Genomic DNA, 111,968 nt, shown 5'->3' with positions numbered 1-111,968 from the left:
AGCTCTCCAAATATAATAAAAATCATTAAATCATACATTTAAATGGATGAATTGTATGGATGTATATAAACTATATTTCAAAAAGCTGTAGCAATGTTAATAACTGATAAAAGAGATGTCAAAAAAAGGTATCAAGTGTGCTAAAATGTACAAGCCGACAAAAAATAGAACAGTCCTGGGGCACCTGAGTGGCTCAGTAGTTGAGTATCTGCCTTCAGCTCAGGGCGTGATCCTGGGGTCCTGGGATCGAGTCCCACATCGGGCTCCCTGCATGGAGCCTGCTTCTACCTCTGCCTGTGTCTCTGCCTCTCTGTGTGTGTCTCTCATGAATAAATAAATAAAATATTTTATATATATATATATATATATATATATATATATATAAAAAACAGTCCTGAAACTTTACATATCTAACAGAGCTTTTGAAATATTTAAGCCAAAAACCGAAACAAAAGGAAAAGTTAAAAATTTGCTCTTAGAGTGGGATACTTTTTAACTTTTCTTAGAAATTGACAAATCAGGGATCCCTGGGTGGTGCAGCGGTTTGGCGCCTGCCTTGGCCCAGGGCGCGATCCTGGAGACCCAGGATTGAATCCCACGTCGGGCTCCTGGTGCATGGAGCCCGCTTCTCCCTCTGCCTATGTCTCTGCCTCTCTCTCTCACTGTGTGCCTATCATAAAAAAAAAAAAGAAAAGAAAAGAAATTGACAAATCACACAAATCTATAGAGATAGTCGATATAGAGATTTTTTAAAAGGTTTTATTCATTTATTCATGAGAGACACACAGAGATAAAGAGAGAATGGTAGAGACATAGGCAGAGGGAGAAGCAGGCTCCCCGCAAAGAGCCTGATTGGGGACTCGATCCCAGATCCCGGGAGCATACACTGAGCTGAAGGCAGATGCTCAACCACTGAGCCATTCAGGCATCCTAACCATATACAGAATTAACAAGTTTGATCCAAAAGATATCAAGAGATGTGTATTCACCAAGCAGAAAATATGCATTTTGTACAAAACTATTGGCACCAGTCACAAAAACTAATCAACTTTTAGGCCAAAAAACCAAACCTTAATAAATTTCAAAAAACTAAATCCATCAAAATTCAACAAATTTAAAATTTGTAACCACTATGTGAGAAATTTAAAACTTCTCTTACTTTTTAATAACTCTTTTGTTAAAAATAGGATGACCATAGGGGGCACCTGGGGGGTGCAGTTGGTCAAGCATCTGACTCTGGGTTTTAGCTCTGGTCATGATCTCAGTGTAGTGGGATCGAGCTCCCCATCGGGCTCTGCACTCAGCACAGAGTCTGCTTGAGATTTTCTCCCTCTTTCCTTCTGTCCCTCTTGCTCATGCTCTCTCTCTCTCTCTGTCAGTCTCTCTCTCAAACAAACAAATAAATCTTTTAAAAAATAGTGTGATAAAAATAGGATGACCGTATTTTCCAGTTCACCCAAAACAGTCCTGACTTTTACCTATTGTCCTGACATAATATATATTTCATTGGCAAAAGTGTCCACATTTGGAGGATAAATTATGTAGTGACCCCAATTAAGAAGTAATTCAGAACTGAAATAGAAATCTATTTAGAAAGCAAGGACAAAAAAAAAAAAAATGACTAAAAACCATGTGGGGGAACAGCCTGAAGTTCTCAGGGGAAATTTTGTAGCCTTTGATGAATACATTAGAAAATAAAAGGGGCAGCCCAGGTGGCTCAGCGGTTTAGCACCGCCTTCAGCCCAGGCCCTGATCCTGGAGACCCAGGATCCAGTCCCACGTCAGGCTCCCTGCATGGAGGAGCCTGCTTCTCCCTCTGCCTGTGTCTCTGCCTCTGCCTCTCCCTCTCTCTCTCTCTTTCTCTCTGTATCTCTCATGAATAAATAAAAAAATAAATAAAATCTTAAAAAATAGAAAATAAGAAAGATTAAAAATGAGCTAAGTACATAACTCAAGAAGGAAAGCAAAAACAACAAAAGCAGAAAGAAGGAAGGGATGAAAAGAGCAGTCAATGAAATAGAAAACAAATCAAGCAAAGGATTTGATCAACAAAATAAAAAGTTGATTCTTAGAAAAAAAATTGGCCAACCTGTGGTCAATTAGTGAGGACACACACACACATACACATGCAAACATTTCATAAGAAAAGAGAAATTACTAAGTTATAGATTTTTTAAAAATCTAGATGAAATAGATTTTGCAGAAAAACTGAGTTACCAAAACTGACTTAAGAAAGAGAATAGGAAAAAAAAAAAAAAAAGATGAAGAAAAAGAATAGGGACGCCTGGGTGGCTCAGTGGTTGTGCATCTGCCTTCTGCTCAGGTCGTGATCTCGGGGTCCTGGGATCGAGTCCCACATCCGGCTCCCTGTGGTGAGCCTGTTTCTCCCTCTGCCTGTGTCTCTGCCTCTCTTTCTGTGTCTCTTATGAATAAATAAAATCTCAAAAAAAAAAAAAAAAAAACACTGTTGTTGCTTGCACATCTGAATGGAATAGTAGGAATTGAGGTGTTATATACTTATATACCTGTACCATAAGTGTCAGAGGGGATTTATCCCAATCAGGGAAGAGCAGAAAGTAGAGACATGCTTGTGGGACAAACTTAACTGCCATTTGTCACTAGTAGGTGAGTCAGGATTTTAGCATGGGTGCCTCTACCCTCTAATTTCACAGTTTTCCTCTTGAAGATGATATCCTATCAGATGGCAAGTCAGAAATCTCTGTTTTAAGGAGGACTCCCTAACAACTCCACCAGCAGAGGTGGCTGATAACCCTCAACAAAATTCAGAGGCCTACTTGCCAAGTGAAGCTTCTTGGGACTGTATGGACAGATTCACATTATTCAATTCCTCTGGCACCTCAGGAAAAAGTGCTGTGTCTCCAGCCATGCCCCAACCAAAAAGGAGGTTGAGCATCTTGTGGGGACTTTTTTGGGAACAGGAGTCAGTATGTGCCTCTATTGGGCATTCTATTTGGTCCTTTATATCTGCTAATCCACAAATCAGCATTCTTTGAGCGGGGCCCAAACCAATAGCAATGAATGCCCTCTTTGTCCCCTACAAAGAGCCTACATTGCAGCCTGGCAAAAAATCATATGGTCTGCCTGAATCAAGAAACTGCAGTGGCTGGCAATCTAACCTGCTTCTATCTGTCATCCCTGGCCATGTGCTAGGAGAACAGAAAAATTCACGCAAGCACGGCTGCTCTTCCACCATTTCGTTATGCCTAATGCCATCAGTGGCAGCTCCCAAACATGGACTCTGCCTTGGATATGTACAAGCACACAGACCAACGCAATCTTTTTTTTTTTTTTTTTAGTACAATCTTTTAAAAACCTGATCGATGCAAATTCATAGCTTCTCTTGATTACTGAGCAGCCTTGGTTATACCATGTATGCCTATCCAGGCTGCAACTACTCCATGACATGGCCCATGTTTCTTAACTAAACCAATGTAATGACCATCCAAATCAAGTTTCAAAATAAACTCCAAGCTAGAGCAACTTGTGACTCTTTGGCCTATCTGTAAGTGGGGGAGAGATGGCCACAGCCTATCTTTCCGTTGTGGATGAGGCTCATCTATATTTTGGCATATCTATTGCCCCGTTGACAATGATACCAGAGATGAGTGGATCAGTCTATGTTGCAAGAGTCATCATGAATAACAGATTGACCTTAGACTATATCCCGGATATCTAAAATAACACCCACTGTTCCCCATATTTATTTGCAGTTGGCTGTGTCTGGGATACTGCAAAGCATGAATGAGGTCAGTAGAGCTGGTTAGCCTCTTCCTGCTGCTTAGAATCTTATTGATATCATTAGCCTTATCTAAAACTATATGAGACAAATTGAACAGGTTTGATCTTAGCCCCTGTTGGTTAAATTAAGCAGCATGGCCAATGAAGTGGCATAATTACATAAAAACTTAAGTTTGGTCAAGAACATATAGGGTCAAGGTGTAGATTATCCTCGAGAGACGCTGCCATGGACTCTGAACATCCCTGTATGTTCTCATTGTGGGCATGCCAAGAATGCAAAGCCCTAATCAATCTTTACGCATGCCACTTTTCAGCATTGGGCTTGCCATGAGCAATCATGTTTGCCATGAGCAACATAGAAGGATGCAGCAATGTCTCCTCAGACAAAGAGCAGGCTTACTTACTGTTTGTTATAAAAGAGATGGGTTCCCTAAACTTAGTGTTCCTAGGCTGGGACATGAACCTCTTCATGTTGGATTCATTCGGGTCCCTCCCACTCCCTCCCTTGGTGTTTTGGGGGGTAAGGAGAACCAGTGAAGACATGATCCTTATGCTACTTTCTGTGCCATAAGTAATAAGGGCCTTTGTCTCTGACCCAGGAGTCTCCTGTTTTCTACTAGCATCTTGTAAACAGGCATATATTGACTTATTAGCTTATAACTAAGGAAAAATACACCCCACACATTTACATTTATCTCTCAATTTCTTATCATATATTGTTCTAGTTGAGTTCTATATTATTTCTTGTACCAAATTTCAGTATTTTTAATATTCATGGACTTCATGTATTACACACATTAGCATATAACCATTCTTCATGCTTTCATTTTCTTGATACCTGATTCATTTGTAATTACTTTCCCCTTTTTGTTTTGAATTTTGTATATTTTTCTTGATAAGTCTTATTTCTTTTTTTTTTAATTTTTATTTATTTATGATAGTTACACAGAGAGAGAGAGAAAGGCAGAGACATAGGCAGAGGGAGAAGCAGGCTCCATGCACCGGGAGCCTGACGTGGGATTCGATCCTGGGTCTCCAGGATCACGCCCTGGGCCAAAGGTAGGCGCTAAACCACTGTGCCACCCAGGGATCCCGATAAGTCTTATTTCAAATAAATTTTATTGATCAGTACTTTTATGGATCCGACTCTTGGTTTATCTCAACTTTCGTAATTGATGTTATTGTTCTCTAACATTGTTTTCTCTTCATTATTTGTTATTTTGAGAAGGGGAAGAGAACAAGCGTTGCTGTTACCTTTTCCCAATCTCTTGAATTAAATCCTTGCTCATTTGTTAACATTTTTTATTTCCTGATTAACATATTTGAGTTAGAGTTTTCCTCTACACCTACTTTGGTTGTGTTACACAATTTTGATTCCAGTGGTTTTGTTATCATTTACTTATCAGTCTAAATTATTTCATTTTATGATTTTCATTTATATCAGATGATAATTTAGACATTTTTTTAGGTTCCAAACATAAAGTTTTTTTTCTATCCTTTCATATTCTAATTTTATGCACCATGGTCAAAGAAATGATTTATATGACTTAAGGGCTAATATATGGTCTATTTTTAAATATAAGAGATGTGCTTGAAGAAAATGTGTATTCTGTTTGTTGGGTGTGAAATTTTATATATGTACATATACACATATAGTTGTATGTTTGTAATGGCTGTATCTTTATGTTCTATCGATATTCTTGTTCACCAGCATGTAACACATTGGTTTTTTCTTTTCTCTTTTCCCTAAAATTCTATCTAGTCAGATAGGATTAGTCTCTGGTTTTCTCTTGGTCCCCATGTGCTTGGTGAGTCTTTTCCTTTTATTTTTAAATTTTCTATGTCTCTTTATTTTAAACATATATCTCTTGTAGCTGACACATTGTTTTTTATTTTTTATTTTTATTTTTTAAAGATTTATTTTTTTATTTTTTTATTCATAGAGACACACAGAGAGAGGCAGAGACACAGGCAGAGGGAGAAGCAGGCTCCAGGCAGGAAGCCTGACATGGGATTCGATCCTGGGTCTCCAGGATCACGCCCTGGGCTGCAGGTGGCGCTAAACTGCTGCACCACCTGGGCTGCCTGACACATTGTTTTTTAAATTCAATCTGACTCTGCCATTTAACTGAAGAATTTTATCCATTTACATTTATTGTGGCTACTCTTAAAGATTTACTTCTGCCATCGTCTCACATTTTCTAATATACTTTCTTTTTTTCTGTTTTCGTGCTTTCCACTGCAGGGCTCATGTTTCCCTATGCTGGTTTAAATGTTAAATCACTCAACAAATTATCTAAAAGTGAATTCACCATTGCTAGTTATATGTCCATAGGCAAGTCTTGCCTACACCCTCATCTTTAAAATGAGAATAAAGAAGAATATGATTGTTGTGAGAATTAAATGAGTTAATGTTGGGCAGCCTGGGTGGCTCAGCGGTTTAGCGCCACGTTCTGTCCAGGGTGTGATCCTGGAGACGCAGGATCGAGTCCTGCATCTGACTCCCTGCATGGAACCTGCTTCTCCCTCTGCTTGTGTCTCTGCCTCTCTCTGTGTCTCTCATGAATAAATAAGTAAAATCTTTTTTAAAAAACGTGTTAATGTCTGTAAAATTCTCAGAATAATGCCTTGGAAGAATAAAGTACTAGGTAAGTGTTTACTGTTACATCATTATGATAGTTGCTTTTAAGACTCATAGCTGTGTTATTTTTCCCTTTTGATTTCTGAAACATTTGTATTTGTATCTTCTCCCAATAACACAAATACTTAATTTCTCATGTTCTTTTGTTCTCTTTCTTTCTTCTTCCTCACCCTCTAATGTGTTGTTATTATCCAGTTTTGGTCTGACTTGTTTTGGACCTTCCTTCCTTCTTTGCTTGCTTGCTTGCTTGCTTGCTTCCTTCCTTCCTTCCATCCTTCTTCCCCTCCTCCCTCTCTCCCTTTATCTTGTTTTATCCTTCCCTATTAGTGCAATAGACTTTACCAAAATATTTGCTTATCTTTAAGTCACACAGCTCTTGCAGAATCTCCTATACTTATTTCCCTAATTGATTTCTTCCTTGAAAAGTGTTTCAATAGCCAGTTACAATAGTTGCAAAATTCCTTTTAGGATTCTAAAAATAATATGTTCTTGTCTCCAATGTAACTGCTGAGACATTTAATGTTTTAGTCTGTTTAGACTGTTAAAACAATTTGGCATAGACTGGGGTGAGGGCAGTGGCTTATAAACAACTAAAATTTAATCTTCATAGTTCTGGAGGCTGGAAGTTCAAGACAAGGGTGCCAGTATGGTTGGAGTATGGGTTGTACACTGCCAACTTCTGGGTTGTACACTGCCAACTTCTCGTTGTATCCTCACATGGCAGAAAGGGTGAGAGAGCTTTTTGGGATTAGCTTTAAAAGGGGATTAATCCCATTCATGAGGGCTCCACCCCTCATGACTTAATTACCTCTCAAAGACCCTACTTCCTAACATCTGGGGAGCAGGGGTTTCACATAGGAATTTTCACATTCAGTCCATAAGAGATGTAAATTTGATCTTTTTCAGATGAACTGTTTCTTTCTGGGGCTTTTAAAATTTCTTTCCTTCTTTAATATTGTATCTAATGTGGATTTCCCTCTTCTCTCCTACTTGGCTTTTGCTGAGCCCTTTCTTTTTTTTTTTTTTTTTTGCTGAGCCCTTTCAATAAGGACCTCAGACTGTATCCTTGGATTTGGTGACATTTATCTCCATTATTTCTTTCTTTTTTTTTTTTTTTATCTCCATTATTTCTTAAAATATTTTTGCCTTCCTAATATTTCTCTCTTCTAAGGCTTATTATTACCTAGATGTTGGCACTGCTACACACATCCTCCATAATGCTTTTCTTTTACACTTTCAATCTTTTCTTGATGCCTTCTCAAAGAAGTCCTTAATCTTATCTTCAAGTGCATTTTTCATTTTAAAGCTCTATCTATACCCAATCATTCTCCACAGAAGATAGAAGCAGTATCAAATAAGAACAAAATACAACAAAAAAGTATTAAGTGGAAACATTAGGTGTGAAGAAGGAAATAATACATGGAGGTTCTTGGTATCTTGACAAAAATGGTTTGGAGTAATAGGAATAAAACATGATTGCAATAGTTCAAGAAGTAAAGGTGGGTGTAAAGGGGGGATGAAGTGAGTATAGATAACACCTTTAATTTTATTATTATTATTATTATTATTATTTGCTCTGAAGGGTACAAAAAATGAAATGGTTGGGTCTGGGAGGGTTTTTTTGTTTTTGTTTTTGTTTTAAGATTTTATTTATTTATTCATGAGAAACAGAGAGGCAGAGACACAGGCAGAGGGAGGAGCAGGCTCCATGCAGGGAGCCCGACGTGGGACTCAATCCTGGGTCTCCAGGATCAGGCCCTGGGCTGAAGGTGGCACTAAACCGCTGAACCACTCGGGCTACCCCTGGGAGGGTTTTTAAATGGGAGATTAAAAATGGGAAGTATGCATGCAAGTGGGAATAAGCCAATAGAGCAAAAATGAATCAGGAATGTGGGGTTAAAGGCAGTGGTAGAAGGGATGAATACTGATCACAACTAGATAAAATAGCTAGAGGTAGAGATGGTTCATGTTATAATAGGATAGGAAGTTACACAGATACGGAGGTCTCCAAATATATTGCTAATAGACAAAGTTTCCTTACTGTTTCCATTTTCTCAACGAAAAAAGAAACAACCTGAGAGCAAGAAAGAGGGAAGACTAAAGGTCTGAATAAAGAGAAGGCATGAAATGCTTGCTGGGGAGAGGTTAAGTGTGAATTGACCGGGAAAATGTGGACAGATCCTCACACAGTGCTGTGGACCCTTGATATTCAGGGCCATAAATTTCAAGCATTAAGAGCATGGTTGTTTTTTTTTTTTTTTTTTTTTTTCTCGAGCCCCATTCAGGTGCTTTGGTGCAGATGCAGTGTTGTTGGATACAAACAAGATCTGAATTTTCAGTTTAGAGGGATAAGAGAATTTAGGGTATATGCAAAGAAAATGATGCCTATGCTAGATAAAGAGGAAAGTGAGGAACTTATAGACAAGGGATAGGTGAGAGAATCAATTGTCTGGAGAGTGAAAGAATTGTTAGGCTAGGCATAAGAGAATGACCTAGAAAGAAAGGTGAGTCACACGCTAGAAGTTGGATTTTTGGAGGTAATGACAAGATCTAGGGCAGTGTTTTCAAACTATAGGTTGAGCCCCATTAATAAGTCATGAAATCAGTTTGGTGGATCAATTTCTAAATTAGTATTTTATATCTGGTGACACAGTAGAATCATCTAGAGAAACTAAAGTTAAAAAAAGATTGGGGGGCACCTGGGTGGCTTAGTTTGAGCATCTGCTTTTGGCTCAGGTCGTGATCCTGGAGTTCTGGGATCGAGTCCTCCATCAGGCTCCCGGCATGGAGTCTGCTTCTCCCTCTGCCTGTGTCTCTGCCTCTCTGTGTGTCTCTCATAAATAAATAAAATTTTCAAAAAAAAAAAATAAAATTATCCAGGGGTACCTGGGTGGCTAAGTGGTTGAGCATCTGCCTTTGGCTCAGATGGTGGTCCTGGGATCAAGTCCCTCATTGGGCTCCCCGCAGGGAGCCTGCTTCTCCCTCTATGTCTCTGCCTCTCTCTGTGTGTTTCTCATGAATAAATAAAATCTTAAAAAAGAAATTATCTAGGTAACTCTAATGTACAAGCCTGGTCAAAAACTACTGTTCTAAGAAGATTCTGACATAAAAAAGACTGATGATAGAACTAATGGTAGAAAGACAGTAAGTCAGGTGCCAAAATCTTCTAAGAACCGGGGAGAGCCTGTTTATCATTTTGTAGATGGGTTTCAAAGAGAAACTTTGACTTCATTTCTTCTATTTGAACTACCTAGAACTAAATCAAAGTTAGTGAAAAAATAAAAAAAGAAAATAAACTACCTGGAACATAAGCACAGCGATTTCCCCATATCCTACCATGATAAAATTTGATTTGAATTAATTGTACTTAATTTTAGAATTAAGAATATTGCTAAAATTTAAGAAAAAACTATTTGTAAGAAAGAGAAAATAAATTGTAAAGTTTATTGGAAAATCTATGTCAAACATAATTTAAAATTATTTAAAGCAAAAACATCTATAAAAGGTCAGAACATCCAGTATTTTAGGATAAAACTAATTTAGAAAAATTGTAGTAACATGGTTAAGAAAATAACAATTATGGCAAGCTATACATTTTTAAATTATAGAAAACATTAAAAATAAAATATATCTAACAAAATATGTCTTGCTGTTGCTTGGGGGGGAAAGGTGGGGACAGATATTTTTTATTTTATTTACATGTATTTATTAAAAGATTTTCCATATGACATTGCAAATAGTCCCATTTCTCTTGTATTTTGCTATATAATACATGAATTCACACAAAGAAGGCGGAATAAATAAAATTACAAAGATGGTAGAAAAGTAAACCGCATCACACCCAAATACATAGTGAATTATTGCAAAGGGCATAACCTGAACACATAAGGCATACTAGTTTTGGAAAAAGAACAGTGCCCACCCCCAGGTACACACAAACACACACACGCATACTCCACTGTAGTAAACCACAAGAGGAAACAAAACATATAAAAAACTGGTCTTCAACTTTCCTATGTTAGTTCTTAAATTCTTCTTTTCCAATCATAATGAAATCTACTAAGAACAGGATTTTTTTCAAATGTGTATGGTTCAAACACGATTAGTTTTGTATCTGACATTCTATTTTTTACTTCTGTTCTTTTATGGATGTGTGTATATATCTAAATTCCTTAAAATTACAACTTTGAAAATTAGCTGTGAAAAGTTGTAAATTAGCTGTAAAAACATGCCACGGTTCAGAGTTTACATACTATTCTGCAAGACTGATAAATTGTTAACACACAGGTTTAGAAGCAAAAAACTGATAATAATGTATATTGGCATTTTAACAAAATGCTTTACTATATTTACTCCATATACTTTTATACTCTGAATTTTTAAATTAATACAGGGAGGAATTTTATTTACTGAAAAAGTGTCCCAAATTTATTCTATTGCTTATAAAATTCTGAATGCTGCTTGTAGTTTGATTTTGATAGAATTTGTATTATATGAAAAGTCCATGTGATAACCAAAATAATGTAATACTGTATATAATATATAAATGTATCTTTTCCATCACCATTCTTCAAGTTAGCAATAACAATATATGGTAATCATTATTTTATCAAGACCTCTGCTATTGTAAGGATAGACCTGAATATATTACCCTAGATGACAGACAGCAAACTGGTGAATAATTAATTTTACATTTAGAAGAAAAAAGTTAAGTGAGACAGCACAGCATCAAAGTTGATAATCCTATGTGAAGGCATTAAAGATATGGGTTATAAACACAGGCATGAAAACTAAAAACACTTTGAAAACAAGTACTGTAAGAATATTTATATACATGTATCATGGCTCATTATGAAAAAGATTATTAAAGCATAATGTGACTAATACATTATATTAATTCACAGTACAAAAACACACTTTGAGGAGTAATTTAAGTCAGGAATAGTACAAATACAGATAAAACATTAGCACTATTAATACATATTTTGTTTTGTCATATATATAAAAATATACACATAGATATGGCTCTTTTAAACCAATTTTTTTACATAAATATTCATTGATTTAAATAAAAGTTGACAGAGGTAGAATTTGTGTCAATGTTCATGATTTTCAGGAACAAGTACTTCCGAATATTTCACTACTGTTCTGTCCTTTAAAAAATCCATATAGGTAACTCCTTGAAAGCCATCATTCTGAAATAAAGAAGGGACAGGAAAGGTGAGTTAAGAGAAAAATGATAAACAAAATTGCTTAGTACATTCACAAAAAACTGAGATTGTTTTCAGTTTTAATTGAAACTGCAGTCTCCAATAAAGCCTTTGCCCATAATCAAGTTATAGTTAGTAAGTACTGTTCTATACTTAAAAAAGATATTCCCCTGAAACCACCAAAAACACAAAGTATGAGGATTAAATAAATGATAGCTATAGAGTGAAAAGAGATAACACATTAGCTGAGAAAGACCACTCAAAACGAGGAACAATATGATGTTTAGGTTAATATACAAGTACTGTAAATTGTGGTATCTGTGTCTTAAAACAGCATATTAGGGATAATCAAGTATTTTTCCAAATATTTTGACCTTATGTGCTAATTACTCTCCCAATTAAACACACATACACACAAATATGAGAAATTCCACAATGGAAACACTGAGAAAGTAATCTAAGCAAATCCTGGAATATCCATGTGATGAAGAACTGTTAGATAATGAATTTTAAAATGGGACTTTTGAAATTTTAATTTTTATTTTTTTAAATGTATTTATTTATGATAGTCACAGAGAGAGAGAGAGAGAGAGAGGCAGAGACACAGGCAGAGGGAGAAGCAGGCTCCATGCACCGGGAGCCCGATGTGGGACTCGATCCCGGGTCTCCAGGATCGCGCCCTGGGCCAAAGGTAGGCGCCAAACCGCTGCGCCACCCAGGGATCCCGACTTTTGAAATTTTAATGATTGTATTTTATTCTTTTAAGATTTTATTTTATTTATTCATGAGAGATACAGAGAGAGAGAGAGAGGCAGAGACACAGGAGGAGGGAGAAGCAGGCCCATGCAGGGTGCCCAATACGGGATTCGATCCCAGGACTCCAGGATAACGCCCTTGGCCGAGGCAGGTGCTAAGCTGCCGAGCCACCCAGGGATCCCCAAAATTTTAATGATGAGAGTAGATGCCCTCAACAATTTATTAAGGAGAAAACTCCCAAAGAACAAAACAAAAATTAGGATAAAAATTGAGTAGATATAAAATCTATGGGATCCCTGGGTGGCGCAGCGGTTTGGCGCCTGCCTTTGGCCCAGGGCGCGATCCTGGAGACCCGGGATCGAGTCCCACATCGGGCTGCCGGTGCATGGAGCCTGCTTCTCCCTCTGCCTATGTCTCTGCCTCTCTCTCTCTCTCTGTGACTATCATAAATAAATAAAAATTAAAAAAAAAATTAAAAAAAAATCTATGAAAATTACATATGTAGGTCTATGAATGTGTGTATATTTATTACACATTGAATACAAGAAGGAAGTATATACCAAAATGCAAATTGCTAATTTTTCTGGGTTGTAGGATTAAAAGTGATTTTCATTTGTACACCCATTTTCTTTTTTTTTAAGATTTTTTTATTTATTTATGAGAGACAGAGAGAGAGAGAGACAGAGAGAAAGGCAGAGACACACGCAGAGGGAGAAGCAGGCTCCACGCAAGGAGCCCGACATGGGACTCGATCCCGGGTCTCCAGGATCAGGCCCTGGGCCGAAGGCAGCGCTAAACCACTGAGCCACCCGGGCTTCCCTGTACATCCATTTTCAGCCAAAAGACAGAAGCAACTCAAGTATCTATCAACTCATGAACGGATAAACAAAACGTGGTATATTCATATAATGCAACACTGTTCATTTCAAAAAAGAAGGAAATTCTGACACAAGCTCCAACTTGGATGAACCCTGAAAACATTATAAGTCACAGAAAGGACAAATACAGTATGATTCCAATTATATGAAGTAAACAGAGTAGTCAAATTCGTGGAGACGGAAATTTGTAATGGTGGTTGCCAGGAGCTATGGGGAGGGGAGGATGGAAAGTTAGTGTTTAATGGGTCAAGAGTTTCAGTTGAAGAAGATAAAAAAGTTCTGGAGTTGAACGGTGGACATTATTTTTGCACAATAATGTCAATGCCAGAGAAATGCATACTTAAAAATGGTTAAGAATGATACATTTGATGTTATGTATATTTTATAACAATAAAAAAAATGTAAAATAAAGTGATTTTGGTTTCCTTCTTTATATTTTTGTATTTTATGTTCTCTTCGTGAGGATATATTATTTAAACGCAAGATTACCACATGACCCAGAAACTCTTCCTCTTTAGGTACTTCCAAAAGATTTGAAAAAAGGGACTAAAACAGATACTGTACACAAATGTTCATATTCATATTATTATTCATTATTATTCACAATAGCTAGGAGGTGAAAACAACTCAAGTAATCCATCAACTGATGAGTGGATAAACAAAATATGGCACAAGCACACAAAGAAATATTACTCAATCGCAAAAAAAGAATAAAATTCTAGCACATGCTACAATATAGATGAACCCTGAAAACATTATCCTAAGTGAAACCATTTCAACACAAAAGGACAAATAAGGTATGATTTCACTTTGATAAAAAAACAGAGTAGGGGGATCCCTGGGTGGCGCAGCGGTTTAGCGCCTGCCTTTGGCCCAGGGCGTGATCCTGGATATCCGGGATCGAATCCCACGTCGGGCTCCCGGTGCATGGAGCCTGCTTCTCCCTCTGCCTATGTCTCTGCCTCTCTCTCTCTCTCTGTATGACTATCATAAATAAATAAAAATTATAAAAAAATAAAAGAGTAGGTAAATTCTTTTTTTTTTTTTTTTTTAAAGATTTTATTTGTTCATGAGAGAGACACAGAGAGAGGCAGAGACATAGGCAGAGGGAGAAGCAGGCTCCCTTACAAGGAGCCTGATGTGGGACTCGATCCCCAGACTCCGGGATCATGCCCTGAGCGGAAGGCAGATGCTCAACCGCTGAGCCTCCCAGGTGTCCCAGAATAGACAAATTCATAGAGACAGAAAAGTAGATTAGAGAATTCCAGGGCCATGGGTCCAGCTGTACACTATTGTAAATTTAATGCCACTGAGTGATACACTTTCTTTAAAACAAACCAAAAATTTTTCTAATTCATCATAGCTTTAGAAATCGCTGAAATCCAGTATGTTCTGTATCAGTGGTTCTTAAAGTAGAATCTGGAGACATCTGGGAGTCCTCAAGACCCTTTTGGGGGGTCTATTTACATAACACTGTAGAATTCTTTGGTTTTCACTTTTACTATCTCGTGGATATACAGTGGAGTTTTTCAGCGGCCACATGATGTGAAAGGCCAGGCAGTAAATATTTTAGATTTGTGGGCAACAGGATCTTTGTTACAACTAATTAATTCAGCCACTGGAGAAAAGCAGTCTTAGACAATATGTAAACATGTGTGGCTCTGCTCCAATAAAGTTAAATTTACAAAAACAGGCAGTGGAGTGCGCCTGGCTCACAAACCTTGGCTTACCAATTCTTGATCTAAAATGCAGCTGTGAATCTAGTATGAGAAAATGTATGTCACAACTGTTACATGGCTTTATAACAAGAAGATGACTCATCTTCTTAACCATCTAATCTAATCTAAACCATCTAATCACCCTTAAATTAATACAGCAGCTTTGGAGTTGTGAGGACACAGTGATTGCAACCAGCACTGAGAAGTGGTCCTCAAAGCAAAGGAGGAAAATACACATTCTAATCAAACGAACAAACCCCAAAGCAAAAGCACAGCAAACAGGAATCATTTAAACCTACGTCCTACAAATACTAATAAACCCTGGGGGCATCAGTATGTTAAAGCATAGTACATAAGTAATGTTCATAATGAGGATTCTGGGCATTTGAGGAAATGCTTAACTATCTCCTATATACTTCTATTTAGAAAGGTAAAGAAACACCTATTTTTAAAAAAGACTGACTTTACTATTTCTGTCAGGGAGCTTGCATTTTTCAGTTACCTACCTTTTAAGTCCTGGGTCTCACATACTTCTTTCCCATTCATTCCCTTCTCCAATGAATCAGCACATCCCTCTGGCCCTTCCTCTGTCAAATGTATTCTAGCTCTTTACAACTACTTTGCTGTATCTATTTAAGTTTGAATATCTGCATGTCCAGTGACCCAACAACCTCACTCCTGAGTGAGGAGTATAGCCAAGGAAATACACATGTCAAGTAACCCACAGGTACTAGAATATTCATCATAATTCTATAATAGCCCAAACTGGCAACTACCCAAAGCCCATCAACAATAGAATGAAGAAATGGACTGTGGGAGAGTTCACACAATGTGATACTACACAGCAACAAGACTGAACAGCCTACAAATACACACAACAGTACGAATGAATCTCACAAATACACTGTGGAAGAAGTCAGAAATGTATGATTTCGTGTATTAAATGTCCAAAAACAGGCAAAAGAATTATCTATGTTTTTAATAAACAGGACAGTTACTTCTGGAGTAGTGTTTATGACTAGGAGAAAGCCCAAGAGAGACAGGTTTTGTTTCTTGATATGGGTGTAGATTATACATGGGTATGTTTAGTTTGTGAAAACTCACTGAGCTGTATACTAGGATATGGCACTTTTCTGTATATATATTACTATTTGTTCTCTCTCTCTCTCCTCTTTTTTAAAGATTTTGTTTATTTATTCATGAGAAACAGAGAGAGGCTGAGACACAGGCATAGGGAGAAACAGGCTCCCTGCGGGAAGCTCAATGCAGAACTTTGGGAGCCCAATCCCAGACCCCAGGATTACACCCTGAGCTGAAGACAGATGCTTAACCACTGAGCCATCCAGGTGTCCTTATAATTTGTTTTTTAAAAAACAAATATTGTTATACGGATCCTGAACTTAGTATATTGTTCAATACGTACCTCTTTCTGGTCTCCCTGCCTCTGATTTTTACACTCCCCAATATGGCCCCAATTATAGTTATGACGTTAATCCACCAGGAACAGTTCTTTCATCTTAATCCCTCCTTGATACTCATTCTATACACAGAAGGTTCCCCTTGGCTTATAGAATCAAGACTATGTACAATCTCTAATTTTGCCGCACATTCAGTATATCTTGTATGTCCCACTCTACCTTCCCTGCCTTTTCCCCTCATCATTCCCCAACAATCTGCCATTCCTGTCAGATTGAGTCTACTGTGCCATGTGCATTCCTATTTGTACCTTGAACCTAGCCATTCATCAAATATTACCATGGATTTCTCATATTGTCATTTGGTATTTGATTATGGATGTCTTCTCTTTTTTAAAATGAGATATAATTTACAATACAATGAAATGCATGAACTATTAGTGTTCAGGTCAATGAGTTTTTACAATTGTATATACCCATGTAACCATCACGAAAATACACATTACATTACTTCACAAAGTTCCCCTGACTGCCTCTGTGGGCAATTTTCCTTCCCCCAATGCTGAAACTACTTTCTTAATTTTTGTAACTACAGATTAGTTTTGCCTGTTCTTGGTGTTACATACTTTTTTTTTTTTTTAAGATTTTATTTATTTATTCATGAGAGACACACAGAGAGAGGCAGAGACATAGGCAGAGGGAGAAGCAGGTTCCTTGTAGGGAGCCTGATGTGGGATTCGATCCCAGACCAGAATAACACTCTGAGCCGAAGGCAGACACTCAACCACTGAGTCGCCCAGGGGCCCCCATACATACCTTTCTGATAATTAACAGCTTATATGTTCAGGAGAATGTAAAGGAGACCTCAGAGTAGAGCTAAGGGGTGGTGTGGGAAGACCGTGTCGACGCATCTCTTGGATTGCTCGTTCTCTGTCAGTAAAGATCAAATAAGAGATTATACCAAAAAGCGGAATACAAATATAAGGTGCTGTTACTGTTACTGGTTAATTAACTTCTCAATTAATTAATGAGTTTTTCTACTAAAATTAAATCCTATGTTCTTATATAATTTTTAAGTAGTAAACAAAAGATTTCAATTAAGGTAATACGTATTATAAAAGATTGTTCAAAGCCCCCCTAAATAGAGATTTTCAAAGTTGGCTGATTCCCTCCTCTTCTCCCCTTCCTTTCCTATCTCTTCTTTTTTTTTTTTTTCCAAATCATTATTTTTAATGTCCAATGTTTATAATATGAGGGCCAGGGCTTTCACCCCAACTCAAGTTTATAAATGTCTTTTTAAAAAATTTTTATTTATTTATGATAGTCACACACAGAGAGAGAGAGAGAGGCAGAGACATAGGCAGAGGGAGAAGCAGGCTCCATGCACCGGGAGCCCGACGTGGGATTCCATCCGGGGTCTCCAGGATCGTGCCCTGGGCCAAAGGCAGGTGCTAAACCGCTGTGCCACCCACGGATCCCAGTTTATAAATTTCTGATTGGCTTGTGAGGCCAATAGGGATACTTCTTCTTGTCTAATTTGCTTTCTAGGAAGACACTCATTCAGGTCCTCAATGATCATCTGATCAAATGGAATTATGTTCTTCATCTTCTCCAGCTCTTTTTCATATTCTTCAATCCTGGCCTTTGAGAGAGACAAAAACTCAGCACAGCTTTTCACATCTTCTTTTTCCTCAGCATCCACCTGGACAGTGTATTTATCCTCTGGTACAGGAACCTTCAGGGCATTAAATTTCTTCTCAAAGTCATCTACCAAGCCAGCTTTTGCCACATTGGCCTTGTAGTAAGCCCAGTCGATAGCAGGTGGTTCTCAGGAAGAGTTGCCAACCTGGAGGTAAGCATCTCATTCCAGGATTTCAGGGAGTTGGCAATGGCCTTCTGGTTTCGGGGTATGATCTCCTCAAAAGCGACCCAGTTAATGGTTTTTAGAGCAAGTTTTCGCCCAGCCATCTTGAGATCCTTCACCGACCCCAGTGGCCCACAGTCCACACTCCTATCTCTTCTTGAACATAAATCTAGCCTCTTCCTTCTTCCTGCCTAACAACTCCCAAATGTCAGAAGTGAAGTAACTATTTTTCTCTGTTATGCTCTCCTGCCCTGTGTCTGAGTCAGCACCACAAAGCATGGTGACTGTGTTGCTACCTCTTTTGTGGACTATTCAGAGACTCTGGCCTAGACTTTCTGCCTTATGATCTTTAGTATCCAGGATTTCTACCCCCTTGGGTGTTTCACAAACTTTTTTTCATTATTATCCCCCTAAAGAAACTTTTTTTTTTTCCCCCTAAAGAAACTTTTAAAGATATTCCTTCTCCCCAAATTACCTACCTCTCCCCATGAAATTTCAGTACATAGATATGCTATTTATGTACTGACGCCCTTTAGAGGGCTATAAATCATTGTAATACCTAAAGTCTTTTTTGCCACTCTTTTCTGCCAAGAACCACTATTGTTCCCTAGGCTGGTGTAAAGATGTGTAAACTAGTTGGATGGTAAGGAAAGAGACATAGTCATGTGAGCCAAGACTTCTTTGGGGAACAGAGCCAAGGGAAAAAGAAGAATTAAGGGGGGGGTCTTATAACCTTAGGCAATAGAGGATTTGATTTAAGGCCCTTGGATTTAAGAGAACTTAAGTCATCATTAAGAAAATGGAAATCATTATGTACGTACAGTTTAGCATATTGAGAAACTAAATCTTCTTAATTATGAGAAATTAGTAACACTGCTTTTATGACACTGATGCATTTCTTCATTTCTCAGGTTTCTTTCTCTTTGAAATCATAAATATTGATTTCTCAGCAAATTTTATCTACACTCCAAATGGCACATCAAAGTTCTGATGCCAATAGATAAGAGAACTCAAAAACTTGACTTGATAAGCAATCTGATGAACAATTTGAGAATGAAATCTCAGGAATGTTGACATCTATGGTATTAACATAGCAAGAAAGCACAATGGAAAGAAAGTAACTGAACAAGTGATTTGCAAACGAGACTTCAATTTTAGCTGTGAAAACAGTTATTTCTGTTTGTAACACTTGGGAGATTCAAGTTTTCAAGTATAACACAGCAAATGAACTGAAATTATAAGTGAGTGTGAAAATTACTAAGCTATGGGAATATATGTATATAAGAGCATGGGGTTTATTTTATTTTATTTTATTATTTTTTTTTAATTTGTATTTATTTATGATAGTCACAGAGAGAGAGAGAGAGGCAGAGACACAGGCAGAGGGAGAAGCAGGCCCCATGCACCGGGAGCCTGATGTGGGATTTGATCCCGGGTCTCCAGGATCGTGCCCTGGGCCAGAGGCAGGCGCCAAACCGCTGCGCCACCCAGGGATCCCAAGAGCATGGGGTTTAAAATTAGATCTGCCTCTCCTTCATTCTACTCAACTAATTATTATATAAATAAATAGTTTAATTAATTTTAAGTAGGTGTCACATCCATTGTAGAGCACAATGCAGGGCTTGAACTCATGACCCTGAGATGAAGACCTGAATTAAGATCAAGAATTGGATGCTTAATCAACTGAGCCACCCAGGTGCCCCATTAAATTTGTATTTATTTTTTTAATTAAAGTATAATTAACATACAATGTTAGTTTCAGTTGTACAAAATCTATCTTGATTTTAATTTTGGCTCTACCATTTACTATTTGAGTGACTTTAGTTTCCTCTAATATAAGCATTATAATAATTGATAGAAATAATCAGAAACGTATATGATATCTAGCACATATGTATCAATCGCTCTTATGATCATCATTTTTTTTTTTTAAAGATTTATTTATTTATTTATTCATGAGAGACAGAGAGAGGCAGAGACACAGGCAGAGGGAGAAGCAGGCTCCATGTAGAAGCAGGCTCCCTGTAGGAGCCTGATGTGGGACTTGATCCCGGGGCTCAAGGACCACACCCTGGGCTGAAGGTGGTGCTAAACCACTGAGCCACCTGGGCTGCCCATGATCATCATTTTTGTGATGATCTATATTTGGAGTTTCCTATTGGACCATATTGTTTTGGGCTCTTGTAGAATCCTTACTAGCTTGTTGATTCCTTATCTATATTCTTTGAAATAATGTCCTAATTTTGCCCTAAGCAATGCTATAGAAAACACTGAGACAATACTTGTAACATCATTTACTATAAGGATAGTATCTTCCACAACACTTATTGCCTTTTTATTTTATTTTTTCTTATTGCCTTTTTAGAAAGAAATATCAGAAAAATTTATTTTTGTATGAATGTTAAAAGGAAGCTGGCTATTTTTAAGCCATATTAAATCCTTTCTGAAATAGGATAGGGAATAAATAAAAATGCTGTCCAGTACTAAAATTTTTTTCTTACCGTTCGTATCTTTCAGTTGAAATCTGCCTTTTCAGAACATCATGATCAGTTTGTAATTGTGCCACTTTAGCTCGAAGCATGGTGTTTTCCCGGCCTTGACTAGTTCTTAAAACAAATTTTAAAAATCAAAGAAATAAGTAAAAAATGTGCTATTTTGTAGAGTCAAGTGCTATGGATTTTTGTTTTTGTTATCAATAAATAAAAATGGAGATGATACTTAAGGACAAAAAAAGAGAAGAACATGACTTTTAACACAAATTTTCTTTTTTTTTTTTTTTCAGGAGCTTCTATCACTAAGTTTTCTTATTCATTCATTCATCTTATTTATTTAACAAATATTTTATTTTATTTTATTTTATTTTTTTTAATTTTTATTTATTTATGATAGTCACAGAGAGAGAGAGAGAGAGGCAGAGACACAGGCAGAGGGAGAAGCAGGCTCCATGCACTGGGAGCCCGACGTGGGATTCGATCCCGGGTCTCCAGGATCACGCCCTGGGCCAAAGGCAGGCGCCAAACCGCTGCGCCACCCAGGGATCCCTTTAACAAATATTTTAACTGAGCTTCTGTTATGTGCTGCAATAGTGGACATATAAATTTGAACAAGACATCAATTATAAACATCAAGATGTAAAGTATCTTTGTTGACTCCTTGAGTCCTGCCTCAAACAGAAATATATTTTTTAAAGCATTTTATTTGACAGAGAGAGAGTGCGAGAGAGCGCACGCATGCATAAGCAGGTGGAGTGGCAGAGAGAAAGAGAGAGAGAGAGAGAGGGAGAGAGAGAGAGAGAGAAGCAAGCCCCCCCCCCGGAGCAAGGAGCCCAAAGAGGGGCTTGATCCCAGGACCCGGGATCATGACCTAAACTGAAAGTAGATGCTTAACCAATTGAGCCACCTAGGAGCCCAGAAAGAGAAACATTTCAAACTTTTAAAACTGTTCCATTTGTACTATCCACTCTGGATTTCCTCCCCTCTTCCATCAAATATATCCAAACCTGTCCATCTAAAAGACAGTATCATCAATCTCCTAAAAGGTAATTAATCAATACACCCATGAGGGTCATATTACACAGGAAGTCTTTTTCCTAATCCACAGCAAGAGACACGGCTCTCCCCAACCTAAAATGCGCTCTCCTTTGTTGACTCTCTTTATTCCTGAATTTGAGACATTTTTCTAAAGTTCATTCATTTATTCACTTCCATGGGTACTACCTCTGTGGTGGAGATAGACAATCTGCATTTCCAAACACAATGTCCCTTTTGAACTAAACCTCTGAATTCCCCAAAGCAGCCACCACATAAGTAAGATATTTTGGTTTTGAATATCATCTTACACACTCCCATCCTACTCTACCAAAAATTGAAATATTCTTTTTGACAGGCTATTTTCTTTACATAGGTTGATTTATGCCACGTACAATTTGCTTTCTGAAAGGGTTAACTTCTCTTTAAGTAGCTGAATTTCTGTATCCTTCTCGTGGGAAGTCAAATGAGAATGAAATTCTTTATCTCTATTTGTAGCCAACAATGATTCAAGGTTTTTAATTGTAAGTCTCTCACTTGACAGTTGTTTTTTCAACAGTTCTGCTTCTGATTTTACATTTTCTAATTCCGCCATAACCTACAGGGAGAACAAAGGAAAATTACTTCAGTACAATTTCAGACTTACTCTGAAAAATTATTTGCAGAGCTATACACCCATCAGTTGCTTTATGTGGGGTATCAGTTAAAGATTTTGAACCATTTCTTTAAGTGTAAGAAAATCATCTTATTTTCAAAATAATTTTTGCTATTTTTAGTAAGGGCTTATTTGCTATAAGACCCACTCTAGCCCTTAAATAGTTTTCACTCATACTACCTTGTCAAGAGAGGGTCATTAACATAAAATCCTAAGGGATCCCTGGGTGGCGCAGCGGTTTGGCGCCTGCCTTTGGCCCAGGGCGTGGTCCTGAAGACCCGGAATCGAATCCCACGTCGGGCTCCCGGTGCATGGAGCCTGCTTCTCCCTCCCTCTGCCTGTGTCTCTGCCTCTCTCTCTCTCTCTCTCACTGTGTGCCTATCATAAATAAATTAAAAAAAGTTTAAAAAATATTTTAACATAAAATCCTAAAATGTGGTCAATCTTTTTTTTTTTTTTTTTTTTAAATGTGGTCAATCTTATCATTAAGGAAGACTTCTTAACTATTATGTGTACCCTGACTATGCAGTCAAGCCTTCATTGGAGCTTCTTAGTACCTGAAAATAAAGATACTACTATATGGATGAAAATTAAAACACCTGTGTTTGAAAACATGCACTGAGTTGTTTAGATAATGCCTCAGTTTGAGAATGCGAAGTTCTAGCTAACTAGACTTTTAAAATTAAGTAAGATTTAAATGCTTTGGGATTTTAAAAAAGATTTTATTTATTTATTTATTTATTTGAGAAAAGGAGAAAGAGAGAGCACAAGGGGTGGGAGCAGAGGGAGAGGGAGAGGGAAAAGAAAACTCCCTGCGGAACAGGAAGCCAATGTGGGGCTGGATCCCAGGACCTGGAGATCATGACCTAAGCCAAAACAGACACGTAACTGACTGAGCCACCCAGGTGCCCCTAAATGCCTTGGGATTTTAATCAGAAAAACTACTCTATTTAGGAAGCAATGAATTACTCAATCTTTCATTTAAATCTTACCTTCAAACAGAGTAAAAGATGTACTGGGATATGTTCCTACTCTATAATAAGAAGACTCCTATTTTCCTAAATACCCATCTACTCCAAAACAGAGAGCATCTAATTCATCACCATGTTTGCCAGGAAAATCTTGGCAAAGAATCTAGTTGTCAAAATCCTGTAGTCAAAAAAAAAGAAAAAAAAAAATCTGTAGTCAACAGTAACTCTTTTCTTTTTACTTGGGGCTGGATCCCGGGGATCATGACCTGAACCAAAGGCAGATGCTCAATGGACTGAGCCACCCCAGGTGCCCTCAAAAGTAACTCCTTAAAGGGGAACAAATATATTGGGCAGTGTAATGATAAAGTAAAACAATGAGGGTAGGGCTAAATAAAATAATGTGGTATAACAAAATCTTTTAAGTTCTTACCCTCTCAAACTCCAGGTTTTTGGAATTCAGTTGCTGGGTCATAATATCTTTGCCTGAGTCGAGCTTGATGCAAAGTTCTCTAAGAGACGACAAATCATTCAACACTGCTGCTTTTGCATCTTCTTGATGCCTCAGCTCTTCTTCTAATCTAGACATGGCTTTTGCCATTGATGAAATCTGAGATTCATAAGCATGATGTGCATTTATGTGCTGAAAGTAGAAAAAGAAACTGGTAAAAAGTTGAAGTAACACAATAATTTTAAAGGCTTGAATCTATACAGCCACAACCTTACTTTATAAAAATATGAAAGCCAATTTTTGCATATTTTAAGATACTCTCAGGAAGCTGCCTGCTATTTAAAGATGGTTTATTTAATGCTTAACCAAATGAATTGTATATAATTATTAATCATGGTAACTAAGTACCTCATGTATATATTTGGAAGATGCAAAGATGAAAATTATCATTTTAGAGTGAATAAGAGAGGTCTCTGAAGTTAGGTTAAATTTTATCTTTAAATTGTTATAATACCCTTTCAAGAAAAAATAACATATATAGTTCTTTCTCAGTTGTCTTTAATTTTTAAAAAATATTTTATTTATTTATTCATGAGACACACACACACACAGATAGACAGAGAGAGGCAGAGGTAGAAGCAGGCTCCATGCAGGGAGCCTGATGTGGGACTCAATCCCGGGTCTCCAAGATCACATCCTGTGCTGAAGGCGGTGCTAAACCGCTGAGCCACCAGGGCTGCTCTCTTCTGGAAGTTCTTTTTTTTTTTTTTTTTTTTTTTCTTCTGGAAGTTCTAAGAGAGAATCTATTCCATGCCTTTCCCAACTTCTGGTGGCTGCTAGTAATCCTTAGTGTACTTTGCCTTGTAGACACTTCACTCCAGTCTCTGCCTCTGTCTTCATCTGGTGTTCTTTGTATCTTGTGTACAGATTTCTCTTACAAAGGTCAACAGTCACGAGGTTATGGTCAGCCCTATAGTCCAGTATGACCTCATTTTACCTAGATTATACCTGCAAAAACTCTATTTCCAAATAAGGGCACATTCACAGGTGCTTGGGGGTTAGGATTTCAACATAACTTAAGGCCCATAATTCTATCTACTCTTTAGGTCCCCAAAATTCATGTCCTTCCTTTGTAAAATACATCCACTCCATCCCAACATTCTAGCATCAATTCTAAGTCCAAAATCACATCTAAGCATCATCTAAATTAGATGCAGGCAATACTCTAGATGTGGTCCATCTAGGGGCAAAACTATTCTCCCTCCAGAGATCTGTGACACTAGCAAACAAGTTACTTGCTTACAAAAACAACAGTGAAACAGGTATAGAATAGCCAGGCCTACTATGAAAGGAAAAAAATAGAAGGAATGAAGAAGTTACTAGTCCAGAGTAAGTTTGTAACCAAGCAAGGAAAATTCCATTTGGTTTCAGGGCCTAAGAATAATTATCAGTGCCCCAATGGTCTGTCTTCTGGGCCTGCTAGAGCGGCCCCACCTTCTCACCCTTCAGCTACAGCCCCACCCTCTTGGCCCTCAGTGGCAGTGGCATTGCACTCTGGAACGAAGGAGGGAGTAGCTCCATCCCCGGGCCTGTGGTGGCACCAGCAGCCCCATTTGCTTCTGAGCTGCCCTTTGCAGCCTTGCTGGTCTCTGAGCTACCTTCAGAGCCATTCTTCCCTCTTCTCAAAGGAGAACATATATTTGTAGCCAAGTAACACTCCTAGCCCGTTTTCTGCAGGTAAGATCCCAGATGTTCAACAGCCTTCCTTCATTTCACCTTGTTTCTGTCCCCGTCATTACAAGCTGGCAATCTTTCTACGGGGGTGACTGATCGGCTATATGAGTCACATCCCTAATCTATCTGTTCACGAAGAGGCTGTGGAGCCACACACTTGGCCTGTCTCCAGCGCACACTCAGTAGGCTAAGAAGTTTCCAAATCATCAAGACCTGGTTCCTTTTTTCCCCTCTAAATTTTAAGTCTAGTATACTTAACACACCAGTATTATATTAGTTTCAGATGTACAATATAGTGATTCACAATTCTATACATTACTCAGTACTCATCATGGTAAGTGTACTCCAAATCCCCTTCACCTATTTCACACCTCCCCCCACCTACCTCCCCTCTGGTGATCATTAGTTTCTCTAGAGTTAAGAGTCTGTTTCTCCTTTGTCTCTTTCTTTCTTTGTTCATTTGTTTCTTAAATGATTTGAGTGAAATCATATGGTATTTGTCTTTCTCTGACTTATTTTGCTTAGCATTACACCCCCTAGACCCATCCATGTTATTGTAAAGGCAAGAATGAAAAGATTCATTCTTTTTTATGGCTGAATATTATTTCATTGTGCATATACATATGCACACACATTTTATACATATGTATGTATATAATTTCTTTATTCATCTATTGATGGACACTAGGGCTGCTTCCATACTTTGGCTAATGTAATAATGCTGCAAGAATCAGAGGGCACATGTATCTTTTTGAATTAGTGTTTTGTATTCTTTGGGTAAATACTCAATAGTGGGATTACCAGATCATATGGTAATTCTATTTTTAATTTTTCAAGGACTCTCCAAACTGTTTTCCACAGGGGCTGTACTAATTTACATTCTCACCAATAGTACATGAGGGTTCCTTTTTCTTGGTGTCCTTGCCAACATTGTTTCTTGTGTTTTAGATTTTAGTCATTCTGACAGTTGTGAGGGGATACCTCACTGTGGTTTTAATTTGCATTTCCCTGATGATGAGGGATATTAAACATCTTTTCATATGTCTGCTGGCTGTCTATCTTCTTTGGAAAAATGTTCGTATCTTCTGCCCCACCCCCCCTTTTTGAGAGTGCATGCAAGCAAGCAGGGAGGGGCAGAGAGAATCTTAAGCAGACTCTTTGCTAAGCGCAGAACCTGACGCAGGGCTTGATTTCATGACTCTGAGATCACAACGTAAGTTGAAATCAAGAGTCAGACGCTTAACTGAGCCACCTAAGTGCCCCATTTCTGCCTATTTTTAAATTGGATTGTTTTTTTTTTGGTTGTCATTTGCAAATATCTTCTCTCATCCAGAAGGCTGTCTTTTATTTTTACTTTTTAAAGTGAGCTCTACACTTAAATGTGGGGCTTAAATTAATGACTCCAAGATCAGGAGTCACATGCTCTATTAACTGAACCAGCCAAGTGCCCCTAGTAGGTTGCCTTTTAATTTTGTTGATAGTTTCCTTTGCTGTGCAGAAGGTTTTTACTTTGATGTAGTCCTAGTAGCTTATTTTTGTTTTTGTTCCCCTTGCCTCAGGAGACATACCTAGAAAAATGTTGCTATAGTTGATGTCAGAGAAATTATTGCCTGTGCTCTTTTCTAGGATTTTTGTGGAATCAGGTCCCACATTTATGTCTTTAATTCATTTTTTAAAATGATTTTATTTCTTTTATTTTTTTTTTAATTTTTTTAAAAAATTTTTATTTATTTATGATAGTCACAGAGAGAGAAAGAGAGAGGCAGAGACATAGGCAGAGGGAGAAGCAGGCTCCATGCACCGGAAGCCCGATGTGGGATTCGATCCCGGGTCTCCAGGATCGCGCCCTGGGCCAAAGGCAGGCGCCAAACCGCTGCGCCACCCAGGGATCCCATGATTTTATTTCTATTAGAGAGAGAGAGAGAATGCACAAACAGGAGGAGGGGCAGAAAAAGAGGGAGAAGCAGGATTCCTGCTGAGCAGAGAGCCTGACATGGGGCTTAATTCCAGAACCCTGAGATCATGACCTGAGCCAAAGGCAGATGCTTAACCGACTGAGCCACCTAAGCACGCCTCTTTAATCCATTTCGAGTTTTTTTCTTTAAGATTTTATTTATTTATTCATGAGAGACAGAGAGAGAGAGACAGAGACATAGGCAGAGGGAGAAGCAGGCTCCCTGCAGGGAGCCAGATATGGGACTCAATCCCAAACTCCAGGATCACACCCTGAGGTAAAGGCACATGCTCATCCACTGAGCCAGCCAGGTGTCCCTTGAGTTTATTTTTATGTATGGTGTAAGAAAGTTTCATTCTTTTGCATGTAGCTGTGTAGTTTTCCTGGTTCTATCTGTTGTAGAGACGGTCTTTTCCCCCTGCATATTCTTGCTTCCTATGTGATAGAATAATATGGGTTTATGTCTGCACTCTATTCCGTTCCATTGATCTGTGTGTCTGTTTTTTGTTTCAGTACTATACTGTTTTGATTACTACAGCTTTGCAATATAGCTTGAAATCTGGGGTTGTGGTATCTCCAGGTTTCTTCTTCCTTTTCAAGATTCCTTTGGCGTTTTGGGGTCTTTTGCGGTACCATACAAATTTTAGGATTATTGGGGCACCTGGGTGGCAGAGTTGGTAAAGCATCCGACTCTTGGTTTTGGCTCAAGTTGGGATCTTAAGGTCATGAGATTGAACCCTGTGTATTGGGCTCTGTGCTCAGAGCAGAGTCTGCTTAAGATTTTCACCCTGTCTCCCTCAAATAAGTAAATCTTAAAAAAAATCTAGGGAGGCACCTGGGTGGCTCAGTTGGTTAAGCATCTGCCTTTGGCTCAGGTCATGATCTCGGGGTCCTGGGATTGAGCCCCACGTCAGGCTTCCTAATCAGCAGGGAGTCTGCTTTATCCTCTCTCTCTGCCCCTCCCCCTGCTTGTGCTCTCACTTTCTCTCTCTCAAATAAATAAATAAATAAATAAATAAATAAATAAATAAATAAAATCTTTTAAAAAGTAAAAAGATAAATAAATATTTTTAAAAATGTAGGATTATTTGTTCTAGTTCTATGGAAAATGCTGTTGGTATTTTGGTAAGACCTGGCTCCTTTCTCACTTATTTCTTTTCTTTGTATTTTACTATAAGCAGCAAAAAGAAACCAGGCTACACCTTATACACTTTGCTTAGAAATGTTCTCAGCTAAATATCCAAGTTTATCACTTATTCTGTGTTCTTCTAGGGGCACATTGGTGGCTTAGTCTATTGAGTTTATGACTCTTGATTTTGGCTCAGGTCATGATCTCAGGGTTGTGAGATCAAGCCCCATGTTAAGCTCAGCATGGAGCTTGCTGAAGATTTTCTCTCTTGGGACGCCTGGGTGGCTCAGTGGTTAAGCATCTGCCTTGATCCTGGAGTCCCAGAACTGGGTCCCACATCAGGCTCCCTGCATGGAGCCTGCTTCTCTCTCTGCCTGTGTCTCTCCCATTCTCTGTGTCTCTCATGAATAAAAATAAATAAATAAACAAACAAATAAATAAATATCCAATAACATGTTCCTCAATGGCATCTGAGACCTCACTAGAAGAAACATTAAGATTCCTGGAAAAATTCTGTTAAAAATTTATGTATTTTGTAAATGACAGCAGTTTTGTCTCTAGCTATTTTTTCTAAGCCCTTACTAGGATCCTCTCTAATGTGCATCTTTCTACCAATGAGTTTTTCAAAGCAATCTAGGATTTTTCTATCAAGCACTTAAAATTCTTTCAGCCTTTATTCATTGCCATATTTCAAAGCCACTTTCATATTTTCATTATAGTTTTCCTTAAGGAAAAAAGTATGGCAATTTCTGAAAATGCTAAACTTAAAAATCATCATGATTCAGCAATTCTACTTCCAGGTATATCCTAAAGAACTGAAAGCAAGGACTTGAACAGATTGTATATCCATGTTCATAGCATTATTCCTGGCAGCCAAAGGTGAAAACAAATGAAATGTCCATTGACAGATGAATGGATAAAGAAAATGTGAGGTATATACACAATGGAGTATTACTCAGCCTTAAAAAGAAATGCAATTTGGACACGTTACAACATACATGAACCTTAAGCCTAAGTGAAATAAGCCAGTCACAAAAAGAAAAATATTGTATGATTCCACTTATATGAGGCACAAAAAGTAGTCAAATTCATAGACAAAGAAAGTACGTGGTTGCTAGAGGCTGGGATGGGGTAGGGAGTGAGGAATGGGCAGTTAGTGTAAATGGGTACAGTTTCTTTTTTTTTTTTTTTATGGGTACAGTTTCAATCAGGGAATATGAAAAAGTTCTGGAAATGGTGGTGACAGTTGCATAACAATGTGAGTATACTAACTGCCAAGAACTGTGCTCTAAAAAATGATAAACTTGATTTTATGTACATCTTACAATTTAAAAAAAGTAATGATACTCATAAGCAAATTATCAGAATTAATGATAAAATATTACACTGACCTTGACTTTATCAATGCTTAAACCTCACTTTAAAGTATCTTTGAATGTTATTGTTTTACTAAATAATGTCATTGCAAGATAAATAAATATATTACCTCCTGAATTTCTTTTTCTAGTAGCTCCACCCTTTCTCGAAGATGTCTCCTCTCAGTATCAATTGAAAGAAGTTCCAGTCGAACCGAGCTACTTTCTCCCTCAGCTTGATGGGCTTTGACCTCCCAGTCTTCAGCACGGTTATGAAGCATCTGAAATCTATCTAACAAATCTTGATTTTCTTTTTCCTGGTTTTAAGTATAAGTAAATTGTTTCTAAATTAGTAACTGTCATCCATTGGAATACTCATATCATAAACATACACACACACTGGGATTTTTGTTTTAATGAGGAACCATACGCTATCTGTGCAGACAGCATACTAAGTAAGATCTGTGGGGAAATATAAAAATACGGTAGGCAAGATCTCCTCTCTCATATCTTAATATCTATGAGAAGAGACAGGAAAAGAAATAAATAAATGAGGAGACAGAATAAACACACATCAAAATATTTTTTAGATTATCAGTCTTAAATTCAACCTAAATATTTTTTATATACCTTAGCAGCCATTAAGCTCTCCCATCGTGACACTTCAGTTATGTAATTATGAACTCTACTCTTCATTTCTTCTTTTTCTTGAACTGCTGCTTCCAATTCCAGTGAGATTTCCTGTTAATCAGAGAATTGAAGACAGATAAATCTACAATAAATGTGGCACCTAATGAGTTCTATTTATTTTATTTTTTTATTTTTTTATTTATGATAGCCACAGAGAGAGAGAGAGAGAGAGAGAGAGAGAGAGAGAGAGAGAGGCAGAGACACAGGCAGAGGGAGAAGCAGGCTCCATGCACCGGGAGTCCGACGTGGGATTCGATCCCGGGTCTCCAGGATCGAGCCCTGGGCCAAAGGCAGGCGCCAAACCGCTGCGCCACCCAGGGGTCCCCATGAGTTCTATTTATATTCAAAAGCTCCTTTTGAATTGGGGGAATAAGAGTAGGAGAAAGGAAAACTGTTCCTAAGAGTTATTTTCACATGTTTTTCTTGACCGTGACTTTTTAACCAAATATTACCACCCATTTCCCTCAAATAGTCTTGACCACGTATCTGGCATTTATATTATGGGGCTAGCTATGCTCAAGGGTTGTCATTTTAAAAAATTCATGTATCAGCGCTATGTTTTATACTGAATACTAAAAGTAATTTTTAAAAAATTTAAAATATTTAAAACAGGAAAATCATTTATCTTCTTAGTGTAATCCTTTAATAAACCAGCACAAACAAAACCGATACTTCTCAGTATCTGCCATTCTAAAATATTAACTTACTTATAGGTATATCTCTAAGTTGTTGAAAGGATGTGTGAATAATTAAAATCATGGATCTTTAAAACATAGCACTTTGCCTTGAAAGTGATGTTGAGGGTGACAATGGTATCTGCCACAGACAATACAATGTTCTCAGCTTTAGGAGTCCTTATAACAAAGACCAAAATAGTAAGGAGACCACAGTTGTAACAATTAGACACCCTGTGATATACAGCAGCGTTCTAAACCATACTTTTTAATACTCTTATAAATTCAATTCCCCTCAAAGAATTATTTATGTTGTTCATATTAATATCATTAAATTTTAGAAAACATATTTAGAGCTTTAAAATTTAGCAAAGAATGAATATGGAGTAAAACAAAGTTTATGCATTGTGCTCATACCTGGTTTTCTCTTGCCATTGTATTCAGATCTTCTTGTAATCTTCTGTTTTCCTTAAAAGACACTTCTTTAGATTTTCCTACTTCATCAAGTTCTTTGTGAGCTGCATCAAGCTGGCGCCGGAGGCTGCTTATTTCTCGCTCCCGATTAGTCAACGTTTCCTTTATCTGGCTGTTAACACAAAGGATGTGGAAATAATAAAGTTTTTTGGAAAAATGTAAATCATTTAAAAGAAAACTGCTGTACTCTGAATTAAGTACACTAAGAATACAAGAAATTATACTGCATTAAGACACTGATAAATTAGGTAAAGCAGATATTTTAGATCTCTACCAATCATCATATGGAAATAGTAATAAAATAAATTTATAATTCTAAAAGTCAGGTAAAAATAGAGGACTTTTTTTTTTCTTCTTAAATAGAGGACTTTAAAATATTAGGAGCAAAACATAATAGATTCAATTGTTAAGTATTATTTAATATTTAAGTCTCCACTACCATGTAATGTGTAAAGGCATATAAAATAATAGTGACTTTTGTCTTGAAGTAGAGATTAGACATAAAATGTAAAATTGTGTAACTATTCAAGATAGGTTTTGATGTAGAACAAATTTCAGATTGGCTACTAAAGTAATCCAAGTTTTTTTTTTTTTTTTTAAAGATTTTATTTATTTATGAGAGACACAGAGAGAGAGAGAGAGGCAGAGACACAGGAAGCGGGAGAAGTAGGCTCCCTGCGAGGAGCCTGATGTGGGACTCGATCCCGGTACTCGGGGATCATGCCCTGGGCCAAAGGCAGGCACTAAACTGCTGAGCCACCCAGGGATCCCAAGTAATCCAAGTTTTAATAATTAGGGTCTGAACAGAGTAATTATGGTAGAAATAAAGAGCAATAGGTATGAAAAGAATAACAAGTCAGACATAACAACTGAGATTTGATGATGGAGAGGAGAAAGTTAAAGAGGATGGCATGTTCATGGAAGACACTCAGATGCTGCCACCAGCAAAAACGGGAAAACTGAACAAAGAAATTACCTATGATCAAATTGCTACTTAAATACATAAGCTATATTCACTGAAACTTTCTAAAAAAAGCTGGATGCCATTTCATTGATTACTTACTTCATAGAAGATTCACATTCTGAGACTGTCTTCTTCATCTGAGCAATAGCTTTTTCCTACAGAAATTATGAAAATATGATTCTAAAACATTCATATAAAAATGTCTTTACTTGAATTTATATAATTTATCACATTTATATAAATTACTCTATAAAAGAAAGCTTCAAAGTAAACATTTCTATGTCTCAATACTTTACATATTGGCATGCTTTTACCCATTCTAAGAACCTGAATTGTTTCCTTGAATTTGCTATAATCATATTTGATAAAATTACATTCCATAAATAGAATTTTTTGGGGGGGGTTGGGGAGAAAGGCATGTGCCCATGAGTGATGGGGCAGGGGGGAGGGGCAGGAGAGGGAAAGAGAGAACCTTAAGCTCCATGCCCAGTGCAGAGCCCAACACAGGGCTTAAGTGCACAACCCTGAGATTGTTGACCTCAGCCAAAATGAAGAGTAGGATCCTTAACCAACTGAGCCACCCAGGCGCCTCTATAAATAGAACTTTTGCAGATCCAAATTAATGGCATGAAATGAAATTTAAGAATATTAGAAGATTAGGCTGTAGGCCTTAGGAATTTACATATTTGAAAGAGAGAATGAGATAATTTCTGTTGAGATGCCGGATAAAGGTATTTAGCTGTCACATACTTTATTAACCAGGTTTTCTTGCAAGTTTGCAATCTTTTCTGTCTTCTCATCTACTGTCTCCTGAAGAAAGTCTTTCTCTTTATCAATAACATCAATGGTCTTTTTCATTACATGAGCCTCTTCACTCTGCGAAGTCATCTGAAGGTATAGTTTATCTATAAAGAGAAATGTTTGTTAGACCAAATAAAGTAGGTTTAGCAAAAGCAAAATTTAAAAATGCTTACCTATTTTTTCCTGCAGTATGCTTATTTGTGCTTGGGCTGATTCAAGTTCATCTCTTTTCTTGGAGAGCCGGTGCTGACAATCATCAAGTGACCGCTGTAGCTGCTCATTTACTAGCCTAAAGAATCAGTGGACAAAAACAAATGGCATTCTTTATCTCTAGTAGAAATAATTTTTTAAAAATGAGAGATTTTAAAAAATATTATTTTTAAAGTTTCTTTTATTTATTTTAAAGCTCTTCCAGTATAATCAATGGTATTATATTATATATTATTTCTTGCTGTCCACCATTCTTCTTCAAAATGGTTCCATCTTCCTAAAAATAATATAGTATAAAAATCAAATTAATTATATACTCTTTTCTAGAGGTTTCCTGGTAGTTTTAAAGTTCTTGTTTCCTAATATTAACACACTTTTCCTTGTAAAATCTATTTTCAAACGTGGAGGTAAAGGCATGCCCTGTTTTTACAGCATGGCCTGGCACTTCCAAGGATTATCCATAAATCCAGACTGGTGAGCTTTTAATTTTGCTTTCTATTTCGACTTTTTTGGTAGGTAGTCAACTGGAGGTCTTAGTAAACAGGGAAAATGGACAATTATTGTAGTGCAATCTATGAAGAATTCAGGGAGACCAATATCCTCTATCTACAAGGGAAAATGCTCAAAAATAGAAGGCCCACCCATAGAGTCCCTGTGGACACTGGGACACCAAGTGGTTGGCAGTGTTTGAAGTTCTAAGTAGAAATGTAAAATAGGAAGGTTAATACCTAATAAAAGTATGATTGATAAAGGAAGGCAGTATAACATCTTGACTGTATACATAAAGTAGGCTCTTAGTGAGTCCTAAAAATAGCTTTACCTTTTCATACTCTAGTGTAGACAGGAAGGGGACAGTAGAGATTCTTTTTTTTTTTTTTTTAAGATTTATTTATTCATGAGAGGCACACACACGCAGAGAGAGAGAGAGAGAGAGAGAGAAAGAGAGAGGCACAGACACAGGCAGAGGGAGAAGCAAGCTCCATGCAGGGAGCCCGATGTGGGACTCGATCCCGGGACTCCAGGATCAAGTCCTGGGCTAAATGCGGCGCTTAACCGCTGAGCCACCCAGGGATCCTGACAATATAGATTCTATAACAGATCCTGGATGTAACTTCTCTGACAGAAATACTGCTGTTAAGATAAAGGTCTGCTTAATGAAAGAACTGAGGTATAAAGGTGATAAGGATGAATAGTTGAGTGACTATCATATTATTTGTTCATCATGGTGTTTGGAAAGGAAAATCTGAGAACTATGTTATTAGGAGAAATTAACCAATTTCTTAGCTTTGAAAGCGTTATGAACATACCAAAGGGAGTGATGACTTACCACAAGACAGTGAAGCAGTAAAATTTAAAACCAAAGTTCTAGCTCTCTACTTATGAGCCATGTGGCTGATTGGACAGGACCATCTCTTGGTCTCAAATTCCTTAGTTATACTACATTACATAGAGGGACACATGATTTCATTTTAGGGGACAAGCAGTGTAGGTTTGGAATTTTAATGGCATACTAGAGGAAAGAGAAACAGTAATGATATCCATATTTTATTTTTTTGACTTTGTGACCATATTTACCATTTTAACCATTTACATTTACCATGTAAATCAGTGGCATTAAATACATTCACAGTCCTGTATACCCATTACCAGTACCTACCCAAAACTTTTTCATCCTCACCAACATAAACTCTGTACCTACTGAACAACAACTCCTCCTTCTCTCTTCCCATTCTCTGGTAACCTCTACTTCCTGTCTTTATGAATTTAACTCTAGGTACCACACATAAGTAAAATCATACAATATTTGCTCTTTAGTGCCTGGCTTATTGCATTTAGCACGATGTGTTCAAGGTTAATCCATGTTGTAGCAAGTGTCAGAATTTCCTTTCTCTTTATGGTCAATCCAGTGTACGTATGTATCACAATCTGTCCATCTGTCGATGGGTATTTGGGCTGTTACTTTCTTTTGGCTATTGTGAAGTGCTGCTAGGAACATTTGTGTACATATACTGGTCTATTCTTAATTCTTTTAGGTACATATCTAAAATTGCTGGGTCATATGGTAATCCTATGTTTACAGCTTCTTGAAGACGTGCCAGATTATTTTCCACAGCGCTGGACTATTTTACATGTTCCCATCAGCAATGAGAGTTCTGGTTTCTCTATTCCCTTGCCAACACTTGTATTTTCTTTTTCTCATTTAGAGCCATGGTAAGGGGTATAAAGTGATACCGCATTATGATTTTGACTTGCTTTTTCCTAATAAGCATCTTTTCATGTGTTTGCTGGTCATTTATATACCTTATTTGGAGAAATGCCTATTCAAGTCCTTTGTCCATTTAGACAGGTTGCTTGTCTTGTTATTGTTCAGTTATAAGAGTTCTTCATACATTTTGGACACTAGACGCTTATCAGTGTTATGAATTGAAAATATTTTCTCCTGGGACACCTGGGTGGCTCAGCGGTTGAGCATCTGCCTTTGGCTCAGGGTGTGATCCTGGAGTCCTGGGATCGAGTTCCACATCGGGCTCCCTGCTTGGAGCCTGCTTCTCCCTCTGCCTGTGTCTCTGCCTCTCTCTGTGTCTCTTATGAATAAGTAATTAAAATCTTTATTTTATTAAAGATTTTATTTATCTATTCATAGAAACAGAGAGAGAGTGAGAGAGAGAGAGAGAGAGAGGCAGAGACACAGGCAGAGGGAGAAGCAGGCATCATACAGAGAGCCTGCCGTGGGACTAGATCCAGGGCCTCCAGGATCACACCCTGGGCTGCAGGCGGCGCTAAACCACTGTGCCACCGGGGCTGCCTGTAAATAAAATCTTTAAATAAAAAAATTTTTCTCCCATTCTGCAAGTTGTCACTTTCTTGATAAAGTATTTTTTTAAATTTTTATTATTTTTTAAAGATTTTATTTATTCATGAGAGACACAGAGAGAGAGAGAGAGAGAGAGAGAGAGAGAGGCAGAGACATAGGCAGAGGGAGAAGCAGGCTCCATGCAGGGAGCTCATGTGGGACTAGATGCCAGGACTTCAGGATCATGCCCTGAGGCAAAGGCAGATGCTCAACCACTGAGCCACTCAGGGATCCCCATAAAGTCTTTTGATACACAAAGTTTTCTATTTTGTTGGAAGTCTAATTTAACTACTTTTTCTTTTGTTGCTTATTCTTACTGGTGTCCTTAGAATCCATTGCCAAACCCAAAGTCATTAAGATTTTCTCCTATGTTTTCTTCAAGAATTTTATGGTTTTAGCTCTTCTATTTAGGTCACTGACCCATTTTGAGTTAATTTTTTAATTAGAGTGAGGTACGGGTCCAGTTTCATTCTTTGGCATGTGGATATCCAGCTATTCTAGCACCATTTATTTTATTTTATTTTATTTTTAATTTTTTTTTTATTTATTTATGATAGGCACACAGTGAGAGAGAGAGAGGCAGAGACACAGGCAGAGGGAGAAGCAGGCTCCATGCACCGGGAGCCCGATGTGGGATTCGATCCCGGGTCTCCAGGATCGCGCCCTGGGCCAAAGGCAGGCGCCAAACTGCTGCGCCACCCAGGGATCCCTCTAGCACCATTTATTGATGAGACTATTCTTTCTCTATTGAATGCTCTTGGCGCCCTTGTTGAAATCAACTGGCCATAGATACATGGGTTTATTTCTGGACTTTCAGTTTTATCCAATTGGGCCATATGTCTATCTTTATGCCAGTTATCACATTGTTTTGAATGCTGTACCTTAAAAACAAAAAGATTTTATTTATTTGAGAGAGAGAGTATGTGGAGAGAGACGAGAGGAGAAGCAGACCCCCCCCCACTGAGCAGGGAGCCCAATGCAGGGCTCCATCCCAGGAGTCTGGGATCATGATCCGAGCTGAAGGCAAATGCCCCCAACAGACTGAGCCACCCAGGCACCCTGCTTTTTTTCTTTTTGGTATATAATACTGTATACCAGCTTTGGTATATAATACTGTATACCAGCTTTAAGTGTACAACATAGTGATTTGACTTTTTATATGTTACAAAATGACCACCACAAAAGATCTAGTTACCACCTGTCACCAAAGTGATTACAATACTACTGGTTATATTCTCTCCGCTGTACTTTACATCCCTGTGACTTCTCTTTCTTTGTCTTTGTCACTTAGTGTAATAGCTTCTAGGTCCATCCATGTTTTCACAGATTGTCACAAAATGACAAGAGCTCATGCTTTTTTATGGTAATATGCCACTGTATATGTATATACTATATCTTTTTTTTTTTTTTTACATTTTTTAATCCACTTATCAATGGATACTTGAGTTGCTTCCCTATCTTGGCTCTTGTAAATGCTGCAGTAAACATAAGAGTGTATATAACTTTTTGAATTAGTGTTTTAATTTTCTTTGAAAAATCACTGGATCATATGGTACTTTTTTTTGAAGACCCACCACACTGTTTTCCACAGTTGCTGCACCAATTTACATATCCACCAACAGTGAATGAGGCTTCTTTTTTCTCCATATCCTCACCAACACTTGTTACTTACTGTCTTTTTGATTCTAGCCATTTTGATAGCCTTAGGTGATATCTCACTGTGCTTTTGATTTGTACTTCCTGATGATTAGTGATGTCGAGCATCTTTTCATGTGTTTCTTGGCCATCTAAACATCTATGGAAAAATGTCTATTCACATCCTCCACCCATTTTTTAATTGATTATTTTTTGGTGTTCAGTTGTATGAGTTCTTTATATATTTTGGATATTAACCTCTAATGAGATACATGATTTGCAAATATTGTTCACAATATTGGGAGAAGTCCAGAAATAAGCCCATGTATCTATGTAGGCTGCCTTTTCATTTTGTTGATGGTTTCCTTTACTGTGCAAAGGCGTTTGTCTGATATAGTTCCAATTGTTTATTTTTGCTTTTATTGCCCTTGCCTTAGAAAGATCCAAAAAATATATTGGACCAATAACCAAGAGTTTACTGCCTGTTTTCTTTTTAAGAGTTTTATAATTTCAAATCTTACATTTAGGGCTCTAATTCATTTTGAGTTTATTTTTTGTATATGGTATAAGAAAGTGGTCCAGTTTCCCCAACACCATTTATTGAAGAAGCAATCTTTTCTCCATTGTATATTATGGCCTCCTTTGCCACAAACTAATGGACCATATAAGAGTGCATTTATTTCCAGTCTTTCTGTTCTGTTCCATTGATTAGAATGTGTTTTTGTGTGCCAGTACCATACTGTTTTGATTACTCTGGCTTTGTAGTAGTTTGAAATCTGGGAGCATGATACCACCAGCTTCAATCTTTCTCAAAATTGCTTTGGCTACTTGGAGGGTTTATGGTTCTGTCTAAATTTTAAGATTTTTCATTCTAGTTCTGTAAAAAATGTTTGTGGTATTTTGATTAGGATGCACTGAATCTGTAGATTGATTTGGGTAGTATAAACATTTTAACAATATTCTTCAAATCCATGTACACAGTCTTTCTTTCCATTTATTTCTGTCATCTTCAATTACTTTCATCAAAGTCTTATAATATTCAGATTACAGGTCTTTTACCTCCTTGGTTAAATTTATTCCTAGGTATTTTATTCTTTTGGATGCAACTAAAAAAGGAATTTTCTTAACATCACCTTCTGCTCATTCTGTATTAAGTGTACAGTAACCCAAAAGATTTCTATATATTAACTTTGTATCCTGCAACATTACTGAGTTCATTTATTAGTTTTAATAGTTTTTTGGTTTCTGTAAGGTATTTTTTTTTTTTTTTAATTTTATTTATTCATGAGAGACACACAGAGAGAGGCAGAGACATAGGTAGAGGGAGAAGCAGGTTCCTCTAGGGGACCCCAACATAGGACTCGATCCTGGGACTCCAGGACCATGCCCTGAGCCAAAGGTAGATGCTCAACCACTGAACCGCCCAGGTGCCCTTCCCAGGTTATACAAGGTAAACAAAAAGTCCTCATAATCCTTTCCTATAATACAGTGTCTATGAGAGAAACAGTACACGGGGTTAACCAAAGAAAAGAATATTATAACAACAACAAAAAAAAAGTGAAAGGAGCTGTATGCTAGGGGATCCAAGGGCACTTGAAAGCTCCTCCATGTAAAACTGAGAAGGGGGGCACCCAGGTGGCTTAGTGGTTGAGCATCTGCCTTTGGCTCAGGTTGTGATCCAGGGGTCCCGTGATAGAGTCTTGCATAAGGCTCTCTGCAGGGGATTAAAAAAAAAACAAACAAACTGAGAGGGTCTCCTGTGAGAAAAGGAAATGGGGAGTTTTGGCTACAGTGTAAAGGAAAAGCAAAATGGATTAAATGCCAGTTCCTGACAGCTCAACACAAGAGGAAAACAGGTAGACTAATAATTCTGGCTGACAGAAATACATCGTAGTATCTATACTTTGGAGCTGAGTAAAGACATAAACCAGACGAAGATAGGCTGATCCCTTCAGCTAGCTTTCCAGAGGATGTATGTAGCACTCACAAAAAAGAAAAAAAGAAAAAAAGAAAAAAGCAGCTTTCACCTTAGTTCTAACTAAAGTCAAACTTATGAAGATTTGTAGTCAGAGCAACAAAAGGCAAAAATTGGAGATACTCTATGTGAGTTCCTAATATAGTATTCCTTAATTAATCAGACAATGATCTCTTGATTTTAATTTGTTAAAGTTGTTTGATAATCACACATCTCCTTATGAACAGATGTTGGTCTTTCTTTTCCTAATTATTCCTTGGATTTTCAATCCTGCTGTTTATTTTATTATATATTTTGCAATTCTCATTATTTGTATATTAGGTCTGTGTCTTTCATCATTTCCTTTTATTCTTCTGGGTTCTGAATTCTAGATGAATTACTTGAGTTTGTTTTCTATTTTACAAACCTAGTTTTCAGAAATATCCATTCCACTATTCACTAGCACTTTTAATTTATCAATCTTTCTTTATTTTTTTAAAAAAGATTTTTATTTATTCATGAGAGAGACAGAGAGAGAAGCAGAGACATAGGCAGAGGGAGAAACAGGCTCCCCGCAGGGAGCCCGAAGTGGGACTCGATCCCAGACCCTGGGATTATGCCCTGAGCCAAAGGCTGACCGCTCAACCACTGAGCCACCCAGGTGTCCCACTTTCTTTTTCAAAAAATTCTACCTATTTCAGGGGTGCCTGGGTGGCTAAGTTGGTTAAGCATCTGCTTTTGCTCAGATCATGATCCCAGGGTCCTGATATCAAGCCCGGAGTCTGGCTCTCTGCTCAGTGGAGAACTTGCTTCTCCCTCTCCCTCTGCACCCCTCCACAGCCCCAGCTCATGTGCCGTCTCTCACTACTTCAAATAAAGTAAATCTTCTAGAAAAAGATTCTACCTATTTGAGAGAGAAAGATCAAGAAAGAGCATGAGCAGTGGGGAGGGAAAGAGGAAGAGGGAGAAGCAGGCTTCCTGCTCAGCAGGGTGCAGGGCAATCCCAGGAGCCCAGGATCATGGCCTGAGCTGAAGGCAGACACTTAACTGACTGAAAACCCATCAATCTTCTTTTTTTTTCCCATCTTCTTTCTAATCATCATTACTACAATCCTTTCTAATCTCAAGTTGTTATTATCTCAGGAGTGATTTAGTTTTACATATGCAATGTCATGTTGGCATCTGAAAATCTTTTTCTGATCATTACTGCAAATGTAATTTAGAGAGGAATATCTCCTCTGATTCTTCAGAGTGATCTTCTTCTGATCTTAAGTCTTTTTACTTATTACAGCTACCCAGCCCAGAAAAAAACTTTGCTGACTTTTTGTTTCCTTCAATGTTCTGTTTTCTTTTTTTCTTTTTTTTTAAGATTTTAATCATTCATTCATTCATTCATTCATTCAATAGAGACACAGAGAGAGAGAGAGGAAGAGACACAGGCAGAGGGAGAAGCAGGCTCCATGCAGGGAACCTGACGTGGGACTCGATCCCGGGTCTCCAGGATCACACCCCGGGGCTGCAGGCAGCGCCAAACCACTGCGCCACCGGGGCTGCCCAATGTTCTGTGTTTTAAATTTACTAAGAGCTAAACAAAGACCCAATCTCCTAAGGCAAACACATTCTGCATTACTCTATCATTCTGATATAAATCATCCACTCCTTTTGATTTTATGAAGAAATGTTTCCTAAATCTAGCCTCTCTTAAAGTTCATTGCCACTGTTTCCAGTCCAGACACATGGTCTCCAACGTTTGCCATCAGTCTCTTATGACTCCAAATACATCTTCCTAATTTTTGCCAGAGTTTACTTCGTAAAAGGCACACTAATAAACACTAACATCATCCCTTGGGTTAAAATTTGTTTGTTCTCCATATTTATAAAGTAAAATCCACACACTCTTGGTTATCACACAATGTCCTTCATAACCTGACTCTAACCTATAGATATAGCTTATTTTTCCATACTGACCTTCTTAACTTTCAGATGCATTGCATTTTAGATTCTGTATATGCATATTCTTATTTTATATTCTTTGAAAGAAGAAAGACAAGGACAATGGCAAGCAAAAAAATCCTGTAATTTTCAGCAACCCTACAGTAGTAGGGAGTATAAATAATAGGAGGTAGCTAAGGGGAATTTTTGAAGGAAATAAGTATAAAAATCTGTGAGAGTTTTTAAAAATAGAGATACTCAAAACCTACTCAGGTTGGCTCAGTGAATCTGCCCTTAAACTCATACTTTTCAAAATCTCCACAGGTGATCCTGCTGCAAGGTCAACTGCTCAAAGGCCCAGTCCAAAATGCCACCACTAAGAACCTTCCATAGCCACTAATTTGTTCCCAGAAGTCAAATAACAAAACTTTCAATAAACTTACCTAAGAGAGTTCATCTCTGTCTTCTGATGAGATGAGTCACCAGCCACATGGCTAAGTTTTTGAGCTTGGAGTTTTGCTTTGTTCTCTAATGACTCTACTGTTTCTTTCATTATTAACATTTTAGATTTTAAATCACATCTTTCATCTTCAAGCTATAATTTAAATTAAAAAAATTAATAGATGTTTCAGTTTTGTCTTCCTAAGTACTCCTTAATAATATTTCTGGAGGAAAACTAAGGAAATAAATTAGATTTATTTAACCATACTTTATTTTTATTTATTTATTTGTTTTTAAAGATTTTATTTATTTATTTATTCATGAGAGACAGAGAGAGAGAGAGGCGCAGAGACAGGCAGAGGGATAAGCAGGCTTCATGCTGGAAGCATGACATGGGACTCAATCCCCGGTCTCCAGGATCACGACCTGGACTGAAGGTGGCGCTAAACCGCTGAGCCACCTGGGCTGCCCTTAACCATACTTTAAAAGTCATGTGTACAACTTTAGGTTCTAGATGTCAGAATGGGCATACACATTTACCTCTCCTTTTCAATATCAGTGAAATGAAAAAAAAAAAGATACAAAATAAAAGAGCAAGAAAGGAAGAAAAGAATATATCCATAACAACAAGGAAAAAGGAAGGGAAACCATTAGCAAATAGAGCAAACATTTTGAGGAATGTCTAAAAAACAGTAAGTACACAGGGCTAGGTTGAAGAAAAATCAGAACAGAAAATACTATAACCCAAACACAAAACAGGCAAGATTTAGATGAAGAAACTGTAAAATTTTCCTGAAGGACATAAAACACAAACTGATTTAATGTAAAGACACAACATGTTTCTGAATGGAAACACAATATTGGGAATATATTAAAAGTTAATGAGATAACTGTAAATTCAGTGAAATTTCGGTAAGAATCCTAACAGAACCTTTTTCAAAATAAGGAAGGTAGTAGCTTAGATTTCATTCTGAAGTTCATTTAGGAAAAAACAGAATAGGAAAATTTGTGGGGGATTTATGAGATACCAGAATAAATTAAAAGCTACTATTAAACACTGTGGATTTCACACAAATGAGCAAATATATGTTTATGTGCACAGATGTAAATTTAGAAAAGGCAGCATTTTAAGGTAAGTGGGAAAAGAAAATGCTCTTTAAAAACAGAGTTGGGACAGCCACTCATTGAAGAAAAAAATAGATTTTTATTTTATTTTATATACAAAAATAAATTCTAAATGGAATAACGATCTATATATAAAACTCAAAACCAAGAAATATTTGTGTTAAATAGAAATCTTCCAGCTAAAACTGTAGAATGACCGCACACATTTGATCTCCCCTCACTTTGGAAATGACAGTAAAGGAATAGAAAGTTAAGTACTCACAAGACATAGAGAACAAGAAAATCAGTAGTGGATACTGACATCTATACCTTGTGGAAGACAAAGAGGAGATCGAATAGTGACTGAAAAGTGGAAGAAAGATACAACCTAAAGCAAAGTTTCTGAACCTAAAAACTACTGCTATTTGGGGCAAGAAAATCTACACTGGGACTGTCATACCCTAGAGAGCTCCTACCTCTTTCTAGAAAGTTCTTTTAGAAACCAAAAATATAACTAAATTTTAAAATAAATCAATAGAAGAGTTAGTAGATAAAGTTGATGAAATCTCAAAGAAGAACAAAAAGTCAGAGCAAATAAGGGAGAAAGGAAAATAACTTTACTTAGATCTCCTTAGGAGGTCCAAAACCAACTAATAAAAGTTCCAGAGGGGTGCCTGGCCAGTTCAGTAGGTTCAGCATGTGACTCTTGATCTCTGGGTCATGAGTTCAAGCCCCATGCCGAGTACAGAGCTTATTTAAAAAAAAAAAAAAAAAGGTTCCAGAGGGAGAAAATAGAATAGTACAGTAAATTACCCAAGAAATTGAAAACAAGAGGTAAGGAGCAAATTCTGTGTTTTCAGAAATAAAAACATGTCATGTCCAAAGGACTATGGTATAGAATAATATCAGACATCTCAAAGGAAGTTAAGAGACAATGGAAAACAATATTCAAAATTTTTACTGAAAATAATTTTCTAATCTAGATTTCCATATACCTAAGCCAAATCATAAATCAATTATGAAATGTGAATAAAGACATTTTCAGACAAGCAGTGTACCAAAAAAATTTTCTCTCATGTAGTCTTTTCCAGGAACCTGTTAGAAAAGGTGCTATACAAGGATGAAGGAAAAAAAAAAAACAAGAATAAAATGTAAGATTCAATACAGAAGAGGAGGACAGAGAAATTCTTAAGAGAAGGACAGTCCACAATTGAGCGAGATAATGGAAAGCTCAAGAAGGGAAGTCTTCAGCAGGAAAAAACAAAACTAATAGGTTTGAATGTTCAAAAACAACTGATAGGTATGTGGTAGAGATGTTGGAGTTCTTGACAAAAATTAGCAACAGGTTTAATGAAAACGGAAAAATAACAAAAAGGAAAAAAAGGCAATTATTAACTCCAGGAAAAAGATCCATAAGAGAAAAGGCAAGAGTAGTACTATCCCATTTGGCCAACCCATGGGCCACAAGAAGTCATAATAATACAGATGGTTACTACTAAAGTAAGTATAATATATAATAAAACTATGTTTGAAATAATGGGGGAAGAAAAAGGTATCTAACATCACAGATACTCACTAAATAACCTTCAATCAACGAAGTTAAGACAAGTCTAAGCAGTTATACCAGCACATTATTTAGAAACAGGGAGGTAAATATCAGGAGGAATTATGATCGTTGTTAGTAGTTTTGGGGGTAAAGAGGTAGGAAAGGAAACTTTTTTTTTGGCACTAAAAATATTTCAAAATAAAAAAATATATTTCAAAATCCCTTGGGTATATCATGTACAAACAGGAATACATGTATTGTATAAAGAACAAAAAAAATTAAATTATATATCTACTATCTGGCTTAAAAATATATTACCTGAACCCCGAAACTACTTGTGAGCAGTCTCCAATCATATTCCCCAAACCCTGCCACAGTAACCACTATCAGGAGTCCTTATGTTTCTCATTTCTTACATTTTTATTGGTGTACCATATCTGTATGAATCTTTAAATAACATATAGTTTAGGTCTGCATATTTTTGAACTCTACAAAAGTAGAATCATACTGCCATGCTCTTTGACACTGTATTTATAAGATTCACACACATTGATGTTTGCAGCTACTATTCACTCATTTTCACTGCTCCATAATACTTCACTGTGTGAATTACTACCACCATTTCTCTATTTTCCTCATAACTGACATCAATATTGTTTCTTGTTTTCTACCAGAGAGTTAAATATTTTAGGCTTTGTGAGTACTATGGTCTGCTGCCCTCACTCCTTGGTAAAGTAAAGTGAAGTAAAGTGAAGTGAAGTAAAAGTAAAGTAAAATAAAAATAGCCACAAGCAATGTGTAGAAGATAAACATGGCTGTGTTCCAATAAAAACTTTATTACAAAGACAGACTAGTGGGAATGCTTGGGTGGCTCAGCAGTTTAGTGCCTGCCTTCAGCCTAGGGCGTGATCTTGGAGACCTGGGATCCAGTCCCACGTTGGGCTCCCTGCATAGAGCCTGCTTCTCCCTCTGCCTATATCTCTGCCTTTCTCTCTGTCTCTCATGGAGAAATAAAATCTTTTTAAAACAAACAACCAACCAACCAACAAACAAAACAAAGACAGACTAGAGGTCAGATTTGGTCTGGGGGCCACAGTTTGCTGACCTCCAACCAGGGTTCTCCGCAAGAAATGGATTTCCTGGCTCATAGAACATTGCTACGCAATGCCAAATTACCCTCCAAAAAGGTACCTGTTTGCTCCCTGACATATATTTGCTAAATTATGTGTGTTATAACTTAATTTTTTTGTAAGATTTTATTTTTTAAAAAGTAATCTCTACACCCAACGTGGGGCTTGAACTTACAACACTAACACCAAGAGTTGCATGCTCTACTGACTGAGCCAGCCATGTGCCCCTAACTTTTTAATTTCTGATGCCCTGATATATATAAAATGTTTTTATTATAGTTATAAGTTGTATTTCCTCTATTAGTGATGTAGAACACCTTTTTAGGTTTATTAACCATTTATAATTTCTTCTGCCATGAAGTGTCAATTCACATTTTCTGTTACTGTTTTTTGTTTTTTTGGGGTTTTTTTGGTTAAATGTATAGCAAATTCTCTTAGTGGCTTGTCTTTTCAATTAATGGCCATTTGATGAACAAGGGAGTTCTTGTCAACAAGGTCCTATTTATCTGTTTTCTTTCATCTGTGTTTAGGAGCTTACATTCTGGCAGCAAACACTTGCTAGCCAAGAGATGTTAGGGAAATTTCCTCTTTAAAGTTCTATAAAATGTTGAGAAAGTGCCTGACACACAGTAAATGCTTTATGAATTATTGCTATTATTATTTCCCAAGTCAAAAAGATTTTCTGCTTTTCTTCTTATTTTTAATTTTATTTTTTTAATTTTAAAAAAGACTTTATTTATTTTATTTTATTAATGAGAAGCACAGAGAGAGAGAGAGAGAGAGAGAGAGAGAGAGGCAGAGACACAGGAAGAGGGAGAAGCAGGCTCCATGCAGGGAGCCCAACGTGGGACTCGATCCTGGGACTCCAGGATCATATCCTGGGCTGAAGGCGGTGCTAAGCCGCTGAGCCACCCGGTGCCCTTCGTCTTCTTTTTTAAAGTAGACTCCACATCCAGTGTGGAGCCCAATGCAGGGCATGAACACAAGACCTGTGATCAAGACCTGAGCTGGGATCAAGATTCAGAATCTTAACCAACTGAGCCACCAACACACCCCATCTCCTATATTTTCTTTCAAAAACTGTAGCTATTCCTTGAACATTCAAGGTTGCAAATAACCTTGAACTGATTTTTGGGTATGGTATATTTGATGTATAATCTTTTCTCACTGATCTGAGTCCTTGATAGATAAAGTTTTCATGTATTTGTGGATTTGTGGGTTTACTCTTTTTTTTTTTTTTGTGGGTTTACTCTTTACTGGATTTTTACCATTTTCCTTTAATCTTTGTGAACTACCACTATGTATTAATTATTAACTGTAAAGTCTTTGCATCCAGTAGGCTAAGTTCTACACCAAGATCTTCTTTAAAATTTCTTTGTGATTCTTAGCTCTGTTTCCATGTAAAATTTATTTTTATTTTTTTAAAGATTTATTTATTTATTCATGATAGACATAGAGAGAGAGAGAGAGGCAGAGACACAGGCAGAGGAAGAAGCAGGCTCCATGCTGGGAACCCAACGCAGGACTCGATCCCGGGTCTCCAGGACCACGCCCTGGGCCAAAGGCAGGCACCAAACCGCTGAGCCACCCAGGGATCCCCTCCATGTAAAATTTAAAATCCATTGTCAATTTACACACACATCTTGGGACTTCATCTGGAACTATATCAATTCTATAGATCAATTTGGGGAGAATTTACATTTTTTTTTATAAATATGATGTCTGTCACCTTTTTTATAAACCTGATATAGCTCTTCACTTATTTAGGTCTTTAATGTCTTTCAACAAGGTATTATATTTTCTATAAAGATTCAGCAAATTACTACATAAGTATCTTATCTCTATTAAAATGGTATGGATTTTTCTTTTCTTTTTTCTTCTTTGGGAACTGTCATACTTCCAGGGCATTTTTCATTGTGCATTTCTTTAAAAGACTTTATTTATTCATGAGAGACACACAGAGAGAGGCAGACACAGGCAGAGGGAGAAGAAGACTCCCTGTGTAGAACGTGACACGGAACTTGATCCCAGGACCCAGGGATCACACCCTGAGCCGAAGGCAGAAGGTAGATGCTCAACCGCTGAGCCACCCAGGAATTCCTCACTGTGCATTTTGAATCAGAGAATTCCTGTGGTTTTAGAATAGCTATAAAATTATCAGTCATTATCTTTTCAAATACTGCCTCTCTCATACATTCTATTACATTCTCCTAGAATTTTGGCTAAATGTATGTTAGACTTTCTCACTTTATTCTCTAAGGCTTTGACTTATTTTACATTTGCTATATCCTAGTCTCCTTCCAATGACCTCTAGTACTTTATTTTTTTTTAAAGATTTTATTTATTCATGAGAGACACAGAGAAAGAGAAAGAGACCAAGGCAGAGAGAGAGAAGCAGGCTTCATGCAGGGAGCCCGATGTGGGACTCGATCCTGGGTCTCCAGGATCACACCCTGGGCTGAAAGCAGATGCTCAACTGCTGAGCCACCCAGGCGTCCCTCTAGTACTTTATTTTTTTTAAGATTTTATTTATTTATTCATGAGAGACACACAGAGAGAGGCAGAGACACAGGCAGAGGGAGAAGCAGGCCCCATGCAGGGAGCCCGATGTGGGACTTGATCCCGGGACTCCAGGGCCAAAGGAGGCACACTAAACCGCTGAGCCACCCAGGAATCCCCTCCCTCTAGTACTTTAGATACATTTTTCAGTTAATTCTCACTTTCAACCTCTGGGCAAGCTGGAGTGACAGGGACCCCTCTACTTGAAATAACTAAAAATAGGACAAGATACATGAAACAATGGTTTTCAACACACTGAGCATCAGGCAGTGATGGACACTGACCCTGAGGGACAAGAAACAAATAAGATGAGCCCTACGATTGCTTCAGCTTACTGCTTCAAGAATTTCTAGGCTGTGGCATAAGGAAAGGAACGCAGGTGAAGCCTGGTGTTCCCCTAAGTTCAGAAGACACAACTGAATGTCAGGGGAGGCTAAGGCAGTTAGGCAGATACTGGAGGAGAGCTACACAGACAGATCTCCAGAGATCTGTAAAAGGTGTCCTTTAAATGTTCAGTTGAACAGAACACTGAAGAAGTTAATGCCAGAGAAAGAACTAAGAAAAAGTCAAAGTAATTCTTGTTCCCTTCAGTCATTTGAAAACCTTATAATTCATGGGGCAATAGATAGGGTACTCAAAACGGTTTTGTCCTAGTAACGAAACAAAATTAGTCCAGGATTAAATGCTACTTTGATCCCACCTAATGAAGCTTAAAAGCAAAACTGAAAAGACTCAAGCTATTTCCATCTGATCTAATTGTATGCTACAACAAACCTCAAGAGTATTTACAGGAATACAAGTTATCCAGCAACCAAGAAGGTAAAATTCATAATGTCTGACATCTAAAGTTACCAAACATACAAAGAATCAGGAAAATGTAACCCATGATGAGCAGAAAAAAAATCAACTGACCCAAAGTTGATAGAAACAGATTATAGAATTCAAAGACATGGTAAATAAAAACATTTAAGATATAGTAAAGGAAACTAGCCAAAACAAAACACCAAGAAAACAAAGGACTGTGAGAACACATAAACATTTGTTAAAAAATTATATTTTAGAGAGCAATAAGGAATGAAAATGAATTTCATTTTTTCCTCTATGCCTGATCTTTAACAAAACAACAATAATCATAACTAACACCTACTGAGTGCTCTACCACAGGTCAGCGATTCTTCCAAGTTCTTGACGTGTATTAACTCGTTTAATCTTCATAAAAACTTAAGAAGTAAGTACTAGCACCATTCCATTTTACAAGTAAACTGAGGGATGGAAAGTTTGAGTAGCTTATCTACGGGTAATGGGTGACAAAAAAGTATATGAACCCAAGTAATCAGCCTTCAGAGTATATACTCCTAATCACTGTTACACAGCATCTCTAGCATATTATTTTGTTTTTTTTTATTTTTAAATTAGCATACTATTTTGTAACTTTAAAAATATATAAAATGCTGAAACTGTAATTGAAATAGTTAGCCATACAATATAATTTACCCCAAATCCAGTTTGTTAATTACCTGATGATTAACACATGTCAAATGTTCAATAGTTTTCTCTAATTTTGATTTTTCAAAAATACTCATTTCCTGGAGACTCTGAAAAAGAATTTTATGGAAGATGTTCATTCACACCAGATATCAAAACAAAATTAGCAAAGTAATGCAAGTCTACAGTACAATTCTATTTATCTTTTTATGACATAGAAAGGTTTTAGAAAGAAAATCATTAGACATTTTATAATAATGATGCTTTTGGTTGAAAAAAAAAAAGGACAAGAATTTCTTATCCTTATATACTATCTCCATGTGTGCTTGTAATAGAAGACACAGAATGGCATGGATTTGTTTTTAAAGATTTACATAGACCACTCCAGTAGTACAACTATAAAAGGAAAAAACCAGCAAGTTAAGTATGATCAGGAGTATGCCCTTATGAGACATGTCAGAGGAACAAAGGGCAAAGAAGAAAAGATGAGATCACAAAGATATAGGAAAGAATTCTACAGGGCCATACAAGAGATCAAAATTTCAAGAATAGGCTAGTCAACGGTGTAAAACACAACTACTATTTCTTTGGTCAGGTTACCTTATCCAACTCTTGCTGATGTTAAGTATAGGATAAATTATATAAGCTGGTGTTCCCTGAGACTTTTTCTAGTGCAGATTCATACTTCTATCCATGTTATTAATTAAAAACAAATAAAGACACCTGATGTTTGGATCATATATCTGGTTGGAAGGGTCACTCTGGTGCATGTTTTATTAAATCATTCAATCAGTATTAAGGACATACTGCATACCAAGCACCAAGCACAATGTTAGGAATACACAGTAAGTAAAATGGATAAAGCCTTTGACATTATAGTTACTAAAGCCTAGTAGATAAGACAACCTTAAATAAGATATTATAGTTAAATCATGAATATTCTGCTAGGAAAATGAACTATATGGCAACATATTGAAAGGGAATCTAGAGTCTAGGGTCCATTTCCTGCACGAGGAAATGTTTAACCTGGCTCTAAAGGATGATAGGAGTTAGCCAGTTGAAAGTACTGTAAGGAGTGAAAGACTTTTCAATAGCCTTTGTAGAAAATTGGGGACTGGGATCCCTGGGTGGCGCAGTGGTTTAGCGCCTGCCTTTGGCCCAGGGCGCGATCCTGGAGACCCGGGATCGAATCCCACGTCAGGCTCCCGGTGCATGGAGCCTGCTTCTCCCTCTGCCTGTGTCTCTGCCTCTCTCTCTCTCTCTCTGTGACTATCATAAATAAATAAAAATTTAAAAAAAAAAAAAAAAAAAGAAAATTGGGGACTTGGAGTTGAGAAAATGAGGTAGGGGAACCGGGAGAGATGAGTTTGGGGAAAAGAAGCTAGACCTCCAAGTAAGCAAAAGCGAATCACTGAAGTCTTTGAAAACAGTTCACAGATTTTAAATAAAAAGCGATCTGATCACATTTATATCTCTGAAAGGTGATTCTGCCTTCAGTGTAAAATACACATTTGGGAGGCTGCTGACATACTAATGCAGCTGGGAGAGAATAATGGCCAGAATGGGATGCAGCAGGGGAGTGGAAAGAAGTACACAGATTCAAGAGAAACTAACTGGGGCTCAGGATCCAGACTCCATGTGACTTTATAGTTAAGTGATCTTGGGCAAATCATTTAAACTCGCTGTAACTCAGAGACCACATCTGTAAGCATTAGCTATCTGAAAAGTCAACTGTGAAGATTTACTGAGACAGCTCACGTGAAAAGTCTTAGAACAGAGTTTCCCACGTGAAAAGAACTTAATAAATGTTAATTATTATTTAACAGGCAGCACACGTAGGACTCGGTAATTGAGAGAAAAGTGCTTTACAGGAGAGAGGAGTGAGTGATGATACTTGGTTTGCCAACTGGGTGGGTAGTCAAATAACAGGAAACTACCAGATGCTTAAGGATTGAGATGACTAGTTTTTAAGTAAATCTAGAAAGATTCTGGTAATATGAATATCACTTATTCTGAGCTTTCAGTACTACTGCATTTTAAAATCCTGTTTCTACGTTCCTTGGTCCTTTCAACGAATATGGAAAAGAATAAATCAGTACCTTATGCTAAAAGCTGTCACACTGCATATAAGTTTTCCATTTGGTAATTTTAACACTTATTTTTATAAGAAAGCACATTCTGCAAGGCAGTATTCCAAAAGATCTCAATTAAAAGTATTTTGTTGGGATAAAATTTTAACCGAAAATGTATGACATAAAGACTACCTTATAATGCTTAAATGTTCTTATTGCTAACCTGAGCTGCTAATTTCCAAGCATTAATTCAATAGTATTTACTGGAAGTAAACTAAGAATCCATAAAAGTAACAATAACAGCTAATGTTGCGTTCTTATCATGTTACAAGAACTGTTTAATGTTTTATGTACATTCACACATTTTTTTTATTTTATAAAAGAAAATATAAAATATTGCCCCTAAATAGGACACCAAGAACACAAGCAACAAAAAATATATATAAACTGGACTTTAGAGAAAAAAAAAATAAATAAATAAATAAACTGGACTTTATCAAAATTAAAAACTCTTCTCATTAAGAAAATGAAAAGGCAAAAAAAAAAAAAAAAAAAAAAAAAAAAGAAGAAAATGAAAAGGCAAACCACAGAATGGGAGAAAGTATTTGTAAATCATGTAACTGATAAGGAGCTCCTAACCAAGACATAGAATACTTGGACAGTTCAATAACAAAGAGACAATAATCCAATGGATTCTGTTGACATTTTTAGGCATTTCTCCAAAGATATACAAATGGCCAAATAAGCACATGAAAAGATGCTCAATGTCATTAGCCACCAAGGAAATGCAAATCAAGACCACAATGGATAGTACCTCACATTTACCAGCATGATGGTAATAAAGAAGGCATAATAACAAGTGTTGGTGAGGATGCAGAGATATTATAACTTTTATTATTTTTTTTAAAGATTTTATTTATTCATGAGAGCCAGGGAGAGAGAGAGAGAGAGAGAGAGAGAGAGAGAGAGAGAGAGAGAGAGACCCAGAACATAGGCGGAGGGAAAAGCAGGCTCCCTGCAAGCAGCCTGATCCGGGATCCCAGGATCACACCCTGAGCCAAAGGCAGACGCTCAACTGCTGAGCCACCCAGGCATCCGAAATTAGAACTTTTAAATACTGCTGGTGAAATATAAATGGTACAGCTGCTTTGGAAAATAGACTGGCAGTTGCTCAAATGGTTATGGTTATCCTATGAACCTAGGTATATACTCAAGATAATAAAAACCTACATCAACAAATGGTTGTACACGAATGCTCAAAGCATCATTATTATAATAGTCAAGAAGTAGAAACCACATCAATGAAAATTAAAATGTCTATCCATACAATGGAGTATTATTCCACAATAAAAAGGAATAAAGTATTGATACATACTACATAGATGAACTTGAAAACATTATGCAAAGTGAGAGAAGCCAGAGATTAAAAAAAAAAACACATAGAAAAGGATTCAATTTATATGAAATGTTCAGAGTAACCAAATCTACAGAGATGGAAAGTAGCTCAGTGATCACCGAGGCCTGGGGAGGCCAGGGCACAATGGAGAACAGCTGCTAACAGGTTCCAGGGTTTCTTTTCGACGTAATGAAAATGCTCTAAAATTGTGGTGGTAGGCTGGCTGAACAAGTCTCTGAATATACTAAAAACCACTGAACTGTATACTTTAAATGGGTGAACTGAATAGTATGTGAATAACTCAGTCAAGTTGTTTTAGATTAAAAAAAAAAAGGTTAAGGTCCTTCCACATGAGGAAAGAACTTCCTATTGAGATCAGAGGTTCTCTAAAGAACCGGATAATAAACATTTTAGGCTTTGTGGGCCAGTTTCTGCTGCAAAACGCTCAGTTCTGTCACTGTGGCACAACAGATGCCACACAGAATACTACGGTACACGAATGAGCTTGGTATTCCAATCACGTTGACCGACGATGATATTTGAATTTCATAGTTCTCATGTCATGAAATACTCTTCTTTTTATAGGTTTTCAATGACTTAAAAATGTAAAAAACATTTTTAGCAGATGGGTCATAAAAAAACATAATGGTCTGGATTTGGTTCATGTGTCATTGTTTGCCAACCACTTGATCTAGCCATACATTCTAAACAATCACTTCAGAGGAAAACTATATATAAATTACCTTTCAAAAATAAGTTGATCTTATAACTTACCTTTAACTTTTCTTTTAAAGCTTCTTTTTCTGACATAATCCTTCTTAGGTCAGATAATGCAAGTTCTTTTTCCTTTTCCATAAGACTAACGATATTATGGGAGACTGTGGTTTGGGCGGACTCTTGTCTTAGTGCATGTAACTGTTCCTGAGCCTTTAAAGAATTAAAATATATAAATAAAAACACTTTGGATATACTCCAAAGGAAAAAAAAAAAAAAAACCTGGCAAACTAACATGCTACCTTTGCTCTCTTCCCAAATCCCAACAAAATGAGGAAAAGGATTAAAATAACGATGACGATGACGAAAACCCCATATGACAAGGAGATTGAGGGGAAATGCCAGCTACAACATTTCAGAAACTAGACAGCAGATGGACAATAAGTAATTAAGTAAGCAGACCCAAGAAAACTGAAATCCAAGCCAACAGTGGGGAGAGCCCAGAAATTAATCAATTTGCAACCGCAGATTCAAAAAAAAAAAGCTCCAAAAGTAAAAACAGCTTTTTCAACTTTACCCGTTATCTTTCATGTCCCTCTCCCTCTTTCAAAGTAGAACTTCATGGGAAATTGGCATAGAACAAACTTAAACACTATGGTCTGCACAGACTCACCTTGCTCTCTGATAACTGAGGCTTTGTAACTGGGCCAACCTGTATCAATTCTCTCTTCCTCAGAGTTTTTTTAAATTATGGGCTAAGTCCTTAATATCCTATATACCCAAATCGTGGGTGCTACCCACTGTTTGATAGATTCCTAACATGTCTGAATCCCAAGGATAAACTTAGCTCAGAGTCAGGCTAAGACCTGTTCCAGGTAGCTTTAGGAGATTTTCTCTAACAGACTTGACACATAGATAGACTAGAAAAGAGGAAGAATAAATGTGGAAGAGTAATAGAAATCTCTGCTTTGGGAACAGGACAATAATAGAAACTACTACCGTACTTAGATAATTCTAATTATAAAGGAATATCACAAGGTCCATATATTACAGTAATTTAAAAGATTTATACTGGTTCCCTTATAGTTAACTTGTTCTATATAATCTGTCAGCTTAACCAATTTCTTACTTCATTATATAAGACACTTAGTTTATCTCTTTCTGCTGTCAATAGCTTAACATTGGACTGTATATCTTCCATATGTTTTTCAAATCTTTCCAGCATGCGCTGAAGTTCATCTCTTTCTCTTGTAATCAGATGAATTTCTGAGTTATAATCACCCTGAAACATAATTTAAAAACAAGTTATTATTTGTTATAATTATCACCCATATGGTCATCACAGGATGTTGGTAATGACAGTGACTGAATGTTAATAGACAAAAAAGAACACAATTTTTTTATCCATAATGGGAGCAGAAGATGAGAGTGCAGGCAGTATCGGGGCAAATTTCCTGGCCTTCAAATGCCCAGGAAGGGACCCCGCTACCAATGATACTACTTGATCAGATCCTGTCATACACTTCAACTGTCATTCTCCTGGATTTGTTTCTAATGGTAGTAACTAAAGTGTACTTCCCAGAGGAGAAGCATCAGCAGCATCTAGGAATTTGTTAGACATGCAAGTTTGTGGGCCCACCCCAGACATACTAAATCAGAAACTGTGGGCATAGGGCTAGTAACTACAGTTTATCAAGCCCTCCCCGTGATTCTCATGCATGATAATTGTTGGGAACCCCTAGTTTACAGCTCTCTCCAGGGGAAGGACTAGGAGGGCATGTGCATGTCTGCTCACTCTATGCAAGTAACTATTGTGGTCTAGCATATTCCTCAGTGTTTTCTAACCAAATCTAAGATCAGTTTCCCAGCCACACCAACCTCCACAACCATCCCAGCTCCAACCTATGTGAAGTCTATTTTTGCAATGAGATAAATATTTCTACCAGGCAATATACATTAAGGATGTTCACCAAATAAGCAAATACTTTCAACATTTCTAAAACAGGATGATGCCTATTATTTCAGTCCCATTCAAAAGATCCACTATCTTCATGACTATTGTGGAAAATAAAGGTGATAAATGTAGACTTGGCATCTAAGGTATATATACATAAATACATATTATATACGTGTGTGTGTGTGTGTATGTATGTGTGTGTATATATATATATATATATATTTTTTTTTTTTTTTTTAAAGGCAGAGTGAGAGTGTGAGGACGGGAGGAGCAGAGGGAGTGGGAGAATCTTAAGTAGGCTCCATGCCCAGCCAAGCTTGACTACGGGGCTTGATCTCATGACCCTGAGGAGATTTAAGATATCTTAATATTAAAGTACTAAATGCAGATGCCCCAGGTAGAAATAATCTGATAATCTGGTACACTGGAACACATTTTATATACGTTACTATCTCCTGTGCACATAACTATATCCAATGTAGACGTGGTATGTGTGAGGTACTCCTAAACTGCCACTTAGAAGTTAAGTTATTCACTTGTTAAACAGGGCTAAACAGGGCAAAATCAGGGTATAATGGACAAGATTAATTACCTGGATACATTAAAGGATACAATATTTTACAGGACAAAAGCATATTAAGGTTTGAGGACTTAATTAAGGCTTAGGTAACTAAAAGAAAATCTGTAACTTAACTATACATAAAAATATCTTATAAAAAGGAGGTGGTTTGCATAGATTTTAGAAAAGGAGACTCCGTGAATAAAGATTTGACAGTACTGCAGATGTGGTCATTGAGTACTGGAATGAAGTAGAGCTGAGTCTTGTCCTGTCTCACTGCATTGGCATCACAGATGGGGCCATGGTTGATAAAATTCAGCAGCCAGGAAAAAAGTCCAGAAGTAGTGAGGGGCTCACCCTGCACATCTCCTTGAGCTCTAAGCTTGGCAGAAGTGTCACTGCTTATCCAGCTTCTCCCCTAGAGCTAAGCTGAGGATCTGGTTGAGTGGGAGTGAGGAGTATGGTTGTAAATAAAGTTAGGACATTAAAAAAAAAAAGATTTGACAGTCTACTTTCATTACTGTTTAGGTCTCAGCTTAAATGTCACTTTCTCTAAGGAGTCTTCTGACTCTTCAACACTTATGATAAATGAGCTTATAAAGTTAACATGATTGTGTGTTTACTATATGTCTTTACTACTAAAATGTAAGCTCAATGAGTGTCACAGTAGGTATCTGGTCTGACTACATCTTGAGTGCCTAGCATGGTACCTAAAACATATGAATTCTCCAAAATCACTTACTGGTCTTCCTAAGCAGGGACTCTTGGTCTTTTCTAAATATATCATGATTGACATAAATATGCAGATACTTATACTTGTGTTCATATGTAATTGTTAATAATTCTTTTACCACTCCATTGTCCCTGATACATACACACAAGCTCATGCACATATATGCACAATACTAAAGGTTATAAGCAAACAGACTATGTCTTCTTTATCTCACGTCCAATGCCTCATTCAGAGCACGACTCAACATGTACCTGTTGAACTGAACCTAACTTTCTACCTAGACTTGATGTGCTTTGAACCAGCAAATAAACAATAAAGAATACGATATTTATAAGGAACTAGCTGTTATGCTGGGACCTTATTATCTCTAATCTTTGAAAACAGGGATTTCGTGAAGTAACTTGTCCAAGACCATAAAGGCAATTTGTAGAGTGGGAACTTCTATCAGGTCTCCAACTCCAAAGCCCTATTACACTATACTTGAAACTCACAATGGAAACCATAGTGAGTACAAGTACAAGGAGAAAGGAGGCAGTGCTCACCCCACAGACAGCAGAGAACCAACAGGTGTATTTTTGACAAAGATCACTGACACTAAAAATGTCAGTATTTTTTTCTGAATTATTGCAATCCTAAGAAATTGTGTCTAACCGTTTGCAATAAAGCAGGAGCTGAAAACCCATAGAGTGTACCAAATCCAGCTTTATAGGGGTCTTTGTTGTGTGCTATATGGTTTCTAAACATGTTTAAAATACCCAAGTTTAGGCGAGGATGCATTCTCTAGTGCCCCGAACTCACAACAGTCTACACTCCACCACTTTCACTCATGTACACACCTACTATTTCCTACCATTCCTGGAACTTATTATTGGAATTCTAAAATGCTCTGAACATCCTATCTTTCTAAACTTTAGAAAATGAATTCTTTATCTGTATCAGGTATCATTAGAACATTGTAAGAAAATACCTAAAAAAAAAAAAAAAAAAAAAAGAAAATACCTAAGTTGAAGGGGGATAAAAATCTCTTCTAATTTTACCAGTACCTTAAAAAAATCTCATTTTTTAACTGTGAATCCATATGGAGAAGTTAAGTCAAATATTTAGGTTAAAAGTTTTGAGATATTTGCCTACTCAGTTTTTATTTAATAAATACTTGATCAAGCAACCTTTTATGGAAGATGCTCCTATGCAATGAAGGTGATCAATTCACTAATATTTTCTGAGTCCTAAGTATATATGCTTAAAAAACAACTCAGTAACACATAAATTAACTTATACAGTATTTTCCCAACAATTCATTCTGCTTATAACAGTTAACATAGCATTGTGTTTTTACTAACACCTATAAATCAAATTCACCCATTAGCCAATGAGGTTAAAAAAAGTCTAATCAGAAAACTTCAAACCATTTTACAATGGACATGGGATCTTCAAGAAATGACGCAACTGATAAATTCAGTCAAGTCTGAAATTTTTAAACCTAGTATCTTCATGTATATGTCACAGCGACTTGATATTTTTAAACATTTTAAATGTTCTGAGTTTTAATTTTACACCCAACTTCCCCTAATTTTATCCAGTGTGTGGAATGTTAAAATCATAAGCCTCATAAGCCAGGATTCCTATAGCTCTAAAGCTTTAAAAAAAGAAAAAGAAAAACCTTAATGAAGAATTCAAATGATATTCAGAAAACACTGAAAATAATTAGGACCGAAAACAGAGAGATACATGATTTTAATCTCTCATGAAACATGGTTAACTTTACCTAATACACATCTTTAGACTACCAACTTGTCAATGTGGTTGTAGTAGACAAATGGGATGGTCTGCCCTGCACTCACTTCCATACTCTATCTTCTCCTGTTGCATGGTTAACATGGTATGCACAATGTGACCCGCCCTTCTGACTGGTCCAAGCCTGAGAATGTCATGTCTGCCATGTGGACGAAGCCGCTCTGCTTTGAGAGAGAAATGCAGCGGATTCCCAAAATAATGGACTGAAAGAAAGGAAATATCCAGTAGCATGAATTACTGGTTCTAGTTTCTGGAAGCCCAGATGTCCCTGTACTTACCCTACACACCTAAGCTATTCAATCTTTCCTTAATTTCCAAAAATCAGTATGTTACACTTTGTTAAGTAGTTTTCCTAATAAATGCAGTGTTTCTATAGTATTGGTCATGAAAGAAAACAAATACCAAAATTAAGAAAAACTTTTTTTTTAAGAGAAAGAAAGTGAGAGAGTGCACATGACAGCATGAGCGAGTGACAGGGAGGGGCAGAGAGAGAGAAAGAAAGAATCTTAAGCAGGCTCCATGCTTAACATGTTAAGCATGACTGACTCAAGGTTCAATTTCACAACTCTGAGATCATGACCTGAGCTAGAATCAAGAGTCTGTGGAAAGTTAACCGAATGAACCACTCAGGTGCACGCAACTCCCCACGCTTTTAAGTAGGCTCCATGTCCAGCATAGAGCCCAATGTAGGGCTTGAAATCATGACCCTGGGATCAAGACCTGAGCTGAGATCAAGAGTCAGATGTTTAACCGATTGAGCCACCCAGGGGCCCCAAGAAAAACTTTTATTTATTTTATTTTTTATTTTTTTAAAAGATTTATTTATTTATGATAGAAAGAGAGAGAGAGAGAGAGAGAGAGGCAGAGACACAGGAGGAGGGAGAAGCAGGCTCCATGCCGGGAGCCTGACGTGGGACTCGATCCTGGGACTCCAGGATCACACCCTGGGCCAAAGGCAGGTGCTAAACCGCTGAGCCACCCAGGGATCCCCAAGAAAAACTTTTAAAAAACAAGTATGAATAAAGTTATATTTAATACAATAACACCGAAAAAGTTTGTTCATAAAGATACACTCCTGATTATCAATCATCCTTAAAGAGAGATATTACCTTTTCTAGTGTTTTAAATATTGGAATTTTTTCACGTGTAGAATAATTTGTAGAGCAAGATCTTCGCTGTATTATATGTTGGAGTCTTTCTAGCTCTTTCTTGTAAAAATCTCGTTCTTCCTCTATACCTTTCAGAAATGTATCTAAACGAGAGGGTGACTTGTCTCGACGTTTTATTCCATGTTCTAGCCTCATCCTTTCAACTTCCAGAGTAAGTTCTCTTTCTGTAAGTAAATTAAATATTAAAAGTGTTGCATATAAATTGTATGATTAGCCAAAACATTATATTAGTAAGTTTTAGAATACAAACTACTAAAAAATTATTAACTTTTGTATATCACCTATCACTGGCTGATATCAAAGAAGCAAATATTGAGAAAAATGAGGAAAAAGAGCACAAACAACATTAAAAGTTTAAATAAAATCTAGTAAGTCAAAGTCGTCCTACTTTTGTCTTATTATAGGGATGGGTACCATTTAGTACTATAGAGTGATGTAATAAACTACCATTTGGTACTTTCTGGTGACCTGAAAATGCATTAAAGGAAATTTTATCTATAAGCAATTAATCATAATATGCATGATTTTTAACAGGAAGCTTGAATTTAATACAATATTACACAAAGAGATCAAAACAATTCATCTTTCTCCAAATAAGCAAAACTACTAACTTTTACCACAACAGTTACCTTTTCATGAGTCAAAAGTAGCCTAATACTGGTAATTTCACATAGTTCAATCTAATTTAACTCTGAAGCATATGATTTTCAAGACATATTCTGTCTGATTCACTCTCCTCTCTTCTTTTATTCATTTGACAGGTATTTATGGAGCATCTACTCTATGCCCAGCACTAGCTAAGGATACAAGTATGAAAAATATAGCCAAGATCAAACAATTATTCTGTGTGTAGTAAGATGAAATCTACAAAAGAATAGCATGTAATGCAATCCAGAGGATGAAATGACAAATTCATCCCAAGGAGTGACTAGAGAGGTAAGAAGTAGGAGAGGGGGAAGGAATGGGCAATTGGGTTGAATGCTAAGAAGTCAAATAAATTAATGAAGAAAAGTGTCCACTGCATTTAGCATAACGGGAATGAAGGAAGCCTTTCCAAGAGCACCTCAGGTACTGGGTGGGAACAGAAGCCAACTGGAGTCCTTGAGGAGCTAACAGGTAGTACTACTGGGCAGATACAGCAAGTGTGGATCACCTTTCAAGATGTTAAAGATGCGAAAAGGAGAAAAGGGTGTCTGGAGGGGAGTAGGTCACAGTTTTTGTTATAGATCGGGAAAAGGGTAAGTATGTTTTCTTGTTAATTTCAGTTAGTTCGCATACACTGTAATATTAATTTCATGTGTACAGTAATTTACCACTTACATACATCACCCAGTGCTCATCAAGACAAGTGCACTCCTTAATCCCTAACCCCTATTTCCCCCATCAACCTACCCACCTCCCCCTGGCAACCACCAGTTTGTTCTCTAAAGTTAAGAGTGTTTCCTTTTTCTTTTTCTTATTCTATTTTTAAGTAATCTCTACACCCACTGTAGGGCTCAAACTCACAACTCTGATATCAAGAGTCGCATGTTACATTCTTTTGATGGAGCCAGCCAGGCACCCCAAGAGTCTGTTTCTTGGTTTGCCTCTCTTTTTTCCCCTTTGCTCATTTGTTTTCTTAAATTCTACATGAGTGAAATCACATGGTATTTGTCTTTCTCTATTTCACTTAGCATAATACTCTCAAACTCCATCCATGTTGTTGCAAATGGCACGGTTTCATGCTTTTTTGTGGTGATATTCCATTATATGTATATATACCACCTCTTCCTTATCAACTCTTCAGTTGATGGACACTTGGGCTGTTTCCATAATTTGGCCATTGTAGATAATGGTGCAGTAAACATCAGGGTGCATATATCCCTTTGAATTAGTATTTTTGTGTTCTCTGGGTAAATACCTAAGTAGTGTGATTGCTGGATTATAGGGTAGTTCTATTTTTAACTTTTTGAGGAAGCTCCACATGGTTTTCCACAGTGGCTGCTTCAGTTTACATTCTCATCAACAGTACAGGAGGGTTCCCCTTTCTCCAAATCCTCACCAACACCTGTTGTTTTTTGTGTTACTGATTTTAGCAATTCTGACACACGTGAGGTGATATCTCACTATAGTTTGGATTTGTATTTTCCTGATGATAAGTGATGATGAGCAGCTTTTCTTTCTTTTTTTTTCAGCTACAGATTTTTATTATGAGCAGCTTTTCATGTGTCTGTTGGCCATCTCTATGTCTTCCTTGGAAACATCTATTCATGTCTTCTATTCATTTTTTAACTGCATTGTTTGTTGTTTGGTGTTGAGTTTTATAAGTTCTTTATAAATTTTGGATACTGATCCTTTATCAGATGTATCATTTACAAATATCTTCTCCCATTCTATAGGTTGCCTTTTAGTTTTGTTGACCATTTCCTTGGCTGTACAGAAGCCTTTTATTTTGATGTCCCAAAAGCTCATTTTTGCTTTTGTTTCCCTTGCCTTAGGAGACATATCAGGGTATGTTTAAATGCCTGGGGAACCCCGAGTGGCTCAGTGGTTTAGCGCTGCCTTTGGCCTGGGGTGTGATCCTGGAGACCTGGGATCGAGTCCCACATCAGGCTCCCTGCATGGAGCCTGCTTCGCTTTCTGTGTCTCTGCCTCTCTCTCTCTCTGTTTCTCTCATGAATAAATAAATAAAAATCTTAAAAATAAATAAATAAATGCCAATGGACAGGGATGCCTGGGTGGCTCAGTGGCTGAGCATCTGCCTTCGGCTCAGGGCATGATCGGTCTTGGGATTGAGTCCTGCATTGGGTTCCCCACAGGGAGCCAGCTTTCCCTCTGCCTATGTCTCTGCCTCTCTGTTTGTCTCTCATGAATAAATAAAATCTTTTTAAAAAATGCCAATGGGGATCCCTGGGTGGCGCAGTGGTTTGGCACCTGCCTTTGGCCCAGGGCACGATCCTGGAGACCTGGGATCAAATCCCACCTCGGGGTCCCGGTGCATGGAGCCTGCTTCTCCCTCTGCCTATGTCTCTGCCTCTCTCTCTCTCTCTCCCTGTGTGACTATCATAAATAAATAAAAATTAAAAAAAAAAAGCCAATGGACAAAAACAGTACAGGCTAAAGTTATGGAAAAAAGATAATATGCAAGGTTTTAAAATTAGAGAGGGTAGGATCCAGAGAACAGATGGAAGCAGTGGCCTTTCCTAAGAGGGACACACTTCCACAGTAACAGGAGGAAAGATAAAAATGGACAGTTTAAGATCTTGGGACAGAAACTGACAGAAGGCCTCCCTGGTGGCTTCCATGCTCTTAGGGAACCTGAAGATTGCCCACTCAGAATGGGAAGTGGAATGAGATTCCTAAGTTTACTGAGAATGGAAAACATGTGAAATGTTCCCTGCAGAGAGTAGGAGATCAAGTGGTAAGAAACATAGAGTAAGATTTCCATACATCATCAAGAGTGCTGCTCAAGTTCAGGACTATCTAATTTATAGTGCTACTGGGCAGCCCCGGTGGCTCAGCGGTTTAGCGCCGCCTTCGGTCCAGGGCGTGATCCTGGAGACCCGGCCAGTCCCATGTCAGGCTTCCTGCATGGAGCCTGCTTCTCCCTCTCTCTCTCTCTGTGTCTCTCATGAATAAATGAATAAAATCTTAAAAAAAAAAATTTATACTGCTACTGATGTGTTGGGTACACACACAGCCAGTACTTAGCTGCTCATGTGTAAACGTGTAAAAGGTAAATATTTTGGTTGACTTGTGGTAGGATTTTTGGCAGGCTGGTACTTTTGCAGCACAGAGAAGTAGGGAATTTCAGACGTGAAGGATCATGCAGAAATGACAGGTTACAGCTAGGTATGAAAGGAAGTAAACTGAAAACTTACATACATAGGTCAAAGCAGTTTAATGTATTAACCCATTTAATCCTCAGAACAATCTTTTGGGTAGTTGCCATCGGTAACCCTTGGGACAGCATAGAGAGGTTAAGTAATGCACTCAAGAAATACAGCCAGTAAGTGGAGAAGAGGTCAAACAGATTATCCACATGGATGCTGAAGAGCCTAGGATATAGCCTCTTTGTAATATAATACACTGGCTTTTCTTTTACTTCTGAAGACACATGGGAATTTGACAGCACCAGGCTTCTGCTCTTACCATTCCTTCTGACTGGAAAAAACTGCCCCAAATCTTTATTTGGCTGGTGTCTTGTCTCTGAGACCTCAGGTCAGTCAATTCTAGCACATCTTCCCCCATTTTAATACCTCTTATCATCTAAAATTGGCTTGTTAATTTATGTGTTGCTAATTTGTCTAACTAGAACAAAGGCTCCACAAGAGCAGAGGCCTTGTGTATTTTGTTTACCATCATATTCTCCAGTACCCAAAACAGAGCCTGGCATACAACAGGCTCATAAACGTTTGTCGAATGGTTGGAACATTCTTACATGTTTCTTAAACTAACTCATTCAGGGTTGGTACCTGGCAGAAAGTTGCCCTATGAAGAGAGAAAAAGAGAGAGAGAAGGAGAAAGAGAATGAGAATGTGTTCTTTCAGGTGATGCAAGTGCTTCAATTTCCGTACTTCAATTTTTCATAATTTTAGTTTTCCTCTGAGTCTTAAATAATTCCATTATCTGCCTCAAAAAAGGATATACTTCTATTGGAAAATATTCAAGCAGGGTTCCGTATACCAAATAGTCAAAATATGAAAGAATCCTGTAAGGTCATTGAGGGAGAGAGGTTTTCCATTCCAAACCTGGTATGGTTTCTGGTATATAACAAGCACTCCACAAATATTTATTGAATAAACGAATGAAAGATTACTAAGAAAAATAATAAGTCAGGTGGAAATCACATTCACTTTTTAAGTTATCAACATTTTGTATTTTACCTGTAACTGCAAAACTTTCCATTTTTTTGTTAAGTCTTTGCTTTTCTTGTTCAAGCTGATGAACGACAGTTTCCAGGTCTGATTTTATAAGTAGTTCATCACTCAGTCTCTCCTTTTCTTTATGGCATAAGTTTAATTCCTACAAATTTTAATACTGTAATTAGGATTTCTAACAACTTTATAAAATATTATAAAGCTTAAAAAATATATTTTGGTAAGTACATTTAATTAAGAATAATTCATATATACACAGACACACACTTTTAGTTAGTCAAATATATAATTTCAACTAAAGTTAATTATCAACTGTGGCTAAAAGGACCGTAAAACCCAAACATCAACAGTGCTCCTTTCTGAATACAATTATTAGATTTTATTTTCTCTTAATTTGTTTAGCATATTGTCCTACTTTTTAAAATGAATATGTACTTGTGCAATAAAAAGTTTTAAAGCTTTCTTACTTTTAAAGGAAGGCAGAATGAAGACATAGTGCTTAAGACTACCGTAGGTACCAGTAACTATGTTGGTTATTCTTGCAGACTCATCTGCACAATGGGGATAAGAGCATTATTGGACACCAAGGATTCACTGGTGAGTATGAAACTAAGGATATGAAGCATTCTGCACAGTGTCTAGCACATGGCAAGTGCTCAATAAATGTAAGCTATTAATATCATTTATCTTAAAAATACATAATATAGCATAAATGGGAAAAAATAAGAAAGGTCAGAAAGTATCTTACTGTCAGCCAATTCTACTGAAACTTGGCAAGACAAGCATTATGAATCACACTCAACTGTTTAGAGTGTACATACAATGGCAGTGAACAAAAATCCCTGCCCTCACAGAGTTTACGTTGTTAGTAAAAATAACATCTAAACATCTACTTTCTGTTTATTGACCTCATGGAAGAATTTCACAAGACTGATGCGACTCAAGAGTAGACCCCATCCAAAAGAAAAAAAGAGAGGACAATATTTTGCAGGTTTAGTTGATTCAGTTATTCAATATTGAATTGAATAGCTGCAGGTGAATAAAAGGGAAACCACTGTGATTCACAGTGAGCATATAAAAATCAGCAAGTATTCAAGCACCTACAATGTACCAGCATAGTAGCCCGACGTGGGACTTGATCCCGGGTCTCCAGGATCACGCTCTGGGCTGAAGGCGGCATTAAACTGCTGAGCCACCTGGACTGCCCTGGATGCATTTTTTAATTTTCCTTATGCCACCACAATATTGCTGATACACTGTTTAAGACTATATATATAATGAGAAAACTTGAAAATTAGTATTAGTCTTAGTTTCTAATATAAGAAACCCATCCAGGGATGCCTGGATGGCTCAGCAGTTGAGTAACTGCCTTCGGCTCAGGGTGTGATCCCGGGGTCCTGGGATCGAGTCCCACATCAGGCTCTCTGCATGGACCCTGCCTTTCTCTCTGCCTTCTCTCTGTGTCTCTCATGAGTAAACAAAAAAATTTTTTTTATAAAAGAAAGAAACCCATCCAATTTAATAAGCTATTAAAAAAAATCCCCAATCATCAAAATTAGAGAGGAAGACAAACCATGAAAGACTCCTAACTCTGGGAAACAAAGGGTTGCAGAAGGGGAGGTAGGTGGGGGGATGGGGTAACTGGGTGACAGGCATTAAGGAGTGAACATGATGTGATGAGTACTGGGTATTATCCTATATATTGGCAAACTGAATTTAAGTAAAAAATTTTAAAAATCCCTAATCACTTTTTAGGTGACCACCCAGGAGTTTCTACCTAGAAGCAAGACATGCTGTCAGTTCTAGACTATAAAACCATATGTTAGATCTAGGCTTATGCTGGGAAGACTACCATTTTTCTCATTTGAAGACTATCAGAGCAAATACTATCTAGGAAGATGGTTTGCACTACCAAAGCTTATTAAAAGAGGAGTGTTTCTTTTCTTTAAGATTTTATTTTTAAGTAATCTCTATACCCAACATGGGGCTTGAACTCACAACCCTGAGATCAAGAGTTGTGCACTCCAGGGGCACCTGGGTGGCTCAGTTGGTTAAGTGATCAACTCTTTGATTTTAGCTTAGGTTATAATTTCAGGGTTGTGAGATCAAGCTTTCTGACAAACTCCTGTGTTCAGTGTGGAGACTGTTTGATATCCTCACCCTCTGCCCCTCCCCCCACTCATGCACATGTTCTCTCTCTAAAATAAATAAAATTAAATCCTAAAAAAAAAAGTTGCATGCTCCAATTGAGCTAGGTACCCTAGATTGGATGCTTTTAATAAAAGTCAACAACTTCAACAATTATCAATTTCTAGTTTTAAACTGACAAGTCATGAAGTGATTAAAAAAATATAAAATTCCTAACAGGTTTTCCAAATTCAAATTGCCATCTACTCTGTATGAAATTAAAGAATTATAAAAACATAAGTGAAATTAAATACATTCATACAATGGAATATTACTCAGCCATAAAAAGAAAGTACTTGGATGCATGCTACAACAAGCATGAGATTTGAAAACACTGTGCTAGGGATCCCTAGGTGGCGCAGCAGTTTGGCGCCTGCCTTTGGCCCAGGGCGCGATCCTGGAGACCCGGGATCGAATCCCACATCGGGCTCCCGGTGCATGGAGCCTGCTTCTCCCTCTGCCTGTGTCTCTGCCTCTCTCTCTCTCTCTCCCTCTATTACTATCATAAATAAATTTAAAAAAAAAAATTAAAAAAAAAAAAAGAAAACACTGTGCTAAATGAAAGAAGCCAGAAACAAAAGGCCACATATTGTACAATTCCATTTGTACAAACTGTCCAAATATGCAAGTCTATAGAAACAGAATGACTAGCAGTTGTCAGGGGCTGAGCAGAGGAAAATGGAGAGTGACTTCTAATGGGTATGATGTTTCTTTCTGGGGTGATGAAAATGTTCTGTTACTAGATGATCATAATGGCTGCAGTACTTCATAACTATACCAATACCAATGAATTAAATGCTTAAGAGTGAATATTATAATGTGTAAATTACATCTCAACAAAAAATGTATGTAAAATATAGCATACAAATTTTCTTATCAAAATATCTGGCAATTTAACATGACATCTACTTACCAGTTGAAGTTTTGCCATTGTTTCTTCAAGATCCCGCATTTCAGAAAGCTTTCTTTTAATCTCTTTCTAGGAATAAAAAACTTATTAAGTACAGACCTAAAAGTCAAGAATACTTATCACACTGAGTCACACTGCAAATAAGACCAAGTCATTTTTTTAGTCTTCCTTCTCACCAGTGAGATGGGAGGCTTTAGCTGTTTTAAGCCTCAATTTCAGTAAAGAGGAGACAAAGTCCATGCTTCTCTTTAAAGTCTTGGCATCCTAAATGGTTACAGGGAGCTATTTGTAACATCTGAAACAAGAGGGCCCTCTCATATACACCTGTAGGACCTATATACTTGTAGGACCTTCCTTGAACCTTGATTTGTGGGTTCTTTTTATAGCACGGTCATTTCCTACTTTTTCTATCTTATTTGATTTCCCTCACCTGCTACTACCAATGTGGAACCTCTATACGGCAAATGAGAGCACTGAATGCCCACATTAAAATATTTTGACCCAACAGAACCTATTGTGAGCCAAACTGTCATTCTTGAGCACTGCCAATGGGACTTGAGAAGCTATGTTTAGTATGTTGTATGCATGAACATAGAAGATGCAAAATGAAGTGGAAAAAGAGAGGAATAAGTTATAGGAGTGTTGCGATGAAACTAGAGCCACAAAAAACAAAATTAAAACCACAATAATTTTCTTTTCATTTTCTTTTTAAGCTTATTTTAAAAATTTACTATTTTTTAAAAGATTTATTTGACAGAGAGAAGAGTGAGCACAAGCAGGGACAGTGGCAAGCAGAGGGAGAGGGGGAACTGCTTAGCAGGGAGCCTGATGCTGGGCTCGAGGCCAGGACTTTGGGATCATGACCTGAGGCAAAGGTAGATGCTCAAGTGACTGAGCTATTCAGGTGCTCCTTAAGTTTTTTTTTTTTTTTTGGTAGTCTCTATACTCAACGTGGGGCTTGAAATAATGACCCTGAGATCACATGCACTTCCAACTGAGCTAGGCAGGTATCCCTATATTCTTCATTTTTAAGACTCCACTGACTATTCTCAGTTTCTTGAGATTTAGTAATTTTATAACTTTTTTCCATTTCTATAAAAAATGTCATTGGGATTTGGATAAGGATTGTACTGAATCTGCAGACTGCTTTGAGTACTATGGACATTTAAACAAGTTCTAAATAAATATAGTTTCAATTTATATATTTTTTATTGCAGAGATGTTGGATAGAGTGATCATGAAAAGATCTTCAAGTATAAATATGTTAAAATAGGATAAAACTCTGGAGATTTCAAGAAGAAAAGGGTCATTTACATTCTACTAGCTTTGTTTAAAAGAACAATGTGACAGTTTTAAGAGTATTTACAATAAAATGGAAATTATATCTTTCATATCTATTATTGTATTATTATTTTTTAAAGATTTTATTTTTTTTAAAGATTTTATTTTTTAAGTAATCTCTACACTCAACAGGGGCTTGTACTCACAACCCCAAGATCAAGAGTTGCCTGCTCCTCCCAACACATCAGCCACATGCTCCCTTTCATATCTGTTTAAACTTAAAGATGAAAAATGTTAGCTACCAACTTAAAGATTTTAAGGACATATATTATTGCAGAAAATATTTTTAAAGGGCTCGTGAGCACAGGATGACACAGAGGACATATTTTCAAAGCCCACTCACAATACAGAGATAAAAAGGACAGAGATGAAAACCTTGAAGAAAATAGGACAAAATCTGGAGAGTTATCCTAAGAAAAGGTGTGCTTCAGAAACACACCCATATTTAGAGAGCATAAACAATATTTCAGAAAAACTTGAATTAAGACCAAATCAGATATCAAGGAGGCTTAAACTCACGATGTTCCAGGAGAATTAACAAATACTCCCACAACCCAGACATACCTTTGCTTCCCCAAGTTCTTTATCGGCAGTCTCAAGCACTTCTTCTTTATGTCTTTCTAACTGCTGTGCTAACTGGTCTATTTCAGTTAATTCTTGGCAGAGTTTTTCATTTTTGTTACTTAAATTAACAACTTCAGTAGTCACTGTTTCCTTGGTTTCCATAAGCTCTTGTATATGCTTCTCTAGGTCTTTATTAGCTCGCTGAAGAAAGTCAACCTAAATTGAATTTGTAATCACAGGTATATGAATTGGAAAATCATCCTAAATACTGCACTTACAAAAATATTTCAAAATACTGTATTTCTTAAAGCACTAAAAATTTAAACAGAGCTATTTTACATTTATAATATTACACTGCTTTAACAAAACTGACAATGTAAAGTATGATAAAAAGATATAGCCACTGGCTTCCAATTTTTAAACACGGATGGAAAGGAAAAGTAAAACATGTGTGTGAACTTTATTCTAACAGAGAGTTCTAAAATTACAAGAATATCACTACAATGATAATATCACTCTAGACTGTGCTGTCCAATATAGCAGTCACTAGTATCCATATGTGCATACTGTGGCTTGTCCAAACTGAGATGTCCTATAAATGTAAAATATACACAAGATTTCAAAGACTTGGTGCAAAAAAGAAAGAATGTAAAATATCTCAACATCATTAATTACACATTGAAATTATATTTTGGATACACTGAAGTAAACACATTATTAAAATTAATTTCATTTGTTTCTTTTTACTTTCTTAATCTAGTTACTAGAAAATTTTATGGTTTTATGTTTTACATTGAAATCTGGGATTCATTTTTTTCCCCTTTTTTCTTTTTTAAGTGGGTTCCACGGATGCTTGAATTTATGACCCTGAGATCAAGACCCAAGCCGACATCAAGAGTCAGTCGAATGCTTAACTTAATGAGCCACCTATGTGCTCCCAGAAAATTTTAAATTACATTTGTGGCTCATATCATATTTGTGTTGGAGAGCACTGCTCTAGAGCTACTGCTGATATTCATGACTTACTCAATTCTGGTAACAGCCCAAGCAGCAATGACATGTCTAAATTTCTATAGGTAATGTAACATGTTTTATGTAAGTCTCCTGTTCTTTTACTCCCAAGTCAAATGCAAGGCAAGAGAATCTATTATATGATTACCTTTTTAAAATAATATTTTATTTATTTATTCATGAGAGACACAGAGAGGCACAGGCAAATGCAGGGAGCCTGACATTGCACTAGATTCCAGGTCTCCAGGATCACACCCTGGGTTGAAGGTGGCCTAAATGGCTGAGCCCTTTGGGCTGCCCGTATGTTTAGCTTTTCTATTTCTTTTTAAAAATCTTTTAAAAAAATAAAAAATAATAATAAAAAAAAATAAAAATCTTTTTTTACATTATAAAACAAATAAATATTTGAAAATAAAGAAAATAAAAAAGGATACCTCATGACCCAAAGATAAACTGTTAGTTTACTTTGCTGTATTCTCTTCTAGTGTTTTCTCTCTCCAAGTTCATATGCACATTTCCAAAAGCAAACTGAAGATCACATTGTGTCTATAGTTTATTCTCCTCTTTTAAATATTTAACATTACGGTGTATATATTTTTCTGCCTCATTAAGTATTCTTTAAAAACATGATTTTTCAATAGTTGCATCCTATTTCTGGATACTTTGGCTCTATCAAATTTTTCCCACTGTAAATAATACACTAGTGAACAACTCCGTCACTTTTACAAATCCATGATACTTAAGGATTTTATATACCCAGTGAAATAATTATAAAGTCATTACCTGAATATTTAAGTGAGCAATAAGCTTCTCATTGCTTTTATTTCTAGTCTCCAAAGAGAGAATATCAGGGGAGCGGCCCCTGTCCAATGCAACTGATAGTCGTTCTATCTCTCGTTCTCTTAGCTCAATCTGAAGACATAAAATCATGTTATCATCTTTAAAAATCTGCTTTGAACTGAAAATAATTAACACTGGACAAACACTTATTTGGATATACTTCTATTTCTTATGTTTTATAAGTATATAAGACATTAACATTCATGTATGTACCAACACCTATATGGAATTATGAAATGCATATACACAGAGCAAAAATAAACACAGAAAATATCAAAATAAGAATGTCAACAAGGCTTTTGTAAGTACTTCTATTGAAAATATTATTCCCAATTAATTTTAGATTTTTCCCCCCTCCTCCAAGATTAGGCAATGTTTATATAAAAATAAACTATTAGGTATCAGAACTGAGGTCTAATCTACTTCAGTGCCTGGTGGAATAAATGTAGAGTAAATGAATGAATGTAGGACACAAAGAATTGCTACTGAAACTCAATATAGAAAAGGACAGGCAGTTGGGGTGAATTTAATAATTATTTAAAAACAACACACATAAAATCACAGAGATCACTATCAACCATGAATTCACACTTACTCACCTGCATGAAAGGTATATGAAAGGAAAAAGGTATATGGCACCAAAGTAGTTAAGGGAATAAACTGATTTACTCTCCATGATATATTCATATGCCTATAGAAATTAGTGAAGGCTTGATCAAAAATTAAAAAGGTTATATATGATGCTACGAAGAGAAGAAAGGAGAACTGTTCCAGGCAGTGACACAGAAGCATAATGCCACATGGTATGATTGAAGGAGCAGAAATGGCTCAGTAAGACTGGACTGTAACACACAAGGGAACTTATTTATGGTAAGATCTGCGGAATCAGGCTGGAGTTAATTATTATAAGCTCTGAATACTTTGCCAAGGAGAAAGATTGCTCTGGACTAAAAGATGAATAAGAATAAAACCAGGGGAAGGGAGATCTACTGGAGAAATTTATGAGAGATGAGTAAGGCATAAAATAAAACAGCAAGATAGACTAGAGCCGAAAAAGTAAGTTTACAAAGTACTTGAAAATGACAGAACTTGGTGAGTAGTGAGTGGTATGTGAAGGGAAGAGAATGAGATCTACAAAGATCACAGAATGTTGGCTTGGACAGATGGTGATGCTACCAAAGTAGAGAATACTGGAGGGAAAACAGATTTGAGGGAGAAGATAACAAGTTCAGTACTAGGCATATGGTACGAAGAGCTTTCATTCAAGTGGAAATGCCCAGTGTGAAATTGGATATATGGGTCTGGAGCTCTGCAGAAATTTGAGCCAGAAGACTGGGAAGTCATCAACATACAGGGAATATTTTAAACCAAGAGAGAGATGAGACCTTCTGAGAAAATATACTGGGAAAGGAGAAGGGTCAAAGACAGGATCCTGAAAAACAGTAATATTTCAGGAAACAGGCACAGGAAAAAAAAAAGCAAAAAAGAAATGATAAGACTTTTTTTTAAAAAGGGAAAACAAAGAAAATGAAGTCATGAAAGTATTTCAAAGAAAAATTATCAGATATGTTGAATGCTACAGAGGGATTGAGAAAATAAAGACTAAAAGTATCCTTTTGGATCTAGCAATTAATGTCACTGGTGTCATTAACTAGACCAATTTACGTAATGGGAGGCAGAAGCCAGAATGCAATAGGACAGCAGGAGATAAAGACGTGAGACAGAAGAGTAAGAATAAGATGCTCTTGAGAAGTCTGAGAGAGAAGACATTGGCAAGAGAGAAAGGTGGTTAAAGGAGATCTTTTTAGGGGATATTAGTAATGACCATAATAGCACGTCCTTCTAGGATTGTTAGGGAGATTAAAAGCATTACTAGTTGTAAAGTGGCCATATTGTTAAAGAAAGAATAATCGACTAAAGCCAAAAAAAAAAAAAAAAGGAGAGGAAATGGAGCCAAGAGCAGAGGTAGAAAGAGCAAGCCTTACCACTTGTGAAGAATGCCACACTACCCATTAAGTCTAGAGAGTTCAGTGTGAACACTGTTAATTTTAAGGTAGAAATAAAGCTGAGACAAGGTGGTATCTTGAGAAGGAGGGTGTTTATTATAGGCTTGGGAAAGAGCTGGAGGAGAACAGCAGTGTTTGGAATAAAGACTGAGAAAAACAGAACAAACTTAAGCAAAAAAAAAAAATAGGCATCAGAGTACATTCAACTAAGACTGATAACCTGATAACCACAATAAATTGATAGTTTCAATCACAACGGTCAGGCTATTTTCTCCAAATACCTCATCTACCTCACAGAGATAGTAAAGATTGGTCAGCTTATGTTTATAAAGTACTTGGAAAAAAATATGGTGGAAGTGTGATTATAAATTGAAAAATATAAATAATATTCAACTTCTGCATATTTGATACTTTCCATCTCTCTCCATATAGTTAAGTTTTTTGGTTGACATGATCACAACTCCTTTTTACTCCAAATTTAATGGAATAATCTTCAAAGTACTTTACAAACTTAACAGTTATACTAACACATAAGTTACATCTATATTTGTATGTGCAAATCACTTCACTCCAAAAAAATACAGTCATGTGCAGAAAATGAAAAACATGTTACCCAATTTAAGCTTCAGTAAGCATATTAAGAAAGAAAGCCTGTAATTATATAAATACAATTTAGCCAAAACAACAATAGAGGGTATGATTATGATCTAACCTACATACATTAATTCCCCTGCTTCTTCAGAAAACCATTTTACCAGGTCTTGTATAGAAAACACACAACAAATATGGTACCACAGAAGAGTGACTATCAAAAAAGACGTTCCAAATGACAAAATCTAGAGTAAAAAAATTATTTAAGATACCCCTACAAAGCATACTTCAGTAAAATATCTCCCAAGATGGAAACAAGTAATATGGTTACAATACTAGAGGAGATAGCTGAGTCACCTAAAGAAACCCCCCAAAACTATTATAACCAAGGGACTGCACTGTTTACTCTGAAGCTATCTAAACCACTCCAGCTATTATCTCTATTAACAAATTGGTGGAAAAGATAAAAGCTGAATAAAAATTCAGTATCAGTTATCCCAAATATAACCCAACTTTATTTACAACCACAGCATATCCATCTCAACAATGTAACCATGTATCCTTACTATGGAAGTAAATAAAAATCCTACCTGCTCGTTATAATCCCTCAGTCCACTTTCCATCATTGTTAACTTTTCTTGTAACTGGTGGACTTCCTGTTGAAGTTCTTGAATTCTGAAATACATTTATAATTAATGCCAATATACTTTTATTAAGAAATACAAAAAAAAAAAAAAACAAACCAACCCAAAACCTCAAGAAATGAAAGTAGATATATTCTCCTATAAATTTTCTACTTTCTATTTCTCAATAAGTTATGAAATATCGTGCCAAAGGGTTCCAAACCACAGCATGAATAGAGTAGAACATCTTGGAGATTTAATTTTACAAGAATAGATTAAAAAAACTGAGTGGGAAATAATTTTTTTTAAAGATTTATTTATTTATTTATGATAGACATAGAGAGAGAAAGAGAGGCAGAGACACAGGAGGAGGGAGAAGCAGGCTCCATGCCGGGAGCCCGATGCGGGACTCGATATCAGGACTCCAGGACCGCGCCCTGGGCCAAAAGCAGGCGCTAAACCACTGAGCCACCCAGGGATCCCCTAGTGGGAAATAATTTGAAACTCAGATAACATTAGGTCTACTATTACATTTTGATCCTTAAAACTCTTTGAGGTACTGCTGCCAAATCTTAGGTTCAGGAAACTAGAGCATCTAGCCCAAAATGCACATCATTAAGTGAAATAAGGGACTAAAGTATATTTTCTGACCCTAAATGACCCTGTACTTTCTAACGAACTACTCTGCAATTGTGGAGAGAAGAAAAATATTGAGAAATACTACAATTTACCAATTAACTACAGCGAAAACCTACTCCTTTATGGAACTCATTAATTCTAACAAAATCAAGATTTGTTCAAATTATCTGAATTCTACAACTGCCCATGTGTATCTGTACTACATCAAACTTTGCCAAACATTAACATAGATATAATATAACCACTTTCATAGTGGAAAAATAAAGCCAGAAGCCAGGTCTGCTTTTAAGAGAGATTTTCCATGAAGAAGAGTGAGGCTGGACACACCTTGTCCTTGCTGTTAATGGCACCAATATTTTTACTAACCTAGGTTTAGGAGAAAAGTTGTATGCAACTGCACTCCTATGCATGCACACAGATTACCCAGAATACAAACAAAATGTATGTGTGAAAGAAAGCAAACAAGATCATCAAGCGACCAATGCCACCTATGATGGTTTGATAGAAATGAAAGATGTTAATGGGAAAGATAAACACAGAAAATGACATATATGGAGACCAAAAGCCTCCTTATATAATATACTAACACACTGCTGAGAAGTCCTAGATTACAACGATAACAGAAAAAAACCGCACAAAATATTTCACAATTAAGGTCAGGTAACTGTATAAACATAGTTATGTAATACTGTGTGACAATAACTAAGAGATCCTAATCAGTAACTCAACCAATGTTCCTTTAGATTGTTATGAAATTAATAAAGCAGAAAAACTCATGTTCTCTGCATGATCTACAAAATGAAAGATTATCTGCACTAACCAATTTTACTACCATAGTACATATTTTACAATGTTTCTCCAGCTATGACCACAGAAGTTGTCATGAGTGTTCTCTTGCTCCTGTGAACCTCTTATAATTTTCTTAATGGCATTCTGTGTATTTCTTATCTTTACTATTTGAATAAAAGCTTCTCAAGAGCAGCAATACCATCTTACTCATCTTTCTATCCCCAGAACACTTACATAGTGCCTTTCCCAGAGACCTTAACGAAGTTTTAATTAAAACAGAATTTATATCTGATTCCAGTTTAAGGAAAAACAAACACACAGAGCTAAAGAATCATGAAGCAAGAATATCAAAGCCAGTTACAAATCTATTCATGTTCACTGGCATTAGACATAATATGAAGTAAGAGAGTCCTGCAAAAAACAAATTAGGTGATAAAATTAAATATTAAAGCAACTCTACTAAACAGGTCCTAGATGGCCCTAAATTATTTTAAAGCAAATATGGACAGAAACATCAGATTTATGATCTACCTGAGATCAAAATTTCAAAACAAGTAAAAACATTCTATATTCAGGATATATTCAGAAAGGATTTCCTGAGTGTTCATGCAAAGTTCTGTGCTAGGCCCTGGAGATAAAACAGCTAAGAAGATGGAAGCCCTAGTATCAAGAAACAGAGTTAATCAGTAATTAACCGAAACCAACAAAAAATGATTTAATCCACCTGTTATCAGCCACTTGCAGGAGGTCTGCAATGTAAGGGTCAGCTGGCTGAGGAACTGGATATGAACTGACTTCAGAGGGAGGGACTGGTTCATCAATCTGCATACGCTGGCGCCTGAAAGCAATACTTCTTTTCTTGCCACCTAAAACACAAATGTGTTTTATTTGTTTATTTATTTTTAAAGATTTTATTTATTTATTCATAGGCACAGAGAGAGAGGGGCAGAGACACAGACAGAGGGAGAAGCAGGCTCTATGCAGGGAGCCCGATGGGGGACTCGATCCCCGGTCTCCAGGATCACAACCCAGGCTGCAGGCGGCGCCAAACCGCTGCGCCACCGGGGCTGCCCCACAAATGTGTTTTAAAAACTTTTAAAAGAAACAAAACACTGTCTTAGAATTAAACAGTCCAGTAGGCTAGACTTTTTGTTATAAAGGGTGTCTCTAGCTCATGTTAGTTAGTTACCTAGATATAAAATATCTCCTCCCTTATATATACACTCACTCCCTGATCTTTAAACAATGCATTCCTGAAAATCTCAATAAGACATGGTTATAAAACAAGTTTTATTTTCTGCATGCATGGTACTTAATCTGTTCCTCCACTAGATGGGAACAAGACTTTGGTGAGATTAAAAGTTGAGCGTATCTTGCAGTATTTGCTGTCATAAATCCAAGAGACCATCATCAGCAGAAAACTGGCAAATGAGAACCTTAAAGCAGTGATAGCTAAAATAAACATGTTTATTAAGCAATCCCCAAAGAAGAGATAACAGAAACTTCATGCAGCAAAATTAGTAAATAATGAATGAATGTCATCTGTAATATAAAAGATGCTATAACCTGAATTAGTGGGGTATGTCTACTTAATTATCCTTAAAACTAGTGGGAGTAATTTCTTTTTATGGAAAGATATATCCAAATTACATAGATAATTTACCTTTCCCAGTACCTGGCCAAGATTAGACACACACTTGAAAAATGAATTTATGTGCACAAAGAACAAACATAATCCACAGCCATGTCTTCGTTAGAAGCCTGGCACATTTTGTGTATACATATCTTTTGTTTTGAGGATGAAGAGACTGGATCAGAAGTATTTAAATGATTTGCCTGTAGTCACACACCTAAACAAGGTAAACCATTTTCTCCTCCTCCTCTTTCCTAGTTTTCCTCCTTGGTTGTTCCTTCTCAGTTTCTTTTAGACCTTCTCCTTCCACCAGTCCTTTAAATACCAACCTCCTCTCAGGGTCTGCTGTTTCTTCCCAGTCTACATAATCTCACTAGGTAATTCCTACGGTATCTGTAACTTCAATTCCCACATTACTCCAAAGACTCCCAAATTTGAATCTCCATCTGAGACCATATATCTAAAAACAGATCCACATATCCCACCATGTACTAGAAATCTCAAATCAGATGTTCCTTGGGTATAAGACACATGCCAAAATGAATTCCTGCTCTGCTTTCTACCTTCTCTACCTTAAAAATAGTACCATCATCCACCAGCTCATTCACTTGAAACAGAAATCTGGGAATTCCTCTTCTTCCCAAGTCTTCCAGAGTCACTGAATTCTATAGATTAGACCTGCTGAATCTCTCTGGAATCTGCCCCATTCCTTTCTCAGGAAACATGATTATCTTCATTTTCTCTTTAATCTTCTAGTTACTTGAGACCTTCTCCCAAGTTTCTCACTCTTTTCTACCTTTAGCCCACAGTCCCCCTCTCCATTTCATTTCCTGCCATTTCGATTCTCCTCTGATTCCACTCAGCTACAGGCACACTCTAATCACTCTAAGATGATTATGTCTGGTCTTCATCACCACTTAGAACTGTGCCAGCATCTAGATCTCCAACTCCCTTCTGATCCCAGTCTTCATTCTGACCAAATCACTCCTGGTCCTCGCCATGCTCTTAATCTCTCAGTCTCCACCTCATCTCATAATCCAGCACCTTCCTACACCCCACTCACTCCCATAATCCTCATCCCTTGATTCAGACATCTCAAGTACTTGTCACTGGTACTTGTCACTGGTACTTGAGATGCTTCCACCAAATTTATGCCTGGACCGCCCTCAACTCTGGATATGCCCCTTCACTTCTTTGATTTTGCTATAGAACTACTGAGCATAAAGAAAATAAAATAAACTAAGAAATACAGAAAGCATGTCATTTCCAAATTCTTTGATGAGTATGGGTTACCTTTATAACTAAAATAATGATAATATTGAGATGGCATCCCTCAAAAGAATTCCTTTTTTTAGCTTGTGGATCTTCACATTGATAATTCTGCCATTTTCATTTCATTTCCTGAAAGTCAGGGCCGGCTTATGAGAAGTTGTTGAACAACATGTTAAGCATGAACCATCAACCCTCACCCTAAACCTTCCCTGTTCAGAATATCACATGAAGACTTCATTGGGTTTTACAGTGGCTTTCTGATTTTGGTAGTCCACTGAAGAATGGATTTTTGAAAGCTGTTGTATACTACTAACAACTGTCTGCCATGTCCTCCCTGAAATACCACGATTGTTTATGACAAGTACCTTTAAAACAGCTGAATACAGTTAGGTTTGGAAAAAAAATACTAAAATAAAATAATAACAATTTTATTTTTATTTTATTTTTTTAAAAAGATTTTTGTTTATTTATTTGAGACGCAGAGAGAGACAGAGAGAGAGAGAGAGAGAGAGAGAGAGACAGGCAGAGGGAGAAGCACGCTCCATGCAGGGAGCCTGATGTGGGACTCAATCCCAGGACTCCGGGATCATGCCCTGGGCTGAAGGCGGCACTAAACTGCTAAGCCACCGGGGCTGGGGCTGCCCCAACAATTTTAAAAAGAAGTTAAAATAATGATTAAGGAAATAAAACTCTGAGCATTAAAGTCAGACTACTTGTATCTAAAAAACTACTATTATATAACATTCCTAAGCACATGTATAAAATACAACCCGGATCTTTAGAGATAAATTTAAAAGTTTATGTGACAATCCAAAATCATCTAGTCTTATTTCAGTCAACAGTTTTAATATCTTTAAAAGATTAGGTGTGTATAATTTGTTTTGAGAAGAAGCAGACTCACCCGGAGTTTGTACTACAGCATGCAAATTCTTTTCTTGAAGTTGTTGAATTCTTTCATTCTTAGCTTTGCTCTCTTTCTCCAAAAGTTTGAGTTTATGAACATATTGGTTATTTAGAAATTTCAGATCAGCTGTTTCACGTGCACACTTCTTCACCGTAGTTTTCAACTCTTAAAATGAAAAAGATTCAGAGTATTTTACAGATCAAGAAATCTATGAAGTCCTTCCATTTAACAAAGATTCAAAAAGTCACATTAATTTGAAAGGCTCCATCTGATTCTTTTTTAAATTTTTTTAAAAAATTTATTTATGATAGTCACACAGAGAGAGAGAGAGAGAGAGAGGCAGAGGAAGAAGCAGGCTCCATGCACCGGGAGCCCGACGTGGGATTCGATCCCGGGTCTTCAGGATCGCGCCCTGGGCCAAAGGCAGGCGCCAAACCGCTGCGCCACCCAGGGATCCCTCCATCTGATTCTTATCCAAGATTTGTTTGAAAGGCTATTACCTTTTCTAGCACTGTTAACAAAACTACAAGTAAGTCACTAAACAAAAAAGGGAATTAGTTTTCCTCTGCTATACGGCTTAATATAAATTATGGCTTTTGATCTAATGTAGTAAACTGGGTATGAAACTGAAGGATTATGAATTCATGCCGGGTATTAGGCAGGGCTCCTACTGAATTTAAGAAGAAGTTATAGTAAGATAGCCATTCAATTACCCTCTGTAGTCATCACCTTTGAAGGTGTAATCAGCACCTTTGAAATCATTCTATTCACTCTTCTAGTTCGAAGACCAAGTATTAAAGAATCGGAATGATACAAGGCTTTCACCTCGAAAGTCGTTTCAAGGACATTTCTTTAATTTCAGCATTTAATATTTCCTACAGCAATATTTTTTATTGATTAAAAAAAATTACTGAGTATAGTTGACACGTTACATTAGTTCCGGGTGTACAACATTGTGATTCAACTTCTCTGTAAGTTATGCTATGCACACCACAAGTGTAACTACTCTCTATCATTGTGCAGTGCTATTACAATATCACTGACTATGCTGTGCTTCTTTCTATAGCAATTTTAATTCTAAAATTTTTATTTATTTATTTTTAAATATTTTTATTTATCCATGAAAAACAGAGAGAGAGGCAGAGACACAGGCAGAGGGAAAAGCAGGCTCCCTGCAGAGAGCCCAATGCGGGACTTGATCCCAGGACTCCAGGGTCACGTCCTGAGCTGAAGGCAGGTGCCAAACCGCTGAGCCACCCAGGGATCCCTAATTCTAAAAATTTAATTCATATATAGTGAGGATGATTATAGCTATGAAACGCAAATTTATTTTACTTGTTGGGAACTCTTCAGTGCACTCTACATTACTTCAAGTCTGTTATCAGGAAAGCTCTCACATTTCTACATGAGTCTTCCCTACATAAAAAACAAAAAGGGCAAAAACACAGCATTTTAAAAATCACAAAACTATACTTTTTTATTTTTAAAGATTTTATTTTATTTACTCATGAGAGACACAGAGAGAGAGAGGCAGAGACATAGGCAGAGGGAGAAGCAGGCTCCTCGCAGGGAGCCTGATGAGGGACTGGATCCCAGGACCCTGGGGATCATGCCCTGAGCTGAAGGCAGAGGCTCAACCGTTGAGCCACCCAGGCGTCCCACAAATCTGTACCTTTAATGTGTTGGCTTGACTGTTCTCTCAGTTTCATTAACTCCAGGTATAATTCATTATTTTCCTTGATCAATCTTGCATTTTCAAGTTTATAAGGTTCCAAAACAAAATCAAAATTGGCACTTTCTTTTTCAGCTTTCACAGTAGATAATTTTGATTTCCGAAGACTTTCTGTTGTATGAACTAGGTCACTAAAATTAAAGAATAGAAAACATAAATACAAGGAAACAGTCCATTAACTTTTAATAGCTAAGAATATATTTCAAAAGAAGACTTAAATGTTAACATTAAGTGAGATCAAATCTAAAAACAAACAAAAATACAAGAAATCTTTCAAGGTACCAGATGCTCAAAAATTTCTCAAAATAAGATTAAAAGTCATAAAACATACACGTAACTATGTGTATGTTTCAATCTCTCCTCTCATTCATCCCCCATGTCCAATTAGTCACTTGATCCTGTGGAATCTGTGAAACTTATCTGCACATTCAGCAAAGATTTATTGAGTGCCTGTTATCTGCTAAGTACTAGTCTATAAGAACTGGTTCCTTTCCTCTCAGAACACATACCAGTAGAATATTCATTCCACCAGTATTTACTGAGCAGGTAATACTGCTTTTTGCTTTTGACAATTTGTCAAAAGTTATATTATGTGATAAACTCAATAACTATTTCAGTGCCAAATATGTTTTCAGCCTGTACTAGGTATAGCAAAGATGAAGTCAACCTCTAGTCTTATGGAGTTTGCATTCTAAAGGAAAAACGAAAACAAGTTTCCAACAATGATAAGTGGTGAAGGTAACATGTGGCAGATGTGACAATCCTGCAGGCCATACAGATAAACAAGCATAGGGCAGGAGGGAGAGGACAGAGGGACTTACCAGGCAGACAGAATAGCACATGGAGAGCCCAGTAGGGAGAGCCCGGTAGGGAGTGTTTATGTTTAGGGAGCTCCAAGTGGTTAAATACATGGCAGATGAAGCTGTAGGAGTATAAGTTCACTGTAGGAAAAGTCTGCCAGTTTCTTAGAAGGTTAGACATACTTCACCCACCCTACAACCCTGAATTGTAGAGCTAGAACTAGATCATGAAGGGTTCTGGAGGCCATAATAAAGACCACCAAATATCTTTCTTCCATTCTCTTCTTACCATCATCATAGCTTGTAGTCCTTTTTTTTTTTTTTATAGCTTGTAGTCCTAATGCAAAAGCTTTCTCAGCATTTCCCTTTTCCAGTCTCAAGGAAAGAACAGAAAAGAACAAAATCACATAGAATCTTCTAGTTAAAGTAACATGTAACTGCTAAAGTATGACCAACCACATATTAGAGAACCTTTATCGAATCACAGTAATTTAAAACTAATGAGGCAGACACAGAACTCCCAATGATATCAGAAAATCACATTAAAAAATTGTAATTCTATTCAGAGAGAACTCTCAGAAACATTTGCTCTGAATAGTATAGTGTGAAAGGTGACCCCTAGAGGTCTGCAATGCAGAGGCCCTGAACTGATGTTATATATGGATGAGCTAAGAATAGATGAGCTTCAGATGACTGAAGGACTTAAAAAACAACAACAACAAAAAAAAAAAAAACAAAAAAACCCTACCCATTTCTTTACTGTAACATGAAATTTAATAGAAACTAGATAAATGGGATAAAGGATCACACAGGTTTAAAACTGTATTTTCATCTTTACCTGAAAAGTTTTTCTACCAATGGTAAACACTCCACTGTCAGAGTCTGGCGGTATCCCAACTGATCCAATCTTTTTCTAATATTAATATACTTTCTTTCTGCAGCTGTAGTCATCTTGTCTTCCAAAACTAGTTTTATTCACTACCTAAAATAAAAGTCCTAAAAAGAAGAGAGTAAAACATTATTCTATTATTATGGCTATCATTACTATTTCATGATAAGAAAAGAGTCTTTCAATATGAAGCAACTATTTTTCGTTTTTCTTTGGGTAAGCAGCCCTCTAGAATATTTAGACTGATTTAAATGCAGTGCTTATGATAGTCATGTTGCTGTAGTAAAAGAAGTATCTCCTGATAAACCTATATTGAAAAGTTAAAAAAAAAAAAGAGAAAACAAAGAATATTTTCCTAAGCCTGAGATAGGCAGAGAATCTTTAGAGAAGTCTCTTTTGGAAGCACTTAAATATAAAAGAAAAACCTGATAGATTTTTGGACTTCATCAAATTAAAAACGTCTGCTCATCAACATATTCCACTAAGAAACAAAAAGACATTGAAGGGGTGGGAGAAAATATTCATAATATCTGACAAAGGATTTGTATATGGAATACATAAAGAACACTTATAGTTCAATAATAATAATAAACACAATCTGGTAAGAAAATGGGCTAAAGTCTTGAACAGGCACCTTGCAAAGATAACTGAATGGGAATAATCATATAAAAAGGTGCTTATCACCATTAGTTATATGGAAATATGAATTAAAACCACAAGGAGACACAATTTCATCCATACCAAAATGACTAAAATTAAAAAGCGCACAACCAAATGTTATCAAGGATTTAGAGCAACTAGAATCTTCACATTGCTGACAGGAGCGTAAAATCATGGTGGAAAAGGTCTGGCAGTTTCTTACAAAGTTAAACTTCTACCCCAGAACTCTATAATTCTTTTTCTTCAAAGAAATGAAAATAAGCATCCACAAAGACACTCTATAAGAATGTTCATAACAGCTTTATTCATAATAGCCCCAGATTGGAAACAACATACTGTCCATCAACAGTAGACAGATAAATAAACTACGAGATATTTATACAATACTATTCAGGAATAAAAGAGAAGGAAATACTGATATATGTCAACCACATGAATTAACTTGGAAAACACTACTTGAGCAATAGAGGCCAGTCATACATACTGTATGATTCTATTTACATCAAATTCAGGAATGGTTGGGACACCTGGGTGGCTCAGCGGTTGAGCGTCTGCCTTTGACTCAGGGCGTGATCCTGGAGTCCCGGGATCGAGTCTCACATCAGGCTCCCTGCATGGAGCCTGTTTCTCCCTCTGCCTGTGTCTCTGCATCTCTCTGTGTCTCTCATGAATAAATAAATAAAAATCTTAAAAAAAAAAAAATTCAGGAACTGGCAAAATGAAACTATGTAGACAGAAACCAGAATAGCTGTGGCCTGGGTCAATGGGAGTGGACACTGACTGGAAGGGTTATGAGGGAACTTTCTGGGGTGATGAAAATATTATGTTAATTGGGGTACTGGTTACACAAATGTATTTACCAAAGGTCTTCATATAGTACACTTGAGATCTGTGCATTTTGTCATGTAAATTTTAATGAAAAAAAAAAAAGACAAACATATGAATCTCTACACACAGTTCATCCTTCTTTTTCAATATCTATGAATGTGTTCTCTATTAATGTACCCTAAGATAGAGTTATTAAAAAATTGCTTGTTTAGGGATCCCTGTGTGGCTCAGCGGTTTAGTGTCTGCCTTCAGCCCAGGTCCTGGGATCGAGTCCCTCATTGGGCTCCCTGCAAGGGGCCTGCTTCTCCCTCTGCCTGTGTCTCTGCCTCTCTCATGAATAAATAAATAAAAATCTTAAAAAAAAATTGCTTGTTTAGAACCTCTGCCAGGTAAGTATAGTTCTAGTATTCATATTTCTAAGACAAACACAATATTGCTTTAACATCTCTATTGTTTTTCACAACTTATAAAACATGAATGCATGTGAATACATGCAAAACTGATCCTCACAAGGGAGACATGGTGTACTAGACATCCTTTCTAATCAAATGTGAGGAAAGGCTGCCTCTAGAGAGCAACTTTGCCCAACCACTGGGCCACAAAGAAGGTAAGCATTCAGGTCTCCTGAGTCCTGATCCAGCACCCTGGTTTCTGTACCAAGCTGCAATGGCCTCTTGGCCTTTTGGCTAAGATCAAGCATAGTTATCTGTACCAAGCTGCAGCAACGTGCCATGTCACTTCTAATCTACTCCTTTCAAGAGAGATCTTTCTCTCTCCACACTCTTGGCTAACCTTTCCTTTTAGGGGCGTCCCCATGGACTTTCTAGGTTCCTTTCACAAGAGTGACCGGACTGATGATGCAAGGCGTTTTAGATACACTCCTGGAGACATGGCCCGTACACCTGTCAAGACCTAGCAGGGCCTCCCCACTCAGACATTTCTCCCCTTTGTCTGGTACCAACTTTTGTTTACCGAGAATTAAGACTTCCTCCTTTGGCTGAGACGGTCAATGAAGACGAATCAAAAAAAACCACCCAAACACAGGACGGATGGAAAAGATTAAAATCCATCCCTCTCCCCCGGAAGGACGAAAAGCATCCTCATCAGTGAGCGGCACCTACGTCACCCAAACACTGTGGCTACACTGAAAGTTTTCAGCACAGCATAAAAGGGTAGGTTTGGGGCAGCCCGGGGCGGGACTCAGCGGTTGAGCGCCTGCCTGCAGCCCAGGGCGTGACCCTGGAGACCGGGATCGAGTCCCGCGTCGGGCTCCCTGCATGGAGCCTGCTCCTCCCTCCGCCTGTGTCTGTGCCTCTCTCTCTCTCTGTGTCTCTCATGAATAAGTAAATAAAATAATAATTTTTTTAAAAGGGTAAGTTTGGAGGTTCCCCCCCCCCCCCGCATACGTGTTTAGAACTCCTCACTCGCTTAATACTGAGGGAGGGGGTGACTGAAAGCCAGTACATCTTTTTAAAACATTTTATATATTCGTGACACACACACACACACACACACACACACAGAAGCAGAGACACAGGCAGAGGGAGAAGCAGGCTCCATGCAGGGAGCCCGACGCGGGACTCGATCCGCGGTCCCCAGGTCACGCCCTGGGCCGAAGGCGGCGCTAGGCCGCGGGGCCACCCGGACGGCCCGAAGCCCCCACGTCTCATTCTTACAAGTGTATCCTGTACGCACAGGGGTCGAAAGAAAACAAAACACCAACCTTACCTTAGGCTGCCTCGTGTTCTTCCACGCTGAACTTAAGAGTCGAGGCTGGGAGGGCGGGGTGCGCACCGAGGCGCAGGACAAAGGTCACCCAGCGGCTCCCGCCCTGCGCTTTGCGGCGCCGCGGTTTCACACGCAGGCCTGGCCCCGCGGCGGCAGGCGCCTGAGCTCTTCCGTCAGCCCGTCAGCCGCGGCCGGCGGCAGGCACACGCCGCACCTTCGCCCGCGGGGGGCGGCGCGGGAGGGAGCGGGCGGCTCGCGGGCGTCGCCGCCAAGGCCGGGCCCCACTTCCTCCCGCGGCCGCGCGGCCGCCCTCCCGGCAGCCCCCGGGCCCGGCCCGCGGGGACCTGCCGGAGCCCTCCCGCCGCCACAGCCGCACTCACCCGCAGCTCCCGCCGCCGCTCCTTCCGCCCGCGGCCGCATCGCCCCTCGGGGCTCGCCCCCGCCCCGCGGCTGGTTCCTTCCGCCCCGCACTTCAGCTGCGGCGCTGGGAGAGTTTGAAAATGGCGCGGAGTCGGCGCCGCGGTTGCCCCGGTAACGGGAGCGGCGGGCGCTGCGCGGCGGCGATGGCGGCGCTGGGCCCGAGCGCCCGGAAACGCAACGGCCGGCGGGCGCGCGGCCACGGCGCCCCCTGGCGGCCGGCGCGCCCCGCCCCACCGAGGAGCCCGAGGACGCCCGCAACGCTCCTTCCGTGGGCCCGAGTCGTGGGCCGGCGGCGCAGCGCAGGCTTGAGACGCTGCCCAGGCCTTGGTCCCCGCGACGGATAAGCGTCCCCCGCCAGGTGCACGCCGGCTGACCGCCAGGTGGGCTGACCACGCCAGGTGGGCTGACCACGCCGGGTGCACGCCGGCTGACCACGAAAAGTCCAACCCGAAAGTCACGTTTCTTTGCAACTTTCCCCGACAATCGCCCAATAAAACTGTTGCTGCCACACCCATCTCCCTGTAAAGCTGTGTAGGCACTTAGACTTATTTATTTTAAAGACTTTATGTATTTATTCAGGAGAGACGCAGAGGCAGAGACACAGAGGGAGAAGCAGGCTCCATGCAAGGAGCCCAACGTGGGACTCAATCCTGGGTCTCCAGGGTCACACCCTGGGCCAAACGCAGGCGCTAAACCGCTGAGCCACCCACCCGGGCTACCCGACACTTAGATTTATTATACTCATTCCATCATGAGCATCATATTAAATTTTGATTGCATGAGTTATAGTTTTATTCCATCAAAACATAATTGGAACTCCTGGGTGGCTCAGTGGTTGAGTGCCTTTGGCTCAGGTCGTGATCCCCAGGTCCTGGGATCCCCGCAGGGAGCCTGCTTCTTCCTCTGCCTATGTCTCTGCCTCTCTCTGTATGTCTTATGGATAAATAAATAAATAATCCTTAAGAAAAAAAAAAAAAAAGTAGCACCAACATAGTTGTATGTCTCTCCCTGCCTCCCCCAACTGTGAATTTTTTGAATCAGAGATTATTATATTCAGCTATGTTTCTCTAGCACCTACCACAATTAACATTTTGTGAAGGGAATTAAATTGAAATAAACTGGTTGTAGAGAGCTTGCTCCCCTAAAGAAATCACATAGGTCAAATCCTACAATTCCATGTTTACCCTGAAGATTTCTGGATAATTGGAGAGGAGCTTGATTCCTTTCCGTTCACTACTCTCCCAAATAGGCCCTACAGTCAGAAAAGGCACCTCATTTTTATATGTCATGTAACTTCTCTGTGGGTTGTGAATAACTTTGTGCCCATTCATATACTGCTAACGTTTCCATTGCGTGTACCTGTCTGTTTTCCTACATGTCCTAATGAGTTGTTTTATGGAATTTCTAAGAACAGTGACTTAGGCACCGTAGATGGCTTTCATAGTCTTGTTGTATATATACAACATATACATATATTGTATATGTTCAATATACAATAAACCCATTTTTTTGCTGAAAAACAAACATCTCTTTTGGAAATAGGGAGGCATAAATAAGTTAATAATATAGCTATTTTGCTGTGCAACAGCCATTCCAGTCCAGAAGACTCCTTCCTTGGCATCCCTTTGCCCCCCAAACACAGTACTTTGAAATATAAAAATCAAAATCAAAGAAATTAAAAAAGGTGAGTGAAACACTGATGTTACGGGCTGTTTTGCTCCAGGGGACATGAAAGACCAGAGTCAGTCTCACTGCTGGACTCCAGGGCCTCAGGTCAAGGTCACTGCACACATATACATATCTCTTAGAGGGCTCCCATTTAGCCCACCACACTCCCTTTATTCCTAACATTTAGTGTGGGTGCTCAGGAGAACAGAACGATCATGCGTATGTGATGGAATCACTGTAAAAGCCCTGAACGACAGGATCCAGATTTCCAGATTGGTGAACACATTATGCATCAAAGTGTTGGGAAGATGGCATGTCTGGAAGGCTTTGGAAGTTCCATGCCCCTTCCCCCTTCCTTGCCCTGTGCATCTCTTCTACTTGGCTGTTCCTGAGTTATATCCTTTATAATAAGCTGGTAGTAGTAAGTAAAGTGTCTTTCTGAGTTCTGTAAATCATTCTAAAAATCATCTAACCCGAGAGAGGTCATGGTCCATCAGAAGTACAGGAGGCCAGGGACTTGTGAATTGCATCTGAAGTAGGAACAGTCTTATAGAGTCTTTTTTCTTTTTTTTAAGATTTGTTTATTTAAAAAAAAAAAAAAGATTTGTTTATTTATTTCAGAGAGTGCACAGGTGGGGGAGGGGCAGAGGAAGAGCATCTTCAAGTCCCCATCCCCCACTTGATCCCAGGACCCATGAGATCTTTACCTGAGTAGAAACCAAGAGTCAGTCGCCCAACCAACTGAACCATGTAGGCACCCATTCTTGTACAGTCTTAACTTGTGGAATCTGCAGTAACTCTGGGTGGTTAGAGTCAGAACTCAGTTGAATTCTGGAACACTTGGAAAAGTGGCTTTGGAAAAGATACTGTATTTGGTGTCAGGAGGCAAAAAACCTTTCATCTGATGTCAAAAGTGTTGTGAATAAAAATAACTCACAGGAAACAACTAGGTATGTACAGATAATGTTTAGGAGAAACTTAACAGAGATAAATTGAGGTGTCTTCAGGTTTCTTCTCTGTATTTTCAAAACATATTCAGTATATCTGGATATCATTAACTCTTCCGTGACTATAGATTATCCCATTTATCTGTGAGTATTGATTATCCCATTTCCCCTGTTACACTATGAGCTCCTTATACTACACAGATCTTTGTCCTCAAAACCAAGCAGAGTGACTGGCCCTTAATAAAAGATCAGGAAGTGTGAATTGAATTGAACAGAACTGAATGAAGTGGATCTTCTGACACCGAGTCCAATATAACACAGTTGCCTCCCTTCAGTGCCTGGCCCAGAGATAGGACTAAAATGTCAGCATGAATTCACGTCCTTTTATTTAAGCAGCAGGGACTCAGTTTCCCTATTACCACAGGTGTGTGGTTTGGCTGGCAACCTGATTTTTACTGGCAGATAAGGATAATGGTTACAGTAGTTCCCGTCTGTCTGGAGCCTTGCAGTGGAGCCTTTGAAGTGACTTGGCTACAAAAAATACTCAAGCTTTGTAAGTAATCAGATGTTATGAGAAGCTATTCTTTAGCAGCAGAGACACTAGAAAATTATTTCCAAGAAAGTGTCCTTTTAAAAGCACAATGCTAAATCATTTTAATGACATAGCAGTTTCTTTTGTGCATCCTCAAAGACATCAGAACTTTTCATTGCATAATGCTACTGCAAGGGATTATGCCCTTTAATCAGCATTTGGAGTCAGTAAGAATAGAGATAAGATAGGGGCTCTGTATGAATGAAAAGACTGAAAAAAGAAAAAGAAAAGACTGATAAATACTAATATATATTTTTAAAAACTTTTTTTTTGCACATGAAAATTTCTATGGTCAGAAGACAAAGGATAGCTGGGAAAAATACAACTATTATCATAGACCTAATATATAAAAAACTCCTGTAACTCAGCAGTATAATGACTAGCATATATTAGAACATAGTAAGAAAATAATTTTGTTTTTAAAAGATTATTTATTTATTTATTCATAGTGACAAAGCTAGAGAGAGAGAGGCAAAGACACAGGCAGAGGGAGAAGCAGGCTCCATGCAAGGAGCCTGACGTGGGACTCGATCCCGGGTCTCCAAGATCACACCCTGGGCTGCAGGTGGTGCTAAACCGCTGCGCCACCAGGGCTGCCCAAGAAAATAATTTTAAAATGAGCAAAGGTATGAATATGTAATTCATCCCATGGCTCTTTACCAGCATAAACAGGGACTCAAACTCACTGAAAATAAGAGGCATGTAAATGAAAACTAATGGAGGTGTGAAGGATGAGGAGGTAGTCAAGTAAAAGGTAGAAAAAGACAATAAGCAAAGATTTGAATAAATTAATATTAGTCATTATGTATTGAGTATATGTTAGGTTATATTCTAAGTGCTGTGCATGCTTTATAGCATTTGATCACCATAATAACCCTATGAAATAGGAGGTTTTGATATCTCCATTATACTGATGAGATCAATTTGCCAAGAGTCACAAAGTAAGTGATAAGAGTGTTGGCTTCAAGTCTGGAAGTTAAAATAATTCTATCAAGGGAAGGAACTCCATAGGACGATGGTCAAAAAAGAGGATATTCAGATGATGATCAATTAAACTTTTGGAGGAATAGAGTTGCCAGGGTCCCGAAAGATTAATTAGACCAGCCTCCCACATAAACCCAGATTTCTGTGCAATCTCTCTAACAGATGGCCACCCCAGCTACCCTGTAGCTACTTCCAACAACAAGAGAACTCACTGCTTTTCAAAGCAGCTCATTGCATTGCTAAAAGTTTTGTTGGAAAAATTCTTTATATGAAGCCAAAATCTGTTTTTCCTTGAGCATGAGCAATTTTTTCTGAGCAATTAAAAGAAAGTGAATCTTCTCCCTTATATATATAATGACCCTTCAGAATGCCCCAGATCCTTCAACCTTTGCTCACCTGACATGGTCTCCAAACCTATAACTTAACTAATGTCTGGAGTAGAAACACTCTAGTTTCTCTGTTTTCTTATCAAATTTATACCCAGAAATTATTGTATCAGATTAGGGCCGAGGACTGGGATATATTTGTTTCTGTTGATATATCTAGCATAGCACATTCAATGTGTATCAACACAATCTAGTATCACATTAGCCTTTTTATAACTGAGTCACATATTCACCAGTAAAGAACCATACACAAGCTTCTTTCTATGATTGATTCAATATTTAATACCTATATTTACTTATATTATCTTGAAGGCAAATATGAGTCTTTGGAGCAGAGATCAAAATTATTATTACTTACATCAATAACTATGGGTTCCCTTACCCCTCTCCCCCCAGAGAGATAAGATGAAAGCCAGATGTTACCCAATATGTCTGGGTTCTACACTGCGGGAGAGTAAGCATCTCTAAATTAAGGATTTGAGAGTTTTTTTTTTTTTAAGATTTTATTTATTTATTCATGTGAGAGGCAGAGACACAGGCAGAGGGAGAAGCAGACCCCATGCAGGGAGCCCAATGTGAGACTCGATCCCGGGACTCCAGGATCACGCCTGGGCAGAAGGCAGGCGCTAAACCACTGAGCCACCCAGGGATCCCCCAAGATTTGAGAGTTTATATATGACAGGGACAGCTCTCACCCTTCCCCTCCGAGAAAGGGAGAGAAATGTTTGCTGCCTGTGGTATACTCATTCTCCTTGGAAAGGAAAGGGAAAGGTCCTGGGTTCTTACCTTTGGGAATGTAAATATGTTTGACCTTTGAACCACATGGAGAGTTGCGGTGTGCATCCCCTGCACAGTTGAAAATCCACATATAATTTTTGACTGCCTTAATACTAGTAGCCTACCGTTGACAAGAAGCCTTACTGATAACATAAAATCTATTAACACATATTTTGCATGTTATATGTATTATATATTGTATTCTTACAACAAAATTAGCTAGAGAAAATATTAAGAAAATTGTAAGAGAAAATACATTTACAGTGCATTTACAGTACAGTATTGAATAAATATCTGCATGTAAGTCAACCTGCATAGTTCAAATCCATATTGTCCAAGGATGAACTGTGAATGTCTCCAGGAGAGAAGACAAGCCTCTCCTGGTCTATACCTCCTAGATGTCCCCTTGATTTCAGGTTGTGCCCCACTTTGAAAGGTAAATACATATGTCTAGGAGGTAAATCTCTCCATTCTCTCACTATATTTTAACTTCATAGCCATAGGCATATTTTAACTTCTAAGGCTTGCTCTTTAATCCAGGTTCTTGGTGAAACTTGCTCAGGAGTCCTAACTCTGCAGAAACATGAAAGTACCTACTTGCTGACTTGGCTGCATTTGCATCTTTTCCCTAGGCTCACACTGGCTCTCTCATCCTCTCTCAGAACTTACACAAGTTCTAGAGATTCAGCCTGTGTCTTGGTCGACATGTATTTGGCTATAAGTACCAGAATGCCTGACTAATAATTGGTTAAGTAATCAAAGCATTTCGTGGTCTCACTTGACAAGATACCTGACAGTAGCAGGTTCTAGTTTGGTGTGCAGTTCAGCGATGCCATCAAGGATCTGATCACTTCTCATCCAACCACATTCTCTCTTCTCAGTGGATGGCTTTTAGCCTCAGGCCTTTTGCCTCATTGTGGAATGGCTGCCACAACTAAGAAAGAGGTCTGCAAGCAAAACACCCAAATACAAGAAGTGAGAGGAGAGGAGTAGGATTGCATGATGTGGAAAAAAAAAAAAAAAAAAGAGATTTTTGCCTCAAAGGCCTCTTTCTCATCAGGGAGAAAAATGTCGCCCAGAGTCCGCTAATAGAGTTCCCCTGGTTGGCCAGAACCGGGTTCCATGTCCATCTCAAGAGTAAAGAAGGCCTGAATCAGTTATGATTCATTCCCAAACCAAATTAGTGTTTTATTAGTGGTGTAACGGATTGTTAAAAGTGATCCAGGAATTTTTGGAGAGCTTATGTCTTCATCTCAAATCAAGAGAGATTTCATCCTGCCAGTGAAAGCTTTTCTGACCACAAGGGAGATGTGATCCTGGCATTAGTAGCTGCTTCTAGAAGCTTTGCCTACAGTGTCTTCCTTTAGCCTTTCCAAACAATTTTTGTCAGCCTCCTATAACCTGGTTGTAAGGCCCCTTCTGTTTAAATAACCTAAAGGGATGTCTGTGGTCTAGTAACTAAACCTTAACAGGAAAGGGGCCTGTCTAGAAATGTCTACAGGAAGGAAAGTTGCAGATAGTCCCAGTAGCAGGGCAGAGGAGGAGTTTGTTAAAGTTTTGTTTACATCTGGGAACTAGATATTTTAATTACCAACCATGGAATTATTCTACTTCAGAGACACCAAAAAAGTCATGGGTTATACTGGAGTTATTTCTAGGGGCGAGAGGAAGAGCTGCATGTGAGGAAATAAAATTTATGCTTTGAGCCATTCTGAGCCAACCATATGTACCATCTAAACTTCGAACATATACTTTGGCTTCTTTTTCCTTTCTCAGGGTTAGGGAAAACCATCTGAAGAGGAAGATTCTGATACACAGACCCTGCCTCACCTCGTTCTTCCTAACTCCTTGAAATTGGATGTTAACAAACAGAAGTTTCAGACATATCCTCTACAGAGACTTAAAGGCCTCTGAAAGATGGTGCAGATGTATAAAAATGTTCAAGAAGAGTTGGAGAAATCGATGGATGCCAAATACGTAGTGGGATATTATAAGAAGCTGGTGGTATTTCAAGAAATACCCTTAATTTTCCAGTTGATGCAATGTGAAGTCAAAATCAGTCATGCTCCCCACGCTAGCACTCAGTGCATGAGGTTTCACTAGAAAGACCAAATCAGGGGCTGGATGCTCTATGAGTCTGATCCAATACAGCAATTAGTTTTGCTGTGTAGAGCTCCCATTGCACCCTATGCTTTTTTTCATAGCATTTAATATTCTGTATTGTAATTCATTTTTAAATTTATTTAGCAGGATTGTGAACTTAACTCACACCTCATCTCCAAAATACAGAGAAGTTGTAGTCCCTTTGTTAATGAATCCAGCCTTCTTCCTCCATCCTCACCTGCTGATGAGGAATAAAAACAATGAGCATTTATATCCTTCCTGATTTAAATTTAATCTGATCCAATAATTTAAACACTCCCTTTAAAAGGTGATATTAGTCTGTTTTAGAGAATAAGTTTAGTTTGTTAGATTTCTCACCCTTTAAGTTCCAAGATGCTAACTGCATCTATGCTTATGGGGAGATGTGGAGTTGCCTGACCTTGTGGCTGAGGGGAAGACTGTGGTCCTTGGGAACCTCTTCTACTCTTGTCCACTTGGTTGCTCTTTGCATTGTATAGGTGACTCTAAAGTTAAATCTCATGACTTTTCTCTGCCTGGCTGTACTGGCCCTACTTGGGTTGACATGAGGCAACCTGCAATGAGGTCTTGTCTCAGAGTCTCAGACAGGGAAAGAGGGAGAAGGATCTCTTTTTGCCCTTGATGCCTGCCCCAGTTCCATACTACATACTCGGGACAGGTGTCTGACTGCTGTGTTTCTGTCTTACTCTCTTCATCCCAGAATTCTGGGGCTGAAGAGGAATGGCTTCATCCTCACTTCCTTGGTAACACACTCTCCTTCTACCACAGGGTAGTTAGAGCTCCTCAACTGGGTGTCTTCTCAAGGAAAGAAATGTAATCTGAACCAAGTCATTCAGACCTGGTTTCTAATGGATGTGGAATGAAGCTTAATAAAAGATTTTAGGCAATCCCTCCCGATTCAATAACCTATCTTTTGAGGCTATTGTTCAGCTGCACAATCTTATTTGAAGGTCAAAAGCTGAATATTAATTTGATCTTTCTCTTCGTATTATGTAAATTGTTTAAAAGAGTGCCTAGCACCCAGTAAGCAATCAGTGTTCTCATTCTATAACAAATCTCTTAAAATCCTTCTGAGATTGGTTGGTATCTTGTGTAAACCAGGAAAAATATGTGCTAGGAAAAGCAAAAGAGAAAAATCATGCTGATAATTTCTATGATATTTACCTTATTAACTAACATATACATTTTACCATATTTAAAATTATCAACCAGTATATGCTTATAGAGGAATTCAAACAATATAGTTGTGAAAAGTTCCCAACAAACTTCTAATATTTTCCTTGACCTGGCCCTTGTTTTACTCTTTTCCCTAAAGATCATGACTGTAAGCTGTCTGGTTGAATCTTTTTTACATTTTCCGTATTACACTATGGGCATTTTGAGCTTGTCTCTATAACACCAGACATCACCAGTAAATGCTTGATGAATGAATAAATAATTGAATAATGAATTATCAATAATATAGATTACATAAAATATCTTTAAGAAAAAATTTACTGTTACATAAATTTGTAAAGATGCTTAGTCATTTTTTTGAGCTTTCTTGATAGGATTACGTCTAATTAAAATAGAACATAGCTTAATTTACTTACAGTGTTCTTTTAAATGCATCCTCATGCTTATTTTACTGAATAATGAAGATTGGATGATGACAAGACATTTTATCAAGGCTTTTGTGCTTTTATGTGAATATTTGATACCATAGCAATAATGTCCAAAGCTTTCATGCTTATTTTATTTTTGATGTGTCCTAGAGTATAGCCAATACAGCCTCTGCTATCTAATGTGTTAAGGTAAAATGGAATGTGCTGGTGATTAATCTATTGGAGTCATTGGTGTTTTAAAAGGCAGTGATATGATTCTTAAATTAAAAAAGAAATAATTTTGGCAGTCTGATTAAAATAGGGAAGAGACATAGCAATCTGATGAACAGATTATTTGTGCATGAATAAGAAACAAGACACAGTTTATGCTTTATTTCCAGAAATGATAATGGGGTTCTTCCCCAGGTCATTTTGGAGGATTCCAAACCAATTTCTTGGAAGACCAGTTGAGGATAGAAGCCCTTCTTCCCTGCTGTGTCCCACATGGGTAGATGGCAGACATCTATGTCCTTGCATTGTCATGGAAGCACATGTGAAGATAGATGGACCTGGGATGGAATTGTTTCATCATTTCTTAGCAGCATGGCCTTAGGAAAACTGTTTGACCTCACTAAGTGAGCTTGTTATAAGAATTAAACTAACACATTCCAACCGTAGTGTTTCACACAGTGTGCTCAAAGTTAACTACAAACTACTGGCCATCTAGAAAATAGGGCTCTCTTTCTAACCAAGATGTGTTTGGGTTGCCACTGCAAGGAGCAAACTTCCACTTTCTGCATCCACATCTATAGTTATATGAACCCGTACCTGTCTCCTCCCCATCTCAGAGTAGGAAGGCTATGTGGTAGCAGCGGTGGAAGCCGTGGATTGCTGCTGTAGTGATGTGATCTTGAAGCTGAAAGTCATTGGTGGCCCTCTGACTTCTGGCCCCCTGAACCTTCCATTGTTTATAAGCACATAATTTCATGAATTAAATTCCTTTCTTTTTTTTTTTTTTTTAAATTCCTTTCTTTTTGAAATACCTGGAATGTATTTTTATTTCCTGCACTGAATTCTGATGGGTATACAAACTCAAGATCACTTTAATAAAGTCCCAGCTTTGAACCAGCTGGGTTCCTATCTGGGACATTATTCTTCCTTTCTTCATAATCAAGCTTCTGCAAAGAGTAGTCCTTCTATATTGTAAACCTGTCCTTTATCTCCTATTTGTACTCAATTCTACCACAATCAGGCTTCCTCTCTGCTACTAAAGTACTGAAATGCTTTGACCAAGGTCAGCAATGACCTACCAAATGCCAAATTGAGTAGATTTTTTTTCAGTCCTTGTCTTATTAACCATCATTAGACACTACCCTATTGGACACAGTTGATCATAACTTTCTTTCTGAAAATTGTTCCTCTCTTGATTCTTGTGACACACATCTCTTGACCTTCCCTCACCACTTTGGTCAGCTTCTATTGTGAGCTCCTTTTCTTTCCTAATCCCATTAAATGTTGGTGTTTCCTAGGGTTCTGGCCTCAGGACTCTTCCCTTTTTGCTCACTACACTGGGGTTCTGTGAATTCAGCTATTATTCCCATGGTAATGACTCAAATCTCCACCTCTCCTCTGTGTATAATCCCTGCATGTTCTGGGCACTGTAGACAACCCCCTCTCCCTCTGCCTCCAGACACACTGAATTTTGAAAACACCTTGCCTGAGGCTTTCATTCTCCCATGACTTTATTATATGGCTTCCCCTCATCATTGTTATATTTTTCTTCTATTTAATTTTCCTGAAATATAAACACATTTGCTTGTTAGACAATGGTTTCTTAGATACAACACCAAAAACACAAGTAACAAAAGAAAAAAAAAGATGAATTAAATTGTATTAAAAGAAGATATTTTGTGTTATGAACAACATCACCAATGAAGTGAAAAAACAACCTGAAGAATGGGAGAAAAATTTTGCATATAATATATCTGATATGGGACTTACATTCAAGATTTGTAAAGAACCGTTATGACTTAAAAAGATAAACTAAACTAAAAATAGGCAAAAGTTTGGGATAGATATTTCTCTAAGAAGATATACAAATGGCCAGTAAGTACCTCAAAAAGATGCTCAACATCATTATTTATCAGGAATGGACAAACATCCATATGGACATATAATGAAATACAACCTCATATTCACCAGGATGGGTATAATCCAAAAGACAGATAATAAATGTTGACAGGGACATGAAAAAATTGGAACCTCATACATTGCTGGTGGGAATGTAAAACAGTTTAGTTGCTTTGGAAAACAGTTTGATAGTTCCTCAAAAGGTTACACATAGAGTATGAATCAAAATTACACTAGTGGGTATAAAAACACTAATTCAAAGGGATACATGCACTGCTATGTTTATAGCAGCATTATCTATGGAAGCAGCCCAAGTATCTACTGATAGAAGAATGGATAAAGAAAATGTGTTATATAAGTACAATGGGATATTTTTCAGCCATAAAAAAGAAAAAATCTTGCCATTTGCAATGACATGGATAGAGCTACAGAGTATAATGCTAAGCGAAATAACTCAGTCAGAGAAAGACATAAACCATATGATTTCACTTATATGTGGAATTTAAGAAACAATTCAAACAAGCAAAGGGAAAATAATAAAAGAGAGGCAAATCAAGAAACAGACTCTAAGTTGTAGATGACAAACTGATGGTTACCAGAGGGGAGACAGGCAAAGACCCTCCTCTCAGTGGGGAATGTGGGTGGGAGATAGAAAATAAATGAATAAACAAGTAAGTGAATAGTTTAACTTCAGGTTTTACAGGTAACTAAGAAAATGAGATGGGGTAATGTGACAGGGAATAATGGGCAGAGGAGAGCTGGCCGGGAAGGCCTGTCTGAGGAGTGGCATATGAGCTGAAACCTGAATGTCAAGGAAGCAGGCTTATAAAGATCTGGGGTTGGAGTGTTTTAGGGAAAAGAAAAGTTTAGTTTAAGCGGCTCATGGAACAGTAAAAAAAGTGTGACTAGAGTACAGGAAATGAGAGAGAGAGAGAGGAAGGAGACGAGTTCAGAGGGGTAGCTGGGAATCCAGACTACACAGGGCCTTATAGACCATTCAAGGAGTTTGAATTTTACTGAGAGCACAGGAGCTGTTGAAAAGTGTAGCAGATTGAATTCTCCAAAGACAGCTGCCCCGGTATAAATCTCATTCACACATTCCTCTTATAAAGTGACTGCAACTCTCCCATTGCGAGGTGGGGTTTATGTCACCTCAACTTGAGTCTAGCATGGGGTTTACCACTTTTCTGACCAATAGAGTATGATAGGAGTGAAAGCATGTAGGTTGTAAAAAATAGTTTTACTCTGTCTCTTTGTCTCTCTCTCTCTCTCTCTGGACATTTTCCCTTGGAACCTAGCTACCATACTGTGATGAAATGCAAACTCGTTTTCACAGAGAGATCACCTGGAAGGGTTCCTGTGGACAGGTACTGAGGTTCCCAGCCAATAGCACCAGCCACCCAGTCAAATGAGAGGGCGAGTCCTCAAATGATTCCAGCTCCAACCTCTGAGTGCAGCAGCTAAACTTCCAAACATCATGGAGCAGAGACAAGTCATCTCTGCTGTGCTCTGTCTGAATTCCTCACAGAATTCACGAGCATAAAAAAGTGTTTTTTCCCCAACAGTCAGGTTGTTACATAGCTATCGCAACTGGGATAAAAGGTACAAGTGAGGAAATCTGTGTGATTTGTTCACGTTTTAAAATGTAATTTAGGTTTCTGTGAGTAGAATGAATTATACAGAGTAGAAGCAAAAAAACTTATGAAGAAAGACTCCCTAAATGTATCCCAGCTAGAATCAGTTACTTCGTCTCCACCTACTTCTAGCATGTCACCTATGCATGTATTTTATTCATTGGCCTACATCTCCCTCAAGGACCTGAAAGTTTAGTAGTTTTTCTCTTTAGGAAAGCTAAAGTAATTTTTGTTGGAAAATCCTGAAATATTTCCTAATGGAAAGAAATATTAAAATAGTTGCCTTCTTAGTCTTGTTTGGAGTATAGAAGGAACATAGGCTTTACAAAGCAGGGAGAACATCAAATTAATAAAAAATCAACTTCTTAATCTTCTAGATTGTTTGAATTAAGATATTTTACTTCCTGTGCCTCTCTATGGCTGATGGTGACAATAATGCTTATCTCACAGGTTACTAAAGGTTGATGAAACAACATTAGCAAGTTATTGAGACTTTTAATAGTGGATAATGGCTTACCAGTCAAAGACCTTGTGAAACTCCCTCTAGCCTGAAATAATATGTGCATGTGTGGAGCGAAGTAGGGTGGGTAGTGGGAAAAAGGAACGGATCCTTTTTATGTGTTGTCATTTTCTTGGACCAATTATGTTGCTCTATTTCATCCATTCACTCAGGAGAGCTGAGTTTGATTTCTCAACCATTGCCAAGAAATACATGATTGATTCATTTCTTCTTAAAATCGAGTGCTTATCAGCATTGTGCTAAACATTTTACAAATGTTATTTGATTTAATCCTTACAATGAACTTGTGAGAGGAGTACTACTATTTCCATTTTACAAATAAAGCATACTGAGGCAAGAAGAGGCTAACTCACTCGAACACGATCATATAACCAAACAGAGCCAGGATTTGAGCCCAATTCTCTCAGGCTTCAGGATCTGAGCCCTTAGTTCAATGCTATACTATCATTGATCTTCATGGATGTTGTCCAACGGGTAGGTGGCAGTAACTCAATGACATCTGTCCCATTTCCTTTACAAAATCTTCCTTGCCTGGACTTTATCAGACTATAGATGTATCTAGCTCCTCTGAATTATTACAACACTTACTGTCTGTATCATTCACTTGGCATCTGTCACTTATTGTCTTATACAGTGTTTTTGATTTTGTGTATATATGTGTTTTATCTGCTTCAGCTGGGGATCTTTGATTGCAAGCTATAGAAACTAACAGGAGTGCTCCCTACCATGTCCTGCCCTCAATACGGGAAGAATATTGGCTGATTCGCAGAATCAAAGGAAAACAGAACCACCTTAACCTTGGGAGAAAGAAAAACCAGAACTCTGGGGATTTTTAGAAATGTTTATATATGGCCTCTTTGATATGACAATTGGAACATTTAACTCCAAGGGCCTTCCTTCTACCCAGGTGTCATTCTCAAGATTCAGATTCCTGGCAGAGACAGAATCTGGTTGAACCAAGTACAGTCATCTGCGTAATCCTTCTAGAGCACAGCGACTGTGATGGATAGTGACCAAGATCCAGATGATTCTACCGTAATATGGAATGAGCAATAGTTGAATTTGTTTCTAAAGTATCTTGTTAAATTGTTTACCCCCTGATGAAGAGTAATAGGATTTTTCAAGCAGAGGGATCTGGAGAAGAAGCAGAGAAATGACCATTCTTATTAGGATGGAGAGGCACATCATTTCAGTCTTCATTAGTAACTGAGTATTGATTATACTCTCATTAACTGTCCCCCCCCTTCTATTTACAGACCTGTTCACTGTGATGAATTTTATGGTTTGGTCAATCTTACATCAGACTATACCTACCTCCTGAATAAACAAATATGGAAATGAATTATTATGAACACAAGTTGGAAGTAGTACATTCATAGCTATAGTTAATTCAAAGTAAATTTGGTTTATAAAATTCCAAGTTATAATAAGTAAATTTTAATACATACCACTTAAAGATTTTTTCAAATTAAATTTCATGACCTACAAACTTTCTTATGAAATCACATAATGTTTTGGATTAAATGTTGTATTATTCCACTTAGAAATCCTTTTAGAAAGTTCTCTTTCTCTAAGTGCTATAATATCGACTGGTCAGTGTTGAGCTCAAAGTAGTTGCAGAGAATCAATATTGGCTTAGTTACAACTTGGCAAAGCCTGGGAGGTAACCGAATTAGAGCTATTGGACTAGAAAAACCATTCAAAGATAAAAGCCTTTAAAAAAATTATGGCAAATGCAAGACATGTTAAATTCTAACAAAATAATGTAAAATTTCTTCCACAAGAACTCTCAAGCCTTTTTGCACATATTGTTATTAAAAATCATCTGCAAAAGACAAAAGGATCATGATTGTGCTCAAGACCCCCAAATGTTAAATCACTTGCCTAGAGTCACACAGTAATTAGTGTGAAAGTTTGGGCAAGAATTTTTTCATCCTATGTTTGAGCTCTTATGCAATGAATGTTGAATAGAAAACTCTAATGATTAATAGTAACATACAGATGACCATTAAAGAAATTAAACCCAATCCCCCCAAATTGCAGATAATTGCACCTATACTTTCTACTCTTCTCTATATGTTATTTTTACATTTTTGCTATTCATGCACACATATCATTCTGTGATCTACATTTTTCTTTGATTCCTCAGTATAATCTTCCTATCTTTCTCCTCATTTTGGACACAAGAAACCAACCTAATACCTCTCACTTCAGAATGCTCATGTGGACATTTGCATATTAATCCAGTAAGACTTAGTTCATCCTCCCTTCCCAGACAAAGGCACATCTTCTGTTCTCTACTTAGCCCTAAAGTACTAAGTGGGCACATGACTTGAAAATTAATGTGCCAGTTCATCTAGTGCAAAAAGAATAACTTAATACTCCTCTTGGTTAGTAAAATCAAGGTTACAGAAACATTCATGAAATGAAATACTGGTCTTCTAATTGGCAATAGAATGTCTGCTACCACATTTCATCTTCTCATTTTAATTGCAAATGAATAGAGCCAGACTACTGATGTTTGAATATGTTTTTCTTTGCATATAGTGCTTCCAGAAAACAAACAAATCACTATTCTGTTATAAATCGCATACTCAGAGAGGTATGTGAAAATTCTAAAGTATAAATTGTGAATAGCAGGATGTTGAATTAGGATTACTGTACCTGGGAAAGTTCTGAGGTAGTATTTAATGATCAAATGCATTACTGAATATCATTTGGAATGGGTATGCTTTTCTTTTTTTAACTTAATGAAAAAGAGGAAACTTCTGGTACAGAGCATGCATGTAACAGCAATGGCTATCATTGATTGAGTGTAGTGCCAGGCACTGCGCTAAGTGCTTTCCGCATATTATTTTATTTAATTCTCATGAAGAAATGATAGAGTAGGCACCATTATTTTTATAGAAGAGGGAACAAACCTTAGAGAGATATGAAACTAGTAACAGGTAAATAGGGCTGGGACTTAAACTTTATGGGGCTGTCTGATTGCAAAGCTCATGCCCTTAACTGTTATGCATCTTATTTTGACAAATGAATGCATTTTATGAATGAAAGAATGAATAACGGTTATATTATAAGTAGGAATAGAAAGGTAATTAAATGCAAGTCACAGAATAACTGTGGCGTAACCAAGGAAGACATTGAATCATTTCACGTAACAAGAAAGTTGGGGAGATTTGGAGTTAAGCAGACTCTTGCTTTTTTTTTTCTTAGGATTTTATTTTATTTTTTAAAAAAGATTTTATTTATTTATTCATGAGAGACACACAGAAAGCCAGAGACACAGGCAGAGGGAGAAGCAGGCTCCATGCAGAAAGCCCGATGTGGGACTCGATCCCGGGTCTCCGGGATCATGCCCTGGGCTGAAGGTAAGTGCTAAACCACTGAGCCACCAGGCTGCCCTAGGGTTTTATTTATTTACTTATTTGCAAGAGAGAGAGACAGAGACAGAGAGACAGAGACAGAGAAAGAGAGTGAGGAGCAGTAGGGGCAGAGGGAGAGCAACAAATAGACTCCATGCCAAGCACAGAGCCCTATGCGGAGCTCGATCCCATGACCCTGAGATCATGACTTGAGCCCAAACCAACAGAGGCTCAACTGACTAAGCTACTGAGGCACCCCCAGATTCTTGCTTTTTGTGCTCTGTCATCTGAGTGTGTCAGCCATGCCTCTTCATGACTGTAGCTCTAATGATCTCATATCATGTCTTAGTATGTAAGACAGAAGAAGATGTAAAAGGAAAAATCCTGTATATCTTATACATTGCTTATCAAGGTAAAAATCTTTTAAAGGACTTCTTAGCAGATTTTCTCTTCTACTTCAGTGACCAGAACTGGGCATAACCTCTAAACCAAACATAGGCAAAGGAGAACAGGATTGTCATGGCTACCTTGGACCAGTGCAATGCTGGCTGCCCATTATAATCATCCAGGGGATTTGTAAAAAACCTAGGCCCCACCTTTGGAAATTCTTACTTATTTGTCTGGCATGGGGTATCAGTTTTAAACATTTCCCCAGTGATTTTAATAAAAAGCAAGTTGGGATCCAATGGTTTATGCCAATCTTGATTTTTTGCCTTTGTTTGGTATGTTCCTACCCTGTAAAAAGTAGAGCTCTGTTAGCAAGGACAAGTAGGAAGACCCCACAGCCCACAGTGGCTATCTGAGAAATTTACAGAAGTAGGTCTAGAAAACTCTCCTCCTGAAGAGAGCTTATGTGAATTCTATAGAAGGTATCGTTCATTTAGGTTGTTAAAAAATAAACCACAGGCCCCCAGATGGTGTCACAAACCAGCAAACCAAGACAGTATCTAAATTCAGTTTTAACACCCTTTATCCCCTTGTACCAGGGATATAAACTAACCAGCCAGGAATTTTCTGGTCAGCACTAAAAAGGAATCCATCATGTGGACCCTCTTTGGCCCCCAAAGGGAGATGAGGTAATCCACCTACTAAAACTCTTTTGTCCTCAAATGAAGGTAACTTCACATGAAATAATCCTTTTTTTTTCCCCATTTGTGACCTCCTTGACTTGCCTTTAAAAACCTTTCCCTTTCTGTAGCCCTTTAGAGCTCCCCCCACCACTTCTTAGATAGGATGCTGTATGATTCATGAATGATTTAATAAAGCTAATTAGATCTCTAAATTTACTTGATTTGATTTTGTTTAACAGGTCCTCCATGAATTAAATTCAACTTATCAAGCATTTGTTAAATTTATACTACTATATTTGCAAGACCCTATGTATTTAAAGTAAAAGCTGAGTAAAGCACAATTTTTCTATGTCTTGTGAGTCAATTTCCTTATAATTCCTTCACTCAGTATCTCAAATGGGTATTAATCTTCAACATCTAGTTAGTGAGCACTTAGGGCAAGGCGGTGTATTTGGCATTGAGTTCACTCACTGAACAAAGCAGGCAGTCTCTGCCCTAGTGGGACTGACATTTGAGAGTATGGTTGTGCTCTTTATATTGAAGAGAATAGTAAAGAAATATGAGTGACAGTTTCCTCCCTCCATGAATTAACAATTCAGGCTTTACCTATTCACTTTTTACTTTTTTTTTTTTTTTTTTTTACTTTTTACTTTTTAAGCTCTGTGTTTCTTAAGTACTTATATGTGGTAGATGGATACTTGTAAACAAAACGGTCTTGATCCTCGTCATAAAACTTGACTAAGCAGGGGAAACAAGATAGAAGAAGTAAAAAGACAGATAGATTTTAAATTACAGTAAATGCCATGAAGAAAAGAATAGGTTCTTCTCAGAGAATTACAGGGCAGTAATTTAAATTAAAGAAGATCAGGAAAGAAAAAAAAAAAAAGAAGATCAGGAAAGACTTTAAATAGAGGCAAGTATAAAATTCCAATTAGGGCACATCACTTCACTTTCTTAATTTCTTCTCCACTACTCTTTCCTCTAGCCAACTGGGCAACTATTTAACTTCTAGAAAGACCCACCATCTTGCATAGACAAGTTAAATTAATTGAGATGCTGATCTCAGAGAAGCTACTTTCTTAAGGTTGTTGGACAAGCAATTTGCTCATAGATGTATGGTTGCTTTGTCTTGCTTGCTGTATTTGTCATTGCCTTGAAGTAACTGCTTTCCCCATCTTTCTCATATTTTCTTTTTAAAAAGATTTTCGTTTATTTATTCATGAGAGACACAAGAGAGAGGCAGACACATAGGCAGAGAGAGAAGCAGGCTCCATGCAGGGAGCCTGACGTGGGACTTGATCCTGGGACTCTAGGACCATGCCTTGGGCCGAAGGCAGGCGCTCAACCACTGAGCCACCCAAGCATCCCTTTTTCATATTTTCTTCTCCTTCTTTCCATCTACCTCACTGCCATTTGACTGCTCCCCTGTCCTCTTAAAAGCGTGAATTAGTCCTAAATTGCACTCAGTACTATACTCGCTTAGGCATTTCGGTATTATAGCACAGTGTCACCAAATTTAGCAACCTGAGAACTCTTAAAACCATGGCCTTAGGGCAGCCTGGGTGGCTTAGCGGTTTGGCGCCACCTTTGGTCCAGGGCGGGATCCTGGAGACCCAGGATTGAGTCCCATGTCGGGCTCCCTGCATGGAGCCTGCTTCTCCCTCTGCCTGTGTCTCTGCCTCTCTCTCTCTCTCTCTCTGTGTCTATCATAAATAAATAAAAAAAAAATTTAAAAAATAAAAATAAATAAATAAAACCATGGCCTTAATGTTAGCTTTCTCCCAAGGAAGAAAAGCACAAATAATCTTGGTTTGTTCAGCGGATATCCACGGTATAACTCTACATTGTAAAGCTTAGTAGTTCAAACTGTGGCCTACAGAGCGGCAGCATTGATGTTACTTGGGATCCTGTTAGAATAGCAGAATCTTATTTTGAGGGGAGTGGGTATTAGATGTAAGTAATGAACCACTAAATTCTACTCCTGAATTGAAAACAAAACCAATATTACACCACATGGTTACTAGAATTTAAATAAAAATTTGAAAGAAAAAAAGCAGAATCTCGGACCACACAAAACCTGTTGAGTCATATGTATATTAAAGTTTGAAAAGCAAAGATGCAGAGGATCCCAAAGCAGATGAACTCCAGGATTCATAATCTTACTTCCTGGACACCACTCTATTACATATTCAACCCGGTATTGATATTTTTACTTTCTCAGTTCTTTTTAACCTATAGTCATTCTTTAAATGATCATTTTCAGTATTTTATTTAGGAGTTCAGTGTTCCTTTCTGTCTCTCTCTTCTAACAAAGAGTAGTATAGATCTTTAAAGTCCAGAAAACTATGGCTGGTGGGAGTCATCCATGGCTTTTGCCTGCCAGTTGGAGATATTAGACAGTGTTTGGTCCTTAGATGTGATGTATTTTTGTATCTGTATCATTCCTGTTCATAGTAGAGAAAAAGAAAGTCCAGAACTTTGAGAGGGAGTTGGGTGTCATATGGAGTATCAATTCTGTTAATACTTGCCTTGGACCTTGATCAAGTCACTGGGTTTCCTTTGGCTCCAAATCGTTACCTTTAAATGTTCATGTTTTATTGTATATCAATAAAGATGGACAACATACAAATCTGATTTAAAGTTTTTAAGTTAAATGTTTGAACTGACAAAAGATTTATAAGGTATATATGTAAGGGATAAAGAATCATGATACAATAAAATCCACGTACCACTGCCCAGTTTAAGAACATTATGATATGCCTTTAGAATCCTAAGCGTACCTGCCAGATACCAATTCTTCCCTTCCTGTCCCTCAGTCATCTCTCCAGAATTTTGCCATTTTTCCCCTGCTTTTCTTCAATTTTACCGTATTTCTGACTAAGCAATATAGTGTTTAATTTTGAAGGCTTTTGAATTTTATATTAATAGAATTATATTGTATGCATTCTTCCATGACTCACTTTTTTCATCTGACATTATTTTCCTGGTGCTTATGTATACAGTTGTGTGGAGCTAAGATTCACTCATTTGCACTGCCACATTGGCATTTCATTGAATGAATATACTTTAATTCTACTGTTGATGGACATTTGGGTTGTTTGTAGTTTTTCTGCTACTACGAACAGTGTTGTTAAGGTGTCTGTTAAGACTGTACTAATGCCCAAGTAAGTGAGTTTCTTGATCGCAGTGATTCTCAATACTCACCGAGTACCAGAATCACTGGGTTGCTTTTAAATGATACAGGTGCCTAGGTTTCACACTGAATTGAAATGTAATATCTGGAGCTGGGGCCCAGACATCGGTATTTTACAAGCATACCATAGTAGTTAGGGGTGAGATCTATTGCTGTGGAGCACCAGTTTGAGAATGAAGTGCTGAGTCATAAGTTACACGCATCTTTAACTTTACTAGATAGTGTCAAATTGTTGAAGTGATTGTACTTTCCCATGGGAATAAAACCAAACTGAAACAATTGTGACTTTGACTGGGATTGGACTGAATTTTTCACTCCCGAGTATTTTAGGACTTACCTATCTTTCCAATATTTTTAGCTTAATTCCATTTTGTTCTGAGGGCAGACACTATATCATTTCTATTTTTTTAAAAAAATTATCAAGGCATACTTTAGGGTGCAGAATGTGGTCTATCTTGGTGAATGTTCCATATGACCTTGAGAAAAATGTGCATTCTGTTGTTGCCGAAGTGGTCTAAAGACGTCCATTATATCCAATTGATTGATGATGTTGAGTTCAGTTATGACTTTGTTTTTCTGCCGTTGGATCTGTCCATTTCTAATAGGGGTGGGTTTAAGTCTCCAACTTTAATAGTGGAGTCATCTATTTCTCCTTGCAGTTCTCTCACTTTTTGCCTCATGGATTTTAATGCTTTGTTGTTATATGTATACATGTCAAGGATTTTTAGGTCTTGTTGGAGAATTGACTTGTCATTATAAAATGCCCTTTATCCCTGATAACTTTCCTTACTCTGCAGTTTGCTGTCTGAAATTAATATATTTACTTCTGCTTTGATTAATGTTAGCATGATGTGTCTCTCATCTATTTACTTTTCAAATATTTTTTTAAAGTGTTTTTAAATTTATTCTTTAGAGAGAGAGCGAGCGAGCATGAATGGGAGGAGAGTCAGAGGGAGAGGGAGAAGCAGGCTCCCCACCAAGCAGGGAGCTTGACTCTGGGCTTGACCCCAGGACCCTGGGACCATGACCCAAACCTAAGATAGACACCTAACTGACTGAACCAACCAGGAACCTCTAATGATTTTAGGTAGTCTCTACACCCAACATGGGGCTTGAACTCACAACCCCAAGACCAAGAGTCACATGTTCCACCAACTGAGCCAGCCAGGTGCTTCTTTTGTCCACTTACTTTTAATCTATATATGTCTTTATATTTAAATTGGATTTCCTGTAGACAACACATATAGGCATACCTTGGGGACATTGCAGGTTTTGTTTCAGATCACTGTAATAAAACAAATATCACAATAAAGTGAGTCAAATGAATTTTTGGCTTCCCAGTGTATATAAAAGTGATGTTTATACTCTACTGTAGTTTTAAGTGTGCAATAACATTATGTCTAGAAAAATAATGTATATACCTTCAAGAATACTTTACTGCTAAAAGATGCTAACCATCATCTGAGCTTTCAGTGAGTTATAATCACTGATCATAGTTCACCATAACAAACACAATGAAAAAGATTGAAATATTCCTAAAGTTATTGTGACACAGAGACATGCCTTCATTCATTTCACTTATACATTAAGCATATATATATATATGTATACACACACACAAATAATTGAATACATTGTTGCTATTATTTTGAACAAACTGTTACATCAGTTAAGAACAAGAAAAAATAAGTTTTTATTTTACCTTCATGTATTCCTCCTCTGGTGTTCTTCCTTTCTTTATGTAGATTTTTGAATTTCTCACCTATACCATGTTCCTTCTAAAAAAGTTTTTTTTTTTTAAAGATTTATTATTTGAGAAAGAGTGAGTACATGAGTTGGAGGGCAAGGAGAGGGATAGAATCTCAAGCAGACTCCGCACAGAGTGCAGAGTCTGATGTGGGCCTCAATCTCACAACCCTTAGATCATGACCTGAGCTGAAATCAAGAGCTGGATGCTTACCCAACTAAGCCACCCAGGTACCTCAAGTTCTTTTAATATTTGCTGCAAGACAAGTATACTGGCAACAAATTCCAATTTTTGCTCATCGGAGAGAGTCTATCTTGCCTTCACTTTTGAAGGATAATTTCACAGGGTATAGAATTCTAGGTTGGTGGGTTTTTTTTCTCTCAATACTTTAAATATTTCACTCCACTCTCTTCTTGCTTGTCTGGTTTCTGAGAAATTGAATGTCATTTTTATCCTTATTCCTCTAGAAGTGAAGTCTTTTTTTTTACTCTGGCTTATTTCAGGGTTTTAAAAAAATCTTTCATTTTCTGAGGCTTGAAAATGATTATGTGTAGGTATGGCTTTTGGGGCATTCATCCCGCTTGTTTTCTGGAATAGCTTCCTGGACCTGTGGTTTGGTGTCAGACTAACTCAAGGAATTTCTCAATTGTTTTTTTTTTTTAATATTTTTTTATTTATTATTTATTTATTTAAGTCACAGACAGAGAGAGAGAGAGGCAGAGACACAGGCAGAGAGAGAAGCAGGCTCCATGCACCAGGAGCCCGATGTGGGATTCGATCCCGGGTCTCCAGGATCGCGCCCTGGGCCAAAGGCAGGCGCCAAACCGCTGTGCCACCCAGGGATCCCTCAATTGTTATTTTTAAAAAATATTTCTTCTGTTCCTTTCTTTATTCTCTTTATGGTATACCCATTATATGCATTTTATACCCTTCGTACTTGTCCCAGTCCTTAGATATTTTTTTTCCCCCTTCTAGTCTTTGTTCTCTTTTCTTTTTGGTTTTGGAGGTTTCTATTAAGATATCCTCAAACTCAGAGATTCTTCCCTCAGCTGTGTCCTCAGAAGCCCATTAAGGGCATTCTCCGTCTATTGCAGTGTTTCGATCACTATGATTTCCTGTGTTTTTTTTTTAGTTAATTAATTT

At 37.6% G+C, this 111,968-nt stretch overlaps 1 protein-coding gene and 1 long non-coding RNA gene across 7 annotated transcripts; one reads left to right on the top strand and one right to left on the bottom strand.

The window, feature by feature from the left end:
• Positions 1-9,825: 9,825 nt before the first annotated feature.
• Positions 9,826-88,185, bottom strand: CEP135 (centrosomal protein 135). Of its 5 annotated transcripts, none has more exons than XM_025435594.3 (26): positions 88,048-88,185; positions 84,401-84,558; positions 82,703-82,893; positions 81,028-81,195; positions 77,946-78,087; positions 75,761-75,845; positions 72,517-72,645; positions 70,723-70,938; positions 68,821-68,886; positions 65,727-65,865; positions 60,802-61,025; positions 55,779-55,931; positions 54,710-54,862; positions 50,500-50,577; positions 42,646-42,797; positions 33,791-33,906; positions 33,567-33,721; positions 32,916-32,971; positions 31,796-31,964; positions 30,645-30,755; positions 30,146-30,331; positions 23,825-24,034; positions 22,164-22,366; positions 20,743-20,847; positions 17,194-17,307; positions 9,826-11,595 (listed from the first exon to the last, which is right to left on the bottom strand). In XM_025435594.3, exons 2-25 carry the CDS (start codon positions 84,511-84,513, stop codon positions 17,205-17,207), a joined length of 3,423 nt encoding a protein of 1,140 aa, XP_025291379.3. In that variant the 5' UTR covers positions 84,514-84,558; positions 88,048-88,185; the 3' UTR covers positions 9,826-11,595; positions 17,194-17,204. The 5 variants fall into 5 exon arrangements, 4 of the variants coding, with proteins under 4 accessions (XP_025291379.3, XP_025291378.3, XP_025291376.3 ...); XM_025435593.3 differs by lacking the exon at positions 88,048-88,185 and adding an exon at positions 87,663-87,971; XM_025435591.3 differs by lacking the exon at positions 88,048-88,185 and adding an exon at positions 87,668-87,971.
• A 2,218-nt stretch (positions 88,186-90,403) lies between these two features.
• On the top strand, positions 90,404-102,913 carry LOC112652313 (uncharacterized). Of its 2 annotated transcripts, XR_003131357.3 has the most exons (3): positions 90,577-90,705; positions 100,595-100,663; positions 102,126-102,913. It is a non-coding gene; the product is annotated as an uncharacterized LOC112652313 (long non-coding RNA). The 2 variants fall into 2 exon arrangements; XR_007401712.1 differs by lacking the exons at positions 100,595-100,663; positions 102,126-102,913 and adding an exon at positions 95,218-95,819 and having other exon boundaries at positions 90,404-90,705.
• The last annotated feature ends 9,055 nt before the right edge of the window (positions 102,914-111,968 follow it).

This window comes from Canis lupus, chromosome 13, assembly GCF_003254725.2.
Source record: "Canis lupus dingo isolate Sandy chromosome 13, ASM325472v2, whole genome shotgun sequence".
NCBI classification, from domain to species: Eukaryota; Metazoa; Chordata; class Mammalia; order Carnivora; family Canidae; genus Canis; species Canis lupus.
This window is presented reverse-complemented; position numbering and strand designations above follow the sequence as displayed.

Bases quoted from the DNA above. Each gene is read 5' to 3' on its own strand.
- CEP135 (XM_025435594.3), bottom strand. From the start codon at position 84,513: ATGACTACAGCTGCAGAAAGAAAGTATATTAATATTAGAAAAAGATTG. The intron at 54,863-55,778 runs GTAAGAAATTGG...AATTCTTTAAAG, and splicing joins TAAGTGTCTTATATAATGAA to GCTCAGGAACAGTTACATGC. The intron at 32,972-33,566 runs GTATGTGACAGC...TAATTTCTGTAG, and splicing joins AAGAAAACCTGGTTAATAAA to GAAAAAGCTATTGCTCAGAT.